General features: G+C 44.6%; 1 protein-coding gene across 6 annotated transcripts; it reads right to left on the bottom strand.

The window, feature by feature from the left end:
• Positions 1-4221: 4221 nt before the first annotated feature.
• MYT1 (myelin transcription factor 1) lies at positions 4222-118449 on the bottom strand. Of its 6 annotated transcripts, none has more exons than XM_037877061.2 (24): positions 118323-118449; positions 74353-74453; positions 59986-60040; positions 58236-58266; positions 54274-54336; positions 52743-52990; positions 50710-51591; positions 48937-49071; positions 45989-46079; positions 42650-42763; positions 40848-41062; positions 38030-38235; positions 36344-36613; positions 34818-34972; positions 32997-33095; positions 30791-30853; positions 30563-30631; positions 23664-23726; positions 23014-23097; positions 13409-13630; positions 12700-12791; positions 9641-9744; positions 8839-8982; positions 4222-7062 (listed from the first exon to the last, which is right to left on the bottom strand). In XM_037877061.2, the coding sequence occupies exons 1-24, from the start codon at positions 118345-118347 to the stop codon at positions 6922-6924; spliced, it is 3672 nt and encodes a 1223-aa protein (XP_037732989.1). In that variant the 5' UTR covers positions 118348-118449; the 3' UTR covers positions 4222-6921. The 6 variants fall into 6 exon arrangements, with proteins under 6 accessions (XP_037732989.1, XP_043383123.1, XP_037732991.1 ...); XM_043527188.1 differs by having other exon boundaries at positions 38030-38154; XM_037877063.2 differs by lacking the exon at positions 118323-118449 and adding an exon at positions 113221-113311.
• Between the last annotated feature and the right edge of the window lie 3447 nt (positions 118450-121896).

Below are 121896 nucleotides of genomic sequence, written 5' to 3'. Positions count from 1 at the left end.
ACAGTAAAGTGCCATATGGATCTGCCTTATGGTTCACGACTGCTGTGTTGCATGGAAAATGAAAAATTAGCAACGCAACTGGTCCTTTTTTGTCCATCGAATTCAAAGTGCCCTGGAGAAGAGTGAAGTAGGCAGTATTATTTTAGCCATGTCAGCCCCAGAGTATTAGACAGACAGGGTGGTGGAGATAATATATTTTATTAGAACAACTTCTGTTGGTGAGAGAAACAAGCTTTTGAGCGACACAGTAACCTGAAGAAGAGCTCAATGTAGCTCGAAAGCTGGTCTCTCTCACCAACAGAAGTTGGTCCAATGAAAGATATTCGCTCATCCACCTGATCTCTCAGAAGACTGAAGAGACAGATGTGTCTAGTGTCATTAGGGTCTATGTGCCTCAGCCAAAGCAACAAAAAAAGCATGCTCTCAGCATACAGTGTTCACTGAACCACCATTACACTTCAGGGATGTGTCTGTTGACTTCCTCTTTTAGGGACACGTTTTTAGTAGCAGCCTGTAAAATGGCACCAGCAAGTTTTCTTGCAAAATTTGCAAGCACAAAAGAATGGAGTCCAAGAGTGGGATTTTAAAAAGCACTCAGCCCCGGTCTAACTCTCCTCCCTTTGAAGTTAGTGAGAGTGTTTACCGTTGATTTCAATGGATGCAGAGCTAGACCAATGCCGAGCGTCTAATTACTTTTCACAGAAAAATACTTTTTTGGGAATCCTGTCCTACTGAAGTCAACGGGAGCTTTTCTATTGATCCTAGTGCCATTGAAGTCAAACCTTTTATGTTAATTTTTCTTTGTCTAAAAATATGGGCAGAACCACCCCCCTCCCCCAAATGTAGAGGCTGATTTGAGGCCCTTTGAAAGTGTTTTTTTTTTTAAGTGTATGATTTTTTCCTTTCCTTTTTGAAGTGTGACCTGCAGACAGAAAAGAGTGTGTTTGTCCCCGTTTATATTGCATCATCATGTATAAAGAGGGCCTGAATTTCTTCCTGCTTGTTTCTGCATTAGAAATATTAGGTGTTGTCTACCCTGTTTTGGCTAAAGCACTCTGGTCATCTAGGGATTATGGTAAAAGGCAGAACACTGAGCAGCTGACAGGAAAATACATTATTATTCAAACTGATATCATTTTGGTTTTTGTTTTAGTTAACACCGATTTCATTCAAACTTCTAGCAGACACTCGTGGGAATAATCTCTCTGTTAAAGGTTCGGATAGCCCCATCTCTTCAAATGGGGGATGAGAAGGCTCCCACTCCAGTTCTCTAGTCCTTTTAGGAGTCCTTCAGTAACAGGAGAAGAAAACAATATTCCAAAGGTAAAACCCATATTTTTTTTAAAAAATATAAAAGCATTTTCAATCTTCTTTATAGATTATAAGGATCTAAACCCTCCCAAATGTGCACAAATATATTTTTCCAGTTACTTTTAAAAGAGATATATGTGTAAAATTCTTCTGTGGAAGTCTCTGATACCAAGACCTACAATAGCTTCTCTTTCATTATGGCAATAACCATGTTAAAGTGTTAGATACGTTTTACTAGAGCAAAACTCTGTTATTCCATGAATTTTGTCTAGGACTATGACCGCCAACTAGCTGCAAATAAGGAAGCTTTTAAAAACAAAGATAAACATCTTCCAATGTTTCAAAATGAACCTCAGAAAAGAAACCGCAGCCTTCTTGCAAGATTTGTTGAGAAATCCAATGAGACATTTATCTTTGTTCACAGGGACTGTTTTGTTTTATAGATAGTAGCCTTTGGGGCTCATTCTGGATAACCACACAAAAGAAACAGCTTTTGAACTTTGTAGGAACAACTTACCTCTGCCCAGCGTGAGGACACGTCACCTCCCTTAACAATGATCTTCCCAGGCCAGCAGAGTGATTTGGGGTTTAGTCTTCCAGCCAAACCTAACAAAAGACTTCTCGGGGTCCAAACAAAACTGTCAGCCCTTCTCCAGGCTCAAGCATTGCTGAAGGCTTCCCAGTTCTCCCCAGATGTAGTAGCCTCTTCCTGAGCCCTCCCTCAGTTCAAGCAATAGTAACTTCAAACAAAAGTGATAGGAATAGCTGTAGTTTTCCCACCAAAGGTCCATTGCGATCAAGCCCCTGTTGACACAGGAGTTAAAAGTGGCTTCCTCCCACTCTTTCCAGAGCAGCTGGCTTGGCTTGCCTAAGCACGGCCCAGCAGTAACTGGGCCTCTGCCCCACACAGTTCAGTACTGTACAGTATCCTAGAGTTTCCTTCTCTTCCTTCAACCCTCCTCCAGGGTCCTGGTGTGACCTACCTCTTCGGAGGCCTTCCCTACCCCTTTCGGTGGAGCACCCCACACAAGATCCAGTCTCTCCCGACAGGAGAGACTTCTCTTCCTAATAAGGAAACACTCTTCCCCCAGATCGCTCTCCATTCAGAAAAGGCTGCCTTCTGTATCTCCCAGCAGGCTTGGCTCTCAGTCGTGTCCTCTTAGGGTAGGTCGACACTTGTGTCAACATACAGAATTCACAGCTAGCACAGGTATAGACAGTGAGGCACTGCTTAAGCGAGCACACTAGAGCCATGTCAGAACCCTATATACCCTACATGGCTCTCTATATGCTCCAGCAGTGCCTTCCAGGCCTGCACGGCTATTTTCAGCAGTGTAGTGTCCCTGCTGCTGCCCCTCCTGCCAGAGCCTTTCACTGCCATGTGGAGCTGCGCATCACAGCGTAGATGCAACCTGCCTCTCACCACAGTGTGTAGCTACACGCAGGCTACATGGTGCCGCAAGCGTAGACAAGGCCTTATTTTTGTTGCATGATCAGGGGAGATAACAGGTCAGAGTTGGAACCTGTTGGAACAGCTCCCCCTGTGACACACAGGAACATTTATGCAACATTCTGGGATGACTTTTGCCTTAGTAAAACAAGGGTCTACAGAGTAATTTGTGCATTTTCCTTCTACCTATAAAATTAAAATACAAGTATAGACTAGGGACCAATCGTGCAAACTCCCACGCGTATAAGTAACATTACTCATGCGAGTAGCTCATTGACTTCAAAGTTACTCACATGTGTAAACTGACAAAATTTGGCCGAGTGTCAGTTGTTTGCATCCTGCTGAGCTGGACACCTGGAATGTGTTCTCTTGGTGTGAACATTCTTGAGGACATTATCCAGTGCCCACTGATTCCACTGAGAGGCCATTGGTTGACTTTAGTGAACACTGGATCATGCCCTTGTGGGAATGATGATGGCTGAAACAAGTTGTGATCAAACACTGGAGAATATTTGAAGAAAACGAATTTCAAATGTGCAGCTCCGAATATTCCCGCCAATAGCCTGGATCTAAAGTTACACTCATCCTGGGGAACAGAAACATACCTTATGACCTTCTTGTCCAATCAAAAAACAGCTCAAGTTTGCATGCCAAAGGGTATGTACTCATAATGAACTTCTGGGAAACCAAAAAAAATATGACAAATCTAAAGTCAAAATTGCGGTGCCCTTTCTATTGTAAAAGGCCTCTGGAACAATGAGAAAAAGAATGCATCTTTGCTTGGGTTGCGCACTTCTGTACTACCATCTTAAGGCTCCTTGAGTGCCCCTCTCTTATGCACACTTGCCTCCTAGTTAACACTGTGCTGAGGCACACAGCTGTGAGGTCTTTATTTCAGCCCACTGCACTGCAACCATTAACCCAAAACCACAGAGCGGAAGTGTCTCCTTTGCAATGCGCAGAACCTTTAATAACCATTGTATAAAGCAACGATTGATTTCAGTCTGGGCTAGGAGCCTAGGCCCAGATTTTTGAACGCATTTAGGTGTTGCTGCACACTGCATTGCAATGCCTAACTGATTTAGGAGCCTATGTCTCATTTTCAAAAGGAATGTAGGTAATTAGGAACCTAAAATGAAAACAGGCTCCTAAATGAGTTAGGCATTGCAACATTGAGCCCAACAACGCCTAAATACCTTCCAAAATCGGGCCCTGACCTACTTTGAAAATCCCATAAGGCACCTATCTGCATCTTCAGTTGCCTAACCATCTTTGAAAAACTGGGTCTAATTCCTCTAGCTGGGGTCATAACAGACTCCCATCTTTTGCAGATTGTGCTCAAAAAGAAATTCGTAACACCGCTGAACAGTGGGTTACCCATGCATTGGAACAAAGCTCTTAGAAAATACTGGGGACTTTAACAATATCTTTAAGAAAGACCATGGGAACTAAAGTCACAAACAGAACTGGGTTTTTATTATGAAAGAACCCTGAAAATACATAATGAAATGCTGTCTGCAGCATACATTTCCTGAGGAAAGTGGATCACAGTATTCAATTTTCACAGAATAACATGTAGCCTGCTATAACTTTCAATGTGACTCTTTATTATTTAAATATGAACAGTATTCCTTCACATAAACAATTACTCAGTCATCACAGAACCAACACACAAACGTGACAAAATAAATATACAGCAAGAGCACAGTTCATTTTGACTTAAATATTAAATAAATAATAAATACAGAATTTTCATTTACCGTTAATCAGTGCCTGAAACAATATGAATGAAAACAAAATCCCTAAAGGTCTCTCTTCCCCTCCCATTGTCCCCCGCCCCTTCAGAAAAACAAACCAAAAAATTATCAAAATGCCTCAGTTATAAAATATCTTTAAAAAATTCCCATTGTTAAAAGAATAAATAACAAAATATATAAAAAATAACTCGGTTGCATCAAAATTACAAGTAGGAGTTGTAGATACATGGGTTTTTTCCCTTTTCTTTTTCTTCCTTTCTTTCTTTCTTTTTTGGAATTTTTTTTTATGGTCAAAAAAAAGTTTTACTTTTTTATTTTTTGCTTTAATTTTCTTTTCCATGGTGTGGTGTCCAGTTTAAAAGAAGTATAAAATTAATAAATAAGAAAGGTTAAATAAATAGGAAAAAGTTAACATAAGGTGTTGTGAATATAAATTACATACATCTTGCCAAAATTAAATAATTTACAGGATAATTAAACTAGCTACTTTCCCCCCCTCTCTCTCTCTTCCAGGAAGTGCAATTTCTCTACTTTTAAATACTAACTGAATTGTAGTCACAAGCAAGTTGGACTCTATTTACATGTTAAGAATTGTGTTTTTAACACATCAAATTACATTTTTTTTCCGTTTTATTTTTGCACTTGGAATGGGTTCTAAAATAAGTGAATTCATGGGATCCAATCCTGCAAACTCTTAAGTATGTGATTAAATTTATTCACATGAGCTGCCCAATTGACTTCAGTGGGGCTACCTACCTACTCATGTGCTAAGAATCTGATCCAATGTCCACCGGAATCAATGGGAGTCTTTCATTATCTCCCTTGAGCTTTGCATTATCCCCTAAATATCTGCAGGATTGGGCTCATAATGACACAATATTCTTCATTTTATTATTGGTGAGCAAATTCCTCTCCACCCCTCACCTCACTGGAAATGATATTGAAAGTGGGGGGCTTATGTGACAAGTACTGGGGTGCTAGAGGCTTCTACCTCCCTCTTCTCCAAAGTGTTATCACCAGGCTGATAAAGAATTCTGAATGATAGTTAATGCTTGTGTGAGATTTGTTTATTAAACAAGCTTTCAGGATTTGCAATTTGCTGGGACAGACCAATACTTCTCTCCCTCTCTGCTGACTCCTTTCTTACAGATTGAAAAATACCTTAATCACTGTGCTCTGCAATGCTGGATGGTTAGATGAATGAGGTGCTAGAGATTGGTTTTGAAAAGACATTCACATAGTTGTACTTCTCTTAAGTGCATGGTGGGCTGCATGTACCAAACGGCTTACAAAAGGGTTCTTTGGAAGATCAATACCCAAATGCTCTTTTTGCGGAATGACGCTTGCTCTGTAACCTTGCACAAAATACAGAAACCAAAACCAGCCAACCAAAGCAAAACAAAAGAAAAACCCATTGCCATAAGTACATCTGTAAGGAATCAGCCACAGTCCATGGTAGATAAGCACTTTGCTGGCCATCAATTAGCATCTTTCATTTTTGCTGATAATCTCTTTAAACATTTCTCCGGCTTTGATGTATGATCTCCGCACTGGCAGTACTGCACTGCTGTAATGATGACCATAATATTGAAAAGAACCAGAACAGTCCACCAATAGACTTCCAAAAAATCATATACACTGGACCATGACACATCTGGTATTGGTCTATTCATAATAGCTATTCTCATATTTAAGACAGACAAAGGAATACTGTAGTTGCAAACTCCAAAAGCTTCCCTGAGAACCTTTTTTCCATTGCGCTTTCCACTGGAGATCCAGAACTGCTCTTCAGAAAATAAAAATAAGCTACTTTATAATACTTAAGAGTTCCCACACCCAGTGGATATCTGAATACCTTGGGGGTGGGAGGCCCAGCAGAGGTTCAGATTTACAGATAGCCTGCAGCTCCAGCTTCTCATTTACAGTAACTTATAACATAATTCATGTGTGAGTAGGTGATCTGGACATATGACCATAGACAACATGAGGGTTTAAGCCAGTCATACTCTGTTCTTAAATCAGACAAAACCCTGTTCTTCTAATGTACTAACCCTTGGATTAATTCTGCTACAATGCCTTCGTTTCCCATCAGTAAAATGTGGCAACTCATGAAGATGCCTTATCTCTACCAGCAACCAAGCCCTGCAACCTATTGTAGTGTCTCATTGTCCATTCTCTTCTACCACTTGGTATGGGTAGAAAATCCCACTCTTTGCAAGAAGGTCCAAGTTAAGTAAACGACAACATGGAGTTCAGTTCAGTTCTGCTTCTTGTAAATGGCCTCTTGGTTAAATTTTGGTCCTTTTTTCATTCATTAGACAAGTTTTATAACTTGTAAACCTGAATACTCGGAGTGAAGGTTCCATCTTCTTACAGTTTGTTTATTTGTGTTATCCCACAGCACTAGACTTGAATTCCCTTGACAGCCTGTTTAATGCTTTCTAGCAGGTCCCTGTTCTCAGGGTTCTGGTAACACTCCTGATTGGTGTACATGTCGGTAAGGGTATTAACATAAGCGTCAAAGTTCTGTTCACTGATTGGCTCCTGAATCCAATAAAACAAAACATAAATATAAATCGTTAAAAAGAAGAGGAAGAGGGGGAGGAAGAAAAAAGAGCCTAATCATTGTGTTTAATTCTGCTGGGGTGGTCCTGGGATTATCAATATTTGGTATTAATCATTATTTGTATTACAGCAGCAGGTACAGGGTCCCAGACAAGATCAGGGCCCCATTGTGCCAGGCACTGTATATATTGAGAGACACTCCATGCAGAGAAGAGTTTAGAATCTAGGCGTGATCCTGAAAAGACTTAAGCACATGGTTAACTTTATGCACTGCCCGCAATGGGACTAGTAAAAGCGAATACATTTAGGAACATGCATAAATATTTACAGGATTGAGGTCTAAATAGAGAAGGCAGACTAAAAGTGGAGATGTGCCTAAGGGCACACAGCAGAGTCGGGATTAGAACCCAAGTCTCCTGAGTCCTTGTATCATGCTTTATCAACTCGAGCATGTTGCCAGTGCTTAATTTGCACCAGGGCTGAGCCCTGGCACCTCTAGGCTTGGCAGTTCATAGCCCTGGAACCTCCGGGCTTGCCGCGTCAGTTATTAAAGTAAAAAAAATTGCTTGAGCCCTGGCACCTGATTGCTTGAGCCCCAGCACCTCTTTCATTACAAATTAAGCACTGCATGTTGCCACACCAGTCCAGATACCACACTGACTGGCTACCATATGAACACCCCAGATAGACACATCAGATTAATCAACAGAGGGAGAGAGAAAGGGGAGGAGGAGAGAGAGGGAGGAGGAAGAGCAGAAAGATGAAGAAATATTAGTAATATGAGTGTGTACATTTTGTGGACACTATGTGATTTGGAGATGGTTGAACCCATTAAAAACATATTTGCTGGCTGGTTTATTTGACCTTCACCTATCAAATAGCCAATTCAATGAATAGTTTTTCGTCAGGTGGAGAGCTGTGTGAATACAGCCCAAAAGTATTTGTAAAGGAAATTCTCTGCTGAAGAAGAGATAGTATCCAACCAGCCCAAAATTAAATCCAAACCTTCGTGAAAAGAATACTGAAAAAGGTGATGGGAAAGCTCATTCCATAAATCAAAAGCTCATTTCTATGATCATCTCGCAAGTCTCTAGTATCTGCAATCAGATGCCTTCCACCAATCTGCCCCCCAGCTCACATACATACTGCACACCTATTTTAGACAATAATAATTAAATTCCTGAGACTAGAGAGAAGGTAATTAATAGATCTTTTTGATTTTTCTATTTTAATGTAGTCTTTTCATTTTGCAGTAACATTATGGCAACATGCTGTGTCCTGTTAGACCTTGTTAAATTAAACAAAACACACGCTCTTTAAGGATGCTATTCTTTGGCTGCTAGCTATTCAAAACTGAATTGAAACTACCTGCATTATAATAGGAGCCGTAAGATCTTTCTGACGTTGAAATCAAATCCCTCCTGATCTCTGCTTGTGCTGTCTTAGTCTGAAAGGCGCTATGCGCCCTTGATAAAGTTCCTATTTTCTGATTTAGCTACTAGATGGAATGAGACAGAACAATAGATACAAAGGGAGATCAGCAGAAAGTGACAACAAAAGGAAGATAACAATATGTGCTTCAGAGATACAGTATAGGTACTGATGTTACAAAAGGCAGATGTGTGAATAAAGAGATGACGATCTCTAGATATTTCTCCTAGTCTTTAATTGTATATACACCTTATCATGAAAATGGCTTTAGTGTTGCTCATTTGATCACAGTGATTATGATGAAACATTTTAAAAGTTCCTCACCATATGTGGAAGGCGGATATTGGCAAGACTTTGGATAAGAGCCTGGCTCAGACCTGAGAGCTCCAAGAACAGGGCTTCATTCTGCTCCTCAATGATTTTGTTTTCCTCCTCAATGTTCTTTAGATTCTTCTCCATGGTTGATATCTGCACAGTAAAGAGTGCAGCAAAGTTATTTGCCCTCGCCCTCTCCTTCAACTTGTCTCTCCATATAATACGCCCTGGGGTTGGTCAAAGATTTTCTGTTGAAACTTTTTTCCGATGGGAAGCTGGGTTTTCAGCGAAATGAATGGTTTCATGGAAGGAGTCTGTGTTCCTGCAGCACGTATGATTTTTCATCGGAAAGCCGAAAACAACTCTGTTTTTTTCAGTTTTTGGCTGATTTTTTTTTTTTGATGAAAAATCAAAATTTTTATTTGGACAATTTTTCTCCCATTTTTGCCAGTTTTCCTCTGGGGGAAAAAAGCTACTTCCCAAAGGGCTCTAATATATAGGCACTCTGAATTTTTGAAAGTTGGTATTGTGATTAGAAGAAATTAATCAGGGGTTTGATGTTAATGAAACTTCCTTCCCTTCTGTAATTACTTTGCTAAGATAAGTTACCGCAAATCATTTATATACGTAGGAAATCAGTGGAAGACAATGAGGCAGGTCCCGCCCTCTGATGAGGTCACTTTGCATTGCTTTTCAAGTCTGCCCTAGCTGGTCAGCTAAGGAGTCCCCCCTCCACTTTCCATTGACTCCAATGAATTTTGGCTCAAGCTCTATGATTACAAGAGCTTGGTAAGAGTCCATACTCACATACCTGTGACTGCAGCTTCACCATGGCAGCCTCCATCTCCGAGTTGGACTCATTCAGCTCAGTAATCTCCTTGTTTAACTGCTTAATTTCTTCATCATTCTCTAGAACTGCAGGTGGGAAAATTGCAGTCAGTCATCTGCTGCTCTGACTCACAGATGAGGAAAAAAGCAACGGGAAGGCAGGGTTTTCTGATGAATGCAAGGCTCGTGCTCTGGGACTTTCTTTCTTTAATATACGCATCAGAGTGCTGGCAATGCTTACATTCTTCCTAACACCACATCTAAAGCGAACTCACATTTCACATGGTTTTATATGTTCCATAGCATCACAGTTAATTATTTCATAGATCAATGGTTCCTAGGTGCTACAGTAATAATAATAATAAATAATATAATAATGTGTAAAACCAGAACCAGATAATGGACTCTTCCATCTAGAGCCTCTCCTACTCACAAGCTCTTCAGAACTGATGTATGTTCTGCTCGGCACGCTGCGAGTTTGAACCGTGTGTAGTCTGAATTTGTGAGGATCTCGTTTCAAGTGATAATGTGGTTTATTAATAAACTAGGTGGACTATAAACTAGAGCAATATTTCTAGAACTGTGTAGAATTTCCTTGGATCAGAAAGAAGGAAGTGTTCTAGTATAACAGTAGGGCTTGATCAAATAGTAAACCAACAAACCAACCATAAAAATCCTGATTTGTAAATATTTTTGTGAGTAAAAGCCCTGAGTACGTGAGAGTATTTGAAAGATTAGAAGGAATTCCTGAAAATGTCTGTGAATTCTTGAAAGGTTTATAACTTTTGACACTGGCAATTTTTCATCTGAAAATTCACAATGGCAGCTCATTGTTTATCATACTCCTTTTTTTAACTTTCAGTCGTCCAGTCCGGCGGCAGCAACACCACCATGTGTCTTAGACAATCAGTTTCACAACAGGAGTAATGAAGTTTCACAGCAAACAGTTTGCTAGCAGTCAGCAGGCTGAAAATTATTTGCTGAAGCTCTGTGCTGTACACGATGACTAACGAATAAACTCTCAGGAATCAGGATGGGTTTGCCTATGATTTGCTAAAAATGGAGCTAAATTCATAACAAATATCAGTCATAGTTAAGGTCCTAGTTGAATTGCGGGATGATTGTAGAGTAGTTGCAGCTGAGTTGTGGACAAGACATGGAAAATAGCGGAAAAGTAATAATGGACCTTTACTTATTGGGGTAATTTGGAAAAACCTGAGAAGACCTATTTGTTTAAGAAAAACTTGCTGGAACAATGTAAACACTCGAGTATCATGTTATGCCTGCTATTTTTTTTTGTTTGTTTTGGTAAAAAGACATTTTGCTGCCACTTCATTATGGTCGGCAAAGAGTCCGGTGGCACCTTATAGACTAGCAGACGTCTGGGAGCATAAGCTTTCGTGGGTGAATACCCACTTCGTCTGATGCATGTCATTATGGTCATTAGCGTGCAGGGCTGACAGCAGGAGCCCCAGCCGGCCGGGACTTGCAGCCCAAGCCCCTGCTGCTATCAGCTCGGATAAATGGGGTTCTAGGATACTAATGGAGAAAAAAGTGTATGTTGCAAACCTCAGAAGGTATGCAAAATTGTGGACTGTAAGCTAATTAAAATCAAAATTGCAGCGGAAGCCTAATATTGCAGGAATTGCAGTTTCCACAGTATCGCAAATAAAGAAGGACCTTACTCATCGTGAATACTCTGATCAGCTCTATTTAGCATTCAGAAATTTGTACAGCACATTAGACTTGAATATCTATATTTTAAATAAATATTATATGAGCAGGGGTGAAAGTGGGCCGATACGGGCCAGTACGGTGTACGGGTAGGAAGCCGGTACCAGCCCGTATGCAGCTCATGTTAAAGCGCTGCCGGGCCCCTTCTGCCCATGGCCCTGCTCCTTCCACCTGTGCCCCCACCCCTTCTCGGGGCAGGAGCCAGCCCCCGTACCAGTAAGAATGTAATATTACTTTCACCCCTGTATATGACAGTGACCGCTGCATATCTGACACTGATCTTTATGACAACATAAAGACAAAAGTGGGGTAATCTCCAGTTTCAACAATATAAGAGCATAGGTGGAGGAAGAAATAGCAGGATAATGGAAGACAGAATGACCCTATTCACGGTGGTGAGCACGATCAAGCCCTAAATTGGGTGAGCATGCAAAGAAATGATAGGTTTCAGAATAACAGCCGTGTTAGTCTGTATTTGCAAAAAGAAAAGGAGTACTTGTGGCACCTTAGAGACTAACCAATTTATTTGAGCATAAGCTTTCGTGAGCTACAGCGAGCTCATGAAAGCTTATGCTCAAATAAATTGGTTAGTCTCTAAGGTGCCACAAGTCCTCCTTTTCTTTTTGCAAAGAAATGATGTAACTGATCAATTTGTGGGAGGGAGAAGCTGAACGAATAGTAGGGCTATCGCTATACTAAGACGACAAGTTTGTATGTTGATGATCAAAGGCTGATAATTATTAGAGATAGTCAAATGTATTCACCAATTTTGCTGTTATTTGTTAAACAAATTGTTCATCAAAAGCCTGACTGTGACACCCTTATTCATGCCGGCAGTTCCACTGAGCAAACCAGGACTAACTGTGTACGTAAGTACTACTCAAAGTGAGAAAAGGTGGCAGAAGTGAGTCCCAAATAATTGTTTTGCATTTCTCTGCTGATCAATGGCTGGTCAAACAAAATCAAATAAACAAATCCTACGAAAACAAGACACGGCCCTGCACATACTTCTCCCCTCGGGGAGAAGATGACAGAACAAACAAGTGACAACTGTGGAGTCATGTTGCTTAAGCACTTCTGGCAGGTGCTCAGATACTAGACTCATGAGCGCAGTGTGAGACCCTATATAGAACAGAACAGAACACAATTATTTCAATACTTAATTGATAACAATGACAGTTGGCAAAATAGCAATTCTTTTTGCATGAGTCATTTGATTCTAATAATGATACAGGATGGATACAATACACAAATAATCAGCTTATCAACACATATGCAAGGTAAAGCAACCAAGTGCAATATCCTTACCATCACTGGTCTTGAATTTAGTGTTGAGAATTTCATCCCCTGAGAGTTTTCCTTTCTTTCCAGCAAAAGTAGCTCTTGGACACCCTGATAAACTAAAGGCAAGTAAAAATGGGTTTCATAAACTCTTAGCATCTATGGATGTTTATGTGCCCAACAAGGGTTCCCACCATTTGGCTGAGTTTGTGCCATGAGGCGATTCTTCTAAAAACATCCTACACTAAACGTTAGAGAGGAAATTGCATTATGAACAATGCCACAATCATCCTCATCTATAAAACAAGAGCGATTTTTGTTGTGCAAAGATTAGGAAATGCAAATCCCCTAAAGGAGTGGACATGATGGATTATGGGACATCTCTGACTAACAAAGACATTCAAAAGTGTCAAAAAGATGCCATAACATGCTAATTTAATTCAATTAAATTATCAGTTTTCACAATCTGCCTGACGTCAGATTTCATAATTTTTCACAGCACACTGGCTATTCTTGTTCTGCTGGAGAAAACCCCTTTCAAGTTCATGAAAAACCGGGCAAAAACTAAGACCCAAAGTGTGAACTTTTCCAGCCTATTTTGTGGCTGAAGGTCCGAATATTTTTAGCCCACCATCTCCAGAAAGGATGGAAGAAATCAAAAATACCAAGGCAACCTGACATTTACTTCCTTGTTGAGTGTGGTTGTGCATAGGATTGCTGTGGACCCAGTTATCACCTTCTGTGCGTGAGGAAGCTTCCGTTAGCATGACCTGAGCCATCACAGCCAGGGGTCGGACAGGTAGGCCCCTCATTCTTCAGTGACTTCCAGGAAAATGATGAGCCATTGAGTGATCCTTCTTTCTGCCGGCGGGCGGCAAGAGGACACCCTGATGCACTGCGATGAGAGGCATATTTGCCACTGATGTGTCCAAGCCCAACACAGCCAGGAACCGGACACCTAACCACAGGGAATTACAAATAGTTATAAGATGAAAATGGGAACAAACAGGATTTTAAAGGTGCAAACACACTTTAAGATAAAATTAGTGATGGGGAAAGCCAAATAAGGTTCTGAGGTGAGTACTTCAAAGCCAAGATTCTCATTTAAATTGTGGTGTGCCGAGACATTTTCAGGAGGGCATGCATGTCTTTAGAAGTCCAAAAGGGTGTCCTTCATGCAGTGTGACCTCTCACATAAGGTGCGTGAGAGGTCACGTTGTGTGGAGGATACCATTTTGTTCTTCAGTGCGCGATCGGGGCCAGGCAAAATCACCCCACGGGCTAAAAGCTGGCCCATGTTTTTTGAATTCTGGGGCAAGCAATGCATGTCTTGCATACAGAGATGGCATACCACTGGATCTGAACTTTATCTCAACTGGAGAGGGCAGATCTTCAGCTGCAGTAAACAGTCACATCTCCATCACCATGTACACCAGTCTAAACACCAAAGGAGGGTGAGGAATTGATTAGGGTGTTCCAAAGGGCGATGTTGCTCCCCACTCCCAATAGCTGTGGGGCTTGGAGTTAACAAGTCCCTGCAATGCATGGGGCAGTTCACACCTCTCAGAGATACTGTTTCAGGCAACAGTTGGCATAGCTAGGAGTAGAAATCTGGCTGGGCCTCAATTTATGGTGGATGGGCTATGCTCACCCAGCCCCTTGGGTGTGAGAAGAAGCAGGAGAAACTAAACTGGCTAAAGCAGGTACACACTGCCCCTGGTACACACTGCTATGGCCTCTTGGAGACAAACACAGGGATGAGATGCAGCCTGGGCCCCTAAAGGCCAAGGAGCTGCCCGACACCTGCACAAGGAGAAGGGATGTGTGCGGGGAGGGCTCCGCTTGCTGTGAAGGCAGCTGTTTATTGGGGAGGAGGGAGGGACCAGGCTCCCAGCGCTGTGGGGAAGGTCTCTTTGTGTGCACAAGATGAGCTCCCTGGTATTTGTGGGGCGGGGGGGGGGGTGTCACTGTGCAATTTCCATCCAGGCCTGGAATGGAGGGGAAGCCTGAAGGGTGGGTTGGGAGGTTGGAGACCAAGCCCTCCCCACAACAGCTCCCCAGTCCAGCCTGCGGGCTCTCAAAGGAGCCTGCCACAGCATCAAGTGACCTGCAGGTCCATGTGCAGGTAGGGCCCTCGTGCCGCAGTGCCCCATCCCCTCCCTGGACCGGATACCGCTAGACACGGGGCTAGGCCTGCCCCGCCAGGCATGAGGGGGGTGTGGTTTAGAAAATGACAAGGCAGAGCTGCCAGAGCGTAGCTTTCTGAAGTGACGGCGCATCGCTCTGTCCTGGATTTCAGGTGCTGAAGCGATGCTCCCGACCGCTCCGGCAGCACTATGCCCCTGCTCAGATTTGGGTGGGCCTGGGTGGGGCATGGCTCCCCAGCAGCTACGCTCTGCTGTGCAGACACCACTGCATCGATTATGCTCCTTTCATGCTTCAGACTTTTCTTTGCAACCACGAGGGCTAGAGAGGTATTCTACTATTTTTAAATGAAAGCTGAGATTCTGTCACGAACACTTGCCTGCAGGAGCTAGGGCCCCCCAGCTATGGGCCTATGCGGCCTATAGCCTTAATCTCACCCTGCTTAAATTCTTTGCTGAGCTGGGGCCTAAATGCTGTGGTCTTGAAGCTTTACAGTCTTCTCGCCATGGATTTTGATGTAGCCAAGGGATTTCTTGTGACATGGCCTCCAGCTTTCCTAATGCAGCTCTAGTGCATAACTCAACAGCGCTGTAGAGATTTTGGCATGTGTGGCCCTCTGCATAGCAGCTACTCCACAGGACAGCGGCCAACAATAAGTCATCTCCTTACACTGGCTCCTTTTGTTGCCAAGGGTAAAGAGTAACAGGAGCAGGAGATGGGTCCAGCACAAAGCATAAATAACAGAGAGCTTTGTGAGGAGAGGGAATATATGATAAGAACTACAATGGATAGGCAGGCAAAGAAACAGGAACCTGAGGCAGTGCAATGTGTAGATAAGAGCAGAGCAGCAGCCCCCAGACAACTGTGGGCCCACGGCATCAATTTGTAATGACTGGGTGGCCATAATGCCTCGAGTGTTTGGCTCCCCTGTATATAGCGGGACAGCAGTGCGGAGCTCAGAATGAACGTCACGTCACGTACTAGTGAGTATTTAACATCAGCCACTGCTTTCAGTGAGGCATTTGGCACTCACTGAGACATTCACAGGGAAGCTCAGAAATGGGGGACGTGGGGAACAACAGGAGACTGGGACAGAGAGAAAGACTCATCTTTGAAGGTTCTGGCGGCTTCTCCTACTCTTGACCCTAACTTATGTTTAAACCAATTTCAGGGTTTACTTTGACTGGCTGTTCTAGTTTGTTTTTTTAAAAATAAATCAGTGTTTAAATGTAAAGGCATCATAGAAAGGGCCACAATGATGGGGTATCCCCTTAACTACAATGGCAACGTTGGTCAATGTGTCAGTTTTACAAACACAAAATAGATGTTGAGCAAATTTTTTTGGGGGGGGAGGGTGCAACTGTGGAAGCCAGCTGAATTTTGTCCCCACCCCCCTTTTTAAAAAATCTAATACATTGATTGTAGACTTTTGGGAAAATTACAGATTAACCAAGAGCACTTAAATTTGCTGTCAGCCTAGAGGTGGAAGTGTGGGGTTATTTGCTGGGTGAGCAAGTTTTTGTTGTTTGGGGAGTTGAACAAAGAGCGGATCACAACTGAGGAGGAGTGGCATGGGAAATTGCAGGGTGGGTAGGCTGGAGAGCAAATGGAGGGTACATGGATGGATGATGGAAAGCACATCTCTCAAATTCAGTTCACTCCTTTCCTTCTCCTCTCTGTCTCCCCATAGGTGGGGAGCAGGAGAAAAAGATTTACATGTTTCATTCATAATAAGTTGACAGATCAGGCAGACAGAGTTGCAGGGCACAGAATTTGATTAAAGATGCCGAGAGGCTAGTGTTACATGTGGAGGCTCTAGCGTTTGTTTGATAGCAGCCTGGCCATGCCTTGCATTCATGACACCAGACTAGCTTCCTCCTGAAATTTGACCCTCTTTCTCCCGTGCCACTCCTCACATTTGGGAACAGCCTGGCCCATCTTGAGGAGTGGAAGGAGTAAGATACATTGGGAGGCAGCACTGCGTTGTAGTCTGGGAAGAGAGTTATCTTGGAGGGTAAGAAAAGGAAGTAAAAAAGATTTGGTTTACATCTGTTAACTGGGTAACCGAAAAATCCCTTCAGTCGAGAACATTAGCATTAATCCTTTTCAACTTCCAACAGAAGAACTAAAACCCAGGTCACAATCCTGTTCTCAAACCACACATCTTGATTACATCAATGACTCCAAAGATTGACACTCAGTCATCAAACTGGACTTTTTTACCCGTAGGTGATGGAATGATTGTATGGACACCATGGTAACACTAAACCAACGGGCACCCATTTTTACACAGCTACAGCAAATTATATCTGACATTCTTGCCAGGAAATCCAGACTTTTAAATCCCTTTTCCCCAAACAAGCACAGTTAAGACAATAATTGCTGACAATTCTGCTAAAGATTAAGGCAAGGGGATTTGAATGTACTAGCATCATCATAAATTTGTTAAAAGCTACTTTTGTGTTGTGGAAACACAAATATTTCCATGGAATCAGTCACTCATTTAGACCTTCATCACGCAGCCAGACCCACTCAGGTACAAAGAAAAGGAGGACAGACTAACACCGCTGCTACTCTGAAACCTGTCAGGTACAAAGGTGTGACTTTAGGATTGGGGCCTCATTGTTTCATTCTGACACTCAGAATTAAAAAGCTAAGGAGATACATTAAAAAGATGTATAAAAGTAATAATAGCTATTGTTTCTGGATTGTGACCCTGTGGCAATTCTATAGGCCATGTTTCAGCAAATGTTTAAGGCTGACTATAAAGTTCTGGAGGTGGGGATTTATAATGGAAGTGCAGCCACAACTTACAGTAGTAGCCATGTGGAAAAGTGCCCCCCCTACAAAGGAATCTCTTTCTCACCCCCGCCTCCAAACTCACTTGCTAATGGCATGCTAACTAAATTCAGTCATTCAAGGAAACCTGGTGCATCTGTTAAGGTTTCTGCTGTGGTCTGCATTTGTTTAAAGATGCTAGTCAATTATAAATACAGTTAAAAGTTTATTACTCAAGGGAGAATGCCATATATATATATATATATATATATATATATATATATATATATATATATAAAGTAGGTATGAAATGGCAAAGCTAACCCCATCATCCTCTTCGGGAAAGTAATTAGGGATTTCAAGCATTCCTATCAAAACATTCACTGAGCTGTTCCTGGAAATCACAACCTACGTTTCACCAATGAAATGATTACCTTTATTATTTTTATATTGTATAAAAAGAAATTGACAGCAGAGGAGGGAGCTATACACCCATTTTTTCCAAGATAATTTGAAAAACGCTGATCTCCATTTTAATCATCTGCAAATGCAGCACAATTCACTTATAATATCCCTGCCAGCAGGAGCCTTGCTAAATTCATAACCGCGTTGCTTTTATATGATCACAAGCAAATTACTGAATCCCCAGGAGTACAAGGGGTGAGGGCGGAGAGAAGAAAGAAAGAAACCCCCCCCCTCACCACCACCACCATTTAGAATGCAGCCTCTATGGCCCAACTGTTACATATTTTACACTGTTAATTTAACTTTCATTACACTTTTATTGTAAAAAATAAACCAGAGCCTTTATTGTGCAAAACAGCTGGCTTGGACTTTATTTTTTTTATTAAACTGAAGTGTTAGTAATGGCTGATCAATTAGAGAGCCAGTCTCTGTTATTTTCTTTTTATGCCAGGGGTAGGCTGAAGGTTGAGGTGATCTGTTCAATCACATCTGTAGTAAATTACTTGAAGGATGAGCAACAAAACAACAGGGACTAAATTACTTTCTCCTCGGTGGCAATGTGCAAAACTCGGATCAGTTCCAAGTGCCTTTTGGTACACAGATGGAGTAATGGAATTACAGTTAAGCCTCTTTAATGCAAACCTGCTGGGACCTTCACCAGAGCGTACCTTGTTAGAGAAGACAAAATGCTAACTTCCCAAGGACTAGGTAACTCAGCAACAAAGGGATCATTTCCTCTTCTTGCTGTTTTGCCCCCAAGTCATCTCCAATGGGCTCCCTCTATTCTGATTGCCATTTCCACTTGTTAATAACTGCGGGACAGACAGATATTGAAGCCCATACAGTGAAATAAGGGGAAATCTCACTTCCCTTTACAGCCCTGCATGGCCTTCCTGAGCCCTGGGTCTGCAAGTCTGATACTCCCCTTGCCAAGTAGGGGAGGGGCATGGAGTGAGTGGTGCTTAGATCTGTCCTCCAACAGCATGCTGCTAGCAGAGGAGGCTTGGTGCAGTGATCTGAGCTATTCTCCTCCTGGAGCAGTGGGGGAGGAGGAAGAAGTCCTGGGGTGCTCCTGGGGCCGTGCACAAATGTGCTACCCTACACAGGAGGGCATATTTGCAAATGCAGATGAGCTGCTCAGATTGTGGGCTGAAGGGTTATGCCAGTCTGGGGAGGAGGGTCCTGAGTCTTCCCTCATGATCTCATTTGGGTGCAATGTTTTACCCAGCCCATATGGCTGGGAGTCAGAAAATCCAGGCTCTTTCAGTTAAGTCCCTTAACTCCCCCGCCTCAGTTTCTTTATCTGTAAAAGTGGGGTAATATTCTTACTCTCCTACACCATGGGGCTTTTGGGATGGTCATTAGAAAAACTTTGTAAAGCACTTTGAATATAAAGGGCCAGATTCTTGGCCAGGTGGAGGCTACTTTGTGCTGTTTCCAGCACGGCAATGCACCTTAAAACAGGCAGATCTGGCTTCCTGTGGCTCCCCCTACATGGGGGGCGGGGGAATATGCAGGTAGCATAGGGCCAGCATAACAACTCCTATGCCACACCCTCCACTGGGAACTGGTGCAAAGCAGGGAGTGTGACCATGGTGCCCTTTTACTTCACTGAGCTGCTGAAATGGCCCCTAAGGGCTACTGAAAGCTGGAATAAATCTGGCTGCTGGCCCCATGATTTTGGATAACACAAAACCCCGTTTTTCCCCATGGCTGCACTGAGCATCTCTCACTTACAGCTGAGGATCTAACCTGTAAATTGCTAGATGACAGACCCGGTCGAACAATGTTTATGGAAGAGCTTTCCATCAAAAAGCGCAGCTTTGTCAAAACTGAAACGATTCCATTTCAACAAAACTTGTTGAATCATTTCAACCTGCTCGAGTTGTTAACATCAAAATAGTTCCTCTTGGGAGTGGCACAACATTTTGTTTCAACTTTATCGTTTTGATTTGTTTAGCCTTTTATAGTATATTAAAATATTCATTTTAATATTGTATGTAGTATGTTTTATAAAGAGACAGAACATATTATATTTAATATTTTCTTATAAAAGTCTAAGCAAAATGAACCAACATGATAAAATCTTCACAAAAAGTTTCCACATTATTGAAATGACCTGTTTTTAACTTATTAAAAGTTTTGACTTTATCTAAACAGAATGATTCAAACATATCAAATCAAAATGCTTCAATGGTTCTGAACAGAATTTTGGGGGAATTTTCATTTTGTGGGAAAGATTAAAATTGCAGCTTTTTGTTCAGATTTGGAACCATTTTTTCCCCGAAATGTCAAAATTCTGGTTTCCAAGCAGCTCTACTATATGTTATTTCAGCTGACCTCATAAAGTGTGTATGTATTTGTTTGTGCGTGCGAGTGTGTGTGCACACATGCACAGCAATTGCCAAATGATGCAATGGTCCAACCAAGGACCTCTTTGTCCTTTTTACTGATGTGTGATCTATTCTGTATATATATTTGTGCGTGTATGTAAGTTTCATATGTATAGACTGGAGCTTCCCATGGATCCTTTATACTGTGCTTCCTTTGCATACTTTGCCCACAATTCTGCCTTCATTTGAATTTCCTGTGTCTTCACTCATGCAGCATCAGCCCAATTTTAGATCTCATGGGACTAACTCAGAGAAGTAAACATTTAAACAAAATGGCACACGCGGCATAGCTGATTGCCTGTTGTACTTACAGGGCCAAAATTGAGACAGTCAGCACTTTGCCAGCGCTGTCTTTCGATTTCACTCCCCTCTCTGTGCCATTGGTTAATGGAATCAGATTATGGATTTTTTTCCCCTTAGCAATTTGGAACATTTACGTCAAAAAGGATTTTTCTGAAGATTGTAGAATAGGTTGCTTAATTTTTAATAAACTCCTGCTAATTATCACACAGCTCATTTAACCAAATACTTCTCTTCCTGTGGATTGAAGACTAAAAGCAGAGCAGATGGCTCAAATATCATCTAGTTTTTAAACATCTTTTCTATCAGTTATTGCATTTCTATTTACCGTGGACACCCATTGGTGAGTAGCAATATGCCATTTTCCCTGCTCATGACAGAAAGTTGCACAGCACTTTAGGTGCATTACACAGCCACATTTTTGCACTTGCAGCTGAAAAGGGAGCACAAATTGCTAATGTATCAACCTGCTGGAGGGCAGAAATTGGAAATATAGAAGCACAAAAACTCAGATTTACTCACCTGCAATACATGTTGCAAGGACAAACTTTACACCCACAAAAACACAAGCCAGAACTCAGGCCAAGACAAAATATGCCCATTTTGGGTGCTTCCATTTAGAGTTGAGCAAATTATTTTGGCTAAAATACAGTATTACCAACCCCGTATAGTCAAAAATCATGAGTCAGGCCCCTCCAAACCATGAGATTGCCTTCAAAATAATGAGATTTTTTAAAAAAGAATTTAAAAATGGGGTGCTTTTAATTTGCCTTCCAGTGTTTGAGACTTTAGGGTACGCTTGGATTATGTTTTCTAACTTTTCCTCAGCCACGATGGCTAGAAACTTACTTTGAAAAACCTGAAACCTGAGACTGCCTCACAATCAAATAAATCCAGGATTCGAGTCGTAAGAAAACACCCTCCCAATGTCAGGAGCACAGTGGTAAAATCAAGAGAGTTGGAAACACAGACTTTTCCAAACACCTGTTTGGAGGTTTGAAACGTTTTTGATCATTATTATTCTCACGTGCCTCTGCACTTCCTGGTTCCCACAAAAGGGTTGTAGGATTCTGAAACAACTGTTTTTTGTGGTCATTTTGGTACAAAGCTGTAAGATTTGTCTCTTAAGGTATCAGACTCTTGTCATGTGACAGAGGCCTAAACTTCTGTAACCCATATTAGGTGACTGAGGCTAGGAAATACATTTCAGTTACTTACCACTGCTCCTGTCACACATTTATTACAAACTAGTACAAGGTACTTCACAATCGATGAGATTTTCCAAAGTGGCCCAAGGGATTTAGAATCTCCATTTCTCAATCCCCTACATGCTTTGAAAATCTCAGCCGGAGACTCTAGGGCAGTGGTTCTCAATTCGCAGTCTGCGGGCCACTTGCGGCCCAATCAGCACACAGCTGCGGCCCATGTGACATCCTCAGGGCCATACAGGTAGTATATATATTGTGTGGATGCAGCCCACATAACACAGAGAGCTGCATATGAGGCCCACAATGGTAAATAGGTTGAGAACCACTGCTCTAGGGCCTATTGTAAGTGCGGGGGCCATTGGGGGGAGGAGCAGAGCGCTTCTTTGAGCGTACATTAACAGCATGAAATAGTCAAACTAATAAAGTCTTGTTCAGTGTTGTCATGGGCCCGATCCTGTGGGGTGCTGCATGCCCTCAATTCCCACTGTTGTTAATGGGAGTTGAAGGAACTCAGCAGCACCCGTGGACTGCTCTTTGCCAAGACGGAAGCCTAGAACACTTGGACAGAAACTCTGTCTGGTCAGTTATAAGAACAGCAATTTCTTCACGAAGTATTAAGAGAAAAGGTGTCAGGAAATTAATAAATTGAGCTGGTGAAAAATGTTCTACATTTCAAATTTGGAAAATAAGTGGGAAATATTGACCACATTTTCCCCCCGTCCCCCATTTTTATTTTTTGCCAGCTGTAGGACTAGTCAAAATTCTTCAAATTTCAACAGTATTTTGGATTGTGGGGAAGAATAAACGGGAAAAAATGGAAAATATTTTACAATTTCTACCTCCCTCCCCAATCACCTCTTCAAATTAAGGTCCTGAGCCTGCAAAGACGTACGCATATGCTTAACATTAGGCACAGCGAGAATTCACATTGACATCAATGGATAGTGTAAAGTTACACACGTGTGTAAATCGGTGTAATGCTGCATGAGTTATTGAAATTGATCAGTTTCCAATCCTGAAAGGATCTACTCAGGAACTTCCTCTGGACTTACTTCATCAGCTCCGGGTCTTCTTTGTCATCTTTCGTGGGGGTTATCTTGATGCCACTTTTCTTGGCACGGGGGCAGCCTGACAGACTATGTTTAAAAAGAGAAGAAAGGCCCGTCTCATTGGCAGAATTACCGCTTCTAATATTCCCCTGCCTCACTCATCTTTCCCTTGAATTTACTGTAGTGTTTTGATCTCGCTCATTTTGGAGCCTCACATCACGAGGAGAAGTGAGGAGGGAAAAAAAGAGCACATTTTGAGGGAGATGGATAGTAATTAATGGTGTCTAGATAAGAAGATATCTGCTAACAGACTGCAATGTTTAACGGAATTGTTGAAACAGAAGGCTTAGATCGCTTCTATTAATGTTCTAAAGTCATAATAGAAGTCATAAATAGGCAGCATTATTAATAGGAACATTGCATCAGCTAAAATCTGACCCTTTGTCTTTTATTCTGCTGAAGAGAGCTTCTAATCAAATGCTGGAAACATCCAAAAAAAAAAAAAAAGAGAGAGAGTCAGATTAAAGAGACGAAAATAGGCTTCAGTTGTCAGTAACATTCATGTTTTATTCAGAACTTTCCAACTCTGCCCACTGCAGAGGAAAAAAATAAAAAGAGGCCATAGAACAAAATAATATCAGTGAAGACCTTACCTCCTATGTGATGCATAATTTCCTGTTATGTGACCAGAACCATCACATCCAGGAGTTGGGCACCTGAGGAAGAATGGGAAACAATGATTAGCAAGGGCTTGAATGAAACAGTAGGATAGCTCACTTTAAAGGAAGAGCTGGAGAGCATCAAACTGGATGCATCTTTCTTTTAACCTTCCCTCCAGCCCCCCCCCCACCCCAAATAGTTCGTAATAATACACAACCCATACTGTTCACACCACAAATCCAAATGGAAACCATTTGAAAACTGGTAGATAGCGCGGTACAATTTAATCAAAAATGAAGTGAAAGGTTCAGGCCTATTTGATGATTGGGATTGGTGGGTGGAGCCCAAAACAACAGAAGGCCTGTCTCTTTAGGTGTGGGAACAAAATCCAGGTATCAGCTGAGTGAGGGGCAGGCGGACACACATACAAAAATGAACAGGGCTGTGGATGCAGATCATAGGGTGAAAATAGGGGAATCAGAAGGTGAGCAGAGAACCTTGGACAATGCCTACTGCTCCAAGAAAGAACCTGAGGAGTCAGGGGATACCACCCAGAGTAACATTACCCAGGACTGTGCATGTACAAGGGACTAGAAAAAAGTCTCATAGCCACACAGAATCTCCCCATTGAGCTTTCCGCCTCCTGGATTGATGGGTGGCGAGGCTGATGAGAAGGTCTCGGATCAGGCCTATATGAATTTATGGAGGGTGACCTTAAATACACCAGGAGAAAAGGCCTGCTCCTTCAGCCCAGAAAACAACTGATTCCATGGAACAACAAATGATACAAGGTTCAAAACGAGGGTATTGGATGGGGACTCTAAGCAGAGAACCCCAAACAGTCCCCACTGCTCGGTGAAGGGGTCCAAGGAGGCAGTGGATGTCACCCAGAGGACACAAAAAGATGAGGGAATGGAAGAAGGCCCCATAGTCACAGAAAACCTTCCTGCCAAGTTCCCTTCTCGTGGATTGGTAGATGATCATCTTAGCCAGTGCCAGGAGGAGGTTGATGAGTAGGTCTCAGCTCAGGATTGACAACTCTGGAGACTCAAGTTTACGCCCAGAACAGGTAAAGTGAGAGCTGCAAGAGTGCAAGTTCCCACTATGGTAATTTAATTGTCATTTTTATTTATGTATTATCATTTGTATGCACTCATCACCATAGTAACCGAGCACTTCACAAATGCCAGTGAATTTAGCTTCACAGTGCCACCATGAAGCAGGGAAATATTATTATCCCCATTCTATAAATGGGGAACTGAGACACAGAGAAGTCAAGCGATTTGCTCCTGTTTACTCTGTGGAAAAGCCAGGAACCCAGATCTCCTAAACCCCAGGCCCGTAAATTAACCACAAGACCATTTGATTGTGACTGTGCCTTATCGCTAGTCTGACGGTACCTTCTCTAGCGGTGAAAGGCTAGTTCAGTCTCCATGCTCATTCAGTCCTTTTCCTTTCTGGTAATACAACCAATCAGGGTCCTGGTTGCTTTTGTCTGTTGAACTGTTCTCACCATGAGCTGGCACCAAGACCACCAAGGCTATGGCTACACTGGAGAGCTTACAGCATCACCGTTGTAGCGCTGCTGGATTAATTAAGTCTCTAGTCGACTTAATTAATCCAGCTACCACTGCTCGTTGTGGGAATGCTGGTGGAACACAGCGCTGTCCACGCTGGTGCTTAAAGCGGTGTAACTTACGTTGCTCGGGGGGTGGCTTATTCACACCCCTGAGCGACATTAGTTATATTGACCTAAGCTGTGGCCCAAGTCACTTCACATGGGGCATCATGAGTTTTTTATACTTTTTTTTAACATTGCAATACTGCAAATCCTTCCTATACCAGCTATAAAGAAATTATTGGCTGTACATTTATGCTCAGCTTTTGCCAGCTATGCCTCATCTGAAGGTACAGCATCCAACAGTCAAAAACATAAATGAAATTAAAGCATGAAAGGAAAAAAATAAGAGCACGTCAATGCAGCTCATTTCCCAACCTTTCTATGATCATTTAAAATGGCATGAAAGCTGGCTTTGGCTTAAACTGTTACCAAGCAAGAGATAATTGAGCAAGTCAAACAGTGAGTAATTAGGGCCATGGAAGCAGTGAAAAAAGTGTTGGAATATGAACTGTGATGAGCAGAACGCTTGGCTGCGGATGTTGTAGGCAATGTGGCAGAAATAAAAGTTGTCATGGGGACACACAAAAGATGTGAGTAGCTCTAGCAGAGGAAGTAATTTACCTGCAAATTAGCTAACAAAAGTTTTGAGTCAAGTTTCAGTATCTGAATGAGAACTCACTGGGGATATGTGAAATGAATTGGAGGTTTGCCATTCATTTCAATGGGAGTTTGAATACCAGAGAGAGAGAGAACTCCTTTCTGAAGATCGAGTCTCCTACACTTAGGCTTGTCTACACTAGAGAACACAGTCATTGGGGGCTAATTACAGGTGTAGACCCTACTCTTAGTGTAGACAGGCAGAGAGCTATAAGCCACAATTTACACTAATGCAGCTCTCCCTGCCTAGCAGCCAGGGTAGGTTGCGCCACTAAAAACTACACTTATAGTGGCTTTTCCTGTCTACACTAAGGATGCACCAGCTCAGGTTATCCAGGTGGCTGTGGCTGGGTCACATCCCCAGGGTAGACAAACCCTTAAACTGTGAACCCTTCATCTAACCATTTCCTCATGTTGAGTGAACCTTGCTACACTGATTGGACATTTTCTTAGTCCCTTCTTTTTAAGGTATAAGGGCCTGATCTTGTGTGACTGAACCCCATGGGAGTTTTGCCACTGGCTTTACTGGGAGTAGAATTCATCCCTAAATGCCCAGCTATTTAAATATCTCCAAAATGTACCAATAAAATAATGCTCAAACTTGTAATGTGAATGTGGCCCCTGAGCCCAATCTTTTGTGAACACAGCTACATAGTCGCATCCCACACAGTCAACAATTTAGTTTTTGCCTACTACTGTCATGTACATCTCTATCTTATTGGCAATACATTTGGATGGCAGCGTGGAATCTACCATGATTAAAGCTGCACGATCCTAAGATAAATACTGAGAATGCCTTTTTCCCCTACCTTTTCTATAGGTGTCCAGACCAACTAAAGCTGAGATTTTGAAAGCTGCCTCAGCATTTGGACTAGAGCTGGTTGGAAAATAGAAAAATTTTGTGTGAAAACTGTATCCCTGTTTTGTCAGAAAATTTCAAAATTTCACCTTATCCAACCAGCTGTGATTTGGGATTGGAATGTCCAAATCCTTTGGACAACTTTCAAACTACAGGCCTGGGAGACGACAGGGCACCAGGATCTTAAGCATTTTAAAATCTGAAAGTAGAGCTATTTCTTTGTAGTTCTAGGATTGTTTTAGATACGTATCACTGACATCTAATTCCTTCTTGCCTCTCAGTGCCTTTTAAGAGGTGAAGAGAATTATCTGGTTTTTATTTTTAATTATCTTCAAAGAAATCATCCCTGACAGATACCTTGTACTGGATGTTTTGGCCTGCAGCTAATTTTTTATATCTGAGAGATTAACCCCTGAAATAGAATTTATAATGCTGCTGACATAGCCTTATCTAGAACTGTGGAAAAAGTGACACTATAATATGAGTAATACCTGTGGAATCTATTTTCCCCTTTTATAAATGTGCTAAACCAGCATCGAAGCACAGACAAATAATAATACTGTAGTATAAGGTTTGGAGATTTAGTGCTAGCCAGGATTCCTCTGGTTTGTATCACAGGTTGGTGTTAGCACCAGACCATTAATGTGTTCAGGTGAAAAATGTCAATTTGGGGTGTCCATTGACCAACAAATTTTCTGAATAAATTACAGTTTCAGATACACCTGCAACCAATACCTTTTTGCTGGTCCACAGCGAATATGGTCAATGTTCCTAATAAAATTTAATGTTTCTTAGCAGTGGTGAAATAATCCAGTGGTCATTCTTTGGGCTACTATATAAAGCATGGAGGAATATTGCTTAAATAAAGATATCTTAAAGTGTTCTTTGAAAAATATTATCTGTATTGTACTTAGCACTGACCATATAGATACTGTGCTTTCCACCTCCATAACAGGGTATTAACATTAACTAATTGGACCTCCCAATAGTTCTGTGAGGTAGATAGTCATTTCCCCCTCCATTTTATATGGGTATTTCCATTTCCAGAACTACCCAAAACTAAAGGGAAATGTCAGAGGCAAATGTCAAGACAGAAAAACACATGTAAACAAAACAAAATGAAAAAACACCACAAATACCACCTTTTCAAATCTCAGAAAAGGTTTTAATTTGATTTAGTTCGATGTTTCAGCTCAGTTCTTATTTTATCCAAACTACTTTTACCCGTCCCTGCCTTGTGATGGAAAAAAAACAATTCCATGAGGAGACACATTTCGGATTCAGGATTCCAAGGTGATATTGCTATAAAGGGTAGTATTAGAATATGGCAGGGGGGTTTTGTTGTTGTTAAGGGGGTGGAATAGGCCTTAGTACCATGGTAGTAAAGCAATTACAGCTGTGCATACCTAACGTCCCTAATTAGGTAGGACAGTCTCTAGGTTTTTGAATAAAATATTTACCATTTTCCCCTCCTGTCCCTCCATTAAGCATTCCTGGCCCAAAGTATTTCAGTGCAGTTAAAAGCCATGTCCCTATTTTTAACTTGGCACTTCTGGAAGAGGCCCCAAAAGCTGTACAGACATGAGGAAAAATGCAAAGAGAAAGGAATTACACCAGTCTGATTATGGAAGAATCCCCCGTGTTGTAATAACTTTTATTTTTAACCTGACACAGGGCCACATTTTTAACACATAGGCCTCAAGGACCACCTATAAAACTGTATTTGCAAGTGCAAGTGGTTATAGTATTTGTGGATACAATGGCTGCCTATAGGCAATTGACCAATTTACATTTGCTCATCTGGCTCATTTGTTGCACATGCTCACATAAACTCAGTTTTGTTGTTGTTGTTTGTGCAGCCACATGTTGGGCAGCCATGTTTTGGAAATTCGGTACTGTAGGATCACAAGTGAGGGAAAAAGTGATTGTGAAGAGCCTGATAATTCTGAGTCAATAATACATTCACCCAAAGACACACCTGAGTATCTGTTAAGCCTCTCAATATTTCTTAACTAGCACATTTAGAGGTATTTAAACAGGTAAGCGTGACTGCATAGCTGACCAGATGTTAAAGAAGGCACAACATTCATTAGGATGGGGAGGGAGAGAAGTAGGTTATGCCTCAGCAGGAGTAAGGAGCTTTCCAGGAATTATATAAATTAGGCTTCAGTCTCATCCAAGCGAGGCTCACAACTTAGACATGTCCTAGGATAAGGCTGAATTGCAGATTTGGTTGGAAAATAGGTTTTTTTTAAAATTTCAGTTAGTTGAAAACCCAATTTTCCATAGAAAAATAGTTTAAATGCAAAAATTTCAATCAGCCCTACTGAATTATCTATTGGGAGGTAGCGTATAGATAGGAGATCTGGGTTTGATTCTCTGCTCTGCTGCTCACCGTCTATGTGACCTTTGAAAATTTAAGTAAATTGCCCATTCTTCTGTTTCCCCTCCTACCCTCTCTGTCTTGCCTATTTAGATGGTAAGCTCTGCTGGGCAGAGACAGCCTTTTGCTATGTGCCTGTGCAAAGCCTAGCACAATGAGACCCCACTCTCAGCCAAGACACCTGTATGCCACTGTACTACAAATTCAATTAATAATAATCCTTGTAATATCCACACAAAGCTTTGCTGAATCCGAAGTGAAAATCAACCAACAAGAAAACAAACGGCACAAACTGGCTCCATCTAATATATCTAGAATAATGATTCACAACGCTTTATTTTCCATGTTTCTTGGAGGGATATTAAGTATCCTGCCACACCTTTGAAAAAAAAATAGAGAGGTTTGGCCTGAATTTTCCAGGGGAGGGAAGTTAAGACAAAACCTGACAAACTTTCCTGTAAGCCTTAGGACCCTTATTAAAGATTCTGAGCCAGAACCTCAGCTTGTGTAACTCAGTGTAGCTCCATCAAGCTTAATAAGGATTTGGGAGGGGTGAAGCCATTGGTAGACTAGAGTTGCATGCAGATTTCAAATATGGATTCCTTGATACAGGATCATATACGAAAACAGTGCAAATCTTAACTCCAATGTAATGCTTTGGGACAGTTAATTGACCTTGTTGGAACTGTACCTATTTGCAGCAGCTGAGAATCTGGCCCTATGAATGATGGTGCTTCTGCTCCCTCTCTTTCTCAAATCAAATTCCCATTGAAAGTATGGAAATTTCTCCCTTTTGGTAATGAACATCCCCCAAATTTTCGCATGTAATTAGATTGTCAGGTGGCTTGCAAAGAGCTAGCTTCCTTCTGATACTGATGGGTAACAAGTATTTTACCAACAGCAATTCTGTATAGGACATCTATGGCACTATATAAAGTGTTTTTGGACAAAGATAATAGCGTTACTTAGCTACAGGAGCTCAGAAGGAGACACCAAGTGAAAAGAAAACAGCACATTTCCACTGCAGCCAACAAAAATCTGCCCGGGGTTAAAATCATACATCTGACCATCTTCATGGAACTTCATCTTTCACAATGAGACTTTCTGAGCATTGATGCTCTTGTCTTATTATTAATATTATTATAATTTATTATTTGTATTACCACAGTGCCTAGGAGCCCAAGTCATGGACCAAGATCCCATCTTAACCTTTCTCCCTCCTCCCCAAGCCCAGGGAAGATGTTTGGCTCACACACTGGAGATCCATTCAGGCAGATTTTGATTGGTTTTTCTAAAGATGAGGGGTATGGGGAAAGCAAGAGCATAGCACAAGGGGGAAAAAAAAGGAGATTTGAGTTTAGCGCAAACATACTTGAGGTCAGCAGAGTGGGCAGCCATGAGGTTTCTGAGGCTCTTGTCAGCAAGAGGACAACCAGAAAGGCTGAAAGAGAAGAGATGGAATATCTGGATAAGCCCAAAAAAATTAAGAAAAAGAGGGGAAGGGCGAAGGAAGGGGAGAAGGAAACAGAACCAAACCATCCACACGATTAAAAAATATGTAGTCTAAAGAGTCAGAACCTGAAATGGTAGGTCAACAAACCTGCGGTGAGAGGCATAGTTTCCCGTGATGTGTCCACTGCCATCACAGCCTGGGGTAGGGCAACTGAACAAAAATAATAAAAAGTGTAAGTGCCAAAAAGAAATAAACTCATTGAAAGATTCATGCATGGGTAAAAACAGGGAAGAAACCTTTCTTGGGTGAAAAATAAAATAAATTTGGTTGGTGTGTGGGCCAGGGGTCTTTGGGTAGGTGAAATACCGGGGTGTGTTCTGGATTTTGTTAGCACAACTTAGCCTTGGCCTTGATATTTACTTATTAGTGTTAGCAGCCGGTAGAAATCTGTACAAATAAACCAACTGCTTCCTTTTTGGCCTGCTCTCTTTCCCTTTGTTCCCAAAAGGCCACGGCGACCTTTCCTTCTTTGAAGGAATTTGTGGCAAAATATGAAGAATGAGTAAAAAGATTGTTTGCTTGGGGTATTTTGTTTTTGTCTGTGTTTTTAAAAGGAAGAACTAAACCAGCCTTAATGGCATTGTAAATGGAAAACCAGCTTTACAGACTCAGTATTGCCAGTTCTCGTGGTTTTTATCACAGTCTTGTGACATTTTATTAGAACCCGCAGCTGCTGGAATCAGGTGATTATCTGTGAATCTCAGCTTTCATAGAATTATAAAAGTGTAGGACTGGAAGGGACCTCAATAGGTCATCTAGTCCAGTCTCCTGCACTCAAGGCAGGACTAAAGAAAATAACTAGACCATTCCTGACAGGTGATGGTCTAGTTATTACAGCTTTCTTTCTTTCAGTTTCTAGCACTTAAGGCTGCAGAGAAAAGCCTGAATCCTAAATGTTCCATCACCTGAAGGCAAATTAAAAGACCTCAATTTAAAAAATAAATCTCATGATATCTGGGGTTTCACTCATAATTCTTTAACAGCTGGAGCTGGGCATGCTGCAGAGAGATGGTTTATCTTGGCTTTGTTTTATATCTCTCTACCTCCCCACTGCTTCCCAGTGAATCTCATAGGCAATGGGACAGGTGTGGTGGGTTTGTGATATTCAGGAAATAAAATCCATAATGCTGTACGTGATTGCACAGCTACAATTGCATACGGTGGGGCTTACTATACAGTGTAGCCAAACACAGTCTTCAAATATGGATTCCTGGGTTCAGGACCATATCTGGGAATTAGTGCTAATGAAATACTTTGGGCTGGATTCTGGCTCCCCCTGCATGCAAGGTATGGTGGGGGTTCTAGGGAGCCATCTTCCTCCATCCCTTGTGCTCCATAAGGACCAACGCAGGGAGAGCCAGAGTGCCACCAGCAGTGGTTGATATGCCAAATGGGTCGGGACATGGCCATGACCCCGTCTCCATTTTCCGGTGGCTAGTGGAATGAGGCCATGTGACCAAGTAAAAGCAGCAACTTGGAAAGGGTTAAGCGATCCCTACCTGTCACACATTTGGATGGAGCATATAAGGAAGAAGAAGCTGGGTCCAGGGATATCACAGGGGAAGATCGTGACCTCTTGAGGCCTTTGGGTATTATGGTCAGTGATTTCAGCAGCTGTTTTATTCTGTTGTCTGACTATCGTGGTAAACAATAAAAAGCACCCCGCGGAAAGGGCCTTCTGAAGGACTTGGGCTTGGAGTTTGCTTCCCTTCCCTGGATGCTGGAAAAGCCCACCAGGCCAGTGCTGGGGGAGCACAAGCTACACCTCCAAAGACAGGTGCAAGATCTGCTTCTCAGTGAATTCCCACAGCAGGCCACAGGCATTGTGTCTGCCTCGGCATGTCTGCAATATGGCATCCCTCCTTGCCTTTCCATAGCACAGCTTGCCCAGCCATGGTACAGCTCTCTGCATAGAAACAAGCTCAGTGACTTAATGGTAGTGTTAGATGCTATTATTCATGGTTCCAAATTTGGGGCCTGGTCCTGTCCCTAACTGCCCAAGCTGAAGGGATTGAGGGAGTCCTGCAAAGACAATGTTCTCAACCCTTATGGGGAGGGAGTGTCTTGCATCAGCCTGGAGCAACCATGGTAGATGCACAAAGCAATAATGACAGGATCTGGTCAGAGGGTTGCAAAACATGGCACCTTTGAGGGTGGTGGAAAGTAGAAATACCAAGAATGGGTTGGGGCGGGGAGGAGATGGCTGTACTCTGAACACAGAAAGAAGCAACCCACATCAATACACAGTGCACAGGAACTGGATAGAATCTTGGTACTAGGGCAGGACAACTACCTCATAGTTTGTCCATGATGATGGTCCTGGGACTCCCGTTTCTGATGCCCCACAAAACAACTTGTTTTATACCCTCTGCTGTTGCTGCCTCCACTCCCTCTGCATTATGGGACAAGGGGCACATGCAAAGGTTACTCACACCAAGATACAGAAAGGAAAATCAACCTCAAGTCCCTCTCACAGGAACAAAAAATATATATATAATCACTGGAACTACGATTAACTTGCAGATGTTCAACCAACAATATACATTGCTGTGTGGCACTAGTGACTTGTATGCGTAGGGTGGCCATAAACGAGACAGAAATGGGCAACACTTTCCCAGACACTTGCCACCAGCATCTTGAGATGATGCAGGGACCATATGGACATAAAAACTCAAATCTACATGACAAGTGAGTTTGTTCATGGATGGCCTGCATGCAGTGCACCGTAGTTCAAGATGATGGCAGAAGGATCAAAGAGGACTTGTGTCCCTGGTATGGAAAGGAAGCTCGGAGCTGCCTAGAACGCCAGGAAGATTCCTTTCCAGAGCTGTTCATTGCCATGAAACAGTCTCCCTCTGAATACTGCCAGGGGTCAGGGAGAACTTGGCTTACCCACCCCAGAAATTGATGCTCACGCCATTTCTGAAAAAAAAAACCTTTAAAATTTTGCCTATGGGGATTGTTTGAAGTGTTTTGCTCATGTAGGGAGGATTCATTCCCCTCTTCCTCTGCTCACCTGGGACTTCCACATATCCCCCGTTTCCTTTCAGCATCACATACTCCCCTTCAAAACTCCCACTTGCATTGCCAAATAATGAACTGGACTGAAAGAGGTCAGCGAAATGAAGGCTTGTTGGGCCCTTCCTACCTTATATTTTTTTAAAAGGTCAGACTTACTCTGGAAATAAGCCTAGGAATAATAGCTCCATTGACAAGTTTACTTTACTTCAGGGATCAGCCTTCCTTTAGATAAGAGCTGGGTCCAAGCTGCAAAGTTTGGATCAGGATCTGAATTCTCCCCTTTTGTTCACATGAGCAATACGGATCCAGGATTCTTCATCGTCTGCTAAGGAGAGGGATCCAGCTGAAAAGTTCTGGATCCAAACTTTCCAAGTTTCTACGGCATTCAGGTCTGGAGTTTGGTTCAGGGCCCTCTCAAATGTAGCACACAGTGCAATAGTATACACTTGCATTGTTTCAATAGTATACATTGCAGAGTCTTTATAGCTTTCTTCATGGGGACTGTACTCACTGCTCTGTACTCACTCACTTCCACTAGCTGAGATGGCTGCTAGACTGCCTACTTACCTGCCTTTTCAACTCTGGGCGTGATGGCACTGGGTTCTGAGCACCAGCTGGGAGGTACCGAGATCCCTTGGCCACATTGACGTCAAAGAATAGTTTAGCATCTCGTACCTGAGGAGGCAGGGGACTGGGCAAACTCTTTCCCTCGATCACTGCACAAGTATTAATTTTAAGGGGAAATATATTGGGAAAATGGTCTCGGAAATTATGCGTTCACAGCCATTTTCATGAATCCTGGGACTAAAGAGCTTTCAACTCGGTTCTTTTAATCATTACACAGGTCCAGGAAGACCGTCTGGGATAACCCTTCATCTTGATAATCAGAAGTAGTCAGAGGCTGAAATTTCTCTTGAAGCTTCTGGTTTGAAGTGTTTGGATTAAATAAGACCATCACAGTATGAAACAATGCTGAACATTTTAGTTGTGGTTTTTTTTTTTTTAACTGATTCCCACCTCCCCACCCTTCCTGGCTGTCCTGCGCATTTTATACATTTCACTTGGGCTCTGCCGTCAAAGAGGCAGGACTTACGTGAGTAGCTCCTTCTTGATGTCCTTGGGAAGGAATTTAAGTTTGAAGTTGGTTAAGGTAACTTCCCCGGGGTATTTCCGTTCTTCAAAGTTCTCCTCTGATACTTCCTGCTCATCTGCTTCAGAGGAGGCAAAAGAATGGGCTGCAGGCTCTGACTGTAAGAAACCAGTGGGAATAACATCTTTACTGATCCACATGCTGTGAACATGGCAGTGCTGAGGGATCAAAAGAGTCCATCTGTCCATCGTAGCCTTTCTATAGCTCCCATCATCTGAGCTCCTTGCAATCTTTAGTATATTTATCCTCCCAACAGCCCTGGGAGGCAGGGCAGTGCTATTATTCCCTTTTAAATGGGAAACGGAGGCACAGAGAGGTTAAGCAGCTAACTAAGTTCACACAGGAAGTCTGTGGTAGAGCAGGGAATTGACCCTGGGTGTCCTAAGTTGCAGGCTAGCACCCTACTCACTGGATCATCCTTCCTGTCAGGAATTCTAAATGTCCAGTGTCTGGTTCTGGTCTTGCTCCCACTAGATGTTCGCCAGTGTAATTTCACTGAAGTCGCTGCTGATTTACCCTGATGTCACTGAGATCAGAATTAGGCCACTGGGTTTATAGTTATTGATTATTTCTCCCCTCCACTTGGCTCATTAATTCACTCTGCAATCCTCTCAGTCACGAGTGGGGAAACTCATTTTGCCTGACCTTGCAGCTGCTTGCACGTTTTGGGTCAGATCCTGGTCCCCAGCTCCAGCCTCTCTGCCCCACTCCAGCGACACAAAGGAGAAGGAGAACTGCCCTAACATGACGTTAAGGAGTTCCTAGGTGATGCAAAGCAGGCATAACCAGCTTTATGCCATCTACTGCAGAGGGGCATTCCTGAGCAGGCTGGGGTAGGAGGGGGCATGGTCTGAGCATGCTGTACTGTGGTGATCCCTGGCTGGGGGAGCAGTCCCTAAGGGATCACTCCAATCTGCATAACTTAGAGCAGCTGTTAGGTTGCTCTAAATTATGCTGAGTGGCTGATTCAGCCCCAGGACCAGGGTGGCAGAAAGTCGGCTTAGAGCTGTTTCCTCTTTCACCCTGTGTCCTGTGCTGGGTGCAGGGATCTGGGCCAGAGGGTTTTAAATTTGCATGCAACTTCAACCTTATCACATCTGCATTCTACTCAGGGGAGATGGTGAGAAAAAGAGAAAGAAAGAGGAAGAAAACAACGGACAAAAACAGAATGAGAACTGGAGAACGGAGTGGGCAGAGTGAAAAGTGAACACAGAGAGGCTGAAAAGGGATCAGAGAAGCGGGGAGAGAGAAAGAGAGAGAGAGAGAGAGAGAAAACCCTAAACACAGTATGGGTGGGATTTTCCAAAGTACTCAGCACTGGCCTAACTCTGCCCCCATTGAAGTCAATGGGAATAAAGTGCCCAAGGAAGCCAAGAGTCACTGGTCTCTAGAGTGAAAACATATTACTGTAGATCACTCTGCATCTCAGTGGAAAAGGGACCTAATTACAAGGTCTCATCACCGCTCACCTCTTCTGGCTCCTCTTCCCGCTGACGATTTGGTTTGGTGTAGTCAATGGGGCCATCCCATTCATCCTGACGGGAGGTCTGGCTGGACTGGGGTGAGGTCATGGTGCTGCTAGTGGCACTCGTGCTATTTTGGCGTTGGGACACATCTGGGGACTTCACACTGGGGCTGCTGCTGCAGCTGCTGCTGCTGGGGAAGGTGCTCTCCCGTTTGCGATGCTTGTTCATGCTTAAGTCCAGTGTCCCGTTTTCATCCACCTCAATGTCCATAGACTGAAAGATGGGGGACAACATTCTAAATGAGCCCCTGCAATCAGTTTTCGGAGTGTATCTTTTGCTTTACAGGGCAGTCAGGGGCCTAAAGCAATATGGAGTAGTGGGTACTAGCATGCAACACCCTTTCTTCAAGCTCTGACAGGCAATGGGATGGAATGGAGCAGAATGGGATTTCCTCTCAGAAATGTCCCATGTGAATATGTCCCAGCAGTGAATGCAACCTCTGTTTGGAAGGGATGCTTGTCTTGGACAGCTACTTTGTATAGTCACATGTCTCCATACCATGTTCTACAGACACCGTTGTGGATACTGACCTATTTTCCAAACGAACAATCAAGCACTCTTTCTTCAAAACAGGACATGCTGACTATGCAAAAGATGTACAGTGGTACCCGAGCCAGCACAGGCACTTCTTATTTTAGCATGTCAAGAGTCTTACTCCCAATTTTTCAGTTTAGGCCTCATCCTGCCTGGGGCTGAGTGCCTTTTGATGGTGCCAAGTGCCTTCTGTTGCTTGCGGTACAAGCATGCATAACTACTAAGGAAGTGCTCAGCTCCCCGCAGTACCTGGTGCTTGTGAAGTCAAGCTCCAATAGTACCAGTCCCATCTAGGCTTCAAGTAGAGCGGGTCAGGAATTTTAGCTCTAAATGTTTTTTCCACAGAAAAGACATTTTCCTTTTTGCAAAAAAAACCCACTGATTTTCCATTAGGAAAAATCTAAATGAAACATTTAATTGAGGGTCAGTTTGACAATAACCTGCATTCACTTGAAGGCCAAGACCATAACAGGGTTCAAAACAGAACTAAATAAGTTCCTGGAGGATAGGTCCATCAATGGCTATTAGCCCGGATGGGCAGGAATGGTGTCCCTAGCCTCTGTTTGTCAGAAGCTGGGAATGGGCGACAGGGGATGGATCACTTGATGATGACCTGTTCTGTTCTTTCCCTCTGGGGCACCTGGCACGGGCCGCTGTCGGAAGATACTGGGCAGACGGATCTTTGGTCTGACTCAGTAGGGCCATTCTTATGTTCTTATGATGTGGTGCCTAATGGGAGCTGTAGTTAAGATGCCTCCTGTCCCTGTTCTCCCCCATTGGCTAGCCTTCCTGACTAGAACTACATCTCCCATCGTGCATCAGGGTCTCCCCTCTGCCATTTCGGAAGTCAAAACTTTTGAGAGCCTTTTATTCTGTGTAAAGTTTTGGCATTTTGTCCTGATTCAGGATGAAAACTGATGTCAAAATATCAACATTTCCCTCAGGCCAGAAATACTGATTTTCAGCCCGCTCTGGTTTTAAGTACATTGAAGTTAATTACCTGAAGATCTTTTCTGAACAGTGTCCCGTTTGCATTGTCTTTGCTGTTGTGGATTTTACCCTCAGCCCCCTGCATTTCCTTGCCGTCAAGCTCACCTTGCTGGGAAGATCCTGCTGCTTGGTACTGAGATTTTCTGGCATTTCCCAGCAGCGGGTGGAGAGATTTAAAATGGCGGTGGCAGCCATATGTGCGGCCTCGGCATCGTGAGAATAGTCGAAGCCTGTAGAGGAAGATGAAGTGCTCTTCACATAACTGCTGGAAGGGCTGTGGCTGGGGGAAGAGGCCTTTGGAAAAGGTTTAGCTGCAAAAAGGGAACAATACAGGGCTGATATATAACTTACACATGAGCGTTATAGGCAAATCAATCCCATGCCACTGATTTCAGTGTATATGCATACTGCAATGGCAGCCCTTTACTTATTATAAACCTGTCAGCAAATGTACTGCTCCTGGAACTGAAGGTGCTAATAGCTGGGAACTCATGCTCAGGTGTGCTAAGGTGAAAGGTTCCTGCATTAGCTGACTGCACCATCAAATTCCCAGAATACTGTAGCCCTCTTCATTAAAACCATACCCCTGCACTATCCTGAGGGCTTCAAAGGGGAAACAATAGTGAATCTTCACCTGTTTTTTAACTTTGCCTTCTCAAAACTCATATAATTATACAAACATTTGTAATTTTTTTAAAATCACACTTTAACAGCAAAACCACACCAATGACAGCTATAAAATGTGACTTTCTGATGATGACACCAGTGAAATAGAGCTCTTCTGACAGCTGGTCTAGCTGTATTAAATCTCCTACAATATAGTTATACTGTCTAGAACTACATTGCCCTGTACATTATTATACACTGTGCCGGACCTGGGTCTGACCTTGCCAGGTGCTGAGCACCCTCGACTCCCATTGAAACACTAGTGGGATGTGAGGAGACTTGCCATCTCTCAGGATTAAGTCAATATAAATCATGGCCCCAATCTTGCAAACCAATCCATTTGTAAGGACTCTGACAACCATATAGACTCCCTTGGAAGTCAGTGTCTCCGTGTAGGCGGAGGGGTCTTCTCACACGGATCCAGCTGCAGGATGGGCTCTGTCTTTCCAGATTTACATGCCAGATCCTGAAGTTCTTGGTCAATTTTTCCTTTGCCCTTATCCAACCAAAATTCCCATTAACTTCAGTGGGAGTTTTGCCTGCGAAAGGCCTGTAAGATTTGGCCTATGTTTGCAAAGCAGCTTGACAAGCTCAGATGAAGGTGCCATAGCAAAGCAAAATGATTTTATTATTCCCATTATGAACTCTAAAAATAAGACAGTATAAACTGCTAATCTTTTCGAGGACTGCTTCCCCCCTCATTGTGTGTGTGCATAATGCCTATTGACATTAATAGGAGTTATGTGCACACATCCCTCTGGATGAAGAGCTCTTTAAAGTAAGTCCTTAATGAAAGGAACAGATTTGCCTGCTATGATTGGCAATCATATTAATCTTGTTGCTCTGATTAACCCATGGGAGTCTTGCCCAAATGGTTATTCTTGCGCATTACTTTTTTTTTTTTTTTTTTTTTTAAATTTTGGTCCAGTTTAATCCATGTCTTTTGGTGGGGTCGGGGTATTTGCAAGCACAACCTGACAATATCCAGAATGGTGAGATGCCAATTTCAATTTCACACTGTACACTCAGCGATGCTTTTCCATTTCATAAGTATTGCTGGCACTAATGGACTTGCAATCAGCAAATTAGTAAAAATGAGTGACGAGAAAAAATAAAAAGGATTATCCTAGTGGGGCTGCTGGAATTATTTTTGTCAGTACAATTACCCTGAAAATTCTTTGCGAATATTGCAAATAACACAATCTATTCAGCAGCAGAATCACTTGTGCTGGGAAACAAATTACTTTTCCATCAGCCCTAACCCAGGATGACAGTGGCAGTTGTGCTCTCTGGCCTCCATCCAATTTCATTGTCTGATCCTTTACAGATTTAGTACTGTAATAAAAGGGAGCTTCCATTGTAGTGCAACAACCGGGATGCTTTCAAGCATGAGCACTTTTTAGAGAGCAGCTGCGTCAGGATTAAACAGGACTCTGAAAGTGGGATTAGCTACAAAGAGAAAGCCCTCTTGAGGCTGCTGACTTCTGCAAACTGGTTTCCTAAATCTTTTTTTTTTTTATGCTTTAAAAGGTGGATTCAGCATGCATGTGTGGGGACTAATGGAGTAGGAACATTAAACAGTGAAACTGCATGAGTCTGCGCTGGCCATCCACTACAGAGGTGTAGCATACAATTCTAATTTTAGCCCACCATGTCCATCTCAATTCCTGCACCTAAAGGTCCATCCTCAGGGGGGTTGTTTGATCATTTCATTTTACACATGCATCTATTTGGAGGCTTCCTTTGGTCAATGGCTCTGCCAAGTCATGCAGAATCCTTGGTAGATAAGAGTGGTAGGTAGATAAGATAGATAAGATGTTAGACAACTGATGGCTAGAAGGTGTGTGGTTAATACAATATAATACGTGAAACAAACAGGTAGAATATCTTAGTTAGATATCAGATAGAGAAGAGAGAAAATATAAGCCAACTAGCTAGAATAGAAACAGATGGATGAATGGAGGAATATACATGATCTGTAAGATACTGGGGACAAACTGGAGGCTACTGTGTAACTTATCCCACCTAGAGATATTGTTCAGATGAACGTACCCAAGGCTGGATGCAATTCTCCCCAAAGCTGAAGCCAAAGAAATTGTCCTTTGGGCTAAGCACTCCATAGACAACTGTTCTTACTTGTACCCAGCCCCTTCACTCAAACACACCCTCCCAAGAGCCACAGTATTCTCTGGCAAGTGATATTTGATGATAAAGCACAGATCACTCAGCACCAAACCCCTCACTTGTCCCAACTTACATTTAAAGGCTTTCGGTGAGGTTTCGCTAGTCTGAATCTTTGGGGCAAGCATGCGTTTGCCAAAAACCTGAGCATCAAAACTTGCATAATCGAAGGTGACCTTGGAGTACTTCTCCAGCTCCTTGGCCAGGTTGGCCCTAGGGGTTGCTGGAACCATGTTGGGCCTGTAGCTCCCATACTGAGGAATCTCCAGCTGCTTCACAAAGCACATAGGCCTGCAGATAAAAAAAGAACCAAAACCCAACAATCAACAATACTTCTCTTTCTTTTCCCCGCTTTGTAAGTGATTCACAGTGAAAGTGCCAAGCCATTTCTTTTCTCCAGAGGATGGTTGACAAATATTATACCCAAAACAAAGCAGGATCATTTTTTCATGACTCTGTTCATGGGTTTATCAGATTTTCCTTACAAAATACTATGTGGGCCAGATTCTGATTTCGTTTCCTCCAGACCTACACCAGAGTGACAGAGATCAGAATCTGACCTTGAGCTTCTAAAGAGTGGGCTGGAAATTTCACGTTCCTAATTCTTGCACGGGATCCAGTGATGTTCACTGCATAAATCACAGTGCAACCTTTTATTGTGGGACACTGTGTCTATGTTTGCTCTTTGCCAACAGAAATAAAATCTTGGGGTAGTGCTTTCCTTTGGGAGAGCTGAAAAGAAATGGCATTAAATATTATCAAGAGAGCAGAGTTAAGCTCAAGTCACCACTGTAGGTTTGACTCCACAGTGAATGTGAACACACAATAAGGGAAGGCCGCTACCCTATCTGCAGAGTCCCTTTTAATGACCCACTTCTGCTGTGCAGCCCATAGTGAATCAATTTGACTTGCATATACATTGTATATAAAATGCCTATTGTTATTCCCTTCCTCCTAACCTCTTTCCACTGGTTTTTCCTTAGACTGTGAGCATCTTGGCCTTAGCACATGCGGGGGGGGGGGAGAACTAGCACAAATAAATCAATAAATAATGCTAATGGTCTTTCCCCCCCCCCCCCCCCGAAAAAAAAAGATGCTGAGCACTCAAAACTCCAGCTGACCTGGGTTTTCAGCTGTTCTGAAAAAAAACAAAAACCCATCAGAGCTTGATGCTTCGCTGGGCTGTAGCACATCAACATTTAGAAGGGTTTGCGCAGCAGTCTTGCCTTAGTGCTCTCATTGTAAACTAACTAACCATATTACACTCCATGTGTAGCATCGTGAATCACAAAACTGTGCAGGCAAGGGATCATCAGGGACATTCTTAGTACTGGCCAGTCCTCATCCCCGGCAGATCAGATAAAACCAGAATAAATCAAATCATTCAAAAATGACGATACTCCCGTCGAACCAACAGGGTCCCACTCCTGCAAGCCATGTCGTCAAAGGAAGACAAATGTTGAGGTTTAAAAAAGCTGCGACTGAATAATTTGTATGTGGCCTTAAAAAAAAAACGCTACTTATAATGCTAATATAATAGCCATAATTCTCAGGCAGTTTGCATTGTAGTGTAATCAGCACAAGTGCCTTCTGCTGTACTGTTAAAACCCTTTGGCCTGTAGCCTCAGCATTAATTGATGCTACAGAAGCAATTCATTGTCCTGGATGCCCTCCATGGGATCATCCATTAAATATCCCCGCACCTTGGAGAGACCTATGATCACAATAACAGGCATCGGCAGTATCAAGATGCAGCAGTACATGAATGGATTGTGATGGGGTTCTTTTTGCAACAGATTTGATTTGATTTGATTTTGGGTGGGAGCTGGGGTTGGAAGAAATGTTGTTACAAATTTCCTTGTTATGAATCTAACATACCTGAGTATCCGGTCAGAATTGGAGCTACTCTTAGAGGGGTCACCGGCCTGCGGTTGTTGCTTTTCATGAGATTTGGCTAATTTTTCAGCAGCGGCTATGGGGCACCCAGATAAACTGTATGGAATTAAAAGAGAAAGAAAGGAAAGCTAAGCATGAGGAACTGGGATGAAGATCTCCATATGCTTTACAGACCAGGATCTGCACTGAGCCCATGAGAAAAATCTTTTTATTATTATTATTGTTATTATTTTGGCAAGCTGTAAAGCATTCAGACATCCACCGTGATATTGCTCAGAAACAAAAGTTCAGAAGCATTCAAAGAACCAGGATATGGATAAAAAATATCAATAACCTGGGTTGAGTTCCTCAAAGAGAGAATGAGGGACGTATGGTTCATTTGGAGAAATTTTAATGAATAAATGGAATTTCTTCTCCTTTCTTGTTCTGGTTCCTTGCTTAAGCAAACATTTCCAGGGGTGATTTCTGTGGAAAATGTGCTTTGTAGATGTGCAGTTGTGTCAACATCTACTTGTACCAGGGGGCTTGAGTGTGACTTTTACACACATTTGCCATGACCTCCATGGATGGGGCCTGAGTGTGGCTTTTAAGCCACAGCTGTTCATAGGCCATGGTGTGGTGCTGCCCTGCCCCAAAGGAGTCCCAAAAAGAGTCTGCCTTGAGAGAGGGACAGTCCCCCTCAGCACAGCTCCTTGGTCACGGGACAGATTGCACCCCGGGGTGCATGAGCTCCGATCCATGGGCCGTTGCTAAAAGGGTGGGTGATGGAGCCAGGGCGGCCTTTGTGGAGTCCTGTTCTCTGCAGGGGAACAGAACACGCCCACGCTGTGCTTTCTGCCATGCAGGGAGTGAAGGGGTTGCTGTTTTGGGCAGCCATGAAAGGGATTGGGAGGAGAAGCTACTTTAGGGCGACCAGATGTCCCGATTTTATAGGGACAGTCCCGATTTTTGGGTCTTTTTCTTATATAGGCTCCTATTACCCCCCCATCCCCAGTCCTGATTTTTCACATTTGCTGTCTTGGCCACCCTAAGCTACCTACTCCCCACTCTGCCCTAGCAAGGCTGAAGAGGGGCCACTCACAGCCTAGGCCATACAGATCCTGAAATGCTTGCTATGATTGGCTGTAACTCAGAATTACAGTAGCGGCTCCCATTTTAGCAGAGCTGGATCCTCCAGGCCTTGACTGCCCCCTCTTCAGATGTTTGCAGTGGGGATCCTGCCCCTTCCTATCCTAGTTGGGGCGGGGGAGGTCCTGGGAAGGTTTGGGTCACCTCTGTGTCAAGCACCCCGCTTCTGTCCCCCCTGTGGAAGCTACTCTGTCAGACCTCTGCAGGGTTCAGTCTCCACACACATGGAGATGGTGGGGCAGGGACAGGTGAGGGGTAGGGCCTTGGTTAGGCAGCCCGCAGGCTGACACTGGGTTCTCCCCTTCACACCCACAGGGAAAGCTGGTGGAATTTCCTGTGGAAAGAGCCTGCAGCAACTTAGATGGCTCCCCTTCTCAGTGGCTTGGAAAACATCCCCCTCAAGCCCCAAGAATGGCTCTGAAGTAGCTGATGCCAAGGCAGCCACTAGAAACCTGGCCCCTGTAGAAGCGATTCTCTCCAGGGGTGAGCAGGAGCCAGGGGGCCCTGACACTAATGCAATGGCAAAGGGCTTCTGTACAGAAGCTCTTTGTCATGGTCTCTGGAGATTCATGGCTTTGAGGGGCATGGAACCTCAGTTTATCGAAGGAAGTACTCCTGCTCCCCTCCTTGTGCAAGGATCTGACTGGAATTATGGGTGGAGTGGCTTTGTTGCCCTGGAGACAGGCTCCAGGCCCTCCATGTTTACTCAGTCCTGAGTCAGGCAAAACTCCTATTGACTTCTGTGAATTCAGTGTTCCTTTAGGAGAGATGCTGCTAGGGCTGGCTTGAACAAGCAGAGTACAGGAGGCGCTCCACGATCTTCCCCTACAGAGCTCTGCATCTGAACCTCAATCCTGGCTGGGGTCACCCCTGCTATTCCAGTCACAGACACCTTTTGAGCAGAGCTTAAATGGCAGTTTTGGGATGTTGACTAAGGCCCTCGTACTTATTATCACCAGCGACCCAAGCCAGGATTTGAATTCGGGCCACTTGACTCGAATCTGGCTCATGAACCCAACTCTCAACCACTGCCCCCCCTCTCCCTTGCGTTGAACATCGATTATCAGACTGAAAACAGTTGACAGTCTCTTGTATTATCACTGGGCTGACCTGCAGGTGAACTGAAAATGAACTTTTCTCCCAACTCTTGCTGCTCTTTTCTGGGCCAACTGCTACCCACGCGCCTCAGTCAGTAACTGCGGATGCTTCCACTTGTGTTGCAGATGCTTACTGCTACCTGCTAGTTAGTGTGCAAGACAAATGGGTCTTATCAAGTGAGTGAGAACATTTCACTCATTTTCCCCGGCCTCTCAGGCTGTGAGGAGGCATTCATCACATCAATTTATTTCATGATTTCCCCACAATGTATGAATAAATAATTAAGCAAACTCACCTAGTGCCTGCAAACGAATTTAACATTTATGATTCTGTCAGTCAATCTGTATGTCCATTAAAGTCAAATGATCTGACAAAGACAGTCCTAAGCATGAGCTAGATAACCCCAGCACTCTGTTATACAGCCTATATTGTCCAAGGCAACACCATTGGCATTTCTTTGCATGACAAGCTTCATAGAAGCCCTCCTGACTAGTGAAACATTTTCTGAGGACCACCGCAGAATTCTCTGCCACCAATAACCTTCTTTACACTAGAGCAAGGGCAAAACCAGAACTTTTTTACAATTTCGGATCTCCAGATCTGAACCAATCTCTACTGATTAGGTTCCGTCTGAGATCCAAAACTAGAAGGGGGCTGTTTTTCACTTCTGGTTAGAGCTACAGATGAAATTCATGCTGAGATGGCAGAAATTCAGGTGAAAATAGCTGATTGCATGACATTTTTACCAACCAAGAAACCTCACAAGTGTTCTGTGTCATCAAACGCTAACCCTCATTTGGACTAGAACCTCATCTTAAACTTCCTCTAGAGCGGAATACCATCTCCTTGACTCCATTCTAACTAAATACCTGCACCCAAACCAAGAAACTCTGTTCTGCCTTATTGCCCATTTCCATTTGATACCTGATATTCTGTCTGATTTCCAGTTTTTTTTATAGCCATCTATAATTAATCTGTTTTAGTTACACCATATCTCAGTGTGAAGTTCATTATGCAGGGATAAAACCAATGTAATTTTTGCTGTTTGCCTTGACGACGTTTCAGCCCCTGCAGATTAGAACTTGAAGTAAGTACCTTCTGTGTGTGTTGCGATTGCTGTTCACATGACCCTGTCCTGTGCAGCCTGGTGTTGGGCATTTCAACACATTCTCGTGCATAGCCAAGACTTTGTAGCGAGGAGAGGAAGGGAAGAGGGGAGGGAAGTAAAAACAACTTTATAAAAACAGAGCAAAAAAGACAAATAGTCAAGTTTTCATGCTGGCTTCCTAGAAATCAGCAAATATGAAATTGCAATTAAAAGTTGTCTGCGTACAGAAAAGAGTTACAAGCCAACTCTGCTCAGGTCAGCACAAGATTAGCATTTCTGCACAGGCCAGCTTGGTCTTTTTTCCTGGTTAACTGATTGCAATCCATTTTTCCTCCTCCCCCTTCGTTCCGGAGCCATGCCTGCCCATTTCAGGTGGATTTAAGTGATTGGAGTTGAATCTATGCTTTTATCCTTAGGACTAGTCTTTGTTTGATTTTTAAAAATTTTAATCTTCAGGATTATTGCTCCCTGCAGCGCTGACCTTAAAAGTAAAGAAAATAATTTGCTTTGCAAGCCTTTAGAAAGCATGCAGATTGCTTTTTAATTTTTTTTGTATGCACACTTGTGTGAAGATAACTGTTACTTTCGCCTTGTCTCCTGCAGTTCTGTGTTTATGGCAGGTCTGCAACCTCTGAAATTACAGATAAGGCAGCGGTTGTGGGGTTTTTTTTGGCCATTATTTCATTATCATGAGCACACAATACTGAACTTTATTTACATGTACAGAGAATTCTATTTAGGAGGTTGGTACAAATAGAAATAAAATCTATATTTGAAAAAAAAAGCCAGTGGCATAGTGATAAACATTTCCTGCAGAATATATGAATCTTTATGTGCTATGTTGTAACTGTCAAGGTGATGAGTGAATAAAAAGAGATTTGACTCTAGTGTACATATCAAATGGTTACTTTTTTTGCTCTACAATAAAACATAATTAAATTCTGCTGTCGAGATTTTTTTTTTTTCACCCTTCTTCCCTCTTCCCGACAAGCTACTCCATAGCGGGAAAAGAATCTGTGGGATTCAATATAGGGACCAAGCCGACATGGTTCAACAGAAGCTCAGTAGGGTTCTATAGAAATTACTGACAACATCTAGAGAAGTTAACAGAGAATGAGATCCTTTCTAAAAGTTGCATTTTTTTAAACCACCCTATAGAATTCTATAGCAAGGAGATCTGTATGAGATGGATCTAAAAGCCTATATAAAGATTATTATTTTCTATTAAATTCTCCAGAACTTTCCTGTAAGGGTAGCTATAACTTTTGTCATCATAAGGGTAAGACACTATAACTGCATCACACAACATGAGAAATTAAACAACGCTCTTAAGGCAGGTTTCAGAGTAACAGCCGTGTTAGTCTGTATTCGCAAAAAGAAAAGGAGTACTTGTGGCACCTTAGAGACTAACCAATTTATTTGAGCATAAGCTTTCGTGAGCTACAGCTCACTTCATCGGATGCATACTGTGTATGTAGTCCTTGCCTACAGACAGCCCCCAACCTGAAGCAAATACTCACAAGCAACCACATACCACACAACAGAACCACTAACCCAGGAACCTATCCTTGCAACAAAGCCCGTTGCCAACTGTGCCCACATATCTATTCAGGAGACACCATCACAGGGCCTAATAACATCAGCCACACGATCAGAGGCTCGTTCACCTGCACATCCACCAATGTGGTATATGCCATCATGTGCCAGCAATGCCCCTCTGCCATGTACATTGGTCAAACTGGACAGTCTCTATGTAAAAGAATAAATGGACACAAATCAGATGTCAAGAATTATAACATTCATAAACCAGTCGGAGAACACTTCAATCTCTCTGGTCACGCGATTACAGACATGAAAGTTGCTATATTACAACAAAAAAACTTCAAATCCAGACTCCAGCGAGAAACTGTTGAATTGGAATTCATTTGCAAACTGGATACAATTAACTTAGGCTTGAACAGAGACTGGGAGTGGCTAAGTCATTATGCAAGGTAACCTATTTCCCCTTGTTTTTTCCTACCCCCCCCCCCCAGACGTTCCTGTTAAACCCTGGATTTGTGCTGGAAATGGCCCACCTTGATTATCATACACATTGTAAGGAGAGTGGTCACTTTAGATAAGCTATTACCAGCAGGAGAGTGGGTTTGTGGGGGGGGGGGGCGGAGGGGGAGGGAGAAAACCTGGATTTGTGCTGGAAATGGCCCAACTTGATTATCATACACATTGTAAGGAGAGTGATCACTTTAGATAAGCTATTACCAGCAGGAGAGTGGGGTGGGAGGAGGTATTTTTTCATGCTTTGTGTGTATATAAAAAGATCATCTACACTTTCCACAGTATGCATCCGATGAAGTGAGCTGTAGCTCACGAAAGCTTATGCTCAAATAAATTGGTTAGTCTCTAAGGTGCCACAAGTACTCCTTTTCTTTTTGCTCTTAAGGCAAAAATTACCCATGGGCAGAAGGCCAGCACAGGAACTATGCACCACTAAAGTTGAATTTGGAGGGCTTAAGTGCGACTTCAGTGGTGTACTGACCTTGTGATGGGGCTCTTCCGCGCAGGGGTGAATTTCACTCTAAGGGTGCTTCTACATTGCCGCTAGGGGTGTAAATGGCAACGTGTGTCGACGGACCCGCATTAGCTGTAATCTAGAGAGCTCACTAAAAACAGACATGAGGATGTGGCAGGGTGAACTGCACAAATTTGCCTGACCGCCGCCACGGGTTCATACTTGTGCAACCAGCATTGAAGCCTTTGCCACGGTGTCCTCACTTCTTCTAGAGTTCAGGTAGTGTGGATACATCTGGACAAGTTACCATTCACACTCAAGACTGCAGTGCAGATGTGCTCTGAGGCACAAGTCAGCTAAGTGCCTCAGCTCCCCAGGTTAGGCAGCCCTTTTTCTGCGGTCTGGAAATCCCTACAGTATACTCACTCTCTGGAGGGATCCTGTCTTTGTGTGGACAACCGGACAGACTGCGATGGTGAGGGTAGAGTCCTGTGACGTGACCGGTGCCATCACAACCTGGAGTAGGACATTTGATCTCTCGCTTCTCAGGTCTTGAGGGATCTAGGAAATATGGGGAGGGGGATGTGGGAAAAAATATTACCCCAGGCAAGGGCAGCAACTGGGTACAAATCATGAGTGACTGGATACAAGAAAAGGAGCTTTTGTACAGCACTGCTGCAAAAGAGTTTATCGCCAAGATTTCGGGGTACGTTTGCACCTGTAGTTCAAGTGAGATGCCAAGGTTGAATATTCACACCACTAGCTGCCTGATTGTTGGTGCAAATCAAGTAGTTACTGGTGCAAAGACTCTGATTTGCACACACAATTACATTTTTGTAGGTGTAAAAATACAGGTGCAAATTTTGCATGTGGATACGAAAGGGAAGCCATGCTCAGTGTGGCTGAAAATGTATCCTGTAATGTGCTATATAAGGTCAGTGAGGCCATCTAAGAATTATGACAGGATAATCCCATTGGCTCATATTCAATCATGGACCAAGCCAAGCCAAAAGAAGTTATTGATCTTAGGCCAGGCTTCAGTTTCTATAGGCTTGCCCACTTACGGTCTAGTACTTCCTGTAGAATTCAGAAAGGCTTAGCAGGTGATACCCTGCTTCAAAAATATGTGAACTGCATTAGTTTTCAGGTTGATATTTTCATATGAGTCCTATGCAGAAGTAGTTGAAATGTTTCACATTTTAATAGTTTTGAAATTTGAAAATTAATTAATTAATTCATTCATAAATTAGGAACATTTTAAATGAAATTCTTCATGAAAGTTTTCAGTCAATTTTCAAATGGAAATTGATAGAGCTGGTTGATTTTGTTTGTTTCAATTTCAAAAATTGTTAAAATTTTTAATTTCAAAAATGAAAAGGCGGAAACATTGGCAAATATTCCCCCCCACACTTTTTTTTTTTTAAAAAAAACCTGCCTTGTGCTAGGAAAGAGGACAACAAACTCTCAGTAGGAGAGGTGTGCATGGAATCAGGTGGTTCCTGTCTCCTGCTTTTCTTTATAGTTTTAGTTCAAAAATCTATTTAAAAGTAAACTGGTGCTGATTAAAGATTCTGATGAAACTGATGGATTGAGGATATTGGTGGAACTTTCTCCACCTGTCTATTCAATATGTACATCATGGCCCCCATGGAGAAGGCTTCTACTTATCTATTTCTCAAGTAAATTATGGCACCAAAGTCCAAATGACCTTAAAATCAGGCTACAAGGTCCATAGTATCTGGTCTCATGGGCTTTTTCTGGAATGGGAAAAATGAGCAGAAGGGTGGCACTGGTGGGAGAGTTTTTGTTCTGAGTTTATTTTGGAGGGTCCTCTCGTTTGGATTTTGGTCTTAATTGACACTGGGAAGACTTCATAGCCAGAAGACTGAGTGGGAACATTTTAATAAATGGAAAGAAATAAAATGAATATAAATAGTCTCCCAGATTATCCACTCTGCATCGCTTTTGCCATTTCTGTCTTAGAGGTACAGGTTGAGATTTTCAAAGCCAACTAGGGGACTTGCCACGCAATTCCCACTGAGAGTAACAGGAACTATGTGGCTCAATCACCAAACCGAGCTTGAAAATCCACAACCAGGTAGTTTTCATGGGACACTTAGCAGTGAAGCTCAGATTCTTTCACAGTCCAAGGCTGCTGGGGAGAAAGATGGTGCATGGAAGGTTGTTCAGATACTCCACCTTTGCTGTAGTAGTTTTTTCTGATAGTGTCCAAAGGTTTGTTTTGTTTTTCGTCCACCTGGAAATGCTTTACATGCTCCCCTGGCAGGCGGCTGGGCTCCCTCATGATCTTAACCTGCTCGGCTTTGAGTGCAATGGCCTGCTCCAGCAGCCCCAGGTTCCCTCTGGTCATCATGTCGTACATTTCAGACTCATCGGTCACGGCAGATTTCTGGGACCGAGCATCGTCATCTTTGTCGTCATCTGACCTGACCTCCACGATGACCGAGTACTCAGGTTTTGGGCTGAACCGCCCTTCACAGTGGGTTTTCTGGGAGTCCCGAGATGTCTGAGGAGTTTCTTCACAGATCACTTCAGGTGCCATCTCCTCCTCTTCTTCCTCTTCCTCCTCCTCCTCCTCCTCCTCTTCTTCCTCCTCCTCTTCTTCTTCTTCTTCTTCTTCCTCCTCCTCCTCTTCCTCCTCCTCCTCTTCTTCCTCTTCTGCTTCTGCTTGCATGGCCTTTTGCAACTTGCAGGACTCCTCACAGTTCATGTCGTCCCGATGCTCTGGACACAATTCACTGCTACGTTCGCTAGTGACCTCGATAACTTCCTCTGCATCCTCAGTTTGGATGATAATTTCCTTGTCACATTCCTCCTCGACCACCTCTTCTTCCGCCCCTTCATGAACCAGGTGCACAACATTAACAGGAGGCTTGGAGACCTGCCGTTCATTTTCAGGCAGCTGCCCCTCTATTGCAAGGGTTTCTTCTGCTATTTGGCCTAGATTTAGGAGAGAGTTGGCAATGATTTCTTGATAGCTGCTATAATTGGCCTTGCTAGGGCCGGGTGTACTGGTAGCTGCATTTTGTCCATAGCGTGATGATTTTGCTGGGCTTCTTACTGCAAAAAGGAAGAAGAAAAAATGTTATAAGCTCATACAGAACTTTTTGTCTCCTTTCAGCTTAACTGAACCCCAAATCTTGCTGTTATGCCCTGGGTGAAACCTGATTTAATGCATTTAGTAACGGCAGGTAAAAAAAGGGGTTTCCATTTTAAAATGATTCCCACTGATAAGATGAGCAACACCTTCAGATATCTATTTTCTCCACTGAGCCATCAGAAACCATCAGCTACACCTTTTTGCATGTTGCCCGCACTAGCCCAAGGTGATGTTTTCATGCTAAAGAGCACCCCATTGGAGGCTGATGCAAATTGCCTCAATAAAGAGGGGTCCATGATGCACAAATACATTTACAAGGAAAGAGATATGGGAGAAGGCTAAGATCCGAGGGCCAAAACTCTTCCCTGGTTACGCACATACACCTCCTTCCAAAGCCCATGAAAGTGGCATGAACTTGGACCTAGGAGCCTTACTCTGTGACCACTGAGCATAAGAACAGTCATCCTGGGTCAGACAAATGGTCCATCTAGCCCAATATCCTTTCTTCCAACAGTGGCCAATGTCAGGTGCCCCAGAGGGAATGAACAGAACAGGTAATCATCAAGTGATCCATCCCCTGTCGTCCATTCCCAGCTTCTGGCAGAGAATGGTGTTGCATCCCTGCCCATCCTGGCTAATAGCCATTGATGGACCTATCCTCCATGAATTTATCTAGTTCTTTTTTGAACCCTGTTATAGTTTTGGTCTTCACAACATCCTCCGGCAATGAGTTCCACAGGCTGAAGACAATAGAGAAGCTCACAACCTGTCTCTGGATCAGGATCCAAGATTCCAAGTTGCCTTTCCCATTGCTTTACCTATTGAGCCACACAGAGAAGTGCTTTTATACTCTACATAGTTCCTTCCCCAGGAATCGTCACTGATGGAAAAACTCTTATTTTTAAGATGTTGGAGACAGTCTGTGACCAGCATAGCCAGGAACATCCCTTCTCAGATTAAACAGGGCTTTTCTGTTGTTCTTCCACTAAATATAATAATGGAAGAACCCATCCTATACATAATTTAGAGGTGCTATAACTCTTCATTATTAACACTCACTTCCCTTTTTCCATCTGTAAAATAAGCTCTGCAATCAATAATGATAAAGCACCTTCCGCTGGCTCAGGGCTGGGGGTCTCCTCCTGTTCTATTGTCTCTGCCTCTTCCTCCTCCAAAGTCCCCTCTGATTCGTCAGTGACAGACTCCTCCTTCACCTCTGTCTCCTCGCTCCCATCGCTGTCCATGTTGTAGCCTTCATCAAGGGCCAGCTTCAGGGGATGGGATTTTCTCTTTGACACCAGGTGCTCGGCCTCAGCATCCTGAAGTTTCCTCTTCTTTGCTAGAGGGCAGCTTTGTAAACTAGAGGGAAAGAGGACTCATTGCATGAGGGAGGCATGTCTGAGCAAGACCTCAGAAATGGAGGCTTTATCAATGAAGCAAGGGGTAAAAAAGTCCTTTAAGGACTAAAGAGAAATAGGCAATGCATAGGGAGGGCCAGGTCTTCAGCTGGTTTATATTGTCCTAGCTCTGTTGACCAAGCTGAAGATCTGGCCTTCATTCTTTTTCACTCTTCTCTAAAGAAACTCACCTATGAATGGGCCAGCTCCTGATGCCTTTACTCAGTTTTTGCTCAGAGATCACTGGGAGTTCGTATAACCCAGTAAAAACATTTAGTCCTATGGCATCTTATCAGGGGTGGCCAACCTGGGGCTCCGGAGCCACATGCGGCCCTTCAGAAGTTAACCTGCGGCTCCTTGTCTAGGCACCGACTCCGGGGCTGGCGCCAACTTTCCAATGTGCCGGGGGTTGCTCACTGCTCAACCTCTGGCTCTGCCACAGGCCTTCCTCCTCTCCACCCCTTCCCAACCCCTCCCCTGAGCCTGCCATGCCCTCGCTCCCTTCCCCTCCCCTCCCCCAAGCCTCCTGCATGCCACAAAACAGCTGATCGGGAGGTGCAGGGAAGGAGGGAGAGGGAGGAGCTGACTGGCGGGGCTGCCGGTGGGTGGGAGGTGCTGGGAGCGGGGTGGGGGAGCTGATGGGCGGCTGCTGACGTATTACTGTGGCTCTTTGGCAATGTACATTGGTAAATTCTGGCTCCTTCTCAGGCTCAGGTTGGACACCCCTGCATCTTATATCTGCCATCACAATTTACGCTAGGCCCAGTTGTTTCTACCCCGGACACTGTTGGATACTAAAGGCTGTTGGTTGCTTCTAGCTATAAAACTAGAACTGGTATTCAGATCCAGCCATAGTGGCATATTTAACTCATGGGCACCAGGAGTCCAGATGTGCACAGTATAATGCACTGACGAAAAATCTGTTAGCAGAAGAATGGACTCCAAGGCAGCCAGAAAAACTATTATTTCCCACCCCACTCCCCTCTACCATGCATGCAAGTAGCAAGCAGACCAAGTCCTCAGCCTGAAGACATCTCAGCAGAATTAATAAACCCATTGTATAGCAACACAGTCTATTCCTTTCCGCATCAGCTGTGAGTTTGGTAAAGCTCATTTAGGACCTGATCCAACTCCCATTGTAGTCAATGGAGCTGGATCAGGGTCAGTCTGTCTTGATTCTTACATCTCTCTCTACCACTGGCATTGAGGTTCCTTAGACTGAAAATCCTCCAGACCAAATCTTACCTTCTGTGTCTTGCATACTTTCCACGGATGTGTCCTGAGCCATTACATCCTGGGGTAGGGCAGCTTGAGAGGGAAACAATCAAGCAACAAGAACGGTGATGACTTGGACAATGCGTTTTAATTAAAGTATATAAACTATGGAGAGTTAAAAAGAATCTGTGCAGAAGGAACAAAAACTGCAAACGGGAAGATAATTTCCTTTAAATAGTTCATTTCATCCCTTTGAATTCCAAGCAAGGAGGGCAGGATGGCGGCTTTGCAGTTTGCTAAAAATTAATGAAATGAGTCACCCCATTTAATTAAATGAACGGTTCATTATAGTTTTATGAGTATGTTTAATTAAAGATTTGCATGTGTAAAAGCAAGCCTTTAAACACCAGACAACTACCGTACCCTGCCTCCCATGGTCACTGTTTAGTTTTGTTGTTGTTTTGTTTTTTTTTTTCACTAGTGCATAAAATAATTCATTTTTTAAAATTTCATTTTATGGCTTGCCAGACAAGCATTGTTTGAGGATGCTAGGAATGGGGGACTATTGAGGAGGCCAGGCTGAGGAATGGACATGGGAAGCCAGGCCTTTGGTGATAGGAGTCAGAGCATGTTGGACAAAATTCACAAGCTCCCCTGCCCTGGCTTCTGCTCAGCTGAAGCGGCAATCTCAGTGCAGAGGGCTCCAGAAACCCTAGGCACTACTCAGCCCTTAACACGGACTGAAGTGGAAGATGCCGCTTTGCATAGTTCCTCTGCACTAGTAAATGTCACCCCTACAGATAGCCCAGTCTTCAGGCATTATAGGGGCTCCAAAGGCTGAAAAGCAGCTTCAGCCAGTTTCCCTGGCGGATGTACATTAGACTTTGGCTACTGCCAGAGGCTGCAAAGCAAGGGGGACCACCTGGGACACGGCTTGACCACTTTTTGACTGGCCTGGCTGATTTCTCAACTCTCTTGCCAGTTGCTGGTCACGAGATGCAATTTGCCAGGGGGGTTTGCTGAGCGCACATGCCGCCGCACGCATAGTGATCTCGTAACTAGCATCCGTGCACGATGTGGCGGGAAGCGGTGCTGCGGCCGGCACCCAGGTCCTGCTCTGCATGTGCAGTGTGCCCTGTGCCAGGCCCTTGCCACCTGCTGGCTTCTGAAACTGCAGCAACTCTTCAGGATCTTCCCTCCCCTCCTCCCCCCACGGGTGTCCCTATGAACTAGCCCAGTTGAGCCAGGCAGTTCTGAGGGTTAACTCCTGGCCAAGGTCCAGATGGAAGCTGACGCAGTGCCACGCTTTGCTGACCAGAATTCAGGGCAGGGAGCCCTAGGAGAACAGAAGCACTGCCCTGTTCGTTTTGTGTTTGGGAGCTTGCTGACCGGCAGGAAAGCTGAAGCCAGAGACTCAAAAATCTGAACTCCCAGCAAGGTCTTAGACCTATCTTGTCTCAAAACCCTCCTGGTCCTGCTACATGTCCTTGTAACACTGAAACCCCAGGGCTGCCTTTTGCAATAAACTGACTTGTGACCTGCTTTATATCTGAGGTGATGATCCTCCTTTAACTCACGCAATCAACTGGGAGGATGCACAGTGTTCTCTTTGGCCTCCTAGCCTTTGTCCGGTGCATATGCTCAAACCAAACTGCACCTTTCACGGGGTTCCTCGTATGAGTGGAAGTGGCAGCTCAGAGGATTCTTCCAAGTGACGTGCTCGAGATCATACATAAGATCTCTCCAGGCTAATGTGCATAATTGGAAGAAGGTCCCCCTCCCCTTTACTGATGATCTTAAAGTCTATTTAATTTGGATTGCCTTCAGTCATGACTGAGATTGCTCTGTTCTGAACAGCCCCAGACACACTCTAAGTGACTGCACTCAGCGCAGTGGTTAAGCTAGCAATGACTAGCCTGAAAAAATAAAAAGGCTTATTTAGTGTGGAATAAGAACAGCTCTGATGAAGATGTTATGAGCATTTCTAAACTTTGCTGAATCAGTTAAGGCTGATTCCCCTTTTTAAGGCAGTAAATTACAGCCTGTGGTTAAAAAAAAAAAAAAGATAATAGCCCAGAGGCTCTGAGCCAAATGTATCTAAAGTGACTTGTGATTTTAGATGGCTCAATTTTTGGTGCCTAGCTTTAGACAACTTCAAAGGTGTCCAATATTCAGAGGGTGGGCGCTCAGTGCTTTCTGGAATGCCAGGTCATTCTATCTTGGCCTAGGACTTTGATTTGTGAAATCCTTAGAGATGGAAATTTCTTACATCTTGGCAGGGGTCATGAGTGGCAAAGGGCTCCATGGTCTGTTAATGGTTCCCCCTTCTTTACAACATTCACCAAAATCTCTCTCTCTCAAGAGCTTTAATACTTTTACAAAAGCCTTCTTATTGTCATGCAGACGATGCCTAGCTTCCAATTAGTCGATTAATCGTCCAGTTAATCAGGCAATTAGGTGACAGCTGCAGAGATGGCTGTGTGGAGCACTCTGTGCTGCCCCTGAAATATGTCACCTGCTTCAATTACCACCTCCACTCGAGTATTCAGCAATAAAAGTTAGGGAAGTGTAATGCCCAGCATCCCCCATGCTAGTCTCTTAGGAGTCATAGCAGAGCGTAGGAGCAGAAACTCGAAGAAATTAGGACAGTTAAGCTCCAATTACTCTTTGACATGGAAAGCTTTCTAATAGAGGCCACTAGAAAATGCAGCCCCTGCCATTAGCACATGCCCAGGTTAGTGAATCCTCCTCTTGCATAAGCACTTATGTCAGTTTTACAGAGATCTGAGAGATCCAGAAGCCAGTGATTTATAATAAAAAGCTTTGTAAGACTGCAACGGTTTGCTCCAGTTTTTTCTCTTGCTGTTGCTAGCATGCAAGCTACATCAAATGAACAACAGGACCTCCTGAACATCTCAGTCATCGGGCTAGGGGATGACCAGGCTGACGTGGGGCGTGGGCATCAGATCTTTACTGATGGAAAATCTTATCCTGTACCTGTGGGGCTAAATAATTTTAAAATCCATCCTGTAAGGGAGGGGAGGGGATGGAAGGAGAGACAGAGACCAGGAACATGGATAGGGGAGGAGGACAGAAGTGACAAGAGGGGAAGGGAACCAGAGAATGATCCAGGAATGGGAGCAGGGGGAAGACACAAGAGACGGAAGGGGAGGTTTGCTGTTAACCATTGTACATAACGATACTTTTCCAAGTGCCATTATTTAAGGATGCAATTCCCTCTGGGGGCTGGATCCTTGGCTGAGTTAGCCCTTGGTGCATCATTTCACCTCCTTTGCTCCTGGGACTGGTTATGGGCTGGAGTGGGGCCTAGCAATAGGGCAGTCACAGGGCTGCTCTAATTAACACCAGCTGGAACAGTCCCCCCGGGGCTTCCCTGCCATCCAAAGATTGCTCCTTCTCATCTTTATCCAGCCGCCTTTCGCCCTCAGCCCACCACAGAATGCACCTTGCATGGAGGGGGTAGTGGATGGTAAAAGCCAGATTCCCCGCCATTAAAGTAAGTGGGAATGGGGAAGTGCAGAGGGCAGCTCCCTCTCTTCTGCCTGGCGTGCGTAAGCAGTGTTCCCTTGCAGCTTCCCCCTACACTGGTTCAATGACAGCTCTCCCCTCCTGTTTCAATCTGCTATAACTCTGGGGATTCCCTGACCTTCCTGGGGTCCCTTTTCGCTCTGGGCTGGTGCAAAGGGGACTTACCCAGGGCCAAGCCCTGAGTGTCTGGCTACATGATGTACAGGGAACTGTAACACAGCTAAAATCCTGTTCATTTTTCTTCCCCTTCCCTATAGCCATAGAATGGGACTCGCCAAGTGGGAGGGGCAGAAGAAGGGGCTGCGGGAGGAGTTAGGGTTGGGCCTGGGCTTGGTAATAGATTTGCCCCGTCTAATGCTTTCCACAGCTTTTATTTCCTTAAGGAATGGGCCAGAATCCCTCTCCCTCCCCAAGCTATGAGGCTGAGAAGAAACTTTTCTTACCTCACCTCCTGTCCTATGAGTTCCGTGGGCACTGAGCAGAGGGACAGGAAACAAGAGTGGAAAGAAACAAGGCCGTGAGTAAAAACACAGATTCCTCTGCCACCGCTGAGCTAAGCCATGCTCGATCGTAAACTATGCAAGGCTACATAGTAAATAGAAAAGCATAAACTGTCTGCAGCCCTCAACCTGCTAACACTTACACACATGCTTAACTTTAAGCGTGTTACAATTAAGCATGTAGTGTTTTCAGCGAAAGAGCCTACATCTCTATGTAGACACAAACACACACACACACTGAGCCAGATTCTTAGCTGGTGTAAACTAGCATGGCAATATTGAAATCAATTGAGCTACCTTGATTTAAACCAGCTCAGGATCTGGACCTCTACTGGTAAAGGAACTGACTGAGTTCTCTCATGTCTGTTCAGTTTTTTGGCAGTTCATATGCATTTGAAATAGTTTTCTACATTTGCATTTTTCTAGTTTCTCATTTTAGTCCCTTTTGTAATGATAGCCCAGGCTCTAGATTTTTAGGGATGATTCTTCATTTCTGAGTAATACAGATGACATTACTGGATCTTTACTGAAAACCTGATGTCCAGCCAGGAATCCAAACAGCCAGGGAAAAAAAAAAGAAAAAAGAAAAAAAAGGAAACATGCCATGTGGCACAGGCTAAAAGGCATAACACAGCTGCTCAGTTTGTTTGAGCTAATTGGGTTTCTGGGGGATCCAAATCTCAATGGAGTGACTCACAAACTTCAACAAACTGGAGGCAACAGTAAGTAGCATGGTCTATCCAAGAAATTACCTTTTCACATCAGGAGACCTGGGTTTAAATGTGTTTAAGGCAGGTTTAAGGTGGGAAAATAAACAGAATCAGGCTGGTCTCATTATAATCCCTAATGAGCATTATATATATTACAAAAACTACCACATAATGTGGCACGATTCAGCACAATTGGCTGTATCTGATTTCTGAGGGAAGCAAATGCCTAGAAGGAGAATGATGTAGGTCAGCATGGAGTGAGGCGCAATGGCCCAGCTGTGTGGATGAAGTTGCATAATACCTTCACACATCACCCTCTCTTTTCTCCAGTGCTATTAGTTCCTCACTTTCAGTGACCTTTGAAATGCATCAGATCCATACACACAGAAAAGAGACAAAATAAATTCCGAGGTTGATCTGTAATCATTACACAGGGTACCAATGATCTGGATATGACTTTACACACTGCAGAATAGATTACAGCATCTTCCCCTTCTTTGTAGGGAAAAGGCATCTAGAGGATGAAATATACATTATTATTTTTTGTAAAGCTGGAAAATAAATAGCAATCAAGCTTTGAATTAACGAGTCGTTTGTCCTCCAGTCCCCGCCATGAGACGGCCTGTTTGCTTCTGCAGCGTGCACAACCTCTGCCAGGCACTCTCAGATGTTCGACTTCAAAGCCTGTAGCGGAGCATGCATGATGAAAGCCTCTGGAACTGATCTGAAGCCATCACGATTCCTATAGAACTAAGCATGGAAGGGATTTTTTTTTTTTTTGCAGGGTGGAGGAGGGAAGGTTAAATACCATGTGGGGTGTAAGTGTTTATTGCTCAAGCTGTTTTTGTGAACAGATCTCCTGGGTTTGGGGGGGAGGCGGGGAAGCAGTGTTTCCGGGTCTGAAAGGAGAGCCTGCTTGGAAAAAACGGAGCACACATTAACCTCAGATTTAATTCCACACAGGAGGAGAATAAATGGCTCACCTCTGATAGACTTTGATCGTGTGCGTGCTCTCTTATCATCAGTTTCTAAACTCATCTGGAATCAAACAGCGACAAAATTAGCATTTAAAAAAAAAGTCTCAGTCACATAGAATGTATTGGAAACCGTTCCCCAATATAAGTGCTTGGAGCTGGGGAGGCTGGATTGTCTTTTTTGAGAAAGATACTGATTGTATTACCTTTTAAATTAAGGCCAGACTAACTTTGCTGGGTTGACTCTAAGGGGAGGAGCCCTGATTTGTCTTTTCCCTATAATATGAAGACTTCACCCAATAGGAACGTAGTGTTTCTCTTGCTCTATGGACCAAATGGCTGAAAACATGGCCTTATTGAAGTCAGTGGGAATTTTGCCATTGATTTTGATGGGTCCAGAGTTTCACCCAAAGTATTTCTGCATGCTCAGCTTGTGACACTATTTGATGATAATCAGGGTATTTTAAACCACTAGTGATCCCACTGAAGTCAATAGGACTTCTGAGATAGGTGCTACGCAGTGGGAGAATGGACATGCTATTCTGGCCCACCAAGTAAATAGCTGGCTTTGTTTTGCAGACATTGCTTTTTAGGGGCTGAGCACCCACTGTTGCAAAATGGCATTGTTCCACTGACTTCCTTGAACCAGTTGAGGGTTTGTCCCTTCAAGTATAAAAAAACTTGCATGTTTTCATCCCAGGGAGAGGTGGGGGAAAGGACACAATTTTGGAGCCAGACCCTGCAAAGGCAGACCCTGCTGAAGGCAGCGAGAGTAGAGGGTGACACCATATCATCGGATGAGGCTCTAAATCTGTATCCAAAAACCTACCAACTTCTTTTCCCAGCTGTGTGCATGAAGGAAAATAGCTACAGCCTTGAGGGACCAGATGAACTTCAGCATGACCAGATGAACTTTAGAACGGAGTAAAATCATAGTGGGTGAAATTCTCCCCTCTGCACAGGGGAAATGTTATCCAGAGGTCTTCAAAACCCCACCTCGTGCTGTAATAGCTGGACTAAGGTACAAAGACATTTTCCCCACACAAATAACAATCATACTTTATTAACAGACATGGTAACTAGGGGATACCAGAACTAGCCCACACCTTTCCCCCAAACTCAAATCAACCCTTTTATGAATGACAAGAAATTCAGTTAACTTTAGAAAAATGTAATATGTTCTAAGGTCAGAAGGGACTAGGGCGACCATCTTTTCTGACCTCCTGGATACCTTGGCTTGGAAGGGTTGGATTTTTATTGGTAAATGTTGATTTCATCGTACACACACAAACCAATGACAAAATATTTCCTATTGATGATCATTGAAATTCACTGATAGGCAAGGTAAGAAAAATGCTGCTTGAGAACCTGGAGTTTGTTTCAAGATATTTACTTTGTATATTTTCACACGTGACGTTGACAACTCATGTTTTAATAGTTATAAAGCTTTAACTTTTGGAATCTCACTGTCTACTGTCATGGAATAATTAGGGTCTGACCGCCCCTAATGTCTGACCTCCCATAACTTCCCACGACAGTGAAAATTTAAATCAATAAAAATAGAAGAAGAAAAAAATCCTGATGCCCCATAATTTTGCCCAACTCTGAAAATTTAAATGTATAAATATTAAAAAAGAGCCTTAAAAGTAAACAAACCGATATTATCCATCAAAATGATAAAAATATAAAAATCAAATTCTACCAAGCCTATGTATCCTGCAGGCCATAGGACTTCCCTGAATTAATTCCTCTCTGTACTAGAGCAGACCTTTTGGAAAAATATTTACACACACATGCACCTTTGTGCTTCCTGCTTTCATATCCACCAGAATTGTTGGCACACCTGCAAAGAGAGCTATACTGCACTACCCCAAGCCCAACTTGAACTGGACTCTACTGGGAATATTGCAACCCATTCCGGTGAGATTTACAGACTAGGGTCTCGATCCTGCAAGCATACATGCTTACCTTTACCCACATGGAGCAGTCCCATTGACTTCAGTAGGCCCAGGTTTGCAGACAAGGCTATGCCTTGGCTGAAAAAGGTGTGCTTTTCCATAGAGACAGCTAAGTCGGTGTGAAACCTTAGTGGAGACAAGGCACTGTAGTTTTTACCTGTATGTAGCCAGCTGAGGTAAATCCCGAGTTGGGTAGGGTGCAGATAGGGTGACTAGATAGCAAGTGTGAAAAATTGGGACACTATTTTTTGTGGGGAGGGGAAAGGGATAGTTGCCTATAGAAGACAAAGCCCCTAATATTGGGATGGTCCTGATAATATCAGGATATCTGGTCACCCTAGGTGTAGGGTTGACCTCACCTAACTACATTGATGTAATAACTATTTGTGCCTTGTTTCCACAAGGATTTTACATGGAATTATCTGGCTTGATGCAAAGCAGTACCCATTGTTTGGCGGTGAAGACTGAGCCTCAGCAAGGTTTGGATGAGGTTCTGATTAGCATCTAAACTTTTAGAACTTTATCTGAATGCAACCTCCACATTTCTGGCATTTCACTCCGTCTCTGAGTCATGGGGCCATTCCAACACTGTATCAGGCATAGCTGAAAAAAAAAAAATTCAGCAAGGTGCCGTGCAACTCTTTCCATGTGCTTTTTATGAGTATTATTTAACATATATGTGTCAAAATTGTAATAGGTCACTGGGATCTGCACAGCCATTTATTATTATTATCAAACATTTATATTGGTGTAGCTCCTAGAAGCCTCCACCAGGTCAGTGCCCTATTGTGTTAGGTGCTGTACAAACATACAGTAAAATGACAGTCTGTACCACTAATAGCTTACATGCTACAAGATGAGACATACCAGGTGGATAAGACTAAAAAGTATAGAGGAAGACAGGTAACAAATACAATGGGATGTTTTAGCCCAGCCCAGCTGTGGGTGCAGTTCTCAGACAATCAGTAGCGGTTATAATAATAACTCCTATCTCTTATAATACTTTCCATCAGTAGATCTCAAAGGAGGTAAGTCATTATCCCATTACCCCCAATGTGGAAACTGAGGCACTGAGGGGTGAAGTGACTTGCCTCAGATCATCCACCAGGCCAACGGCAGAGCCAGAAATAAAACTTAGGTCTTCCGATGCCCAATCCAGTTCACCGTCCACTAGGCTACACTGTCTCGCCCATAATAGCAACTCGCCATCTGCCCGGCTTCCAGCAGATGGCAGCTTTCTGTGTGCATTGCAACAGAAATGAGTTTTGAAGGCAGATAAGACAGTGGCTGTATTTGGAGTGGGAGCTTTTTCTTACCCACAAGGGGCCTTGTGGGAGACAGCACAGAGATGCTTGGGGGAGACGCAGATGATCAAGGCTGGTATTGTTGGCAGGCGGCAAGCAGGGGCTCGAGTGAGCAATAAGATATAGGACGGATAGCTTATTTGTCTCAAACCACAAGCTCTGGAGATCGCTCTGTGCAGCCTTGAATGAATTCCCTCTATTATGAAATTTCTAGGCAATAAAAGTGGCATCTGCACTTTTGTAGAGCATTAGTAGATAAAAATTGCCATCTATTGGCATGTGAGTATAGGGCATGTTGTATTGTTCATGTGTCTTTATGTTCAATAAAGTTGTTGTCGTGCACTATGAATAGCATCTTCTGTGTAGCTTTTCCCTTGGCACGCTTGACAGCACCCCTCTACCTTCACTCAGAGAAATTTTACACAGATGGAAGGAGGCATCCAGATGACCTCTAGATTGTGGACATCAAACATTATGCTCAGTAGGGAATGACAACATGAATAAATAATACTTGGGACTTCAAAGTGCTCGACATTAATTAATTAAGCATCACAACACACCGTGAAGTAGTGAAAGCTGCCATGCAGCCACCTCTGGGGTGCAACAGGGCATCTGTTGAACAGTCAGCACCACACAACAGCTTAGGCAGGAGGAGGAGAAATAATTATTTATATTACAGCAGCACCTGCAGTTCCCCAATAAAAAGCAGCGCCCCCTCACAAGCTATCTCAATAGGCAGAGTATAACAGGAGTTAGAAGCTAGACGAACAATAGGAATAGGCTCTTATGAAACACACCAATGGATCTTTAAAAACTTTCAAAAGCAGGCAGGGCATCAGTTTTACTTCTCAGCCTAAAGATGGTCAAAGAGATGAATGAAGTTAGCAACTTCTTTATATCGGCAGGATTGTGCCCAGCTCCAATCCAGATATATAAAGGAGCAAGATCCCCCTCCCCCCCCCACCCCAACACACACATCAGTTTGGATCCTGATCTCCTATTAACTCCATGTAGAGGCAGAGGTCTGTTCTCATGGAATCAAGCAGAGCAGGAACCCAGTAAATTTTTTCCGCTGAGCTGTCAGTCTGTCTCCTGCCATAGGCATTAGTGTGGAATTACTCTGCTTCTCTTGCAATGCCTTGACTCTTGATTACCTGAACTCCTGCCTAGCCAAATGTATTTAGCGTTATCAAAGTGGTGCAGAGAATTGGGATTCTAGTGTCCATTTAAAACGGTTGCATGGGGGAGGAGGGAGAAGATAATACATTTTCTTGGGGGTATTTCATCCCCATGATTATCATACATGTCTGGTTTGGAGACAGCACAAGAAAATTCAATCCTGATTTGTCCTAATAAGGGCGAATTACCTTCTGCACAGAATGTCCCTGACTAAGTGTTCTCATCTTAACAAAGTCCTGCCGGCCATCATGTGATGAGGTTCTGCAATGTAACAAAATGAAGTGGCTCTAAAACCTAAAACCACTGTTTAAAGAGCGGGTGTGTGGAATCCTAGCACTGGTTAAATAAATTCAAAAGGAGAAGGAAGGGAACAGAACTGGAAAATGCAGCTGGAGCATGCACTGTAATGAGCAGTATGGTGCTGCTTCCCTTTTCTGTTGCTCTGCTGGCATTGTGTATAATGAAAACAAAGCATGCTGGCTCCTCATTGGAATAAAGCCCAGCACAAGAGCCAGCTATTGGCCACGTGATCTGTTCTTCAATGAGGAGCAGGAGAGGCTCTATTTAAATGTGTGACTCAAAATGCCTACTCTAATTCTGCTTAAGCTCTTGAATGTTCTCTTTCAAAACGTGTGTGTGTGTGTGTTTCTTTACGGTAAGAATTGAACGGGCAGAAAGTGCGATTTGCACCTGTATTTTTTCATACTAAGGTGTTTATTTTAGTTTCTAAAAGCCAGGAGATAACAAAGCCCCCTGAGGTGCCACCGCTGAAGAAAATGCCTCAAATCAGCAAGATGAAATTTCCCCACGTAGCCCTCCCTTCCACCCCCGGTAATGCACCAGTAGCATCCAGTGATTTATGTCATTTGTTAGGGGGGCTGGAAAAAATCAAAACCTGGAGTAATTTATGCATCCTGTCAGCTATAGTCTTGTGGTGCCGGAGCGTTATTCTCTACGTTTATTACAACCTTCCCAATAACCCAGAAGACAATTACTATAATTTCTATTTTTAAAGCCCTGGTTCCCCATGGACCAATGGCTCACATTTAAAGTGTGGAGAGGAGCAGGTGTCAACGGGACTTCATTACATTTATGAGCCTTTCAAATGTGCCATGCTCTGAGCTAGCTCGCTAATGCCTTCCGATGCATGCTGTACAATAGAACTAATATGTTTGATTGCTAGGTGGCTATGTTCAGCTGAAATGAAATCTAGAGCTTTCTTTCTTTTTCTTTTTTTTTTTTTTTTTTTGTCAGTTTTCCCAGAGAAATTGGCAAGCATTCTGCTGGGGCCTTGGCAATTTGGATTTCCAGCAGATAAATTATTCAAAAAGCAGAGAATAGAGAGGGCTGCAGAGAGCGTAATGGGCGCTGCTTGCAAACTGCTAACTCCTCCTGATGGAACTAACAGCTGTGGTATTCCTTTTTCCAGAGCACCTTGCCATTTGCAATGTATTGACTTTTTTTTTCTTTTTTTAGAGGACAACAGGAAGCACTTCTTCGCTTTGGTGTGAAGAGCTTCAATTTAAAGGGACTAAAATACAGAGGGGCAAAAAATTCAGGTCTTAATCCTGCCCTTTTGGGGAAGGTAGACTGGAAATGGAGCCTGGAGCCTAGCTAGCTTGTTCATAACTGTGCCAGTTAAGCACCGCTAGAGCCCAGAAATTGGTACCCTCATACACAGTATACGCAACGAATTTATGCTCCTAATCACTCAGAAAGCCAGTCAACAATTAACCCATTCTTGTTAGCAAACTCAGAAGATAGGCCATGGATTTAAGTCACCATGGAGACTGAACTACCAACCCTCTCTTTGAAACGGAAGGAGTATGCACTGAGGCTCATATTTTCAAACAACCTTTTGCATAAAGTGCAGGAGGGACTTCTGAATCTTTGCTCTTTTGCAGACACACAGTGGCGTCGATCCTCAAAGAAGAACGCATACATCACTTACACAGGATGAAAAGTAGGCCGGAACTCTGAATGGCCAGGGCTGGAGCATGCACAAAGTGTCTGGGTGCAAACACATCCCACTGGGACTTGGAAGAGAGGTTTGGCAAGCCACGCAGCTTTCCTGCCCACATACAGGTAAGCATCATTGGCACCACATCACTGCTTTTTGCAGCTACTACAAGAAACAACTGTACAGAGCTTGGACAGACCCTCACATGACCCCAAGTGGAAAAGGCAGAGGGATATTGACAGTTTGACTTGCTGGTGTTGCAGATACTGGAATGTGGAAGTGTTAAATGGACTGGCTGGATCAGCTGGCTTTGCCATGTATCCTTTTCACATTTTCCCATGGATAAGACCCTCTATTTCTTGATATGAGCTTCACATGACTACAGCACTGGGGAACTCATCAAAATGGAATCAATAGATGTTTTGAGTTCTTTAATAAGATTTGCTGTGGGCTTTGGGGGCGGTAATGAGTTAGGGTGTGGCTTGCATTAACAATCCCATATTTCAACTACCTACCTATTTAACATGTTTTGTCAGCAGAGTTAAAACTTTCTAAATTCTGTATATTCTAGCCTAATATTTTACAGTAGACACATACTATTGTGGAGTAAGATGGTTTCAAATCCTAGGGGAGCACTGGAATTGTGCAAGTAACAGATTTTTCGGTGCAGTAGCTGCACCACAAATAACCGAACAAAAAGTAACTGTGGATCAACTCCTCAAGAAAGGAATGCTTTACATTTCTGTACTGTGCTGAAAATTCTTTTCCGCAGGGCTTATAAAACATTAATTTATATATTTTTTAAAATCAATAGGTAAATCTAGGACCAGCATTAGTTTTGCTAGCCCTATTTTATTTTATTTTATTTGCAAAACTACAATCAAAAAGTCCAACCAAACAGTCCATTCAAAATGAAACGTTCAGTTTGAGGGGTTTTACTTTCAAATGATGCAAAATTCAAAACGAAAAGGGCATTTGGAATTGAAATAGCAAAACATTTCATTTAGAAACGGTCAAAATGAAACATTTCAACTCTTTCATTTCAAACCCCCCCCTCCCCCCCCCGCATGGCACCCTTTTCTCCCCCAAAACAATTTGGCAACTTGGTGAAATGTTTTGGTCAATCTGAATTTGCATTTTTTGGTGAAAAAAAAAAGATGTCTTACAAATTTCACCCAGCTCTCGTCAGTATTTTCATATCATTGGTTTCTCCCTGCTCGAGTCAGATAAAAACATCACCGTCTGTCTTCCGATTCTGGCTTACAAGCACAAGCTTGATGTATTCCTCTGCTTTACACTGGGGATACAACACACGTGAGATTTAATGTATTGGGGGGGAAGGAGATATAGCCGCATGGCATGTGTCTTTCCCCTGAGCCCACGAAAGCCCCTTTAAATGGTTACTGAATTAGCAGGGAGCCTCTTGGTGGAGTGCTGAAAGGAGAGGGCCTCTATATGGCACACTGCCCTCCTAATTTGATGGATTTCCAATAGCACACTCAGATGGAGGCTAATAGTTCTGGAAGACATGTACACACAGGCACGCACTTTTGAAACTGTGGGCCTATCTGAAATAAAGTTCTTCCCATACCCAGAGTCCATAAAGCAGCATGGAACGAGAGTCATGCAAACACAAACAGCTGTCAGATTTTTAAAGATCATTAGAATAGAAAATAAACCTTTTTTTCTTGGGTGACATTTCCCGGCAAGGTGCAAAAATACAAGGAAGTGTTCTCCTCTGAGCCCCATTATACCTTTCTCTGGTGGCTTAAGCTGACAGTGCCAACAGTGAACATCCTGAGATCTCAGTGTTGTCAGGCTCACATGCATGAGGCTTATTTATACGAAACCACTGTCCTTTAGTTTTTGCCTCATCAATGAGAAGTCTTCTCGACAGATCATTTTAACGTGAAATTTCAGGTCACATAGAGCATGTTGGCAGTCTTGGAGACTGACAGCGTATTTCCATTTGGTTTCTCACTAGTGTTCATAATAACCCGGTTGGAAAGCCACCCAGATTTGTATTATTATTATTTTAACTTAGACAAAAAAATAGAACCTTGCCCCTCTATGAAAACCTCTGGGCATTTCCCTGCACTGCAACAATCTTTTATCCTGGATCTCTGTAACGACGTAACACTGCTCTGATGATCTGAATACTGCACTAAACTAAAGAACTACAGAATGCTGACCCTATAGTACATTAGCTCAATAGCGTATTAATAATACTACAAGGACACTATAGAACAAGCTACCTACCTTAGAATTTTATAGGGCCACCTACTACCATAATATACCAGCAACTTCCATGTAAAATCAACACTAATAGCAAAGGCCCTAGTGGATTTACTATCCCAATTTTATGTGACAATACAGCCTTGTGGATAGCGTACTGGGACTGGATGTCAAAGAAAGCTGGGCTCCCTCCCTAACTCTGCCACTGAATGACTGACTGGCTGGGTAACCTTGAGTAAGTCACTTCACCTCTGTTTCCCCTTCCATCCTGTGTCTATTTAGTCTGCAAACTTTTAGGGACAGGAACTGTCCCTTACTATGTGTTTATACAGAGCCTAGCACAATGAACCCCTGATGTGGGTTGGGGCCCCTTGGCACTTCCCTAATCTGGATAATGTGAACGACATCTTAATACTATAGGGCCAGATCACGAGGCCCTTACTCAGATAAACTTCTGTGGCAGTTTTGCTTGAGTAAGGTACAAATCAAAACTGATAGTAAACAAACACACACATTAGTACTATATAAGTATAATAATTAAAACACTACTCTAGTGCTATAATAATAATGATACAATATAGATCTGAAGCTTAATTTGAAGAAATATTTATGGATGTTTTTTTTTCTAAAAAACCCCCTACATTTCTCTTCCAATGAAACAGCCACCAAACGTTTGTTGGTGCTAACGGAAGTATTAAACATGGTTTGAACTTGTTTAAGCTCATGCTCTATCTCTTGTTCTTTAAGACACCCATGTGTGACTGCCTTTGTACACCTCTCAACCACTCATGGGGTGGAGCCCAAGTTGTCGTTTTGACAGCTCTATGCAAATATATCATTAAGGGCCATGCTGAAATTCCCCAAGGTCAGAGTTAATACTTTATGTATATTCAAGAGCACTGCAGAGCTCGGAAGAAATAGACCTACTTACAAAGCATTCGTTTTGACAAAGAGGGGTGGGGATTCTGAATGGAATATTGATTTTAAATGGAAAGAAAAAGCAAAAAACAAAACAAAGTTTCCAGGACTGTTCATTTGTAGGTAGATACAAATTCCATTGACAAGAACCTAGGTCTCATCTACAGCCAGAAAAGGAAGTTTTCACTTTAGTTTTTAAAAAAATAACTGAAACCAGCCTAGCAAAAGCTGACAAGGAAAATGATACAAGAAACATCATGTTTCTCCAGCAAAAGGGACTGCATAATAATTCTTGGTCCGATGTTTTCCATTCTTCCCCCATCCCTACTCCAAAAGGCCTGTTCCCTCAAAGAAGAGGCAGTAATAATTACACCCAACTTTAACCCAGCCGTGGAAGGGAGCAAGGGGGAGTAAGTAGCCCCACCCAATCGGGTGTTACATATCTCAGGTCTTCAGTGCAGCGAACCCCTGTGCAGCTGCTGTTCCCCACTGTGCCTCCCTAAGCGTGTGGGTGGGGTGGGCAAGTCCCATCACTCCCACAGGCTGAGCAATGGAACAGCCTGGAGCTGAGAGAGCTGCATCTCCGCAGTAAGCAATGCAGTATTCCCCACGTTTCCACCTGGACGGGGTGCTCTGGAGGAGCTGTGCTTCCCAGGGGTGTGTCCCAGGTGCAGCGCCTGCCAGGGTGATGCAGCTTGCCTGCCACTCCATCCCCAGGCCACAATCCAGCCCTTGTTAAGCGAGCACAGATCCTATTGAGGAAGGAGAGAGCCAGGCTGCTTTCCCACATAAGTGCCATATCTTCCAGGAGAGCCCTTAGAAGATTAAAGCACTGATCGACAAGTGGTGAATAGATTGACACTTTTAAATGACGTATGTCATTACAATTGGGCTAAGATAATTTATTAGTTGCAAAACATTGCTAGACAGGGGGGTGGTTTAACTGGCAGCTTCATTAAGCTTTAGTCACGTATCGCCTGCTCCTTCAAAAGCAGCCGGCGCTATCGTGTGCACGTGTCCACCCTCCCCGCCCCCAGGAGGTGGCGCTATCACGGGGCCCCAGGCCAGCACACGCCCCCTCCAAGAGCAGGCACATGCTCATTTGAAGGTCTGCGCCTGTCCCCAGAAGTAGGTTGAATGGAGGAGAGCGAGCTTGGTCGTGCAGGTAACTTACACACACAGCACCTGGCAGGAAGAGCTCTCGGGGCAGCTCAGCACCAGGCACCATCAAGCCCTTAGTTTCCTCCTCCTGTCGTTATCAGTGTGAGTCAACTAGAAGAGGCATAGCTAGAATTTCAGTTATCTGCCCTATGGCTTTCTTACTGCTGGGGAATTAGCTTTCCATCCGGAAATCAACAATGTACCTTGGAACAAGTGTGCAACCACCACCTCCTCACACCAGGGATCATCACTCCTTTCACTTCAGTGCAGTTACACCTGGTCCGCGTGAAATCAGAATGTGGCCCAATGGCGTTACATCAACCAAAAGTTTAAAGATCAGACTCTAAGAACATCCCTTTCCACTCCCCCAAAAGTATTTTTCCAGCAAACATTCCATGAAATGATAATGACTTTGGCACCATGGGCCCGCTGTAGCTGTTAATTAAAAGAAAAAAAAAGGGGGGGGGGAATAAGATTAAAGCCCCCTCTACTTTTAAAAAGCAGAATGTATCCTGAAGCCTGCATATCAGCCCTGTAGCTCCCAGCTGTTATTTTGTTACCACACTCAGAGGTTGGTTTTCTCCCTCCCTCTTCTTCCCCTTTAGGGTTCTCCCTGCTGCTTGATTTAAATCCTCCTGACATTCTACCCATTGTGAGTCCCCTTCGCAGCTGAATAAACTAGCGGTTGCTTTTTGCTCCCTCGCTGCTTTAGAGAAAGGAAACCCCGCATGGTTTTCTCTGGCTTCAAGTCTTGGGAGGATTTCTCCTTGACATCTTTATGTGTAAGATTGCAGCTCATACCAGCCCCCAAATTAAAAATTACAGCTGGATAATAAACATCCTAATGAAGCTGTACTGTCAGTTTTCATTTGCTAAAACTTACGGCACAAATGAAACATTTACCAAGTGCTAATGCTTTGTAGCAAGAGCAGAGCATGGGGGAAACAGACCAGAAAAGCTGCTACACAGCATCACATCTGACATAGCCAGAGCTGTATCATCTGTATTCACAGAGCTGACATTTAGGCACTAGGCCAAGGTAATTTCTTATGCGGTAGCTTAGGTTTACATATAGTTTCCTACTGAAAGTGCGACAACATGCAATCCAAACACTTCATCCTCAGAGGGCTCTGAGTGGTTTAGGATGTACAAACAATTCTCTCATCCTTAAAAGGGAAACTGCAGTTCCTCAACACCATTGTTTTCAAGCTCTGTAATAAGCTGGCATTTTCATGAGGTTTTTTTTCTCCCCAGGTAGTACGATCTCAGGAAATTGTCACAGTGCTGCTGCATGTCCCTCCCCTAAATTGCCACCAGGTTTAGTGCCAGGAGGTTATGCCAAAGTATGGGATCCGATGGGCCAATTCATGTAATCCCTACCAGCGTTCATCAACACAAACTTCCTGCTATTCAATAGTCCGTTCACCTGGCATTCAAGAGTGTAAAAGAATTAAGGGGTGCGGGGGAGGGGGAGAGATTCTTTTCCCCATGCAGTGTCAGGGCCCAGGACAATTATGAACAGAGGTTTCCAGACTGATGGGCTCAGCTGGATCTGTTTAAAGAGTGACCCTACCCATCAATCTTCTGATATCTCATTTCAAACCTGTAAAGAGAAATTTCACCCTGAGCCTTTATTTCTTTGTATGCACAAAAACCCACCACACAACACATTGTCCTTCTCCGCTGCACCATTCTACGGACTACAAATCACAACTGGACCTCATAAAAAGGAGATGTTTATATTTTATATATATGCATAAACACATACATGAAATCCAACACTTTATCCGAGTCCGAACTATGATCTCCTGCTGGGCTTCCATAAAGTTTACGTAGCAGTGTAACAGTATGTGAATACTTCATTGCATTGATGTGCAGAGGTACATCTTTAAAAGTGTTCCTAACCTGACTTCAGATGTGTGATACATAGGGGAAGCTGTTTGAAAAGCTGGCAATCCTTTTAGTAAAGGTTATCTTAGATTTAATAATATAAGACCAGAACCTACAAACTGTTACTTAGGGAGAAGTCCTTACCAATGCAAGGATTGGTCCAATGAGTAAGGGCTTGCAGGATCAGGTCCAAATTTGCACAAGCATGTGCGTATGTGTGTCCAGGCCCAACCTCTGCACACGCACAATGTGACTGTTCATGGGCATGGGCAGGTGAGCACATGCAGTCCTTAGAGGGACTGCTCTGTGCAATAAAAAATAAGTCCACTCTCAGGATTGCAGGCTGCAGACTTGCTCCTTTACTTTACTGCATCACAGTAAGGGTGGGGGAAGAGGGGTGCTCAACCCCCCCACTGACTAAGCAGAAAGTAAGCTAGGAGTGGAAAATGACTCCATTCCATAATACTCTGGGTAAACCCATTAACCCTATCATGACCACTTCCGGACTTGCATGTGAACTTTTGAAGTTGTAGGGTTGTATTTTTAGATATCTACCAGTTGTCAGCCCTCAGTCAAACTCCTGAGTCCTAATCCCAGTTCTAAGATTTATCGTGTAGCCATGGGCAAATCCCTTCACCTTTCTGCCTCACTTTCCCCATCGGCAAAATGGGCATAAACCACACACCCCAGCTGGGGCGTTGTGACAATCAGTGACTATTTGCTTTGCAAATGCTGAATGATAAGTATTATTAGGAATCTTTTTTTTTTCAATCCTTTTTTTAGTCCCACACAACAGTCTTATTAAATCCAAAGAAAGTGCTTATCTGGCTCAGGGCATGAGCATTCCGGACAGCACTTGCCATTAGCTCACAATTTGCCAAGCAGAGAAGGTGTTTCTGCAGATAGGTTTAATTTTCAATTTGGGAGAAGTAAATTAACATCAGCTACAGGGTGATTTCTCGGCTATTTGAATGGACTGATAGTCCATCACATGATGACATTTTGTTATCAAGACAGTTCTTGATAGGGCCAAAGAGAAAGCAGGAAGTGTCACTTGTATAGCGAGAAGCCTAGGTTTATGTTGAATTAAAGCTTCCGAATCGGCCATGAGTTTTGACAGTGTTGGCTTTACCCCTTTCACAGGGTCACAGCTGCGACACTTTTCCCTAAAAGAACTGCTGTGTTGAGAACATCAGAGTTGCTTTTCTCTCCCTCAGATGTCTAAAAGGCCGGGTTCATGAATGAATGACCCATTTATCTCCTTCTAAAGCTTTGAGGTTTCACCTGGTGTGCAAGGGGCTTCTTCCAATGAGCCTGTGTCTTAGAGAAAGAGCCTTTTTAGTCAGAGATGGGCCTTACCCAGCTCTCCAGACCCAAGCATACCCGATGACGGGTTGTGGGGAAGGAAAGGATTGAAAAAAAAAAATCCAGACATGGATCTGGATCCAAAGTGTACAGCTGGAGGCCCTTTCTCCTTTTATACCTGGTGGTGTCTAGGGCTCATGACAGGTAGACACTTCTGCTAATTCCTGCTTTGGAGACAATTCACTTTGGGTTTTGTCTGCATCAGTAGAACCCACAGCCTCCGTACAGGCTAAAAGAGTGCATGGGCCTTTGTGCAGGGTGTGTGTATTTCAGCTTTTTATGCTGCAGGAAAGGTCAGGTCATACGATTCTTTAATGGTGCAGTCTACAGTCCTACAAAGCAGGGGGAATAGGACTTCTAGGCTGCTTTACTGCTAGGCTCTGGCAAGGTTGCCCTGCCTGCTCACCTTGATGTGTCTGCTGTGTAGGCTTTTTGCTGTCTCACAACTGCTGAGCTTTTCTCCACGTGTCCACCTTTGATTCAGCAGCTCGCCCCGGAACTCATTTTCTGAAGGGTTAAGAGAAATACAGTGTCAGGAAACAAAACCAGTCCTGTGGCCACTGGCCACACCACTTCAGCAGAACCATCAGGACTGAGAAAGAGGAACCCTAGTTATTATTTGTACAGTGGTAGCACCTAGGAGCCCAGTCACTGGACTGGGACCCCCATTGTGCTAGGTGCTGTACATACACAGAACATAAAAATGGCTCCTCCCCCTAAGGGCTTACATGCTACTGGCTTCTAGCACCAAGACACTACATGCATCCTTTTGGCACTCGACAGTGGGAACGACATCACAGAACTGGCAAAGCCGGATTTCCTTCACTGTGACTACAACTTGACACATGGTAGGGGGAGAGAACCAACAAACAGCTAGAGAACTGTAAACGAGCCTACCACAATTGCCTCAGCATTTTGCTGCCCAAGCACAAAGACAGGATGATCACTGGAAAAAAACGAATTGTGCAAAGAGAATGTTGGAAATGGTGTTTTACATACTGGTGACACGTTTCATTATACACATTAGGCCCACCTCTTAATAACCTGAAGGTTTCTTGTCGGGTTTGTTGATGTCAATAGTCCAGCGTTCATAAAAAGTTTGGATCGAGCATTTAACCATAATGCTTTGGAGGAGGAGAATTGCTAAGAATCAGCCCCTGAGCACTCCTCTCAAGGCGAGATCAGTCCAGTCATGGAGGGGCCCCAGTACACAGGGATCATCACCAACCTGCATGGAGGGAGGGGTGTGGCCCAACATGGCTCAGTCCATCCACCCTCTGAATCCAAGAGGCCTCGGTGGGCCTGGTGTCTGTGCCAGGGGAGAGGGCGGAGATCGGGTGGATACATATGGCCCTGTGGAGCTTGGTCAGAAGAGATAATACTGCCTGGGAATGTCTGATCCTTACCATCGAGCCCACCACAACTGGGAGCCAACACCAGGAGGCGGTCACCGGCAGTGCTGGAGCAGCAGCCTTGATGCATACCAGGGCTAGTATGGAGGCACAGAGCCTCCAGGCAGACGGCCTGGGTTTCTAAGGAAACAGGAAGATCTGTTGGGTTTGTCGGTAGGCCCTGGGGCCTTCTTTTACAGCATAGGGTCAACCCCTCCCCCAGTGGGGCAGTGGAGGGGGATTTTCTGCAAGGGGGTCCTCATGGAGATTTGCTGGCACAGAGTCCACCATCCCTTTCCAGAGTGAAACCCATGGGAGATCAACCCTAACTTCTTAATTCAGTAAAATGCTCATTGAAGTCAAAGGGAGTTTGTCATGAATGAAGACTGAGTAAGGACATCAAGATGTGGTCCTAAGGATGATCCATCAGGTCCAGAAATATAAGAACTCCCAGCCCTGAGCCTGGAGCCAAACTTGGACTGAACTTTGACTACTCTGAAATTCAGCCCTTATGTTTCTAGGATTGGGGGGATTTTTGGTACCGTTCTGCTGTAGCTTCCAAGCTGGGACCAATCCACACAATTCCAGGTGAATAGTCTCACAGCATTTCAAGTGATCAAAAGAAGGGCAGGTCTGAAAATAAGCATATTTTTCGCCAAAGGTTTTGCAAAAAAAAAAAAAAAAAAAAGACCCTGATTTGCATGTGCGTGTCGGGCAGGGGGGCTGGGGGGGATTCAAATTCAGAAGTTTTCAACCAACTCTGCTAGAAAGCACAGGAGATAAACCTGTCTCATGAGAGGTCAGCCCCGTCTCGCAGGCCAGAGATGAACAGGCTCTTGAGGGAAAATTTGGCTTATTTAAACTCAAATGCAAAACCGAGCATATGAGGTTCACCCATAGTACCAATTAGAGGAGATGAGCTGTGGAATTATATATATTGTTATTTCTATTGCAGTCACACCTGGAGACCCCAGTCAGGGACAGGAGCCCATTGTGACGGGTGCTGTACAAACACAGAACAAAAAGATGGTCCCTGCCTCAAAGAGTTTATAGCCTAGGTCAATTAGGTAAAGAGCACTCTGCTCCTACTCATCTCTTCCGTGGTGACTTCCACTTGGGCAGACCAGCCTTAAGGATGGGGAGATGGTACTTCCCACATCAGCCTGGGAAACGTAATGGGTGGGGCGGCTGACAACACACACCAAAGGGTCTGTGGTACGGATGAACCTCTGAATTCCTCTCTATGTTCTTTGAGCTCCTTCTGCCACTCCCTTTCCCCACTGACACAGATCCTGTTGAATTTTAATCCTTCACAAACATTCACACATCTGAGCAGAGGACGAGCTCGTCCGCTGGACACTGCGAAGAGCCATGTGGCGTCCCTATTCTCACCCCAGGTTTCCATGACAACTGTCTTTTACAAGACTAGCACTTCGGGAGCAGGTCATTAAACCAACCCACAAATAATACAAAACCAGGGCTTTCAAAGGGAAGGCTCCTGCCGACACAGCCACTTTGGAGCGAGGGAGGACCGAGCCCACCGTCTGATGGGAGGATGGCGGGCAGCCTCCTGCTTGAATAGGGGAGGACCAGGCTCACTATTGACTCTTGCATTGCCTTTGGAAGAAAGAAATCTTCACACACCCACCTAGCATCAGCCTCCTGGGGAACCCAGGGCCCAGCCCCTGCAGACATACCCCCTCACCCAGGAGCACCACACTCCCTAGAATTGAGGGGGCCACCCACACCTGAACCATGGTCCTGCCCCCTGCTCCGCCACTTCCCCAGAGAGCCCACTGGCCCCACCCAAGCTGGTGTTCTTCCCCACCCGCCCCAGTTTTACTCAGACTGGCGCATTGACATCCCCTGCATGTTAGCACTCGAGACCCAGTCCAGTCTGTGCTGGAGCACGGCCACCATTCAGCCCACCATTTTCATTTAGCTTAGTCCCTTCGCTTTCTCCTTGTTTCACCCCCATTTTAGAGTGCATTTGGTTCTTATGGGGGGCTCACAACGTTGGCTAGAGACGGGGACAGCACAGCTCCATGTACACCTTCCCCACACATGGCTGTGCCAAGGCAACATCTCCTGGTTCGGGCCTGCAGTGCCCATAATATTCCATTCTTGGCTCAGGCCCACTTCACAGCCCTGCCACTAAACCTCAGTCTGGACCTGCTATTGCTTTGCTAGTCCAGTCCTGGAACAGCCATTACCAGTTCTTCTCAGTTCTGAGCGGCAAGAACTGCTACAATTGGAGTCATAACCTGCCCTTGTAATGCCATCCAGAGTGATCTCATAGCCACGATTGGAGTGATGGAAACGTTATTAGAAGCATCATGTCCATTGGGAAAAGGGCGTGGGTAATTATTCCACAACACCCAGTATCAAGGATCCTGATATAAGCAAGGATCAAACGCACAAAGGGCACTATACCACAAACTGCAGGATTCAACTGCCTTTTCCATAGGTTGACAGCAGCAACGGGTTTTGTCATGTTGTTATACACCCAGTGAAACAATCCTTCGTCTGCCCTTCCTCAATACAAAGAAAAAATAAAAGGCATTTTACCATGTTCCATTACATTTGGGTTTTGCACACCCATGGGTTTCTGAACTTGAAGGTCTGTGAACTTTCTAAAGAAAAGCAGGTAGCCCCGTGGATGGGACTGGGCTGCACTTGATCTCAGTTCTATGCCTGGCTCTGCTATATGACTGTGGGCACCTCCCTTCCCTTATCTGTTAAATGGGGATCATTACTTCTTTTCCTTTAAGATCTGTGGATGAAAAGTGCTATGTAAGAACTCGTTATTACTATTGTATGCATTTTAACTTGGAAAAATACCAGGGGGTACCTGCAACCTGAGTAAGAGGGGCAATTTCTTGGAGGTTTTTCCTTCATCTATTCTAGCTCTGAATATAGAGTATGCCTACATGTTGAGCTGGAAATTTACATCTCCTGGAGACATACCTGCGCTAGCTCCGATCATGCTAGAGCGCTAAAACCAGAGCGTAGCTGCAGCAGGATGAGTGGTGGGAGGGGCTAATTGTCCGCAGTGTGTACCACCTGAGACACTAGGTATGTATGCAGGGCAGCTATCCCCTCCACCACTCTGTTTTTAGCACATTAACCTGATCACAGTCCATTCACACCAACTGAGAATCTGCTCCTATGTGTGAGCTGCAGCATCAGTATATTAGGCTGCCTTCCTTTCCCTGTATTAAGTTATACCTTGTCACAGTGAAATCAGAAGGGATGCCCCCAGATTTTGGCCTCAGGGCCCTGAATGTCACAGCTCACCTTGGCAAACTGTGGTTGCTTTGGGCGATTCTGCTACGATCCTTCCCCTTGAATCTTTAATTGTGGTTCCCTATGGTATTTCATGCTGAATAATTTACTGCCCGTTCTCCAAGCCTTGCTCCATTTATCTACCACCAAGGTAAGAGGAATTACAAAAGAAGAAACCTGCAGAATAAAAGGAGGAAATGTGCCATGCGGGGAAGCCCTCCACTCCATTGAGTTCAATCATCTCTAGGTGTTTACGGCTGGGGGAAGAGCTAATGGGATATGTCACGTTTGCTATTGCCACAGTGTGTTTCCACGTTCTTTAGGCTTGGTCATTTCTATTATTGGAGGAGAGTTTAAATGACACTACGGGCAGTTGGTGCCAATAACCTCTACTGAAAGTTAAAAGAAAAGGAGTACTTGTGGCACCTTAGAGACTAACCAATTTATTTGAGCATGAGCTTTCGTGAGCTACAGCTCACTTCATCGGATGCATACTGTATGCATCCACAGTATGCATCCGATGAAGTGAGCTGTAGCTCACGAAAGCTCATGCTCAAATAAATTGGTTAGTCTCTAAGGTGCCACAAGTACTCCTTTTCTTTTTGAGAATACAGACTAACACGGCTATTACTCTGAATACTGAAAGTTAATGGGAGTTTGTCATCTAATTCCCATTTGTGTCTCTGAAAGTCACCCTGATTATTATAGTAGCTCCTTGAAGTCCCAACTGAGATTGGGCCGCATTGTGCCAGGTGCTGCACATACACAAGGTAAAATTTACTCCCTGCTGGAAGAGCTTATAGTCTGGATAGACAAAACAAAAAAGCATGAGAGAAAAAGGATCACGCTCCCTATTTTACACACGGGGGAATTAAGGCACAGAGAGATTAAACTGTTTGCCCAAAGTCACACAGGATTTTGTTGCAGAGTAGGATTTGAAACCAGAGCTTTCGAGTCTCAGTTTGGTCCCTTAGCCATTGCGAGATGAAAGGTAGACCAGTGGTTTGGGCACTAGGTAGGGACTCCAGAATCCTGTGTTCAGTTCTCTGCTCTTCCACAGGCTTCCTGTATGACCTTCAGCAAGTCACTTAGCCTCTCTGAGCCTTAGTTCCCCACCTGTGCAATGGGGATAACAGCACTGCCCTGCCTCCCAGGGGTGTTGTGACATTAAGGGTTGTGAGGTGCTCAGATACTATGGTAACAGGGACTAAGATTAGTAATCATAAGGCCACCTTTCCTCTGTTTGTCCTAACTATGACTTTTGTTAGGTCATCTGATTAGATTATTTTTCTGGCTTTGCATCAATGACTCCCCAGAAATCCCCAAGTTAGAGATTTCATTCCAAAATTTGGATTTAGAAGATTAGGAAGTGATGAGAGAAGCTGCTTTGTTTCAATTAGAACCCCTCAGAATAGCATGGGGGTCAAAAGTTAAACAGGAGTTATTAAGACCACAGTCTGTTTTGCAGAAACCATGAAATCAACCATGATCAAAAGAGCTAGAGACATAAAGGGTAACAAGAAAACGTTCTACAAATACATTAGAAGCAAGAGGAAGATCAAGGACAAGATAGGCCCGTTACTCAATGAGGCGGGGAAAAATAACAACAGAAAATGTGGAAATGGCAGAGGTGCTTAATGACTTTGTTCTGGTTTTCACCAAGAAGGTTGGTGGTGATTGGACATCTAACATAGTGAATACCAGTGAAAATGAGGTAGGATCAGAAGAGGCTAAAATAGGGAAAGAACAAGTTAAAAATTACTTAGACTAATTAGATGTCTTCAAGTCACCAGGGCATGATGAAATGCATCCTAGAATACTCAAGGAGCTGACTGAGGAGATATCTGAGCCATTAGCGATTATCTTTGAAAAGTCATGGAAGACGGGAGAGATTCCAGAAGACTAGAAAAGGGCAAATATACTGCCAATCTATAAAAAGGGAAATAAGGACAACCAGGGGAATTACAGACCATTCAGCTTAACTTCTGTACCCAGAAAGATAATGGAGCAAATAATTAAGCAATCCATTTGCAAACATCTAGACGATAATAAGGTGATAAGTGACAGTCAGCATGGATTTATCAAAAACAAATCGTGTCAAACCAACCTGATAGCTTTCTTTGACAGGGTAACAAGCTTTGTGGATCAGGGGGAAGCCGCAGACGTGGTATATCTTGACTTTAGTAAAGCTTTGATACTGTCTCATATGACCTCATAAATAAACTAGGGAAATGCAACCTAGATGGAGCTACTAGAGGGTGAGTGCAAAACTGGTTGGAAAACCATTCCCAGAGAGCAGTTATCAGTGATTCACAGTCATGCTGGAAGGGCATAATGAGTGGGGTCCCGCAGGGATTGGTTCTGGATCTGGTTCTGATCAATATCTTCATCAATGATTTAGATAATGGCACAGAGAGTAAACTTTTAAAATTTGCGGATGATACCAAGCTGGGAGGGGTTGCAAGTGCTTTGGAGGATTGGATTAAAATTCAAAATGGTCTGAAGTAAATAGGATGAAATTCAATAAGGAAAAATGCAAAGTACTCCACTTAGGAAGGAACAATCAGTAGTACACATACAAAATGGGAAGTGGCTGCCTCAGAAGGAGTACTGTGGAAAGGGATCTGGGGGTCATAGTGGACTAAAAGCTAAATATGAGTCAACAGTGTAACACTGTTCCAATAAAAGCAAACATCATTCTGGGATGTATTAGCAGGAATGTTGTAAGCAAGACACAAGAAGTAATTCTTCTGCTCTACTCCGCGCTGATTAGGCCTCAACTGGAGTATTGTGTCCAGTTCTGGGTGCCACATTTCAGGAAGGATGTGGACAAATTGGAGAGAGTTCAGAGAAGAGTGACAAAAATGATTAAAGGTCTAGAAAACATGACCTGTGAGGGAAAATTGAGAAAATTGGGTTTGTTTAGTCTGGAAAAGAGAAGACTGAGGGGGGACATCAGAACCTTTTTCAAGTACGTAAAAGGTTGTTACAAGGAGAGGGGAGAAAAATTGTTCTTCTTAACCTCTGAGGATAGGACAAGAAGCAATGGGCTTAAATTGCAGCAAGGGTGGTTTAATTTGGATATTAGGAAAAACTTCCTAACTGTCAGGGTGGTTAAGCACTGGAATAAATTGCTCAGGAAGGTTTTAGAATCTCCATCATTGGAGATTTTTAAGAGCAGGTTGGACAAACACCTGTCAGGGATGGTCTAGATAATACTTAGTCCTGCCATGAGTGCAGGGGACTGGACTAGATGACCTCTCGAGGTCCCTTCTAGTCCTATGATTCTATGAAAAGAGGAATAGAGAAAGAGAGATGGCACAAGCAGGGTGAAAATGGAGCAGAAATTGGAAAAGACAGTGGGACAGTGGAGGGAGAGGGATGGATATATAAAAACAAAGGCAAAAGTTAAATGAAAACTCAATGCAGGTCATACGCCATGTACAGGGCACCCAAATGTCCCAGCCTATCTCAGAGGAGCTGTGTGTCCTTCTCCACCTGATACAGATTTCCCTTTAAACCACAAATACATGTTTTAAACTAACAATCACTCTTGGGGAAAATGGGCATACATTACAGAAAAAAGGTTCATGAACTCAAGATGTCTTTGCAACCCCTGTTCGTGGTTTGAGGGGTTTGCAAAAGCCTCAGACTTTATGGGAGTCAGACACCCTTAAGGAGGAAAGAGCATAGTTCCCACCCCCCATCGGGCCTGCTTTGTTCACATGTGTCCAAGTTGTAGGGTAGGATTGACACAGCTGTCACCCTAGTCAACTGCCTGGGTAAATCTGACCACCTGATGCCACAATTCCCCATCCGTTGGCCAGTTACTGGTGCTTACGGGTGACCCTATCCTCACCTCCTTATACTCTTGGTCATACCATGTGATCGAGCCGTAGCAGGGAAGAGAACAGGCAATCTGTGTTAGGAAAACACAGACACCCTGACAGCCAGAAAGGTTTTGTCGGAGAGCAGCTTGTCACAATGAGCTCACCACACTCCAGCCCTCGTCTCCCCGTCCTGAATTTAGTTAGCTGGGATAACCTTGTTAACACATTAATTGTATTTCCTGTATCCCTACTGCTGACATGTATACTCCCCAGAGGGCAACAGCTTGCACCCTCCCTCACCCCCAAACCCTGGTTTCAGCAGAATCGCAGCTCACGTGGCTACAGTTGCAAGGTGTGGAAGGAAGTTCCTCCTACACCTAGCAAATTTCCCTGACCACCCCAGAGGAGAGGACTCTGGAGGACTGTGAGCTCCAGAGATTGTCTGACAGACTAGTGTGGGTTGGAATCAGATTCAATGTCTGTGCCTTGTGACCTTTCTCCCACTTTGCAGCAACTCTGAACTCTATCAAGTTGCTTTTGAATCGGATGGAATCCACCTTATTTTTTAAAAAACCCAGCATCATTCCATCATGGTCCAACCCACTGCTGTGACCCTACTTGGAGTGTTGTGCAAGCATAGCCAAGGGCAGAATTTGGCCTACAGTATTTTGAACCATGGCATAGAAATGTTTTGGGTTTTTTTTTTGTTAAATAAAATACAGAATAAGTTTCACCCAGGAATTCATCAGTTAATCCAATTCCCTGAGATGTCCCCAAAAGTTAAACAGTAAAACTTCCCCTCTAAAAGATATAAGAAGATATTTTATTTCATTCAGTATTTTAGAAAAAAAATAGAATAAGCAAATAGTCTAGGCTGCAATGAACCAAGCTTGCTGAAAAGCTGTGCAGAGAACTCCATGCAACCCTGCACTGAGTTTCTAGTTCAAATGGACTAAGGCAGGGTTGATTTTTATAGCACACGTCTCCCTGGGGAGACAGGAAGTGCTGAGCTGAAGAAGTTAATTGCCAAGTGGCATAGAGATTCTGTGCTGTACAGAATTGCCCACTGAGGAATGATCTGACACATTACCCAAATCATTTAAGAACTGATCTGGAGAGGTGCTGAGCTCACACAATTCCAAATGAAATCAATGGCTCTTGTGGGTGCTCAGCATCACTGCCAGACCGGGGATGGGGGAACTGCATACTATCCAGATTCTTACCTGCAACTCATAGAACTAGTTTCCCCATCCCTGCTTTGTGCCCCCTTAGGTCATCTATTGTGTAGGGTGGGGCTCTGCTTGTGTTCCCTTATGAGCAGTATGCATCCCCACAATCTGTGTTTTCCTCCCAGCATGGGCTCATTTTCAAACCCTGGATCTTGGCACCTCCAAAAGATTTTGAAGAAGTTCAGATCTTGACCCCAACTTCAGAGCTTGGGCTCCCCTCTAGTATATAAAAATACGTATCCTGTGATCACACAAAATACTGCATCGTGCCAAAAAAACACTTCTGTATTGCTGTGGCATCATGGCTCCACTTTTCCTCCCAATCTCTCTAGCTTTTCTAATCTCTGTCTGGATCTACATAAGCCCCGAAGCCTTGCAGAGGAAACAAGTGGAGAGAACAAATGAGAGACAGCAAGGATTTGTAGCTCCCTAATTTACGGCACATAGTCAGCCCAGTTTTGAACAGTGCAACACGCTTGCGACGGAAACCAAATTAAATAAACTTTGCCTGGTTTGGGGCATTCTTAGAGAGTCAAAACTGGTCCCAGATTCATGAAAACAGCTGGGAACCTTTGGAAGGAATCTGGGTAGATATATGGGATCTTGGCCAAACCCTGCAAAATTCGGGTGCCCAGTTGGAAACCAGGTGCATCTCGGTAGGTTCATCAGCCTGTTCTAGCACGTCATTAACATGGAGAAGACATAGGCATTGGCAGTGCATTCCTCTCTCTCCATGCCCCACCCATCAATGGTATATCAGAATGTATTACCAAAGACAGTATACAACTTGCTGTAGGGCTCCGCTCCGGTTTTCAGAAGCAGAGGTGCTGTGATGTGTTTCACAGAATCATAGAATATCAGGATTGGAAGGGACCTCAGGATCCCAGCCAGGGCTTTGTCAAGCCTGACCTTAAAAACTTCGAAGGAAGGAGATTCCACCACCTCCCTAGGTAACGCATTCCAGTCTTTCACCACCCTCCTAGGGAAAAAGTTTTTCCTAATATCCAACCTAAATCTCCCCCACTGCAACTTGAGACCATTACTCCTCGTTCTGTTATCAGCTACCACTGAGAACAGTCTAGAGCCATCCTCTTTGGAACCCCCTTTCAGGTAGTTGAAAGCAGCTATCAAATCCCCCCTCATTCTTCTCTTCCGCAGACCAAACAATCCCAGTTCCCTCAGCCTCTCCTCATAAGTCATGTGTTCCAGTCCCCTAATCATTTTTGTTGCCCTCTGCTGGACGTTTTCCAGTTTTTCCACATCCTTCTTGTAGTGTGGGGCCCAAAACTGGACATAGTACTCCAGATGAGGCCTCACCAATGTCGAATAGAGGGGAACGATCACGTCCCTCGATCTGCTGGCAATGCCCCTACTTATACATCCCAAAATGCCATTGGCCTTCTTGGCAACAAGGGCACACTGTTGTCTCATATCCAGCTTCTCGTCCACTGTAACCCCACGGTCCTTTTCTGCAGAACTGCTGCCTAGCCATTCGGTTCCTAGTCTGTGGCGGTGCATGGGATTCTTCCATCCTAAGTGCAGGACTCTGCACTTGTCCTTGTTGAACCTCATCAGATTTCTTTTGGCCCAATCCTCTAATTTGTCTAGGTCCCTCTGTATCCTATCCCTACCCTCCAGCGTATCTACCTCTTCTCCCAGTTTAGTGTCATCTGCAAACTTGCTGAGGGTGCAATCCACACCATCCTCCAGATCATTTATGAAGATATTGAACAAAGTGTTTGTGCGTTGCAGAGCTATATACAGTGTGGCAATCAGAAAATGCCTCCCTGGTCACTAGGTGAAGCGTCCTCCCTTTCACCTTCTCTTTGGAGATGTAGGATGCATTCCCTCAGCTCCCCTCAAGGGCCGCCAACCAGTGCAGAGAGGGATGAGGTGGCTCTGGACTCCATCCAGACAGCTACACGACACCCCCAGTCCAGTGTGGAGTGCACCTGGGTGAACTATTCATCCCTTGCATTACAAAGACCTGTTGCTCTGCTCACCCATACTCAGTGTAGCCCTAAGCGTTCACAAAATGATAGTCAGATGCCCCCCCAGACTCATGAGATTGGGATTTTTAAGCCAAAGAATAAAATGTGAGCTGCTTCTAATTCGTCTTCTGGTTTTTGAAGCTTTGCAATAGACTCAGGTTACATTTTCAACCTTTTCTCTACAACCACAAGGTCGAGAAATTTATTATTTTTTAAATGAAAGTCAAGATTCTCTTTGTTCACATGACTCCAGGAGCTGAAGCTTTGAGAAAAGCCAATATGAGTCCCCAATAAAAGTCACAAGCGTTGGCAAGACTGCACACTGGTTCTACGCCAGTCTAACTCCACCAGCTTCAACGGAATTGCTCCGCATTTACAATGGGGGTCAGCTCCTCAAGTGAAAGCTCCCGAATCCCCTCTGCTCCTTGCCTGGAAGCATATGGCAAAGTCCTAGTCCCATTTGCCCCCTCTGTACATATCTGCACCGGGGAAACTGCCATAGATACAGCAAGCATTAAAAAGTTTTCATGTTTAAAAATGAAAAAGGTTTGATTATTCCACAACATTTTAAGCTTGTTAGACTAACCAAGCAGGATGGGATCTCATGTGTGATCCCTCACAGGACATCAACTTTCCATGTTGCTTGGGTCACAAATTATATCACTCTTTTTGGAGTGGGGGTGGGTTTGCTTTGTTTTTAAAAACAAGGTGGCCACCACATACAGGCTTGGAAATACCAATCACAATGAAAGGCTTTACTTCCAAATATGTGTAGCAGCCCCTCTGGAAATAGAGCTTCCTTTTAAGGATGTTATAAAAGGCATTAGTAATACATTAAGGGGAAAATGTTTTAAGGCACTGTTATAAAGCAAATTACATTATAGCCCTTCTTCAAGGCATGATTTTAAGTCACTGTATCCACGGGCTAAATATGTCTGTGGTTTAATACATGACGGAGTGTTTAAGACAACTCCTTTAAGGCAAAGGGTTACTGCTACTTCTACAGAACATTTTATGTCAAGTGCAATGTCCTGTGAGGTCGGTAAGTATCATCCATCTATCCTAGGATTTTATACTGCCCCCCATCACCATAGCATTTGACAATTCTCTGCTCCATCCCATTATTTACAGTTGTGGAAAGGGTGGCAGGAAGTTTCAGTGACTTGATCAAGACCATAGAGAGAGTGTCACTGGTTTAGCAATTTCCTGACTCCCTGTTACCATGTCTTTCCTTGCTGATATATTGTCATTCATACCATACAAACCCTCAACGATCATCCAGAAAAGAAACAGGAGTGGAAGGAAAACCATTTCAAAATGAGAGCTCTTCCTGCTGAATCCAGGGGTAAGATCAGCAAGCCTGCAATTCCATGTGCAACGGATGACACCCAGCCCAACTCCATTCAGCACGGGGACAACCAGCACTTCATAGCACCGCAGCTTTGGCACCAGGTTACCTGTTTTGTTTTAAGTATGCATCAAGCGTCTTTTATTCCCACAGACACAAGAAAGAAAATAAAATGAAGGAAGAGGATGAGATTTTTCCACATTGCTACTCAAGGATGCTGTTGTGGCAAAGGGAAGCCCTATGGTTGCATGACTTGGAATGTGCTGAGAGGGTATTTAATGCTTCAGCCAAGCCAGTCACACCTCAGCCTGGAAAAAATTCAGGCTGTATTCTTATACTACACACATCAGGGCATGGCCAAGGATGGGAAGCTGGAGTGAGGTGAATTAAGGCCTCCTTCCCAAAGCTGACCTAGAAGTACTATGAAGGGTATGTTGGGGAACTCATAAAATGGGGGTGGGCTAGGTCTCAAGAGAAATTGAACCTCATTTTGTGTGTAAAAAACTCTCTAAGCAGCATATTACTTGTGTTTGCTGCACTTGGAGCCTGATCCAGAGTCCACTGAACTCAACAGTAGCCTTCCCTTTCCTGTCAATGGGCTCTGGAGTAGGCCCTTTGTACTTGCAGCCTGAGCGCCCTTTATGGAAAGGAAGTGTGCATAAAGGTTCCCAGAGTCTACCATAGATGTGCTCTGGACACCGTTCTTTGGTAATGGGCATAAAGGAGAGGCAGTCATTTTGCATTTAATGACAACTCAAATGCCCCCAGCAATGTCATGCAGACATGGTTGCTGTGCACTGTTAAAAAAAAAAAACATACAAAAAAATGACCAAAAACCACCACCTGCTATTGTACTTCACACTAGAGGCAGCTGCATTACAGTGGTGGGTGATTCCTTTATTTGTGTAATAAACTGCATACACACACTGCATGAATGTAAGGGATTACTAAGAGCAGTTCTGGTTGTTTTCTTTGCAATTAACCAATGCAGATTTCTTCTGAAAACACTCAAGTTACTAATTCACCTTCCTAATATTTTATAGAGACATGTTAAATGTTGTGAAAAGGTTGCCACAAAGGAAAGCAACAGGGCTTCTCCTCACTGCCCTTTACAACCAGATGGAGGCTGGTTCTCAGCAGCGTAAGATCCAGCTACCTGGAGAACATTATTAACCAGAATTTGTTTTCCTGTGTGGTCAAAGCCATGGTGGAGAGAGGGCTTTTGTTCCTGCAGGCATCACTAATGATCCTTTCATCACCGATTTAAGGCTGCTGTCTTTTGGATCCTAACCGCACAACTGAACCCCTCTTATACAGTAGATAGGACATAGCACAATGAAACCCAGCCTGAAACGGGACTAAATTTCTCCATGCTCCTCCTCTATCCCCACACGCAGGGAACACAGATGTGCTTGAAGTGATACATTGTGAGTGCATGTATCCGTTTAGCCTTCAAGAATATGGCAGCATAGCAGCTCTGCATCTGGGTGCTTTTTCAAGGGAGCTGAATTAAAACCTCTGTTGGTATCAAAGTGAACAGCGATGGCTGTTCCAGGTTAGCCATTCTTCCCATTCATGGCTCAGCGAATGGAAGTTTAACCCCCTTTCAAGGGTCCACAATGTTTCCCATCCAATGTGAAGATCATCCTGCGTACTGCAGAAGAGCAGTGCCCAGTGCTTGGAATTTTGCTTCCCAAACATGCATTTAATTTAAGATTTTATACAGGATGCTAACTATATATTGCTCGGTTAATGACCAATCATTAAAACACTAATTGAAGTTAAACAGCCATGTAATAGATACAGATCTCTTACTTTATCAGTAAATATGATTTAAGAAATAGATTAGAGTGAGATGTATAGATGGAAGTGCTGGTGGGTCTAGATTTCTGGTGATTCTTCCATGTGTTCATCATCTTTGGCATGTCTGGAGAGGAGCCTAGTGAATGGTTTAAGAGAAGCTGAGTCTTGGTAGCTCTTTGTACACTCCAAGGCCGAGAAAAGCCCCAAGGAGCCAACAATCTAAATAGACAAGACAGAAAATGGGTGGGAGAAAGGAAGGGATTATCATCCCATTGTACAGATTGGTGGAATGAGGCACAGAGAGGTTAAGTGATTTGCCTAAGATCACACAAAGAGTCTGTAGCAGAGCTGGGCAATGGTCCCAGATCAGAGCCTTAACTGTGAGACAATCCTTCAGCGCTTTGTGTGAGTGAGGTACTGCCCCTTTCTCCAAACTAAACTGAACCAACATCTCCAAATCCAGAGATGGGGGAAAAAGGTTGGATTAATTCAGGTCCTTATGTTTGGAGACCCATGAGGCCACGGATGAGCATTTGGCTACCCAGTGGCCAGGTGGGGACAAATCAGAAGAAGTTTTAGTTCTAAAAGCTCACGCTATATAAATGCAAGCCCCAGTTTGGGCCTGCACTCCTCCCCTCCCAGGCAGTTCCTCACTCTCCCAGAATACAGGTTCCCGGCCCATGCTGGTGGTTGTGTTGTGGAGCACCATGTGTGTAAAACTCAGACGTTTCGGGTTTGTTGGGGCTCACATGTGCTTCCGGGGATACCCTCGCACTGTGGTTCTCCAGTAGACATTACCAGTGGAGAGCCCTATGTATGGGCACTTCCCCACGATGCACAGCCGACATTTAGTTTCAAGCTCATCTCTTTTGCATACAATATTTGTGCCCCATCCCAAAGGCTTTTATTTTTTACTTTTTACCAGTAAATCTCATTGAAAGCAATAAGGTAAACGACTTTCACGTTGACAAGAAATACAGACACCGCTTACGAGAAACGCAGTTCAGAGGCCACGGGACAAACTCGCCCCCAACCTCTACACCAAAGCACGTCCATCCTGGGCACTGACTCTCCCATGGCTCGGTCAGGGTACGTTATACCTTATCTGACACATCTTGCCACCATAGTCCTGGGCCCTTATGCAGCCTGCCAATGCATCTGAGCACTATCCTTACACTCCCTACTACTTCACACCCAGCATCTCCTATGCCCTTGGTGAATTATGCAAAACTGTGTCATAGTCAAATGCCCATTAAGGACCAAGATGAGACAAACAAAATCATTTCACTCGTGGCGTTAAGTTTGGAGGGTGTTCCTCCAAAGGTGAAATAGTGTTATGTTAACCCACCACCTAACCCCATGCTCAGACTTTCCCAGGGATTCAAAGCTGGTGAAAGCTGTGAATATTTTCCTTTCTTCTTCCCCACGGGAAAGAAAAGTTTGCGATTTCAGTAGGGTCAGCTCTTTATACTCTCTCTGCATTGAACGTACGCTCCCAGCGTAGCTTGCATTGCTAACAACTAAGCAATCAGATCAGCAGAAGTATGGCTCAGAGGTGTTTACTGCTGACAGCTGGGTGTAATCTGGTTCAGCTCTGCAGGCACCAGGGTGAGAGGATAGAGAGAGGAACACAAGAGCTTCTAGCTGGCCGTGTCAAGGGAAAGAGACGCGTTTGTTGCTACCAGGATGCAGCTGTTCCGTTAGCACCAGAAGCATCACCCTGCCGTCCTCCACTCAGTTACTCTGACATCTCATGAATGCGTAGCCATCACTTTAAATTCAACATGGCCTAAACCAGCTTCTAATTCTCCCGCCCCCAAGTCCTGCCCTAATCACAGTGAACAACACTGTCATCCCCCCGTCACTCCGGCCCGTACCCGGGCGCCATCTTCTACTCAGCCCTCTCTCAGATCCTGATTTCTAGGCTGAGTCTTTCTGTATGACATCCCTAAGACACAGCCTTTCCGAGCCATCCACACAGACTCATCTCAATGACCGCACCATCCTTCTCTTCGGCCTTGACAAACGCCGTCTCTCTCCACTCGTATCCATTCAGAAGGCGGCTGCAAAGATTGTTTTCCTAGCTCATCACTTTGACCACATCACCCCTTTCTTTGCATCCCTCCCTGGGTTCCCCCTTCTCTATCACATCAAATATAAGCTACTTGTCTTCTTTCAAAGCCCTTCATGGCCTATCGTCACTCTACTTATCTCTCATTCACTTCTGAGATGTTAACTCCTGCCTCTGATCAGACAATGGAATACGCCTTCATAGCCCACTGGTTAAATTTTCAAACAAACATCTTGGTATATTCTCCTGTTCTGCTCCTGACACTTAGGAGGAGCTCCCCATAAACATCCCAATGCTACATCATTGTCCTCCTTCAGATCCTCCTTTGCCACGATGCATGGATGCCGGAATGGGGCGGGGGGCGGGGGAGAAGAGGGCCAAAGTGGATGGGTCTGGCCTGTCCACTTTTCACCATAGGCCCAGCCTCCTGCCCCTCCTCTTCCCCCTCAAGGTCCCACGTCCCAGCCATGCCAGAACCTGGAGCCCGGCCCAGGTAACAGCGGCCCAGGGAGCCAGGGGAACCATGAACCCTCCACCTGCCCGAGGGGGAGTGTCCCAAGAGCAGCCCCTGGCCCATGACTCTGCCCCCCTGGGTCTCCTGCTCAGGGCAGATGGAGGGTCTGCGGCTCCCCATAGCTGCCTGGGCATCTCTTACCATGACCTGGCAGCAGCTCTTCGGCCCCCGAGGCCTGAAGCCAGACTGGAAGCTGAAGCTGGGTCACAGTAAAAGCCACATGGGCAGCTATGGGTAGCCGCAGACCCTCCTGCGCTGCTCGGCGGGTCTGGGGGCAGAGACACAAGCCAGGGGCAGCTCTTGGGCCCCCCTACCCTGGGCAGATGGAGGGGACTGGGCTCCCCAGCCTGGCTGTGGCTTCCAGCTTGGCTGGGGACTAGGGCCCCCATGTTCACCACTACTTTTAGGAAAAATCCATTGCCTCTACCATGATGCCTACAAAAAAATTGACAACGAATAGGCCATGGGTATGCTAAGGTCACTGCCTGTAATGCTAACCAATATTGTCTCATTTTGTCGTTGTACTCTTCTTGGCTGTCTGTATAGATCTATTATATCTTGTCTTACACTTCAAGTGTAAGCTTTTGGGGGCAGGGGCCATTTTTTTGTCCTGTGTTTACACAACCCCTAGCAGAATGGAGTCCTACGTGCTCCCACAATATAAAAACAACAAATAAGGCTAAAGACCCCGCTCCTTAACAAGGATATTTAGGGTCCAGTGTTCTTGAACCGTTAAATAGACAATGCCTTTTTCTGAGTGTGAGAGAAATACATTAAAGAAGGCTATATAAGGTTCAAAAGCAACATCTTTCTCCTTCTACTTCCTGATGTTCACGTCACTCACACATTCTTCAAGGGGGGGAACAAATGTTTCATGCACATGGCAGCAGTTCTATTTATGTGTCATTCTCTAAAATATGTTGATTAAAAAAAACAAAACCAGAGACCATTTTGCCCAGTGAATAGAATTATGGTATTTCAGCGTTTTTTCCCCTGCTCCTGGTTCTGTGGTTCTCAAACTGTGATGCTGCTCTTCTGCCTTCTGAGAAGGGGGGCAGAAAGCCAAAGAACAGGAAAATATAAGTTACAGAAGTTTCAGGTGAGGGGGGGCTCAGGAAAAGCAAATCTACTATTCTACAGTGGATGCTACTGTGCTTGGCTAAGTTAGCTCCCAAACCTGGAAACAGTTAAACGCATGCTTAATTTTACTCAGGAGAGTAGCCATATCGAACGCTATAGGGTAAGAGTTATGCACATACTAAAGTACTTGCTGAATTGGGGACTTAAAGTCGAAATCTAACGCAGCCCGAGAGATAAATTACCTGGTATGATTTCTCTACTAGCACCTCCATTTAAACATGTTTATAAGCAAATGTGGCCCAGATACCACTGCTGGTGCCTAGGAGAGAACTACCAAAATGAAGACTACAAAGAAGGAATATTAAACCTACCAGTTAACTTTTCCCCACATCCCTAGAGAACTTCTTTATGTTCTTCGGGACAACAAGAGATCAACAATAGTGACAATTGGTTTTAACCTTTGACTGCTTTCTAGGTAACGCCTAGTCCTGCTGCCTAGTCTCTACCTCGTGCATTAGTCTAGTAACCTGGGAGCAACAAAAAGCTGCTTAGATCGCCCATCTGTTTCTTTTGACCACAAACGCGGGAACCTTCTATAAGCACATTAATAATTACCAGCTGAACAGATCTGAGCATGAACAAAATTTAAACTACTGGCTTATCATTTTCAGACAATTACTCACAACATACCTTCTACTGCCAGGGACAGGAAAACCATAACAGTCCCTACTTGTAACCTGCTTTGTCCTCCAAATGCCCTTTTGCATGTGTGGTTCCTCTTGGTGTCTGACGGGGCATTTGTACATTGCCTGTGTATGCATGATGTGTTACACGCTTGTTTGCACATGAGTGTGTTTGGGAAGGGAGTAAGGGGATGTTGCTTCTTTCTTCTTGCACATTTACCTCATTATTTTGTTCTAATTTGGCTTTCCTGGTAACTTTTCTATTCAATAAAAGCCAAATACAATCCCTGTCCCTTAATCTCCCAAACAGCGGCTCACTGCTGAGAAAATAATACAGCTGTAACTTCCAGCCTCATACACTTTCTTTTCCATTTATATGCAAATACTGACCTTTCACCCAAGCTGTCTCAAAGACGTATTTCCTTAAAAATGCAAATAGCATGTTGCAGGCAGTTACTCTGGCTGAGTCTCTCTTATATTATTATTATTTCTTTTAACCTGACCAGCAGAGTAAAAAACAACTGCTAAACGGCACCACCATAATAATTACTTTTCATACCAAATCAAAAGCCTCTGTGGAGCCAATATGTCGACACAGCAGGAGAATTCCCTGCCAATAGATTTTAAGGGACAATTCAGGAAGACCAGCAAGTCTTGGACTCCTGGGGATGTGGCCAGCACCAGGGGTTTGTGCTTCTTGAAGGAAGCAGCCAATGGCTCAGTGAAAAGCATCAGATAGTTCCTCTGTTATATAAGACATATCATGTGTGAGTTTGACACACACCTGACAATACAGAAAGTATAATAGTAACACCTAGCTCTTACACAGTATTTTCATCAGTAGATCTCAAAGTGCTTTGCATTGTTCATTATCTCTTACAGATGAGAAACTGAGGCACAGCGAGGGGAAGTGGCTTGACTATGGTCACCCACCAGGCCAGTAGCAGAGGCGGGAATAGAAGCCAGGTCGCCCAAGTTCCAGTCCAGTGCTCCGTCTCCTATATAGGCTTGTGCGCTTCAGCAGTGTATTTAAAATAAGTGATGTGTTTATGCACCTCTGTTTCAGCACATATCTAGAGTCCAGTCCAACCGGATGACTTTGCATGACTGAGTTCAACGATGCACAAACTGAATGGGAAAAGCTTGCACGCGGATGGAAAACGCGTGTGGGAAATGTGCAAGCCAGGCAACTGCCTACAGCCACCAATTTGCATGCATAAGATACATGGTTTGCAAGGGTACGAGCTTATTCTTTCGGGATGTGGTCCACGCTGTTTTAACAAAATGCTGTTTATATCATGCGTTTTATGGCAGCGAATATCTGGGCAGGGCTATTGGGATAGATGATCCTCTCTTTCTTGAATGGAGAGTTGCTCTGGCTTCCTGCTGATCTGTGGCATGGGAGTTGCCCTCCGTCACACAACTGCAGGACTCTTGGAGCCCTCCTGACTCCTGTGGAATTTCTGCTTGGAGACATGCGTCACACAGCACAGAGACAGGGGCCACCATGAGAAGGACTACAGGAGCTGACCCCACAGGTGTGGGCATCATATGAAGGGGTGATTCACACCTTAGCTGGGGAATCAGAAGGTGTGGAAAGACACCTCCATACGTCTGCAGTGTGTCTACAGCACCAAGCACAATGAGGTCCTGGTCCGTGACTAGGACTCTGAGGTGCTGTGGTAATACAAACAACAAATAAAAATGTGTGTGAGGGGGTGGAGAGGAGAGGAACCATGAAGAAAGAAGCTTGTGAGATGGACTAACACCCGGGGTGGAGAGGTTGGGACTGGAGGACAGAGGATAGATCCCTGGATACTTGCTCTGTTCTGTTCATTGCCTTTGAAGCTTTTGGCACTAGCCACGGTGGGAGACTGATACTGGGAGAGACGGACCTTTGGTCTGACCCAGCGGGGCCGTTCTTACGTTCTTAAATAAGCGGGCAAGAGGGCAAAGAGAATTGGGGAGGGACAGAAGGGAAAGAAAAACAAAAGAAGAGCAGGATGAAAAGAGATGGGAGCTGGACAGATTACATCCTAATCAAATAGAGCCAAGCAGAGAGGATGCTGCTTCCATTTTGGCGAAGTCAGGAAATGTGGCATTAATAGAGGGAGGCAGAGTCACTAGAGCCAAAGTCAGACAACTGGGGTTGAGGGGGAATGAAAATAGAAAGGAGATGACGGTTGTATTGCTTTGGGCATTAAAACACTTCCAGAGGGGGTCTTTTTTTCAAAAGATTTTTCATAGGAAGGATCCACCTCACCCCTGCCCCCCCCTCCCCCACCAAAAAACCTCAGGCGTATTTCAGATTCAAAACCTCCAGAGAATTCAGCTCTTTCCCTTCCCTTGGAAGAATGGGCTAAGTTGAGAGGGAGGCAGCTTATGCCTTCTTCCAGCCTGTCAGAGACACCACTTTAGATCCAGCTAGGGTCTCTCCAGTTGTGTTAGATCCTTTCCACTCACACATGTATAAATTACATTCCTTCCACACCACCTGTAAGTTTAGCCCACTCAGCCTCAGGGAGTCTCTAAACTGGTGCAACTAATCTGCCAAGGAGAAGGTGTAAGTTACATCAGCTTTGAGCGAAGCCTGATTCTTCTCTCTAGTGCTGGTTTTACATGGGCGGAGCTCCATTGGTTTGGCTGGAGTTGCTCCCCATTTAGGCTGCTGTCCGATAGTTCAGAATGAGGCCCATTGACTCGGCTGAGAATCTGGCACAGTGTATCTGAGCTGTCAATATAAGAGCCAAAGGAAAAGGAAGAGCTGCAGCGGTGGTTGTAAGTGAATGTGGGTCTGTGCGGAGGGAGAGGCTGCACCTAAGGAGTTTAGCGTAATGGATGAAATCCCTAACACACTCGTGAGCGTGAAGAAAGTCGATGGCTTGTAAGCAAAACTACTGCACGTTCCATTGGGGTCTTCAAAACCTTAAATAGGTCCGGATGCTCGTTAGCCAAACCTTTCAAATTTCAGTCCTGTCGAGTGTGTTGCTCAGGTCTCCTTCTGCTTGAACGGCCTTTGACAGGCAAAAAGGGCATTGCCAACCACACAGAGCAAAACCTCGAACTTCAAGGGTGAGATTCTCTAAGTGGCCCAGCACAGAACTCCCAGCCTCGTGGACTGGGAGGTTAAGGTGACTTTAAGCCACCCTTCCACCCTCTTGATTCTGTGGCCCATGGCAGTTTTGGTGCCTGTCTCAGTTATGACAGCCTAACCTTAGATCTTTATGGGCTCCATCCAGTACTGTCCACAATCTCTGCCGCATGGTGTGCTATATTTCCATGCCCCACACACCCCTACCCCAGCACCCCCAGCCCCATGTCTGGCACATCCCCTATGCCAAGGCTTGCAAGGGGATCCTCAGAAGGCCAACTTACGGCTGAGCTCTGCAACGCCTGCATGGGGAAGTCCTCCCCAGCTGGACCAGGGCTTCTTTACACCATTCTGGACCTTCTACCCTATGCACAGGAGCTGCAGTAGGGGATGAAAATCTCACCCCGTGTCACTGCTGACTGTAGCAAGTCTGTGCAAACGTCCCCAGCAACCCATGGTTTACTAGCAAAGACAGACCTAGACAAACTGTAGGGAACTGGAGAACATTCTTACGGACAGCCAAAAAAAAATCCAGTTTTACAAACACCGATAAAACACTTTGGGTTGTTTTAGTTTAGTTTTTAAAAAAACAGGGTGATTGATTTAAAAATATACATCACAGGTCAGATCTTCAGCTCATGTAAATCAGTGTGACTTCACCAAAGTCAGTGGGCCTGAACCGATTATACCAATGGAGACGTTGACCCATCATGCAAACATATAGTAACTTCAGAGGGACACTTCATTGCTTCTTAAATCGGATCCATTCCTCATTAGCCAAAAATCAAGATTTCAGACAGATTTCTGCATTTTTGCTCCACCAAATACCCGTGCCCAAGAAACTGGGGAAAATTTCACAATGAGTCAAGTTGGCAAGGTTCCATAAATAAAATCTGCAGCCAATAGATTTTGTGTTGTGTGTGTATATGTTGGATGCCACATCAGTTGTTGGAAGGATAAAGGAGCAGAGAGGCTGTCTTTAAGGCAGGCTGCTAAGCAGCCAGTGAACAGACTGGCTGTTCGTGTCACTGACGTAGAGTTAGATGACTAAGTGGGCTCCTTCCAGAATGCCAGCTTGTCGTTATGATATTAAGCCTTTTCTCTCTCCTGTCACATAAGAAGTGAAAATTTGACACATCAGTGTGTGTCGTAGAGTCAAACAGACAGAAGCAATAAGGCATAATAGGAGGTGAGATCATCATGAAATAATCACTCTCTTGGGATAACTTAGCATTACTCAGCACCCTACGACTCTCGGCCTTCGAGAGGGTCAATCATCTCTCGACAGCGCCCCCCGTTTCCACACTTGGTACGGCTTCTGACGCACGTTTCAGTTCTATTCACGCGCAGTCAATCAATGACCCCATTAGACATTAAAAAGGTAGCCTCAAACAAAAGTACCAGTTTGCCACTATCATCACACACTGAGCAGGGGTTCTGCTGTGCCCAGTTTATTTAAAAGCAAGAAGACTCGTCAACTATGTTAACTTCATCATCTCTCACAAATCTTGGGAGACAGGCCAGTCCTTGCCTACAGACAGCCCCCCAACCTGAAGCGAATACTCACCAGCAACCACACACCACACAACAGAACCACTAACCCAGGAACCTATCCTTGCAACAAAGCCCGTTGCCAACTGTGCCCACATATCTATTCAGGGGACACCATCACAGGGCCTAATAACATCAGCCACACTATCAGAGGCTCGTTCACCTGCACATCTACCAATGTGATATATGCCATCATGTGCCAGCAATGCCCCTCTGCCATGTACATTGGGCAAACTGGACAGTCTCTACGTAAAAGAATAAATGGACACAAATCAGATGTCAAGAATTATAATGTTCATAAACCAGTCGGAGAACACTTCAATCTCTCTGGTCACGCGATTACAGACATGAAAGTTGCGATATTACAACAGAAAAACTTCAAAACCAGACTCCAGCGAGAGACTGCTGAATTGGAATTCATTTGCAAATTGGATGCAATTAACTTAGGCTTGAATAGAGACTGGGAGTGGCTAAGTCATTATGCAAGGTAACCTATTTCCCCTTGTTTTTTCCTACCTACACACCACCCCCCCCACCCCCCCCCCATTCCTCAGACGTTCTTGTTAAACCCTGGATTTGTGCTGGAAATGGCCCACCTTGATTATCATACACATTGTAAGGAGAGTGATCACTTTAGATAAGCTATTACCAGCAGGAGAGTGGGGTGGGGGGAGAGAAAACCTTTTGTAGTGGTAAACACCCATTTTTTCATGGTTTGTATGTATAAGAACATCTTCTGTATTTTCCACAGTATGCATCCGATGAAGTGAGCTGTAGCTCACGAAAGCTCATGCTCAAATAAATTGGTTAGTCTCTAAGGTGCCACAAGTCCTCCTTTTCTTTCATCATCCTTGTGGTGCCATTTTCAGTGCTCCTGGAGACCCCCTTAATTGAAATGAAATAGGAAAGTGTGATACCTTTATATCTATCGTGTTAGGCTATATGGAGACTGCACAATCGCTCTTTAAGTGTGAAGTAGAGTTAATAGGCTAATGATTAAGCATTCACAGCCGGGAAGGGGGAACATGTACGGCACTAGGAGCAGTAGCCAGAAGCCTTCTCTCTGCAGAGCGCTGAAGCAGACAGAACGCCTCGAGGGCGCTGTGGGGAACATGCTTAGAAGTGGCTTCTGTACCTTCTTTCGGGGGCTGCACGGAAGTCAATGACAGCTCTGCTGAGAGCAATGAGAGTTCTGGTTCTGAGGGGCTTGCAGAACTGAACCCTTTTAAAGGTGCAGCATGAACTTTCTCTAGTACTGGCCTCCACCCCAGCTTCTGTGCTGTATGGGAAAAGTCCCCACCCTGCCTAGCTAGGCTCCTTTTGGGATGTGCAGGACCTCCAGCCAGGCCAGTCCATCCCCAGTTGCCTTGGCCTCACAAAACCCAACATTCTACCTGTCTGATCAAGTAGCCATTGACTGAAGAGTTGATCACTGGGCAAGAATCAGAGGCCAGATCATGCCCTGGTTGGCATGGGTATGTAAGTTGCCTGTGAGGAGCTGAGGCAGATGGAAAAAGGGCACAAGGACATTTCCTTCACCCCTGAAATGGCTCAGGTATAATAAGGTATAATCCTAGCCCTTGTGCTTCCCTGAGTGCACCAGGCCAGAAGCCACGACATTAGCCTTCTTAAAGGGTCAGAGAAAGCAGGGCCATTGTGTCCCTTGAGCGGTCCCATCCTGGTACCTGGGGAGAGCATACAGCATTCTTCAAGATGGCACATTGGATCCTAGAACCATTTTCCTTCCTGAGGCAGGAAGCCTCTCATAGCTCCTTCCAGAGCCGTACAATGCTGCACCTCTCCTTGTATGGGGTTCTGAAGTCCGGCCATAATCAAGCCTATGTTGTTCATCACTCTGCAATTGTTACATTCCCAGCGAACGCTGAAAGGGCTACATTGCTACATAGGGCTTACTGTACAGGATCAGACCAGGGTCCATCTAATTCACTGTCCTCTGAGAGTGGCCAGTGCTAGCTGCTGGAGAAGAAGGTGCACGAAACCCTGCAGGAGGCAGTAATATGATATCCTGGCCCTAGTGAAAGTTTCCTCCTGACCTTTGCTAATTAGAAGTTGTCTCTTGCCCTGGAGCATGAAAGTTTATATTTCTTCCAAAATCCCTAAAAAAACCCAGCAACACCTTTACTATCACTGGATATGCTTGTTATCCTTAAAAACAAACAAACAAACAAAAACCAACCACCCAGTCCTGTTTAGAATCCTGCAAAGTAAGTGATGGATGGAGTGAACATGCCAAGGGTCCTCTGCCACTCCAGCAGCAATCTGTTTTTCTGCCAGTCAGAAAGCTCCATTCTCAACACCGTGTAGCTGAAAGTTTCTAAGGGAAGTGCGAGAGGAGATGACAACTCATTGTGGGCTCCTTTGAGACCCCTGGGGCAAAGTTAACTGCTCAGGCTGTCATTTTTTCTTAAAGCAACTACACAACTTCCAGCCACTTTTTAAACAAAGCAGCTCTCTCTATAGGGCGACTAATCCTTGCCTGTCACTGATGTTATTGGAGAAAGCATTTCTCTGAGCAAAGCAGCTAGTTGCTCACTGACTAATTAAATCAAAACGTTGGGCCCACAAACAAACTTTAACTCCACTTGCCAGAAGCTAGCAAGACACAAAGCTTCAAAATTATGGAAAATAGATGTTGTATTAACTGTAGAAATTAAGGCTGTAGAATTGCTACCATCCAGCAGACAATATAACTACAGCATCTCTCTCTCTAGACATCAGCATGAGCTTTCATTCCAGCCAGGTTTATATATTAACACCTTAGGAGACGCTAACGTCTGAAAAACACACACACGCACCCCCTAAGACACTCCACTCTCACCAAAACAGTCATACTTATGTCTTTGCCAGGTAGATGATCTTCTCTCACTCCTGTACTTGTGGTTTTTTCGATTGTGACTAGAACAGGGGCTGGACCTGAGTTACCACTGGGTGACTCCAGTTTTATGCTAGTGCTATTCTCCTGTAATCAGCTAGTGTAATACCAGAGTAAATTGGACCCACTGAAACCAATTGGGAGTTTTGCTGACAGCTAGCAAAGTAGAGGTAAACCAATGCTGCCTGCCTTTCAGTACCACACCCAAAATGTGCACCACACCTCAGAGGCATTATTCATTGCACTGGGAGGGATATGTTCTACTTTGATGCATAAGCATTCATGCATAATCGTGATTAAACAGATACTGGAGAGTGGAAAGCAAGGATGGAGTTGGAGAGTTACTTCACACATAAATAAAGGCAGACAGGAGATTGAGGATGGTGGTAACCATGGTAAACCAAAGTGGAGTAGTGTGAAATGTCACTCTAGACCCCTGAGGGGTTAGCATAGCCTTTTGCAGAGTTGTCCTCCATTGTGTTTCCTATATTTGGAGAAGACCACAAGAGATCCTCATTTGTTACAGTCATAATCAAAATGTTCTTCCCTTGGGAGGCTAGTTCACATTCTAGACCATTTCCCTCTCAAGAAAGTCTAATATTTCAGCCTACATTGTTCCTCTCTTAATTTCATCCCATTATTCCCAGTTACACTACTTGTGTACCCTAGATAATTCCACTCCCTCCATGGTGTTTACACCACTATGGACTGTTCTCACACCCCATCTGAGGCCACGTCTACACCAGGAGTGCTTTGTTGGTATAATGTACAGTGTTCCTACACCCGGAAAGCAATGCAGTTTATACCAGAAGAGCTCACGCGTTGTTACCAATATCGCCCGAATCACACACACACCCTGAGCGAGGCGAGCTATTCCGGTAAAAGCACGGTTGACATTAGGAGCTTCAGAGGGCATGGCTATATCTGTCACAAATCACACCTCTTCACAACCTTGACCAACATAAATGTGCCCCACCGGTCTGTAGTTTAGACTGTTTAGCCAACTGACACACACATTTTCCTTTGGACTTGCCTCGTAAATTAATCCCTCCCGTCCCCCGGTCATTTTCCTTGCTCTTTTCTGGGCTCCAACCAACGAGTCAATAGGTTTCTTGTAATATGGAGAATGCAGATTGATAATAGCAACATCATCAGAATTCTTAATCGAGCGCATGGCCAGGGCTTAGTAAACTTGCGTTTCTAGTGTTTGGGCCAGTTCCTACTGGAGTCAATCGGAGCGATACCAGCACCACAGTGTTACAGAGATAGGTCAGAACCAAGATGCCCAATCAGCACAGGCACAAATTAGGAAATGCTTGGATTTAGTTCCAGGTGCAGAGGGAGATTTTTTTTTTCTCTCAATCCTCTCCCTTTGCATCATTAAGGCAGAGCAAAGGTGAGCTGAAAGCTCCCATAACACCCTTTCTGGGAAAACCCTCAGCCTAAGGGAGTCTCCAGTAAGTGCAGAGCTGACAAAACAAGCTCCTATGCCTTCCTCCACGTAGCCTGACAGTCCCCCATCCCAACTGTGCTGCGTCAAGCAGCAGAACCTGTGCAAAGCAGAGAATCTGCCCCACCAATTTAGACTCAGACATTGAGGCTAGAAGGGACCATCATGATAATCTAATCTGACCTCCTGCACACCGCAGGCCACAGAACCTCATCCACCCACTCCTGCAATGGGCCCCTAATCTCTGGCTGAGTTACTGAAGCCCTCAAATCTTGATTTAAAGACGTCAACTTCCAGAGAAGCCACCATTTACTCTAGTTCAAACCAGCGAGTGACCCAGGCCCCAGGCTGCAGAGGAAGGTGGAAAGCCCCCAGGGACTTTGCCAATCTGACCTGGGAGAAAATTCCTTCCTGACCCCAAATATGGCAGTCCTGTTACACTCTGAGCATGTGAGCAAGACCCACCAGCCAGACACCTGGGAAAGAATTATCTGCAGTAATCAGAGCCCTCCCCTCTAGTGTCTTATCTCTAACTGTTAGAGATATTTGCTAATAGGAGTCATGGATGGGCCATATGTCATTATAGGCAACTTCACAGCTGGTGCCTATATGTACAAATAGGTTGAACCAAAACCTGTGTTCTAAACACCCCTGAGCATGGAGAAATTTTGGATCAGGATCCACATCTTTGTGGCAGTAGTCCATCTTGAGTGTTTGGTTACCACGAGTCTGCAAGTCCTTGGGGCGGCCTTTCTTTAGGTTACACGGGGAAGCCAAAGTTTGAAATGCGAGTGCCTAAATGGGAGGGCAAAATTCTGCATTTAGATGCTCCAATTGATTCTTACAGTTCTTCCAAGGGATGCTGGGTGCCCAAATGCTGATCTGAGTGCTCACATGCAAGATCTGGATTTCTGAAATTGGGTCCCAAATGCTTTCCTGCTAAATAAACCATTCCTTTTCTCCTAGCAGAACTTCCCCTCTTCAGGCTCAAGAAAAATGAAGAGTCACAGGTGCTGGAAAGACAGGAAATTCAGATTCTAGGACATTTAAGGCCATTCAAACCATCCAAAGCAGTTGGTGAAATTCTATTTAATTATCTTATGTGTAACATACAGGCATTTATACATAAGTATTTTGGCTACAGTATATCTATTCAATGTCAAATGGTTGCTTTTGAGAGATTAAAAAAAATAAAATAAAATCAAGCACACAGTAAGGGTCACCTGCAGATTAAGCCAGAGATGCCTTGGGTTTTAAGTAGTGTATATATGAAACCTCCCCCAGAGACATCTCATGTACCTTATAACAACACTCGCTATGGGGAATCCATAATGTGGGTTTTGAATTCATTTCTGCTGAATACCCCTGACTCCTAAGCTGGCAGAGAGCACTTGAGTAAACAAGTCTGAGGTGCTGCTGCAAGAGACAATTTTATTTCTAATTTTTTGCACTCAAACGGGCTCTGATCTCAAACCCACTGGAGTAGCCCGCCCTCAGTTGAAAAGGCTGGGGGTGGGGCAGGAAGCTTGCCCTAGACGCATCTATTCCAGTTCCAAATGGTTTCAAGCTGGTAGGTTTCTTCTTTTGCCTAAGTCCCCCTGCAGTTATATTTAATTGGACCAAAGGCAGCTTGTGCAGCCGTTCTGGAAACATATTGTCTTACAGCATATTGGATAAATGTATCTTAGCAGCTCAAGATTGATTTCTTTTCTACAGAGGAAGAAGGGAAAATAGCATGCCCTAAGTTGTGTCTGTTCCAAGGAGTTGCCTGTACCATTTGTACTCCTAAACATTAGTCATCAAAGGCGTGAACTCATATATTATGTATGGGAAGTAGAGTTTTCAGTCTTCTGCAAAAAGGAATTTCCAACGTTTGGTATTTTGGCTGGCACCGTATGGCTCTCCCCTGCTGATCGCCTTTCACACCAGAACTTTATGTTCAGACGCTTTCGTTAATATTTTACCCAGCAAGCATAAACAGGACGCAGAGATTGCCGTCGCCAGCAACCTCCTTTTCAAACGAGGTACCTGCGTTAACGCTGAGAGATTCTTTCAGCAAGTGGTTTACTGAGCGCACATGGTTTTTCCTCGGGGGTCTGAACTGAGTTGTTTACTTCATCTGTGTCATCAGACAAAACACAGGGAGCAAACCCCAAAAGAACTTTCTTTTCTATTGCGATCAAGAGCAACATTGGATACATTCAAATGTGCTGTCTATGTGTCTAAGGATGCCTCCCGCTTTGGTTTTTATTTTGAAAGGACTTAGCGCTGCAAGATACCGTGAGCCATTATCCACTATTGAAACCAATGTCAGCTGAGAACGCTAAGCACCTCCCAGCTTCAGTCTGCTCCGCTGACGGCTCCTTAGGGCCCTGCTTTCTGCTGCCTGCTACTCGCTGTATGGTGTTAGGCATTTATCCACTTGAAAAGGCTTTTAGTGGAGTTGTAGACTGCTGCTTTCAAACAGAAGAAATAGATGTCTTACAAACTTTCCATTTGGGGACAGAGGTAAATTCTCCCCTCCCGCAAGGCAAATTCAGGGCAAAAACATGCATTCTTGACTTAGGTAAAACTCTCATTGACTTTGGGGGATGTTTATCCTAAGTAAGGACTGAAGGCCTAAATTGTCAAAAAGTAATCAATGATTTTAGGTGCTCATCTTTAAACACCTTAAAGAGGCCCAATTTTCACAGGACCTGGAATCCTTTTAAAACATCTTCATTTGGCTATTCAAAAAAAAAAATCACTATTTTGAAACTGACTAAAAGATTGTGGCCCTAACTGCTACATTTAGATTTCTTTTTTTTAATTCTGTAATATTCATAAAACAACCAGGGCTTAACAGATGTCTTTCAGCCTGCACTCTTATTAATGAGAATATTGTCAGAGTGGAAATCAGGTCACAAATGTTTAATACTTTGTTTAAAAAGTCTTCAGCTTCTTTAAAGAGTTCCACTAATCCCAAACATGACAGATGTACAAGGCAGTTTTGCTTGGGGCAGATTAAAATTCTCCTTTTTGCTCTTTCATTCGGTCTGATTCAAATAACATTGCAATTTCTTTTAAATGTGCTGACTTCAAAATTTTAAAAAAGGAAAGAATAAAAGATGCCCAGGAAAGGCCAGTGTGATCACAGTAAAAGCAAACTTATTGCTGTGAACATAAAAGGGGAAAGGGGGGGGGGAAAAAGGTGGGGCCCATATACAGGTCAGCACTAAAGCTTTCTGTTAAAGATAAAAAGGGGACCTTTTCAAACTATACTTTTCCATTTGAAAGTGTTTATTAATCTATTCTCTCTGAAGCAAAAAGTTCAATGAAAGACAAAGATCAAAGGCATTTTAATTCAGGTGAAAATTATTATATTTTCCATTTTCGTTTTGTTTTTAAAAAAAGATAAAGGGCAGTATTAAAGCAATGTGTCACTTCTTTTATTTTAAAGACCCGACAATTGCTTGAAATCGTCTAACCACGGAGACACTGATCTCATTCTCTTCCAACTTGCCATTTATCAATAAAAAGAGAGTTCACAGAACCCCAGTTTGCCTTTCTGCCCTCCTTTCCACACTACACTGGACCTTTGCCAAGACCTTCACTGTAGAGGCTTTCAAAGTCACAATTTCCCCTTGCTTCAGTTTTTCCTCCAAAGTTTACCACCACACACAGGCAATGCACAGGGGCAACTCTGAGCCAGGCGGTACAGGGGGTATCAGAAATCAGTATTCCGGGGGTGACCTACTGGGATGAGCACAGGATTAGGAACCAAACGTGAAACCCTGGACCTGTCTTCTTCTGGACAGGCACTAGTTTGTTGTAAACTGGATCCATGTGCATCTAACTCCCCTGGGTCTGAGTAGTGACTGGTTCCTAACTCTGGGTCTCTCAGGCATGCTCCCAAGTGCAGGCCCCCATGCCGAACACTCTAAGGCAGTGGGACCTTGCTGTCCAGCTGCCTTAGGCCCCAGAACCTGTACCTCATCCCTTCCAAGCCACCAGTCGGTTAGATGCATTCTCCCAGAGTCCATCCGGCTGTGGGAGCTCTGGTTTCTCATTAAGCCCATCAGGGACAATGGGGCAGGAAAGCAAGGAACACAGGCTTAGTAGAGCAATTAAACCACTGATACTTTGCTCTTAACAAGCCACACGAGAGAGTTAGAGATTTTGAAGGAATCTGAATGCAACTCTCGGGTCCCCAGGATAAAATCCTTGCCTCACTGAAGTCAGTGGCAAAACTGGAAAGTTTGGACAATACCATGATTGTCACCCTGTGTGGAGTTTCCATGGACTCATCCAGCCAATGCGATGTGCACACACGTGTGAAGGAAATGCCAACCTGTCAGAGTAGGCAAGGGCCACAAACCTCCTAACCCATGCATATCCTACCATTCTCTGACTATTCACAGAGGGCTGATACCTGGGGGCAGAACCCTATTTCTCCCACGATATTCCCTAGGGCATCTCTCTTCCCACCCTAATAATAGCCCATGGTTCAGCCTCGTGGTTCTGTCTGGGCTTGCCAGAAGCCCTCCACTCCCCTCAAGCCTGCAGCTGGTTTGAGAAGCAAGTAGCATCAGAAGATAAGGCTGAAAATGTCTTATGCAGGGAATTGGAAATCTTAGTGAGTTTGGGGAGAGGCTGATGCTGTGGAGACCAGTTTCATGCCTCACCTCCCAGCCCCAAAGGCAGAGTGACAAATGTGCAGATATCCATGTAAGCAGCTTCAGAAGCAGAGGAAGGGTAGATAATACCATCCCATAGAAAAGACCATAGGAAGTCTGGGGATTATATAATGAGTTACAACTAGTCTTCATGGAATCACCCCATCAAGATGATACATTTGCATCCTCCTCACTCTGTCACACACGCACACCTACCTGCCTCTCTTCCTCACCCCCAGCAAAAGTAATGACAAAGGAGTGGGTTTCCTTTTTGCCATTGGAAAAAATTTGGTCCTTATCCTTTAGCTACATTTTTGGTAGGTGGCAAGAGTCCTTGGGGAAGGGTGATGTACCAATGCATGCATTATTACTCTAGCAGTAGTTCTTTACAAATGAATTAGTCTGCATATACAGCCTGGCTTCTTTATTCATAGCATGGTATCCCCACTCCCCACCCTTCCAAGCTACTAAAACTCCTTGAAAGATCAAGTCCCCATGTAGAGTCAAATAACGTTCAATTTGATACAATGTTCTTTATAAACTGATATTTAGTGGTGCCTTGCTTCAAAAGCTGCCCCAATCCATCCCAGAGGTGGCTGCCTCTCAGTGGTGGGTGAAAGTGATGCATAGTACTTAGGTCCTGTTAGCCTTTCTGTGCTTCGATTACCCTAGCTGCAGATCAGGGGCATAAATACCACTTTATTGGCCTTTGAAATCCTTGGACAAGAGCAAGATATTATTCAGTTGTATTATTATCCCTTCCTAAAGTTTACAATGGATTCACGATCCTACGTATAGAAACGTCCAATGAGAAGGAGCTAGTTACCACTAACGGACCTAAGTGGCGCCTGTCTGTCTAGGTTAATACACGGAGCTCATCACCAGGAGAAGGCCAATTTCCTCCCTCTGATCCCTGTCCATCTGTCCTTGAAACACTCATTAACTGATGCGCTATCCCCGAGCCAGATCGAGACAGCCACGGGCTGCTTTCATCGAAAAGTTCCCGGCTTTCGGGAGTTAGTTCGTGCTCTTTGGAGCAGCACTGACCGTCTCCAGGGCGGGTCTGCCTCTGGCCTCCTTGGAGAGGGACGGGGCAGGCCCGTTCCCATCCCTTTGGCAATTCCACGCAAACATCTGACTTCACAGCAGCCTGGATAGGGCGCTGCTCCTTTGCGCCGGCTGCCTTGATGCTTTCTGGGAAATGCAGTGGATCTGTCGGGATGAGTTCACCCGAGCTGAGGCCACTTCTGGCATTTACTGGAAGCTCGCATTGCAAAGCCAGACACCCCCCCGCCCCCTCCACGATAGTCCTCTGCCTTAGGGGCCGACTCTCCCCGCTTGGGGAGGTAGCTCGGTTCCCCTTTGCAGGGAGCAGAGCGCAGCACGGGCTGACACGTGCAGGGAGCAGACCGGATCAAGCCAGGTGGTCTTCCCGACTCCGGATCACACCCTATTGTTCATACGGTGCGATTGGGGAGGGGGTGGAGAAAACTGCTTCCCCCCAGGTGAAGCAAAAGCTTTGAAAATGTTTCCCCCGCCCCTCAGTGCAAATGCAAGGAAACAGAACGCGCAAAGGCGCACACACCGGGCTCGGGAGGTCAGAGGACCGGGCTCGGGAGATCAGAGGGTTAAAGTGTTTTCAAAATGTCTGAGTAAAATGGCAGCTGGTCTGACGCGCTGCACACGCAGCTCAGCCCGGCTGGGGATCATATGACTTCCAGTAATAATTCAAAAGCTTTCTCCGGCTTCTTCCGGCATGTCTGTGTGATCTGGTTACAATGATGTTAACCAGCAGTCCTGGCCAGGCAGCCTCTCCGCGCTTTAAGGCTGCAATCAGCAATAAATAAATAACTTAAACAAAAAGCAAAACGTAACAGGGCTGAAGGGGGTTTTGTTTTATTTGTTGGCAATTGTGCCAAGACAGCGTCAAAACTGGCATCCCCCCAGCTAGGGAGCAATGCAACACCCGCCCCCCTCCCCCGACCGGGGAATCATAGCTCCAGTCGGGCACACTGGCGAGGTAGGCAGCGGTGTAACTTGACATCTTACATGCACATGGAATGGAGCTTCCGAACAGTGCAGCGCGATCCCACTGCCAAATGCCAATACGTTAAGGGGGCGGGGGAGGTTAAAAGTACATGGGCCGGGTTCTGTTCCCACTTTCAGAGCAGGAGTAACTCCAACGTCAGGGGAGGAAGAGCAAGCCCAGAGTCCAGAGCTGTTGTAAGAGCCACGCTCGATGGCTGCGTTAGTGTCCCAGTTACGCACAGGAGCTGCTCTCCCGGCGACTGGACTCAGCCACCTGTTATCAGAGGCTCCCCTCTCCTCCAAAAAACTACGGCAGACGCTTCGCCAGCCAGCCCCACCGGCCTGAGGCTGGAGCTCCGAGCACTGGGCTTTTTGCTTCGGCAGCTATTCCCCTTCCGAGTCAGCCTGATACTGTCCACACACAAGCTCTCCCCTATGTCCCTCCTGACCCTTCCCGCCCTGACCTCCAGTTCACTGCTTTGATTAAGCCCCAACGAGAGAGCAGCTCTACCCAGCTGGTTTAGTCGCAAGGATAATTACTGTCGTCAGCTCCCCGGTTTGAAATCACCTGGTCCTGCTGTGCCCCCCCCCCTCGGCCCCCATTCCCCCAGCCTCGTGGGATGAGCCGCACGAAATCCGCATTTGGCCAGCGCCAAGAACGCAAACAACCCCCAGCGCAGCATCAAACAACCCAGGAAGGCAGAAGGGCCCACACAGGCAAACAGGTACCCAGAGGCCAGCCCGACACACGGCCTCGGGACTGACGGCAACATTAGCCTGTCATTCAAGCCACCCACTGCAGAGCCCCCGAGAGTCCAACTGGGAGCTGAAGTTTATTAGTGTCACGCATCTTAGGTCTCTACCCGCCCCCCCCCCCCCGACACACACACTTCGGGTGTATACACCTAACGGCTGTACAGATAGTCACAGACACTGGAGTAAAGGGGCGGGGTGGGGGGAGATGCGTAGGGTGGCAGGAGGCTGTAATGTTGGCTTAAGAGATAAAGGTAGAAAATATTTCTCAGGAATTAGAGCAAGGCATTATTGTGCGAGGCTCAGAAATTCCCACCACCCTGTATTTTTTTAAAAGGGATTTTATAAAGGGGAGAGTGCGGGTGGGAGAAAGTTGCGGGGGGGGGGGGGGAGGGTCGTTTGAGGTCACTGTCTTATTGAATTGGGGACCTTGTTGTCAAAAGGTGAAATTCACCCCTGTTTAGAGAAGCAGCAGGAGACCCCCTGACTTTAGTGATGCATTTGGGCCTCTGCACCGGGTAAGTCTCTGACACACACCCCGGGGAACAGGACGTGCTGGCCCGCAGCCAAGGGCAGCAGGGGTCCCGTGGGGAAGTTAAGCAGGGGAGCGAGACCGGACTGGCCCCGCTGGCAGGAGCCCACGTGCGAGCTGTGGCGAGGCTGCATTTCTGATGCCTGCACCCAGTGCCTCAGCCCAGCTCCCCCCAGGACTGTCGTGCGGTTAAAAGGTTAGCGAAGAGCCGTGAAGGGCGATCAGATGATGCCTTCCACGAGACCGCCTCCTCTGACAACAAACCTGGCTGCAATCGGTTTTACGCGTGCGCCTCTAGAAACATCCCATTCTCAGAGATTTAAAAACAACCACCACCCACAAACCAACGGAGACTTCAATTATGCAGGGCAGACATTTGGGAGGGCCAGAAGGGTGGGTGTCTGCAGAGCTACTCTGATAAACACCCGTGTTGTCTTCCCACATTTATCCCCAGTGTGACTAATATTTATTAATAACCCTCCTTCAAAGGAATCCCATCAAATGCCCCTGGGAGACTCTAGGAGGCAGGGATGACAGGGACACTGAGGAGATTGTGCTGTTTTCACCCTCTGGGTTGTTAGAACATCCCTGCATGCACTTTGTCCTCACTATAAACTGAGAAGAGTTGAGCATGGATCTCCATGTTCCTTCTAATAGCGCATTCCCCCGAGGCTGACCCTCCGAAAGCTAATTCTGCAAGTGCAGTAGCTGTTACTTGTGGAGTAGCAGACCTGGCCCCCCCAGTAAAAATAACCCGCTGTGGTCTAGTTGTTCCTTTAGCTAGAAGCGCGATCTACAAATACACTCCGCTCCGTGGCCAGCTGGCAATTCTGTCTGACTGTGCAGCTAATCACAAAACAAACTTTCCCGAGTTCTCCTAAGGGTGCAATAGCTCTTCCCAGCGCCCCTCTGACCATTGGGTTTCCTTCAGATCACAATTCACTCCCCCCGCGCCCGCCAGCGAAAGTGATCTCGGCCTCCACAAGGCACAGGCAAACGGGGAGCGTGTGTGTGTCAGTCACAGCTCCAGAAACAACCAACTTGGCTGGGGGCCTTGAAATCTAGAGCTCAGAAGGACCGCCGCCGTCAGATGGGTTTGTGCTTCCTTCCCCTGCAGCAGAGACCCTGCCACGGCGTGTGCGGCCGCTGGAACAATAAACAGCATCATACAAAGACGGGCATAGGCGGCATCTTTGCTTCGGGTTTCTATGACAGCCCCAGCCACGAACCCGCTATAAACTCTAATTCCTGGATTCCTCTCTTCCTCCCCCTCCCCCTTTTGTCTGCCATTAATTAAAGTGACCATATGGAAAAAGCTGATAATAACAGCAGAAGAGCCAACTGGGGGGGGCGGGGGGGGAGAAGAACCGGCAGAGAGATGGGGAGGACTTTGCCTGAAACTGCCTTTCCTGGGGAAAGGGTTAGAAGACAAGCAGAGGGGCCCACAATAGATGGAGGATAAACACAGCGATGGGGGCTGTTTGTGGCTGCACACTGGCACGGTTAGATTGCACTCCTGCCTCCCCCCACCCCCGCCCTGGATGATTTGGAAATGGCTGTCCTGCAAAGCTACACACTCCTGCTTAGTAAGTCAAAGACAAAAGTAGGGGAGAGCCCCCCAGACAGCCAGGTCCTGGATCCAAGCCAAGCTGTGAGAGAACGATTCACTTCAGAATAGGGGGGGAAAGGGAGGATTTCAAGGCAAACATCCTGATGACTCATAACACAAAGGCCTCCTGCCACTAGGTATCTGTTTTGTTCAGTGGTTTATGTTCATCTTATTGTGACTTGCTCTTTTGTTTGCACAGGTCACTCGCACGAAAGAACCTTGAACGTGTCTGGGTTTTTGCTTTCCAGCGGCTACAAGAGATGGTTTCCGTAGTGTCCTCCCTAATACAGAACAACCTCTGCCATCCAGCAAACTGGTCCTTTCACTCCAACCCCCAGGACTAAGGAACTGTTTTCACTTGCTGTGCGAACGTTTTGCGGGATTTTTAACTTTTCCTCTTCGGCGAAATTTTTAAAGGGATCATTCAAGTAAAACCTCTGATCAAAGCTAACTAAAAACAAGGCTTCAGATGTCTTTTTGTCACGGTAAACAGAGAGCACGGAAACAAATATCGCATATTTTCCTCCTTTCTCCTTACTATAACTAGAGAAGTGGAAAGTAGTCAGAAAAAAAGTCTACTAGCTGAAACAGCCAACACATGGTCTTTTAACACCTCACATCCACTTGCTTTTAAAGGCATGCCATTTTCAGAGGCTCTGCCCTGTTTTGTTTAAACTAATTATCTTCACTTAGTTGAAGGAAAATGCAAAGCTCATCAATGATTTAAGAGTAAGAAACAGCAGACCGAAGACACTGGCCTGCATCTTTTGTACAAGGCAAACAAGAACAAAATATGTAAAGGTCCCCCTTCCCCCCTTTCCCCTTCAGTAGTTTGAGAAGAAAGAAAGAAAGAAAGAAAGAAAGAAAGAAAGAAAGAAAGAAAGAAAGAAAGAAAGAAAGAAAAACAGCAACCAGAGAGATCACAACCTCAGACAGAGTAAGTCACAGCATCGGCTCCTGTTCCAGTACCTTGGACTGGAAGTTACCACGCAAGATATCCCAGTGAAATAAACTATGAAGCTTGCCTTTTCGTCCTCTCCCTTTACGAAGCTTCTTCTGTTAAAACCACAGTGATTTCTCCTGATAAACATCCACAGATCTCTATGTCCACAAACATATCTGCTCTTCCTCTTCCAGAAATATTCAGAAAGTTTCCCAGCTGAATCCGATGCTGTGTCCCCTCCCCCGCCCCCGCTAAAGCTCTCTTCTTCAGTCAGAAGCATAACATGTCCACTCGAGTCTCAGAGAAAGAGAGAGAGAAAGATGGACCTAGGAATAATCATTATCTTAATAAAACCGCCTCGGTTCTCCAATGCAATTTTAAAACAACAAACCCTGCCTCCAAGAGCCAAGCCTGTATCTGTTTACATTAACTGGGTTCTCCGAGACCCCCTTCCTCTGCTCTGTACCAATCCAAGGTGAACACCCCCCCCCCCCCCCCCAGCATTATCTGCCTTTGTCAGCGAAAGAACATAATATTGACTTACCTTTTCCCCACAGCTATTGTCTGCCCCTTTTCAAAATGACATCACGGAAAGCAATCATGAAATTTACATGGGGAGGGGGGAGAGGTTGGAGGTGGGGTGGGGGGGGGGGGAAGAGTTGTTGGAGGCTTGCCCACTTCCCTACACCAGTAACATGCGTGTAAGATGGTTTGTTGGTTTCAATTCAATAGCTGATGCGCCTTAGTGTGTGAACTCTTAAGCCTGCTACAGGCAATGTCTCATTTACTTAATGACCGCTCTCATTAATGGAAATGGCACAGAGGGGGCTTGATGCGCCTTCCCTTTGTAAATACACTACCCATGAACCCTTGGGGTTGCAATATATCTGTTTACTCTCCGAGGTGAAATACATTTACAGTGTAGCATCAAAAAGATGGGACTGCTGACTTTTTGGAGTGGAGAGAGAGCTGGGGCGCTGCTCGACCCGCCGCCCCCCCCTCCTGCTCCCACCTCCCCACTTCCGCCGCCAGATCCAACCGAAAGGGCCCGATTTTGCCCAAGATGATTCATAATTAATATGCAGAAGAGTTGGGGCTTCTTTGAAGCCCAGCACACAGAAGGGCTGCGAATGTTACGACTGCCATCCTGATCCCCCCCCTGTGCATTCCCTTCCTATGGTACAGTCCAATAATTTCTAATAGCAACAACCAGGGAATGACAGATGCCCTAGGTTAGCATAGCTACAGCGAAAGTACTTTACAATATTTATTGGTGGTTAGGAAGATGACCTATCATCATAAAGAAGAGACCGGGAAATTTATCGCCTATATGAAACAGGAAGTATGGCATATTAGCCCATGTACATATTCAAGGGCCAGTTGTTATAATGTATCTATAGTTCTTTTAAAAAAGCATCACACACAACAGTCCTAGAAAACACCCCCCCCCCTTTCAAAAAAACAGGAAGGAGGGGGGTGACGGATAAAGTTTCAGATAGTTCCATTTGTTTCTTTCCGCTGAAAGCCGAAGAACGATCCTTCTAAAAACAGCCCCACAATCTCTACTTAAGTGTGTGTGTGTGTGTGTGTGTGTGTGTGTGAGAGAGAGAGCGAGAAAGAGAGAGAATCGTTCTTCCTGGAAGCCTGTTTCCCCCCGGAAAGAGCCTCCCCCCTACCCCAGAGCTATCATCAGACTATTCTCTCTCTCTCTCTCTCTCTCACACACACACACACCCCTCCCCACAGGCCCCATCACCACCCATGAGGTGTGCCATGAAGCCGACAGGTGCTATGTGTATCCCGGCTCTTGTCAGAGACCCCCACCCCCCACATGGGCAAGCAAGGACAAAAGTTATCACCCTTCCCCTGTGTTGGACTGGGGCATTAGCACTTTTAATCGGTGCTGATTGTAACTTTGGAAAATCGTGGCGGACATATGATCCGATTGAACCAAGCTCTTCGCACTGGGGAGGGATATTCTGCACTTCCCAGCCTCTCCTCCTCCCCTCACTGAGAAGGTGACTCGACTGTCCTCTTAATGGAGATTTGAGAGGAGCAGGCTGCAGCTCACAAATGGACTAAAAAACCCCAGGAGCCTTCAGAGATGCTAGAGCCAGAGAGCGGTTGCAGAGCTAAGCAACCCCCGTTGAGTTCGGGGCCTGTGGTCCCCCGTGGCTGGTCTGGAGGAGACCCTGGCGAGCCAAACTGATGACCGTCTCTCTGCTGGAGCTCGCCCAGGCCCGCAGGGACAGAAAAGCCAAGAGAAGGCAAAAGTTGCAACCTCAGCATTGTCAAACACTCCACTCAAGTCATTTATTCTTCCTCCCAGAGCACGCTGAGGAGCGGAACATCTCGCCCGTGTCCATCTTTAGGGTGCAGTTGTGTGCGTTGGAGAGAGAGAAAAGAAGTAAATGACAATTATTCTGAGATCGATTGCTGCCCTGATATTTCACGGTCAGAAAAAGAGAAAGAAAGAAAGAAAGAAAGAAAGAAAAAGAAAGAAAGAAAGAAAGAAAGATTGGTCGTGTCATCGTGGGTCCTGATCCTATTCTCATCCAAGCCAATGACATTGATCGTCCTGGGTACCACCACAAAGGGCCCCAAGGAATAATCTTTAGATAATATCCCATTTTGCCACCCAGCTCCTCACCCACCACACTACTATTGGGCCAAAGCCCATGTCCTTTAGTTAGTTATTTTGGACTATTTTATTCTGAATGCATTGTTTTAAGATTTAGGGGGAGGGGCTGTAACAGCATTGTAATCCCAGAACATTCAGCGTGTCTTGGAAAGAAACATCTTACAATGCCCATTTCCATGACTGCAGGCCCAGCTCCTGGCTCTTGCCTGAGCTGCTAAGCCATTAACATAAAAGGAGGAATTCAACTGAGAGTACTCCTGAAAAGCCATTTTCTATCTCCTTTGGACATGCTGCGAGGACAGGGATATTTTACATCCTAAACCTTTGGCATTCAGAAATTCTATTAAACTCTTATCTCCAGGCAGCAGGCCCGGTGCTACACCGCATCTTCATTGTTCTGCATTCCAGATAGAATCAAAAGAGAGGAATCAGGCGCCATCAGCTCCATTCTGTTAACAATACTGGATGGTACTCCTGAATGCTATTGAATTCGGCCACGTAACACTAAAACTTGGGAAACAAAAGCAAAAGAGATAGCATGGAAAACAAGAGGAAAAGGTGTTTGTGTGTATGCATGCGTATGTGGGTTTACACACACACAGTCTCTCTCTCTCACACACACACCCCCCTTCTAAACTTATTTACCCTGGAACTCCAAAGTCTGTACAATTGACTGCCGATAGCATTCCGTTGTTTATGCAAAACCTCAACAGAAAAATAAAAGTTAGTTTGCAAACGGGTATATCCAAATACACCAACCTAGATTTAGACGCAAAATGGGACAGTGTAAGGCTAGAGTTTATCGTTATCACAAAGATGTTGCTGAAGAGAAACAAAATATTGAGGGTTTTATTATTTTGTCTTTTAAACCTAACCTGTTTGTTTTGCTAAACGAAGATAAATGGCTTACATGGCAATCACATTGAGAAAATTGGAGGGGCGATTTAAGACATTAGCATACAGAGGTTTCAACTTTTAAAAGCCTCCAGAAAGCTGAGAAAATTAAAGAGAAACCAGGCAAACACAGGACAATCAGCACTGGTGAAGTGGACAGCTCCTGCCATAGCTTGTAGCAGCCACTGTCCAGAAACGGTTTAGGAATACCCGCCCCGAGCTTGCTGCTAAAGTTAAGATCACAGCTGAGCAAAACCTTCAAACAACTGGCTACAATTTTCGGCTCTCTTTTAAGTGATACATGTGTCAGACCAAGAAATTCCTTGAAGCACAGAATGCTAATAGTTACAATTTGTGTTTAAAAATTATGTTATTTCTGATTTCTAAGTAGCCACTTTTTAATAGGCTGACTCTTTCTCTGTGTTCCACATTTTACACATGGCTTTTTCCCCTTTGAGGTACCAAATTACTGGCAAACACTGGAAAATCTTAGCGGCTGCAAATTGAAACTGACACGTTTACCAGTCATTAATAACAAGAACAGGAGGACTTGTGGCACCTTCGAGACTAACCAATTTATTTGAGCAGAAGCTTTCGTGAGCTACAGCTCACTTCATCCGTACCCTACAAAATGAATATGGAAAGATTTTTAAAAAAAAAACACAAAAATGGATTATATTCATCCTCTGGTTTAAAAAAACCTGGATGAGTCCATTTAAAAAACTCGAATTAAAGGTCTATGTCTGAAGGTTGTTTAAAATATAAGTGCAGTTACTTGTGTATATCCAGACATAATGCTAAGCTGCAGTGTACTTGCTTCCTAGAGACTCTTTGCAAGTACTTTAGGTCTCAAACTTTATACATTTGCAATTGGCACCAATTTCTACGGTTACCAGCTGGGGGTGAAAGATTTTTCTTGTTTCTTTCTGAAAGCTTCGATGCAGATGGGCTGGCGGCCTTAATGCCTCAGACTACAATTAGTGCTGTTGTATGCCGAATAGAAATGGCCAGCATTAATATTGTATATGGAACAGCTGAAGGGTTGGGAAAGAAAGACCTGCCCACTACAGGCCCCTGGCAGATGGGACACCACCGCACACGCACAAAAACTCTTCAATATCCCTCCGTTTCTCTCTCTTGATTTACACAGTTTCCCCCAGGAGAAAACTTCTTTGTCTAAAAGGAATTTACAGTTGGAAGCTTATTTTTTAAACGACTATTAATTTCTTTAAAGGCGTCCGCCTCCTTATCAGTCCCATGCAAATCTTTGCAATCTCAACCCTGCATTTTCTACATGGCATTTAAAAACAAAACCAAAACTTGTCTGCATTGTGTCCCGGCAGTGAAGTGCGATCTTTAGGACACTCCATCAACGGCTTAACAGGCTTTAGGCAGCTTTATATTTGAGCTACCCCCTATTTATCCACTATATGCAAAAGCGGAGAACTCTGGACAAAGCTTTGATGAGAAACAAACAGAGAAAAAGATCTCTTACCCGCATCATTCCCCCCCCCCCCCGCCCAAAAAACCGAATGACTAACAACAACAAAGCATTATTTGGAGTCTAATTTCAGCACGAGCAGGTGAGAGTCACACACACACACACACGCACACACACACACTTTCGCCTACGTTTGTAAGAGTGTTTAGATCTACAAACTTTTGCATCTGAAATTGAGTTTAGTCAATGTCAATCATTTTGAAAACGAGATATTTAAAAAAGAACAAATCAGAATCTCACTTGCTAAGCGCACACACTAGAGGTGAAGCCTGGCTTTTAAGCCTGTGAAAGGTATTGAATGTACTGAAATGTATCGCTGCCATGCACTCAACAGAGGAGAATACAGATAAATGGTTTTTTTTGTTTTTTTTTTTGGTGTTTGTTTGTTTGTTCCTGGCCTCCCTGACACTTTTCCTTTTCTGAGCCACATACACAAAGCGATTAACATCGAGGCACGCCTGGAAGTTAGTCACTTTCGCCACCTTTGCTTGGTGCATTGAAAAATGACATGTAACAGACGCGGAAGAGACCGGCTAAGAAGCTGCAAGGAAGGAAAACAAAACCCAAAGACACAGAAGTCAAGAAAAGTTTAGAGAGGCTTTTTACGAACCAAGGAAAGTTCCACACAGCTTCATCCTTGCTAGCGATTTAGCCACCGCCTCCCCTCAAAAATAAAAAAAACCAAAACACAACAGCTCAAGTCAGAAGTTACTTCATCCCTGCAAAAAGTTACACTCCAGAGCAAAAACTTATGTGCTCGAGAGGCCCATAGAGCGAGGCCGCCCGGCCAATGGGAGCTCGCCGAGCTGCTCATTACAAACCAATGCGGCCAATCGCGGGTCTGCAGATCTGGAGCCGCGGCTCAATTGTTCTCCGGGCTGCAGACAATGGGAAGCTGCCGCCTCAGACTGAGCATGCGCCGCGGGAGCCCAGCCTGGGACCGCTACGGGTGTGCAAACTCCCCTCCGTCCGACCGAGTATTTCGGCTGGAGCGCGCCGGGCATAACCGGGGCCATCAGCAGGGAGGGACACCCGCGGCTGCTACATGTAAGCAGCGAGGCTCTGTAGATTAAAAAAGCCACCCAGCTGCAGGGAGGCTACTTAAGGCTTTGCTTAGGAACGTGTGTGTGTGTGTGTGTGTGTGTGTGTGTGTGTGTGTGTGTGTGTAGGGGTAGGGGGGCTTCTCTCCTCCAGGTGTCCTGGTGCAATTTCAGTGCTTCTGCCGAAATGTTTCCCATGCACATGGGGAAAGTCTCCACCCGCCTCTGCTTTGCCACTGGAAGCAGGAAAAAGGGGTCCCCCCCCCCCCCCAAGGGACACCAATGTGAGGACATGGAGGTGGGTGCTGGAGATGTGTTGGCCCCCTGCTCCGATGCTGCCAGCGTCCCGTGGTTGAAACAGAACCATCCGGCCGCCTGGAGTCTTTGTCACAGAAATGTGGTCTCCGAATGGAAGTGGTGGGGTGTTGAATCCTTTCTCCTTGCTGGCCCAAATGGGTCAGGCCTGGCCTCTCTGTAACTGGGTAGCTCAGGTTATGCTTTGTTAAAGTGCAGAGTATGTGGGTGGGTGGATGAGGAGGGGGAACTGCCTCCTGGCTGCGTCCAAACTGTAATGGGCAGCCCTGCATCTGAATGGACAGATGGCAACATGGCACTGAACTGATTCCCAGCTGGGGAAAACTGGCTAAAGGCCAGGGAGGAGTGCTTTCACAGGCCTCCCAGATGGAAGTGGAGGGAACCGAGTTACCACTGAATCCTAAAGATAAACCAGGGGTGCGTTTAGTACGTTTGGCAGCGGTGAACTTTTATGGCCCGGTGGGCTTGGAGGGCCAGGACTTTCCGTAGCCCAGGTGCCCCATAGCACAGCGCTCACCATCACTCTGACATGGAAAACAGGTGACCTTTTCTTCTTGGTCTTTAGTGTTTTTTTCTGGTGGGCCGCGTGGCTGGCCTGCTGCACAGAGAGAGTTCGCTCCAAAAGTGAGGAGGGGCCATTGTGTTACACAAAGCCTGATTGTCGGGAGGAGCCAAACCCTACCCACTGACCCTTGGGAGGAAGGTAGTGAATTTGCAGGGATGGGAGCAGGGAGCTGGGGAGAGGGAGAGGGCAGGCCCACCCAAGCCCCTCTCTTCACATCCTGGGTAATTTGGGAACTGGAAGGGGGAAGCCTGCTGTTTGAAAGACAGGTGGCAACAGTAATAAGGAAGAGGGACAAAGCTGATATTAACTGACGGGGAGTTTAAAGCAATTTATCCCAGCAGGACACAACTGTCAGGGTTTTTTTTTTTATTATTATTATTTTATTTTTATGATTGTGGGGAATGGAGATGGAATAAAGGTTAGCGAAGAATAAAGAACAAAAGACTGTAATGCACGCTTTGGTCCAAGATCTTGAGCTGAACTCTTTGTTTAAAGAAGCTCGATTTCTTAATCCAGATTTCTTTGGTGGGGGAGGACTGGGGGGGGGGGGGCAAAACAGCTTTGCTGATTATTATTATTTTTTTTTTTTGAGTCTTTAAGTGCACTGTTGCTTCTGTGACCCTCCATTAGCCTCAGGGGCTTAGGAAATAAAGCCATGAGTGGCTTGAATCAGGAAACAGAGATTACATGTACAGTCAAAGTCCAGATCCGTAAACAGCTGGCCCAATTCTGCCACCCTTATTCAGTCTGAGTAGCACCTAACTGTGGACGGGGCTGTATTCATTGCAATGGGACTCCCTGCAAAACTGACGTGGGAGGGTATGAGTGAGGGTGGGAGAACTGGACCAAAATAAATTCCAATTGGACAAATGCTATTAGTTTATCTACAAACCTCCTGTTAATCTACTGAAAACTCTTTTCTTTACATTGGTGGCTTCTTCGTTCCTGAATATTCCTTCCTTTTATTGTCTTTCCAACCCCACTTTGGCAGATGAGAGGTGGCATCGTGAAAGGCTCTGCACTTGCGAAATGACTTTCACAATTACGTCCTGGCAATTTGAAACTTTTGTCCTTCTCTCATCTTCAGCCTCCTGGGGCTTTAATGGCAGACAGCAAAGTGCCTTCCCCCTCCTTCCCCATTCTCACTCCCGGGCAGCTGCAGTGGCCGGAGATTCAACAAGGTCACTTACCTCCACTTAGTGCCTGTATTTCATGCATGGAGGAGATTTCAAATTGATGTATGTCGGGAGAAACACACGAGATGAAACAGGGTTTTTTAAAATATTTGCTATCTGAAGAGCATAAACAAATACAGGAGTGCTCCAAAATGGCTTGTCTTGCACAGATCATAATAAGATTAAAGCAGAAGAAAATTGGAAAGTCCTTGGACCAAACATTGCCATATTTACTCAAGCACATCTGGAGAATCTATGGACCAGCTCCTATCGTCTCTGCACTTTACTTTTGATAGTAAGTCACGGACAGCAGAATTTGGCTCTGCAAATGGCGGATGAACAAAGCAATAGAAAAGAAGAATCTCACACATGCATATTACAGAAACTGATGAAGTGTGATTTAAACATTTCTGTGACATGTATGGGGAGGCCACATGGCTAATGAATGGAACTAGTCAGGGAAAGACTCTGAAAAATTCATTTTGATATTGCTGCTTTTTGTTGAAATGCAAGATTTGGATGAAATTTCAATGACAAATTTCATTCAACCTTCACATTTTGGAGGGAGTGCAATCTGGTTTTGGTTTGTTTCACAGCACATCATCAGAGTAAGCAGATGCTCACTATAAATGGAATTCCAGCCAGTACATTGTAACAACATTAGTGCAGTGAAACAATCCCAGATTTTCATTCTTTTTCACTTTAATCATGAATTTATTGAATTCATGCCTAACGTGTGTGTATCCATGTATATACACACATACAGCAGTGGGCCCAGATGAGATGCACCTGAAAATTATACAAGACCGATCAAGGGAAATACCAGAACTTCTGAAAATACATTTCAATAAATTATGGGTGTCACTGTTACCCCAGGGCTCAATTTTACACCAGAGTTAAATATTATTTTATCACTAAGTAAAATAACCTAAAAGACCTGCATCAGTGCTAGAGGAACACAACTAAGACAAGAAGGAGTGCAAGGTTTGGTCTCAACTGTAGTTGGGCATTGTCAATATTCAAGACATGGATTCCGACTCATAGGAAGTATTGTCACGCCTCTCTTTGCATTCCTCCACTGACTTCCCC

This window comes from Chelonia mydas, chromosome 13, assembly GCF_015237465.2.
Source record: "Chelonia mydas isolate rCheMyd1 chromosome 13, rCheMyd1.pri.v2, whole genome shotgun sequence".
In the NCBI taxonomy this organism is placed as follows: domain Eukaryota; kingdom Metazoa; phylum Chordata; order Testudines; family Cheloniidae; genus Chelonia; species Chelonia mydas.
This window is presented reverse-complemented; position numbering and strand designations above follow the sequence as displayed.

Coding starts and splice junctions, on each gene's coding strand:
- MYT1 (XM_037877061.2), bottom strand. CDS start 118,347: ATGAAGCTGTGTGGAACTTTCCTTG. Junction 58,267..59,985: donor ACGATCAAAGTCTATCAGAG/GTGAGCCATTTA, acceptor CCCTCTGCTCAG/TGCCCACGGAACTCATAGGA. Junction 51,592..52,742: donor CAGCCCTGAGCCAGCGGAAG/GTGCTTTATCAT, acceptor TCCTTTTTGCAG/TAAGAAGCCCAGCAAAATCA.